Source organism: Hippoglossus stenolepis, chromosome 10 (assembly GCF_022539355.2).
Source record: "Hippoglossus stenolepis isolate QCI-W04-F060 chromosome 10, HSTE1.2, whole genome shotgun sequence".
Classification (NCBI taxonomy): Eukaryota; Metazoa; Chordata; class Actinopteri; order Pleuronectiformes; family Pleuronectidae; genus Hippoglossus; species Hippoglossus stenolepis.
The window spans coordinates 12,638,753-12,767,357 of NC_061492.1; the positions used below are offsets into that span (position 1 = coordinate 12,638,753).

The window sequence follows — 128,605 nt, forward strand, 5'->3', positions numbered from 1 at the left end:
TACAGTTTATTTAAAACCAAACACGTGTGACATCACACCAAAGCACAATATTCAAATTACAGGGTCTGACCCTTCTAATAAGAAAACAACATGTGATTTTTCCTCATATCATCTTATTAGTTTGATCAATGAAAGTGTATTAGCATCATTCCTAATTAAGTTTTTTTATTTTCAAGTGTTTGTAACTCTGCCTGAATGTGTGCGCTGCAGGTGGCTGAGACACAAACCCCTCACAGCGGATGTCACTCTCCTGTTCTCGGGGCCCTGATTGACAACCTGGAGATCTCCATGATCCCGGCCCTGGTGCTGCTGCCTCTGCTGCTCCGGGCCGCAGCGCTGCACTACCTGCTGGGCATCATCATCCTGACAGCTCTGCCCAGCCTGGTCCTCTGGTACTACTACGCCACGCACCGCACGAGGAGACGCACCCTCTTCTTCCTTACTCTGGCGCTGTTCTCTCTGGCCTACATGTATTACCTCTTCATCACAGAGATTCTACCGCGTGGGGACGTCAGCCATCTGCAGCTGTGCACTGTGACTGCTGGGATGATCCTCACCATCGGATCTCTCATTCACACCAAGAGAGGCCCAGGGTTTCACACCACCTCCTATCACAGCCAGAGTGAGGAGGTTAACAAGGACTCTACACATCTTAATGGATCCATCCAATCAGCGGCCTCCTCCTCCTCTCCACAGAAAAGTGGAGCAGATGCTCTGTGTGCAAAACAATGCGACCCCCGTGGGCCGGACACTGTCGAACCTGTGGATCCTGCGTCAAGCGTCTGGACCACCACTGTGTCTGGTGGGTTGGATTTGATATTATAACATCTTTATACTTCTTTGAATTGTACATTCACACCACATCATGAAAGTGAATATTGAATTATGACAGATTAGATAACTGCCCTGTAATTACACAACAACGTTCATGTCTTAAGCAAAGACCCCTACTGTACCCACTGGTTTCCTCAGGGCCGTGCACAGACATTTTGGGGAGCGGGGGCTCAAGTGAAAAACTCTTTGCATCCAAAGATTGATTTTTAAATGGAAACTGCTCCCAGCAAAAATGTCTTGAAATGTAAACTTGAACTAGAAAACTGGTAAACTGGGATCTGTCTCAGGCCAACCAGGAAGACAGGGTGTCTATTTGTTTGTGAGCTTTATCAGACACTTTCCTGAACTGCACACTGCCAAGAACATTAAAGATGATGATGTCAGTTTTATAAATCTCTTTATACCTCATGCACAGTTTCTGAATTGTTTCATTGTCTGCAATAGACTTACAACCTCAAAGACAAAAGAATAACATGTATATATGATGTTAATCTTCCTGTTTATTATTCACATTTACTATATAGATAGAAACTCCAGAACCAACCATGATATACTGTGAGTATACTGAATCTATTACCACCAAACTAGAATAACCCACATGATAGTCTGGATCAGGAAATATTCAATAGTCTTTCAAATGTAAACTTCAAATACTACATCTACTGAGTTATTTTAAATACAGCAGGTATATGGAGCCAACATATCCAGGTCAGCTTGGGTCTCACAGATCTTTGTCTTGTGGGTCTGTGTTGTGTTTGTGTTGAGGTGTTGCAGGATAAACAGCTGTGTCGGACAGGCAAACCACCGCAGTTTCCTGCTGACCCTGTTGGTGTTCGTGCTGACCTCTCTGTATGGGATCAGTTTGGTGCTTTGCAGCATCTGTCCTCGGCAGTATGTCATGACGACTCTCTTCTACTTCCCCGGTGTCTACAGCCAGTCCAGGTACAGCACTCTATATATCATACATACATGTTTATGTATCATATCTTCTGTCTCATCCCAACAACTACATCAGAAGTCCACATTGAAAAAGTTCACCAAATTAATATAAACACAAAAATGTACTTTACTTGTTGCTATTAGATAATAGGTATGATATGATGATATTAGTAGAATTTGTAAGGACATATATTCTACTGCCTCATCTTTGATACATTGATGTATTAGAGCAGGGGTGTCAAACTCAAATACACAGTGGGCCGAAATAAAAAAATTGCTACAAGTCAAGGGTTCAACGTTTATTGAAAACTTATTGAAAGAACCTTAGTGCACATATTGAACCTGGAACTAACAAGGCCTATAGAGTATTGCCTATAAAACAACATTAATTATGAAATAAAAATAATAAATAATACATAAATAAATAAAAATAAAAGTAATAAAATCAGTTTCATTAATTGCTTATGGCTCTATCTGCAGTTTTTCCAGAGTAATTTCAAGTGGAAACATTTTCTACAGGCAAACAACAGCCAAAAATAATTTACTTCAAAGAAAAATCAAATGTCCTGTAGTAGCAAGAGAAAAAAAATGCAAAAATGAAACTGCATTAAAAACTGAAAATGCGTCAAAGCACCGTTTGCTGCTCTGTGATGCTCACTGTTCTGAGCCAGACACTTGGTGTCTCATCTTGGATACAAGTTCATCAATGTCTGGGGTCAGGCTCTGAGCTGAGGAAATCCTCAGGATTGAGTGAAGGTGCTCATCAGTAAGACGAGTCCTGTGTGAAGTTTTGTTTATCTTCATCAAAGAGAACAGTTGTTCACACAAGTATTTGCTGCCAAACATAGAGAGCGTTTGAGCAGCCTGGGAGCGCAGCTGGGGCATTGTGTCGGGGATGAAACGTGGAAACTCTGCAGCGCCCACAGACTCATATTTTGCCTTCAGACTACATTGGAGCTCAATCAGCTCCATTTGGAGGTTTGATGGTGCGTTTTCCACGTCAGCTGCAAATGGATTACTGAGCAGTTCAAACCTGCTTTTTTGGGCTTCAAAATCGGCAAATCGCCGTGTGAAGTCAGCACCAAGTATGCTGAGTTTTTCAGCAAACTGTGTAGTTGGGAAGGCAGCGACCTGCTCTTTCATTGTTTGGCAGTGCGGAAAATGGCTCAAGTTTTCCTGCAGCATCTGCGTCTCCCACAGGCGCAGCTTGGTTTTAAAAGCCCTCACTGTAGCGTCAGTGATGACACGGCCCCACCCCTGAAGCTGCAGGTTGAGCGCATTCAGGTGGCTCGTGATGTCACACAGAAACGCCACTTCACACAGAAACGTTTTATTTCGGAGCTCTGTTGTGCCTTTCCCTTTGCTTTCCATGAACTCACAGATCTCCTCACGCAACTGGAAAAATCTTTCCAGCACCTTTCCCTGGCTTAGCCATCGCACCTCTGTGTGATAGGGCAACAGAAAAGACTTGAACTGGCGGTGATTGGATCTGATAAAGTTAACCGCTAATGTTATGATGCTCATCAGATGTTCCATTTTCAAGGCTTTGCCACACAACGACTCCTGGTGTATGATGCAGTGATAAGCTGTCAACTCACTTGTGACGTTTTCCTCCTTCATCTTTTCTCGGATCCTCCCTACCAATCCACTCTTTTGACCGCACATCGCAGGCGCTCCATCTATTGTCAGTCCCACAAGTTTATCCCACGGCAGCCCCATTTTATCTACACATCTGGACACCTCTTCAAAGAGATCTTTCCCCGTAGTTCTGCCATGCATTGGGTGTAATCCCAAAAACTCTTCTGTTACGCACAGGCTTGAGTCCACTCCACGGATGAAAATTGACAGCTGGGCAGTATCAGAAGTGTCGGTGCGCAGCAAGGAGTATGCGATGAAATTTTTTCCTTTCCCACAAGCTGTTGTTGGAGATTGGCAGCAAGGGTGTTTCGGCTTAGGCTCACATTTAAAAATGCTTGCCTTTTTCTGGGTACACGGGTCGCAAACTTTAATCATGCAGTTGTTGACAAATTCCCCTCGGTAAAGGGCCGGGCTGATTTTGCAACCTCTGCTGCCACAATAAAACTGGCCTTAACAGCAGCCTCGCTTTGTGATTTGGGACAAAGTAACGTAGAACATAAGTAGCAACTAAAAGTAACGAAAGTAACGTAAAAAGCTAAGGAAGAACTAAGTAACGAACGTAGCAACGTAACGAAGTAACGTAGTAACGTAACGTAATGTAACGTAACGTAACGTAACTAAAAGTAACGTAAAGTAACGAAAAGTAGCGTAAAGTAACATAACGTAAAGTAACATAACGTGAAGTAACGTAAAGTAACGTAACGAAACGTAACGTAACGTAAAGTAACATAACGTGAAGTAACGTAACGTTAAGTAACGTAACGTGAAGTAACGTAAAGTAACGTAACGTGAAGTAACGTGAAAGTAATTAACGTATCGTAACGTAACGCGAACGCAAGTAACGAGTAACGTAAACGACGTAACGCGACGGAACGCAACGTAACGAACGTGAGGTAACGTAACGGACGTATGTCATGGAAATTTCCTGAATCTAACTGTCCTGTTATGTAAATGTACAGATCCTCTTGTCCTGACATAACTATGTTCAAAGTTCTGAAAACATAGTTATATAATTCTACTTAATGTTTGCATTTGTCTGATACCAAGAAATGTTCTTTCCTTTGAACCTAAACGTCCCTGGGACTATTTGATGTTCTGCCCAGTATCTATACACTCAGGAGAGGGGAGGGACATTTGACCCATTCTCTTTTGATGTCTGAGCGCTGGACACTCCCTGTCTGGCTGATATCGAAGGATGATGTGTAGCCCCTCGATCTGTGCATAAAAGCCCCCAACGGATTGGAGCCATTTGTCATATTCTTGAAACCTGTAGTGGCTTTGAGAATTCTGTCCCTATTTGGCCAAATAGTAACATTGTCACTCTGTTTGTGTTCAAATATATTCTCTGTAAATTGTTTCTCGACCATTAATTAAATACTTTGATATCATTGAATTGATCTCTCAGTCTGATGGTTTATTTCCTCACCAGGGAATTAAATACAAATTCCCACCACAACGTAAAGTAACGTAACGTAACTAAAAGTAACAAAGTAACTAAAAGTAACAAAGTGACGAAAAGTAACAAAGTAACTAAAAGTAACAAAGTAACGAAACGTAACGTAACGTAAAGTAACGTAAAGTAAAGTAACATAAAATAACGTAAACTAATGTAACGTAACGTAAAGTAACGTAAAGTAACGTAAAGTTACGTTAAGTAACGTTACGAAAAGTAACGAAAGGTTACAAAGTAACGAAAAGTAACAAAGTAACAAAAAGTTACTAAAAGTAACAAAGTAACTAAAAGTAACAAAGTAACTAAATGTAACAAAGTAACTAAAAGTAACGAAAAGTAACGAAAAGTAACTAAAAGTAACGAAAAGTAACGTCAAAGTAACAAAGTAACGAAAAGTAACAGTCACGAAAAGTAACTAAAAGTAACGTAAAGTAACGTAAACGTAACGTAAACTAACTAAAAGTAACGAACAGTAACGAAAAGTAACGTAAAGGAACGTAACGTAACGTAACGTAACGTGAAGTAACGTAACATAACGTAACGTGAAGAGTGAAAAGTAACAAAGTAACTAAATCTAACTAAAAGTAACAAAGTAACTAAAAGTAACAAAGTAAGGAAGTAACAAAATAACTAAAAGTAACAAAGTAACTAAATCTAACTAAAAGTAACAAAGTAACTAAAAGTAACAAAGTAACGAAAAGAACAAAGTCACGAAAAGTAACTAAAAGTAACAAAGTCACTAAAAGTAACAAAGTCACTAAAAGTAACGTAACGTTAACATGACGTAAAGTAACGTAACGTAACGTAACGTAACGAAAAGTTACAAAGTAACGAAAAGTAACTAAAAGTAACAAAGTAACGAAAAGTAACTAAAAGTAACTAAAAGTAACAAAGTCACGAAAAGTAACTAAAAGTAACAAAGTCACTAACAGTAACAAAGTCACTAAAAGTAACGTAACGTTAACATGACGTAAAGTAACGAAACGTAAAGTTTTAAATCATGTTTTAGTCTGATCGTTTGAGTCAATTTGAAGCATTGCATACTTTTTAGAGAAAAAGTAGAGAAATATAAAAATAAAATGATCCAGAATACTAGTCTGAAGGGGGCAGAAAGGTTGGGGTGTGTCTGAGTCTTCTTCAATCTGAGTTACTTAACGTGACCCACGAAAAGTCACGAAGTCACGAAGTCATGAAAAGTAACAAAAAGTAACAAAGTCACGAAAAGTAACTAAAAGTAACAAAGTCACGAAAAGTAACGTGACGTAAAGTAACGTAACGTAACTAAAAGTAGCGAAACGTAACTAAAAGTAACGAAAAGTTACTAAAAGTAACTGAAAGTAACGAAGTAACAAAGTAACTAAAAGTAACTAAGTAACCAAATGTAACTAAAAGTAACAAAGTAACAAAGTAACTAAAAGTAACAAAGTAACGAAAAGTAACAAAGTAACGAAAAGTAACAAAGTAACAAAAAGTAACTAAAAGTAACAAAGTAACGAAAAGTAACAAAGTCACGAAAAGTAACTAAAAGTAACAAAGTCACGAAAAGTAACTAAAAGTAACGTAACGTAAAGTAACGTAAAGTAACGTAAAGTAAAAGTAACAAAACGTAGCGAAGTAACAACTAAAAGTGCGTAACTAAAAGTAGCATGCGTAACTAAAAGTAACGTAACGTAAGGTGAAGTAAGGTGAAGTAACGAAAAGTAACAAAGTAACGAAAAGTAACTAAAACTAACAAAGTAACGAAAAGTAACAAAGTCACGAAAAGTAACTAAAAGTAACAAAGTCACGAAAAGTAACTAAAAGTAACGTAAAGTAACGTAACGTATAGTAAACTAACGTAAAGTAACGTAAAGTAACGTAACTAAAAGTAACTAAAAGTAACTAAAACTAACGTAACGTAACTAAAGTAGCATTAACGTGAAGTGAAGTAAGGTGAAATTACTAAAAGAAATAACGAAAGGAAAGTACAAAAGTAACTAAAAAGTAACTAAAAGTACAAAAGTAACTAAAAAGTAACTAAAAGTACAAAAGTAACTAAAAAGTAACTAAAAGTACAAAAGTAACTAAAAAGTAACTAAAAGTACAAAAGTAACGAAAAGTACAAAAGTAACTAAATGTAACTAAAAGTACAAAAGTAACTAAAAAGTAACTAAAAAGTAACTAAAAGTACAAAAGTAACTAAAAGTAAAAAGTAACTAAAAAGTAACGAAAAGTACAAAAGTAACTAAAAAGTAACTAAAAGTACAAAAGTAACTAAAAGTACAAAAGTAACTAAAAAGTAACTAAAAGTACAAAAGTAACTAAAAGTAACTAAAAGTACAAAAGTAAAGAAAAGTACAAAAGTAACTAAAAAGTAACAAAGTCACGAAAAGTAACTAAAAGTAACGTAACGTAACGTAACGTAAAGTAACTAAAAGTCACGTAACGTAAAGTAACGTACAGTAACTAAAAGTAACGTAACGTAACTAAAAGTAACGTAACGTAACTAAAAGTAACGTAACGTAAGGTGAAGTAAGGTGAAGTAACGAAAAGTAACAAAGTAACGAAAAGTAACTAAAACTAACAAAGTAACGAAAAGTAACAAAGTCACGAAAAGTAACTAAAAGTAACAAAGTCACGAAAGTAACTAAAGTAGCAATGAAGATGCAAGGTATAGTAAAATAACGAAAGTAACTAAATACAGTATAAAAGTAACTAAAAGTAACTAAAAGTACAAAAGTAACTAAAAGTAAAAAAGTAACTAAAAAGTAACGAAAAGTACAAAAGTAACTAAAAAGTAACTAAAAGTACAAAAGTAACGAAAAGTACAAAAGTAACTAAAAAGTAACTAAAAGTACAAAAGTAACTAAAAAGTAACTAAAAGTACAAAAGTAACGAAAAGTACAAAAGTAACTAAAAAGTAACAAAGTCACGAAAAGTAACTAAAAGTAACGTAACGTAACGTAAAGTAACGTAAAGTAACTAAAAGTCACGTAACGTAAAGTAACGTAAAGTAACGTACAGTAACTAAAAGTAGCGTAGCTAAGTAGCATAACTAAAAGTAACTAAAAGTACATCGCGTAAGGTGAAGTAAGGTGAAGTAACGAAAAGTAACAAAATACGAAAGTAACTAAAACTAACAAAGTAACGAAAAGTAACAAAGTCAAAAGTAACTAAAAGTAACAAAGTCACGAAAAGTAACTAAAAGTAACGTAAAGTAACGTAACGTATAGTAAACTAACGTAAAGTAACGTAAAGTAACGTAACTAAAAGTAACTAAAAGTAACTAAAAGTAACGTAACGTAACTAAAAGTAACGTAACGTAAGGTGAAGTAAGGTGAAGTAACGAAAAGTACAAAAGTAACGAAAAGTACAAAAGTAACTAAAAAGTAACTAAAAGTACAAAAGTAACTAAAAAGTTACTAAAAGTACAAAAGTAACTAAAAAGTAACTAAAAGTACAAAAGTAACTAAAAAGTAACTAAAAGTACAAAAGTAACTAAAAGTACAAAAGTAACTAAAAAGTAACTAAAAGTACAAAAGTAACTAAAAAGTAACTAAAAGTAAAAAGTAACGACAAGTACAAAAGTAACTAAAAAGTAACTAAAAGTACAAAGTAACTAAAAGTAACTAAAGGTACAAAAGTAACTAAAAGTACAAAGTAACTAAAAGTTCAAAAGTAACTAAAAAATGAAAAGTACAAAAGTAACTAAAAGTACAAAGTAACTAAAAGAAATGTGAAAGTACAAAAGTAACTAAAAGTACAAAAGTAACTAAAAGTAAAAATTTCAAAGTAACTAAGTACCTTTTAGTTACTTTTGTACTATACTATGTACTTTAGTTACTTTTAGTTACTTTGTACTTTTAGTTACTGAATACTGTGCTTAGTTACCTTTTAGTTACTTGCTACTTTTTTTAGTTACTTTTGTACTTTAGATTACTTTTGTACTTTAGTTACTTTTTGTGCACAGTTACTTTCGTTACTGTACTTTTAGTTACTTTGTACTTTAGTTACTTTTGTACTGTTGCACTTAGTTACTTTTGTACTCGTTACTTTAGTTACTTTGTACTTTAGTTACTTTTGTACTAGTTACTTTTTAATTTTGTACTTTTAGTTACTTTGTACTTAGTTCACACCTTTAGTTACTTTAGTTACTTTGTACTCAGTTGCCTTTGTACTATTCGTTTGTACTGGTACTTTTTACTTTGTACTTTAGCACTGCCTTTTAGTTACCACCAGCACTACTCATCATGAAAACATTTGGCATAGTATTGTCGCCAATATTCTGTATTTAATTTTAATTTTATTGACAAGTCTTATATGCTTTTTTTTTTCCTTTTAAGTTTGTTACTTGTTTTTTTTTGTTTTTTTTTAAGATGCTGGGGCATATAATATTCTTACAACAATTACACCAACTTTGTAGATGATTATAGAATTTGTGTAAGAATAGTTTGACAATGTAAGGAATGTATAAATGATAGGCATTGGTACTGTACAGTATGTAGTGCTAAGAACAAGCTGCAACGATGGACAACCTTTGATACATGCATCGTCAGCCCATAGAAATGTCATGAAAAAAATGGAATAGACGTAGAGTAGCGAGGGTCAGTGGAATGTCGTACGGCGAGAGTATTTTTTCTATTGAAAATGTCGGGCGGGTTCTGTGGGTGCTTGTTGAACTTCATTTACTTTGGATTGAGAGTGACTACCAATTTTACAGTGGTTTTATAATGAAATAATGCACAATTATTTTCTGTAGTTTTTATTTTTTATTTTTTATTTTAGTTACTTTTGTACTTTTAGTTACTTTTGTACTTTTAGTTACTTTTGTACTTTTAGTTACTTTTTAGTTACTTTTGTACTTTTAGTTACTTTTCAGTTACTTTTGTACTTTTAGTTACTTTTTAGTTACTTTTGTACTTTTAGTTACTTTTCAGTTACTTTTCATTACTTTTCGTTACTTTGTTACTTTTAGTTACTTTTCATTACGTTACGTTACGTTTCATTACTTTTCATTACGTTACTTTACCTTACTTTTTGTTACTTAGTTACTGTTCGTTACTTATTTATTGTTCGTCACTTAGTTACTTTTCGTTACTTTCAGTTACTTTTCGTTACTGTTCGTTACTGTTCGTTACATTTCGTTACTTTTCGTTACTTAGTTACTGTTCGTTACTTAGTTACTTTTCGCTACTTTTCGTTACTTTTCATTACTTTTAGTTACCTTGTTACTTTTCGTTACTTTGTTACTTTTAGTTACTTTGTTACTTTTAGTTACGTTTACTTACGTTACTTACGTTACGTTACGTTATGCGTTCACGTTACTTTACGTTACGTTACGTTTCGTTACTTTTCGTTACGTTACTTTACGTTACTTTTCGTTACTTAGTTACTGTTCGTTACTTATTTATTGTTCGTCACTTAGTTACTTTTCGTTACTTAGTTACTGTTCGTTACTTATTTATTGTTCGTCACTTAATTACTTTTCGTTACTTTTCGTTACTTTACATTACGTTACTTTACGTTACTTTACGTTACGTTTCGTTACTTTACATTATGTTACTTTACGTTACGTTACGTTACGTTACGTTACGTTACGTTGCTACGTTGCTACGCCATGCGTTCGTTACGTTACTTTCGTTGCGTTACGTTGCGTTCGTTACGTTCGTTACTTTTCGTTACTTCCGTTACTTAGTTACTGTTGATTACTTAGTTACTGTTCGTTACTTATTTATTGTTCGTCACTTAGTTACTTTTCGTTACTTTTCGTTACTTAGTTACTGTTCGTTACTTATTTATTGTTCGTCACTTAATTACTTTTCGTTACTTTTCGTTACTTTACATTACGTTACTTTACGTTACTTTACGTTACGTTTGTTACGTTACGTTACGTTACGTTACGTTACGTTACGTTACGTTACGTTACAGGTACATGGTGGCAACAGGAAATGTCTTGTTTGTTTTTGCATGTCTTCCACTTGGATGTAATTCCTCCTTGGTTGCACTTACTGCAACCATGTCAAACTGTGGCAAATGGGTCTCAAGACATTGTTAATGAAGGCATAAGATTACTGTGACTTTTCGTCAAACGCCATAATAGTGGCGTGGCGTCAAAGTTAATCAACTCGCCGTGAAACACGAAATTGCTGTAACTTCAGTCTCCCTCAAACTACATGTGAGATATGCGAAGATATGCGAAGATATTCATATGGTTTTAAGGAATGGGCGTGGCAAAATAACTGACTAGCGCCCCCTAAAGTGCAGCCCCGGCACTACGATTGGCCGACATCTACAAAAATCGATAGGGCCATGTGTCTTTTCATGACAAACAAAAAAGTCGCTTGGATAGATATGCTAGACCAAACTGGAAGCCCGCCATTTTGACTTTAGTGGCCATTTTGGCCATTTTCCACATTTTTACTTTGATGAACTTGTCGTAGGGCTTTCATCAGATCAACTTCAACTTGTCATCTCAACAAGATGGAGATATAAACTACCTCGGTATATATGATTTCATCACACGGTGTGACCGTGGCGTGGCGTAGCATTTTGATGACACGCCATCAAAACATGAGGTTCTGTATCTCGGACATATTTTGTCCAATCGAGTCCAAACTAGACATGTAAGACAAGAGTCCCGGCCTATTGACATCTACACAGAAATCATGGCTTAAAAACACAGCGCCACCTGCTGGCTACAGGAAGTGACATGTTTTATACTTTGATGCACTGCTCCTGGCTGCTTAACAATATAGAGCTCAAATGAGCTGAGAGAACAATAAAACACAGAAAAAATAGGTCAACACTGTTTGACACCAAATACATAAGAAACAAACTGAGCTGATAAAACTCAATACCACTGTACACGCACCAAGATACCTAAAATAACAACAAATGCCAATCATTTTAAAGTATGTCAGTTTTAAAAAATGTAAGTTTTGTCCAATGCTCTTGCATATATGCACACACAAATTAATTGTTCAATTCCTCAACTCTCCCCAGATCTTGTGCTACATGTCTGGTTTTAGCGTTCAGAGATGGAGAGAGGAGAAAGGTCAGAATTGTGACATTTCCTCAAACCGTGGCAACATTGAGGTGCGGTGAAGGATCATCCTTCGCCAAAGGACACGATGTTGTCATAACTCAAGTGTGCATAGTCCTATCACTACCAAACTTCTGTCACATGATTAGAGTCCAAGCCTAAACAGCTCTATGTGTCAATATTTCCTCAGTGTCATAGCGCCACCTACTGATTCGCCATGAAACAGGAAGTACTTTGTAAATCCACCCTGCAGTATCCAACCGGCTCCGAACTACTGACCTATGATCACAATCCTGACCTGAACACATCCATATATTAATATTAGTTCAGGGTCATAGCGCCACCTACTGATCAGTGTGATAATTAAGTTGTTGTAACATTGTCCAATTGACACAAAATTGCTCACGCTACATCAGAGCCCCTACTTGAAGAGATATATTAGTCTGTAGGTAATAATAGTGATGGCACCACCTACTGGGAACAGGAAGTAAGCTTTGTTTTACAACTATCATTCGATTTACATAAAATGTTCACAGTGTGATGTGCAATTGATAGCGTGGACCGTAATGAGCAATTAGCAGGCAAGGATCGACGTCGCGTGACGGACGCAGGAAGTGAAGCGTTTATCCTTGTCACAAAGAGCTCATATGCCTACAGAGAAAGACGATATCAAAGTTGTCAGACATACACTACCGTTCAAAAGTTTGGGGTCACTTAGAAATGTCCTTATTTTTCAAAGAAAAGCACTGTTTTTTTCAATGAAGATAACATTAAATTAATCAGAAATACACTCTATACATTGTTAATGTGGTAAATGACTATTCTAGGTGGAAACGTCTGGTTTTTAATGAAATATCTACATAGGTGTATAGAGGCCCATTTCCAGCAACTATCACTCCAGTGTTCTAATGGTACATTGTGTTTGCTAATCGCCTTAGAAGACTAATGGATGATTAGAAAACCCTTGAAAACCCTTGTGCAATTATGTTAGCACAGCTGAAAACTGTTTTGCTGGTGAGAGAAGCTATAAAACTGGCCTTCCTTTGAGCTAGTTGAGTATCTGGAGCATCACATTTGTGGGTTCGATTATACTCTCAAAATGGCCAGAAAAACAGAACTTTCATGTGAAACTCGCCAGTCTATTCTTGTTCTTAGAAATGAAGGCTATTCCATGCGAGAAATTGCGAAGAAACTGAAAATTTCCTACAACGGTGTGTACTACTCCCTTCAGAGAACAGCACAAACAGGCTCTAACCAGAGTAGAAAGAGAAGTGGGAGGCCCCGGTGCACAACTCAGCAAGAAGACAAGTATATTAGAGTCTCTAGTTTGAGAAATAGACGCCTCACAGGTCCTCAACTGGCAGCTTCTTTAAATGGTACCCGCAAAACGCCAGTGTCAACATCTACAGTGAAGAGGCGACTCCGGGATGCTGGCCTTCTAGGCAGAGTGGCAAAGAAAAAGCCATATCTGAGACTGGACAATAAAAAGAAAAGATTGATATGGGCAAAAGAACACAGACATTGGACAGAGGAAGATTGGAAAAAAGTGTTATGGACAGACGAATCAAAGTTTGAGGTGTTTGGATCACACAGAAGAACATTTGTGAGACGCAGAACAGGTGGAAAGATGCTGGAAGAGTGCCTGACGCCATCTGTCAAGCATGGTGGAGGTAATGTGATGGTCTGGGGCTGCTTTGGTGCTGGTAAAGTGGGAGATTTGTACAAGGTAAAAGGGATTTTAAATAAGGAAGGCTATCACTCCATTTTGCAATGCCATGCCATACCCTGTGGACAGCGCTTGATTGGAGCCAATTTCCTCCTACAACAGGACAATGACCCAAAGCACACCTCCAAATTATGCAAGAACTATTTAGGGAAGAAGCAGGCAGCTGGTCTGCTGTCTGTAATGGAGTGGCCAGCGCAGTCACCAGATCTCAACCCCATTGAGCTGTTGTGGGAGCAGCTTGACCGTATGGTACGCAAGAAGTGCCCATCAAGCAAATCCAACTTGTGGGAGGTGCTTCAGGAAGCGTGGGGTGAAATTTCTACAGATTACCTCAACAAATTAACAGCTAGAATGCCAAAGGTCTGCAATGCTGTAATTGCTGCAAATGGAGCATTCTTTGACGAAAGCAAAGTTTGAAGAACAAAATTAATATTTCAAATAAAAATCATTATTTCTAACCTTGTCAATGTCTTGACTATATTTTCTATTCATTTTGCAACTCATTTGATAAATAAAAGTGTGAGTTTTCATGGAAAACACGAAATTGTCTGGGTGACCCCAAACTTTTGAACGGTAGTGTATATGTTTTAGTTTCTCACAAATATGAGAAACTAAAATATACAAAAAATGAAAATGAGAAACAAATTGCTGGACCTCTACAAGAGAGGACATTAATCTAAATAACAAGAATGTACATATATCTTAATAAAACTTCTTTGCTTTGCCACAGTGCATTTTCTTCAGTGAACCAATCAAAAGAGGTCACTGTATTTACTACAGTGAATATGATATCTAACCACAAGGATTATCATGTCAGTAATGTTAGAATTTGATGCATGTAGACGGTCCTAATGAAAAGGGATCTGGGAGTGAAAACAGGCAGCTGTTTCCTCAATGTCCTCGAAGCGTGTTTGATGCAATTAACGTTTTGTCCTGTGGGAGGCAGTAATACATGTACAACACGTACCGAATACGTAGACAGAAGAAGAAGAAGAAGAAGAATGGTACTGCGCATGCCCAGAACACTGTCTGGTTGTGAACACTTATGAACTGTCAGGTCAGACTCATGACGGACGTGTTAGAGAACAGTGTCAGAGAACTGAGGACTTCAACAGAAGAGTATGTATTTTATTGTTTAATATAAAGTACCGACGCGGTAGATAAACAGCAGACGGTCCGGATTATAAATAAATCTGAACAGGTGTTTACAAACTCCTGAGTCTGAGGTGATGCAACATGGCAGCAGCTGCTGTCAATAGGTGTTTGCTCTCAGCGCTCAGGACAAACACACGGTGTCGAAGCCGAGGACTTCACTCTGTGGCCGGGAGGACAGTGAGCCCGGTGTCCTCTGGTCCTCCATGTGACCACAGGGGAGCAGACGGAGACACGAGGCTGGACAGGAGAGCTCCTGGCTGGGACAGGAGGAGCAGCAGGTCCGCTCTTCTGCTCGGGTCAGTGTCTGTGGCTCTGGGACTGTGTGGTCTGCTGGACAGACAGGAGGAGGAAACAGACAGAGGAGGGTCAGTGTCCAGACGGTTTGTGGATCACATCCTGCCATCAGCTCACTGTGCGTCTCCCTTCAAACCTGACAGCCCCCGGTACAAATACAACTTCATTGCAGATGTGGTGGAGAAGTCAGCTCCAGCTGTGGTGTACATTGAAATCGTTGGCAGGTGAGTTGTCTGAGAAGCACTTAAATTAATCAGTTATAATTCTGAACATGTGCTATTCTATGCACTTATTTTCTGAACACAACTTCAACAAATACATGAGAAAAGTTGCTTGTTTACTCTTTCATAACTTCAGATTAAATGCTTTTTAAATGCTGTTTGTGGTCATGTGATTAACTGTGTCTTTGTTCGTGCTCCACTAAATCACATGATAAGATATATAGGAGGCCATTAGCTGGGTCATTCATACCTGATCTTAGTGAAGCTGCCTGTTTGTTCTCTAAGTTTGGAGTCAAATGCCAAAATAATGTTTTCCTCTCTGTGTAGATTAGCTTCAATAATGCAGTTTTGTTCCATTCTGAATCAGATTAACAGTTTTTTCCGTTTTTCAGACACCCGTTTTCAGGAAGAGAAGTCCCAGTGTCAAATGGCTCTGGTTTCATTATCAGCAGTGATGGTCTCATTGTCACCAATGCCCATGTTGTGGCCAACAAGAGGGGCGTCCGTGTGAAGCTCACCAACGGAGAGATGTTCAACGCCACCGTGCAGGACGTTGATCCGGTGGCAGACATCGCCACCATCAAAATCACTGCAAAAGTAGGCAACAAGCTACAAAACATCTACTGACTGGACTATATGTTTAGTTTTTATTTTACTGGGACTTCATTAGCTTCCATTACTAGTGGCTGGTAAGAGGTCCTCACAATAACACACAGTCAGAGACTGAATTAGAAAATGAAAGCAGAAGTAAACTAGACTGGCGCTTAGTAAAGTGCATACCTCTGCTAGGGCCAAACCATCCTGATTTTCTAGTTCTTATGGTAAAAATATTAAAGAAAAAATAATTTCTCTGATAACCTAATTTATTTATTGGTAATAAAACATAGTAAAGAAATTGAAAAAAAAGATATCCTGCATCTTCCCCATAATCCACATCCACATGGTGAAAATCAGTGAAGTAGTTTTCGTTTAATGCTGCTGACAAATACACCAGCCAACAAACAGACCCAGGTGACAACATAACCTTCTTGGCAGAGTTAACAAAATCAAGTTAACTGTTTAACAGTTGACAATAAATACTCAGAGGGTTAGTAATAACACATTCTGAATTCCTTCAAGCTTTACTTTACTATTTTATTTGTCAGGGTCTGTGCATATTAATAACATTTCTGAAAATATGCCAGAGTTTGCCACAGAGGCTATTTTTCCTCTGTAGTCCCTTGGCAGGCAATAAAAGTGCATTCAAATTATATGACTTTATTATGAGATAATATTCAGACTTTGTTCTGGTGCTTTTTCGTCACTCTAGTTTTCCTTATTTGAATAACTTAACTGTGACTGATGCATCTTCTAAAAGAACTGAAACTAAAATATGTCAAAGCTAATGAATTGTCCTCTTTTTGTCTCACCAGTAACAACTTGAATAAAGTCATCTTTATTCAGAGGTCATTTTGTTGCTGTTCATTGTTGGCACTAAGGAAACATAAGAACTGAAGTCAACATCTGTATTTTGGAGCAGGACAGTCAAATGATCGATTGGATCATTTAAGTGAGGATGTTCTGTTAAACTCCGCTCTCCTCTCCCCTGTCTTGCAGAATCCTTTACCCACGCTCACCCTTGGCAAATCCTCTGACGTTCGGCAGGGAGAGTTTGTGGTCGCCATGGGAAGCCCGTTTGCGTTACGGAATACGATCACGTCGGGAATCGTCAGCTCAGTGCAGAGAGGCAGTAAAGAGCTGGGCCTGTCCAACTCGAACATGGACTACATACAGACAGATGCAACCATTGATGTGAGTATAAGGGATGTAGATGAATCTGTATTCATCTAGTGACGGTGTGTAATTCCCCTTCGGTTTACGTATGACCTATTTTAAGAAGCAGGAATATTTCCAAACGTCATGAGTACAAAAGTAAATCAGGAAAAAATGAGCCCGCCTAGTGGATTTGCTGTGACTTATTCTCATATCATGCTCCTCTTTATCGTCACTTTATGACTGATTTGTTTTGCAGTTTGGAAATTCTGGAGGTCCCCTGATTAATCTGGTGAGTCACTGTTTTCGTATCCTGTTTGAAAGAGTTAATCATCACATTCAGACGTCAGCAAACCTGTTCTGACGACTGCGATGGTTAATGTTTGTGTAGACAGAGATTTTAACTGTTTTACTTACTGTAATTACAGCTGTTAATGTGTTTATTACAAACTGTTGACTCTGGTTCAAGTGTGAGGATCACCTCTTATTTCAATGTGTTGCCTCTTCTCTTTATAAGGATGGTGAAGTCATCGGTATAAACACCATGAAGGTCACTGCAGGGATCTCCTTTGCTATTCCATCCGATCACCTCAGAGGTTTCCTTGATAAAGCAGCGAAAAGAAAGAGTAAGAGCAGACTCAAGAATCAACAGCTGCACACCACATCCTCTTCTTTCTGTCCTCCATGTTCTCTGAAGCCTCCAGCTGTTCTCTCTTGTTAAGGATTTATTTTTACACATCATATTTATGTCCATCTTCCACAAGGTTCCAGGTCTGGTGAGTCAGACACGAAGCGGCGATACATCGGTGTGATGATGCTGACACTGACCCCGAGGTAAATGCCTCATGCTCAGAATTGTCGCAGTAAAAGTGTTGTTACATCAGCGTTATGTCTGAAATCACTCGTTTCTGTTTTTTTTTTTACCTTTACCTTTACCTCAGCATTATTACTGAGTTGAAGTTAAGAGACCCATCCTTCCCTGACGTGACACATGGCATCCTGATTCACAGAGTCATCATGGGCTCCCCGGCCAACAGGTAGGCAGACCAAGCTCCCGTGTGTGTGTGGAGGAGTGGTGCTTCTTGTTTTAAAAGCTGAAATTCATCTGGTGTCAGGGTTTTGGTGTTGAAGTGAATTTAATGCAGCATTAATAACACACATTAATAACTAGAATGTCACTCAGTAAAGCAAATACCTCTGCCAAGGCCCAACTTTCCCCCTGAATTCATTCCAGCTGCACCAAATTCCACACACTCATAGATATCAGTCCCCTAAAAGTACCAGTTTTTACAAAAAAAAATCATATCCTTGAAGTGTTCCCTGTGAAAACGTTCACTCACAATGTTAAAGTGAAAATGACAAACAAACTTGGATCTGCACTAAAATTGACTGTGTTCTCCACTGACCCATACCTCATCCTTTCTACAAGTTTGGTGGTAATCCGTTCAGTTGTTTTGGTGTAATCTTGCTTACAAACAAACAAACAAACACAAATGCACAGGGGTGACAACAGCCTCCTTGGTGGACATAAAACATAACAGACATGGATAAGTATTTGAATCACCTTTTGAAATTGTTGACAGACGTAAGAAGGTGCAAAAGTATGATTGTGATTTATCCAAGATGCAAGTTTTGGAAAGCTAAAGCTCATATTTGTTTCAGAGCGGGCATGCTACCTGGAGATGTGGTGGTGGAGATTAACGGAGTGAAGGTGAACACGTCGGAGGAGATCTACCAGGCCGTACGCAGCAGCGACCAAATCACCATGATGGTGCAGAGAGAAGACGAACTGCTTCGGCTGCAAATGACTCCCGAGTCCACAGAGTGACACTCGTTACCGCTGGTTGGCCAGATTATCAGATTGTTACGTAAATATTTACGAGAAGAAAACTGATGGCAACTGTGACCGGCACGTAAAATGTATTTGACTGTACTCTAGACTTGTTCAAATGTTGTAACTGCAAATGGAAAAAACTACTGTTCAACAGCACTGTCACTTAAATTATTTCATGTTTTCTCTACATGGCCGTGAACCAAATAATTATATATATGTTCATTTGTCAAACACTGACAGCTTGAGTGTGTGAACCTGCCAGTATCTTAAGATGCATTAACAGTCCAGTATTTAGTCTCAGGTTTTTCTGAGCACGTTGAGCAAAGTGTATTTTCTACCTCTACAATGTTTTACTTCTTACTTGGCAGAGCGTGGGGGCCTGTGGCCAGGCGGTCGAGTGGGTTGTCACATTAACCCTGAAGGTTGATGATTTGATCCCAAGCTCCTCTAGTCCACATGCTGAAGGGCTGATGGGCAAGATACTGAACCTTTTATTGCCATGTGTGATAGAAAAGCAATGAGTGGTTATAAAGGCTGTACTTAGGCTGTACTTAGTCAGTGTCATTTTGTAACTTGAGTTTCTACATCCAAAACACAAAGTAAGTTAATGAAACCTGAAACAATGTACTTTATTAAAGCCATTTAATGTTTGACAGCAACAAGGAGCATGAGACGACAGTATGTCATGGAGCAATGGTCTTAAACTGACTACCATTAACTGAGCAAATAAGTCCAACAACTCACCGATGCCATGACGACAATGATCACATAAGTAAAATTGTGAATTGCGGAGATTCCACTTGATTAAAAGACAGTTTGAATGTGTCACGCACAGTAAAAACCAAAAACATGAAGTTGCTCCATGTTGAGAGAAAAGAAATTATCCTCCATAAAGAGAAGTAAAAAGAAAAAGTGAAAACTGTTTTTGAAGCTGTGAAGCCACTCTGAGCAGATTAAAATGTCCCTGGTATATGTACAGTAACACACACTTACAGTAAAGTAATAAAGTGACATGTACTGGACTGCTACACAATTAAAAGTATTTACCTCAAAGACTCAGCTATTAAATGAAGATAACATTCAAACAATATTTTCATACTTTTTCGACTAAGGACATCTTTGTAAGTACAAGTACTACAACATACAAGTATGGGAAGAAAAAAATAAAATTGTTCAAATCCCATTAAAACTACTTTAAAAAGACTTAATATATATTGCTGGTAATATTTTTCTTTTTAAGAAAATATAAATTGTGCGACTGAAGCTTACAATACACTGCTGGCAGTAGCGCCAGGTTCTGTGGAGACCTGCTGGAAAAGGGTCACCTGTCGAGGCGCTGTGTGCTGAGAGACTCCCCGGTAGAGCAAAAAACAAAAACAAAAAAAACGAGTGGACATCTCATGATGCCTGAATCCCTTGCACCAAAACCCAGATGCTGCTATGGTGTTTGTCACGGTGGAATGCTGCGGATATCACATGATGTGCACAAACAGCAGCCAAAACTAGATTCAAACTCATATAGATACTTAAATAAGGGGGAGTGGGTTAGGCAGGTACGGGTAGGGCGGGGGGGTTCTTGGAAAGAGAGTGGCGGTGTGAGGGAGAAAATTGTAGTGTCCAGTCTAGTCCAGCAGTGAGCAGGCTAAGCAGCGACTCAGTTGACGTGGTCCAGTGCGTGCAGCAGCTCCTCCCCCTGCAGCAGGTACTGACGGCCCTGCAGGGGGGCGTTGACCTCGCAGTCGTAGCGGGTGAGCTGCGGCAGGCTGAAGAGAGGACTGGTGGCCTCTGACGTGCTGCCCAGCAGACAAGAAGCCAAGTCTAACAGAGAGAAATAAATGAGTTATGATTGTCCTGATGACTGGATTTTGACAACAGTCTCACAAAACTAGTTTATTCACCTGAAGACAGCAGGAGAACGGGGGTGGTTGTTCCTGACTCTGAGGCTTTCAGCTTTTTGCCCTGCACCAGTTGTTCCTCCAGCAAATTTCCCTTAAAAAAAGCATCAAGAACATATATTAATACTCCCCGTCTACAAAGGCAAAGACTTCCTAATAACTTATGTTTCGATGTTCAGAACTTACTTGTCCAATCATGTCCTTTAGGTCTCCCAGTTTTCTTTTGCGCTGTGCGTTCTGAGCCGCCAGAGTCCTGAGTGAGACTTCTTTGTCCAACTGTGGGGTCCTGCAGCACAGAGAGTTTGTGAGGGGGGGGGGGGTTGTTGGGGTCTGTTTTTCTTCTTTCTTTATTTCTTTTGTACCCTTGACCCTCTTGATGGAAGGGCAGTCTCCCATTATGCCAATATTGTCGTTGACTGGCATTTCCAAACTGGCACTTTCTTTTTGTCACTCTGTGTACTGGGTGCTTTATATGTGTTGTCTGTATGTTTGCTTTATTATGAAAAAGTTAAAAGAATTAAAAGAAAAAAGGTGGTAATGATAAAGTAATAAATATAGTGTATTTCAGAGACTTTACCTCTTAGCGATGATGGTGGCGAGATGAGCAACGATTACAGGCCCAAGTGGTGCCGGGGAAGCTGTGCTACTTCCTACTGCGCTGAAGGGGGAGCTGGGGTAGCTGTCCACTTCCTGTGTGACTTGGACTGGAGAACTCTTGAGGGATTTGACTTGTCCACAGGTCAGAGGCTCTTCTGGGGTCAGACTGCGCAGCTGGAAGTCATCGTCCATGGGGATGTAGGGCGCTAACATCTCCAGATCCAAGTCTTCCATCGCCTTAGAGGGAGAAAAAAAGAAACAACAGATTCAGACTGAGAAGTTTTCACTGTATTAGACCAAAGATGAACTTGGTTTAAATGCAGTAAAATCTACAGTGACTCCAAACAATATTACCTGGGTGTTGAAGGGGGTCTTGGGCTCTGTGTCAATGGCAAAAAGCCTCTCCACCAAGTCGAGTTTGAAGTCTGAGCTCATATCTGAGTCCATGGGGAAACAGAAGTCCATTGGACTGTCAGCCTGAAGAGAAGAGATGTCAAAGGTCATTAACGTCTCAGTGCATATTAATAAATGGGCAAAACATTTAGAGTTTATAATGTAAAATGACTGCAGTTCACTGAGTCTGACCTCTGAGGAGCTGTGGCAGGTTATTGTAGTGGACGGAGCTGGAGGATAGCTCTCAGCTTTAGATTCCTCACTTTTGAATCCTCCTCTGGTGTTGAGAGGCTCGCTGGGCGGCAGGGGGGAGAGAGGCAGAGCCAGCTTCTCACTCGAGGAGGGAAGCATGACATCGTTGTAGAGAGGGACGTCCTTAATCTCTGAATCTGTACCAGAGGACAGAAGGTGGTTAGAATGGTTTCAGTTAGATAAACTCTTGTTTTATGTTGCGGGGAAGTGTGTGCCACGGACCAGGGCAGCTAAAGTCCAGGGAGATGATTGTGTCTCCAGCAGCCGGGGCCAGCAGGGTGAGGGCCTCAGGCTTTTCCTTCAGCTGGTCGTACAGGCTCGCCAGTGGCCGGGCCTTGGACGCCTGGGTGAAGAGTTTGATCACATCCAGCTCTGGGCCTTTCTCCGCTTCTTCCTCCTCTTCCTCCTCCTCCTCCTCCTCCACCGCCGCCTCCTCCTCCTCCTCCTCCTCCTCCACCGCTGCCTCCTCCTCCATCTCCATCTCCATCTCCTCCTCCTCCTCCTCCTCCTCTGCCGCCGCCTCGAGCTCTTCTTCCTCCTCCTTCAGCAGGGTTGGTGACATGTCAGGCAGGCTGCTCTCCACTAGAACCTTTTCTTCCGCCTCCTGCCGCTTCTGCTCCTTCTTCACAAGCATCACATCCTCGGTCTGCTCCAGAGACAAGATCAGTTTCTCCTCCTGGATACCACTGGTGAAGACAAAGTTAAGCAGGTGTTAGATGGAGTTTACGGAGGATTTTGTGGCTCAGTTAGAAACAGGATTTCAAACACTTCATGGATAAAAATTACAATTCTCCACATAATCATGTCTCTTAACTTGGAAACAACCAAACGGAAAGTGACTCTTCTGTACCTGAGCACAAAGTTGAGACAGACAACACACTGTGGTTGGGAGTTCTTGTTGTTGTAGATGACAGTGGCTTGGGTTTCCACCCACACAAAGCCTCCTCTCTTAGCTAACATCCGGTATTGTCCTGTGCTGACCTGGCCCTTTGCAAACACTAAGGGCAAAAATAAACATTATATATTATAAAAATATTGATTATGGCATATGGTTAAAAGTTTGTCAACAAAAACACATTCCTAACTGGAATTCTAAGAAATTCTAAGATTCATACTTACAGTTATGGTGAGTCTTGGTGAGATGGTCAGAGTCCAGAGCGTGATAGTACTCGTACACAGAACGATTCAAAAGGTCCTCTGGATCATAACCCATGAGCTCAGTGATCCTGGAGGAGCAAAGAAGATGAATTATTTCACTGACTCGCTAAATAAATGTAGAGATCACCTTCTGTAGTATCTTCACTGAACACTAGGTGGCTCTGTACAACTGTGCAGAGGAAAACTGCTCATAATAGAAAAATGCAACACCATTGGCTCAAGAAACTGATTGTAATAAGCTTCTTAAACATATAAAATTCCCTGCTGTGAACACACTCACCTCTCATCACAATACGTGAACTTCATGTCCATCGTGTGGCGGCTGAGAAAGGTCTTGGTGTCCAGGGGGACCTCGATGTTGGAGGGGTGGGGGACGGGGTCACAGATCAAAACCAGGTAGGGGACAGGTGGCTCCTTGAGTCCGTTAGAAGTCTGTTCAGTGCTGGTGTCATAAACACGAACATGACCTGAGCAGTGGAGAACCTGGGGAGAGATGCCGGCAGTGGTTTAGAACAAATAAGTTAATTTACTTAAAGGAAATGAGTTACTCAAATGTTTTGTGTTGAATGATTATAGTAGAGTAATGTTAACCTGCCTATGAAGCATACGTAATTAACTCCAAATGGGTGTATATAGATATGTAGATATTATTTGTATCTATATACAGGTGTATGCATGTGTGCAAATATGGATTTATAAGAAGATATGATAATCTAGTCATTATCCAATATGGCACTCTTTGTTGTGACATAATGATTAAGTTATGACAATTCCTCTTTTTCATTATTAGTCTTGTTTGTATATTTCTATCCATACGCTCTTTACGACTAAATAAAAATGTATGAACGAAAAGATTTGACATGACCTACAATCCCAAAGGAAGGCACTCATGTGGTTTTTAAAACTGGTTTCTATTACAGCTGATGCATTCGCTCAATGATTCTAATGACTCACCTTCCATGTAGCTGACTTGACGTTGACAGTGCGGCCCCTGCTCGTCAGAGTGCATTTCATTCGAAGGAAGAAGCTGCGCTCTGTGTTTGACTCCTTGGTCTTTTTGGAGCCTGAACCCACACGAGGAGAAAGAGAGCCACAGTTTAAAAAAGGGAAACAGTATCTGTATGTTGACAAGCATGTGTGTGGATTTAATTGAAAATTTAAAAATGACATTTGGCTCGATTTCATTGTTTCATCATAAACGTTTGCCTCCTAACAACATTTTGTATTTGCATTCAGAGGAGGCGTTAAGTGGTAAAGCTTTTATTGAGACAGCAGGTTAAATAAAAGAAGAGGAGTCACCAGCCGTCACAGACTGTAACCACTCTGACCTCTGCACCAAAGAGAAAAAAACTGGTTCAAACAGCTTCCTTGTCTGAACCTGCCAGCTCAGAGTGAACTCTATTCCCTGCTGAAGAGCGTGCGTCTTCTAGAGGTCTGCAATAATATGACACTGCTCGCTGGTGTTGTCTCTCACCTGTTCTGTGGATGAGCATCTCCCGCAGCTCGTCCTGGTCACAGGGATGTGTGAAGTCGAACACGCTGTGTCCAGTCAGGTCAAACTACAGCGGACAGAGTGAGCACAGACTTTAGGTTCTCTTACCACATACATGTACAGCAATTTGTCTCCAGCATGTATGTGTGTTGACTTTTCCATAATTTAGTCCTAATGTGTATGTGCACTGTTTAAACATATCTACAAACATTTTACAATGACAATATTTAACATTGAAAGCATACATTTTTGGGCTTTAGCATTTCTTGATTTAAATTTTTTTTCTATGCTGATAAACAGCAGGTTAAATCTGACTAACCTGTGCCAGCCCGAGGCATTTGTTGACATTCTCAGTGAGATAAATGATATCTCCATCTTCAGACAGCACAATGAGGAAGCCATCCAGAGCCTTAAGGTAGGAGCTGTTTAGCTGGATATCCAGCTCTGTTTCCTCTTCTGCCACTGGCTCATCTGGAAGTGATAACAGAGAGGAAGGTGGAGAAAGAGAAGAAAAGCAAGAGGAAATCAGGCTCAGAACATCATCAAAAGAAAACATGTTTACAGGGCAAGACACTGCGACACACACACATACAGCTTTTATCTGTAAATGCATGGTATGTAACAGTGGATTTCTAAGAGCAGTTGACTCAGTATTTCCTCGCCTATCACTGTTTCCTTCCCCTGCATCTTTGACTCATTATCTCACTCACTTTGATGAGTCCTATGTTCCTCCTGTAGTTCTTCAAATTATTTTAAAGGTGACAGCATCCTACAAGTAAATTCAATGAATTTACATTCTCAAGCAACGACAATAGCTGCAAGATTGATGATCGGAGAGAAGAAATACAGGCGTGACCCTCGCTTACACTGTCCTACAACAGGTATAACAAATACAGACACTGACCAGAGGTGAGAAGCTTCCTCATGCGCAGATAGCTGATGGTGAGCCTCATGATGGAGGCCTTGTCCAGGCTGGAGCTGACGCTGTGGGGCAGGGGCAGCTGCTGGGCCAGCTCGTAGAACACCTCCGACTCCTTCCCGCGCCGGCTTCGCGCCGCATCCCTGGACTTCTCCTTCCTCCGCTCCGAGCTCACTCTGCGGGAGACAGGCAGCGGGTCAGCCACAGACTTCCGACAAACTGGTTCTGATTCCACTATGTGCACCACGAGAGCGGACATCCCTTTTTCTTGACTTGAGTGTCTGCACAGAGCCTGATCGGCCTTTGGCCTGATACTGAGGAGAAGGCTGCAGCAGCTGGAGTCCACAGCGAACCAGCTCCGAGCCAAGCCACCGTCTGGACCCCCATCAGACTCATTTACATGCATGGCTATCTGAGAGCGTCTTATTGGCCACTGACCAAAAGAAGCGGAGTCCACCCCCTTAGAGTGATTGGCTGGGAGGACGGGAAGGGATTCTCTTGGCTGTCTCCTTGTGCACAGCCAAGCTACAGGGCGTCACCAATCATTTTGACATTTACGAGCCTGGCTCAACTGATCTACCGGGAGGAGAATGACAATACTGGCACTAACACAGAGAGCACACACAAACACAGAGTGACACCTGCAACTATCAGGACAAACAAATAGTCATGTTTTCTATTATTTTTGCATCAACCATGAATCCTAACTGCTTACTGCTCTATGAACCACTTTAAAAAACAGACTTTTGAGTTTCCTGACTTTTCCCTGGCTTGTTATCCAAGCACTGATTAGATTTTTTCCCAATTTGACCACTACTTCACATTAGCTGGTTAAAAGTCCAACATAATTGTAACAGTCAACATGACTGCTGCTTATTTTAAAACAGAATCTCTCTCACAACCACTTCACAATGACCTCAAAAGCATTTTAGACGACACTGGAGCTGCATCACATCCAAATAAATGGCGTTTCAAAAGCACTTGGCTTTGAAATGTACACCTAATTGAAATTGATCTGTTATGGACTTACAGCATTGACCAAGGCCATATTGTTATTTCAAGCTCCCCAACAAGAAAATGGACTAGCTAACTAAAATTAGGCTACTGTGTATCAAATCACATGGGTGGGTTGCAGGAAAACTTTGTTTTAGACAAAAAGTTTCCATCAAATTTAGTTGAAAAAAACGATAAACAAAAGACTGAACATAGCCTTTGTCTCCTGAGAAACGGGAAACCTGTCTGATGAGGATTTTGTGCGACAATTGCTCTAGTGCTTCCAAACAGTTGGCACGTATAAACAGTGCACAAGAGGAAAGTGTTCGAACACTACAGAATGTTCAAACAGATACCACTTTTTAAAACTAGTAACTTGCTGGTAACCACCAAAAGTGTAACTAGGGCTAGAGTAATAAAACATTATCAATAATTTTTTCAACAATAGCAAATAACAAAATTCTAAATATTGTTTATGTATTGTGTATACACAATGAGGAGGTATAGCATATATTTGATCTACCTCAGCTCTTTGTCATTCTCTGGTCAGAAAGTTTAAAACCACAACACTTCACTCAGGAACAAAAGTCTGTCTTTCTGCTAGCTATATCGACTGATATAAAATGTTTCTCAACTTGATATAACTTTTGGCCATGTCGTACAGTCCTAATTGTAACTGAGATTTTTGGTGGTGCGTATACCAAAAATCCTTATTTCCACTGTAACTGCATACACGTTTCAACAGAGGCTCCAACAACAGCTTTGATCACAAGCCTACACATTCAGCCACATGTTTGCACATTTGTCAAATACCAATGACAAATATTTACATCTTCTGGCGACATCATAGAACATGAATGTCTGGATGTCGTGAAAGGTAACTGCAGCGTTATGTAATCAACTCTGCACTGTATCAACACATTTCCCCATTAAAGTCTTTTCCCCAAACAACCATCTCTACTTACGTTCAAGTAAACAGCTTAATTTATCACCACAGGCTGAAATGACTACAAATGATTAACAGGCCATTGTACACAGCCGTTGGGAAAGTGCTCTCGCTAAGCTACAGGCCAAGTTCCAGAGGATCTAATGACGAATAAACTCCACACATTGTTATAAACTGGGCTCCCACTTGGAGACTAGATGACTGATTAGTACTAGCCTGCACACAAATCGTTTTCCTCTGTAGTGACTGATCCCCATTACATCATGTTATGCAAATCCTCATCAAATAGAGTCCAGATGTAATATTCTACTACAATACACTGCCATTGATAAATAGGAAGAATACAGAGATGGAATAGCCTTAATTAATCATGAGAAACAACAGTGATTAAGCCACTAATACCACAGCTCTGTAATACCAAGGATCAATTCCTAAGTAATTGATATCAAAGCAATAAACTTATCTAAATATGCAGACAGAGTTGAATCATAACCTCAGTTTCAGTGTCTAGTTTTGAAAGTTACACACATGTGACACAGCTGTCGAACACAACCACTTTGTTTGTAATTTTATGTCTCAACCCCCCGTGTGACACTTTATTATAAAAAGTTAAATAAGTTGCTATTTGATGACCCGCCTCCTTTAACTTGCAAAAGGACACAGCACACTGCTTTTATTCTTTTACATAAAACATGTAATGAAAACAAAACACTTTTCTTGATGTTAAAACAAAGTCAAGCGGAGAGGCCACGTTGCATAACACTACTAACTCACAGCAAGCAGCGCTATGCATGGCATGCCTCGCAACACAATCACATTTGCAGTTTTGCTCACTTTAATTAACTTGTGTTGTTTTGAATCAGCGGCGCTATGTAAACAACTTTTTTGGAACAGTTTTGAACAGATTTGAATATGTGGACTGGAGAGCAATAGGGGGAAAAAACAGGGTACAATGAAAATCAACATGGACAATTCCAACAGAGCTGCTTGTGTATTTTGTTCCCAGGAGCTGACCTTATTTATTAGAGTAGTGTTCTCTCTATCTGTCAGTACTGTTTAGTGTAACAGTAAACACTGTTTTATCTGTTATATAATCCAGTTCAGGGAAACACCACGACTAAAACTTTGACTCAATATGAGGAGAAAGGCCACACAAGGCTGAAAATAAACTCCTTTCACGCTCAAATGAACAGTTTAGCAGGGATTTCCCCCAAATCCCTGGATATGATTCTGTTAGTGAAATTCTGACACATATTACATTTTGTACTGGATTATAAAAATCTGGATTACAGCCTGTTTGGACATGGAATAAGGAAGCTGCGGTAAAAGATAATGGATCAGTCATTACACGTTTCCTTTTGCTAAAAATGTAGTAAACAAATGGTCATCTAAATATACAAAACACTGGAGGCTAACTGTGAATGAACGCGTGTTCGGATTAAATACTAAAAAAACCAGAAAGGCAAAGTCCTCTTCTGGCAATAGGAAAAAGGTCAACTGCCTTTTTAAGCAGGTGAACATGTTTATACCTGCACATTTGTGTGTAAAAGGAGATATGAAAAGCTGCCAGGACAAAAAAATTCAGGATGTACAAAGGTACAATGTGTCTTTCCTCATACTTCCTTCCATACATTGTTTATGAGAAGCTCTGTCAAACCCATTAACACAGTGGTGTATTTATTAATGTGTATTACATGGATAAAGTGGGATTGCTTCATTATTAAGAAGTCATCCCAATTTAAGCTTAGGAGGCCTTTCCTACTCTATATTGTACAACTTAGCAGTCTGATAAAAACAAGCACAAATCAGTGCACATTTCTTCAATTTGTCTTTGATCACAAAGCCTACATGAGAGAAATGTGCACACAAACAACCCAAATCTATAGTCTGTATCAACAAAGTTCTCTCATTTTTTATTCAAGTTGTAACTGGCCTGCAAATAAGCAGTAATTGTGCTTGAATGTCAGCCTGCAATTTGCCAGTGAATCGCTACACACCTTTGGCCACTCCTATTGACGTCAGGCCCTGGTGATTAAGAGATGAGACAGAAATAATACGGTGGCACCTCACAGGGACTTGCTCAAACCGCATCCAACCAGACCACAACTTTGATTCTTTCTTAGATAATAGTGAACACACACTTACTGAAACCAATTAGGATGTGGACCCTTTACCTACACAAATACAAAGAGCCTAATTTCAAACTGGCAGACACTGAGGGACAAGCATTCGGTAGCTGGTCACAGTCCACAACAATAACAACACATTCCCAATATTGGACAACTGCTTGAAAGTGAATAGAAGAGAACTTATGGCAGCTATTCAACTAGTCGGGCAACAGACATTTTAATGAATGCCACTCCACCATTTTGGCACAAGTGCACAACATCAAGGGCCTGAATCAAATCTTAATAACAATTTAAGTACAGTATATTCAAAATCTTGTTCATGTGAAATTAGTGAAACTTTTGTAAAAAGTGCAACCTTTGCATATACCGTGCCAAGTTTTCAGTTAAGACAATGACACCCATTTGTCCTTGACTGCTTTATCCACAGTGAATCTATTGATGTTGTTTATGGAAGAATTGAATTGTCACTATTTTAATCCCAGCTGAAACAAGAGGAATCCCCATGTCCCCCTGTCCCCTTTTACGACTGACGGTTTATCAGGTGACTTTTTGGTCTAAAGTTGGTGTTACCTTTCCCTCCGTTTCAACCTGGACAGTTAAATGTATGACCCTAACTCAAACCAGGGCAGATTGTGGGATGAAAAAAACATGCTTAGTTTGCACACTGAAGTCTGAGTATAAACTCATTGGTCACAAGGACACTAAGCCGCTGATAAATAATCTGCTGGATGAGGTGTCTGGGCATGCTCAGTTAAATGATCCTATCCCACTATCAATACTTATTACCAATTATCAAGAGAACCATATAAATAAAAAGCATAAAGGTCAACTACATATTCAACTTCATACACACACAATTAACAGTCATTTTAGTCAATTACAACTAGCTCCAACTCAAATCAATCAACAGGACAACAACAAACCATTTAACTTAAATTTTACCACTTTGCTATATATGGTCTGTGATTCAAACTACAAAAAATGTAATACTCTGGCTTTTACTTATTGAGCAGACTCAGTACGTGATTGTAATGCACCACTTTTAAAGGGCATATGTCAACTTTAACATTTTCTACAGTGAACAGGAAATCTACCCATGAACCAATTTCCAGCTGCAACCGATTTTTGATTTGTTTCCCCCAAAGAGGTATTACTGGCTGTTAAAAACACTTGGACTCATTTAGTTTGACAGATCTCCAAAGGATACTTTCTTCCTAAACTTCACTCAAAAATAGTTTCCAATGCATCTAATGATATTTCTCCATCATAGGTTTACAAACTGTGGAACTAAAAGAGCATCACTTCTCTCATTAAACTCTACTATGAACAAGTACCAGCCCCCGAGAACTAAAAGAGAAATTGAACCTTCTGTAAAGCCTGAATATTTCATCAGACCCCACACACACCACACCTCCAGCATGGCTCCCGTTAGCGCTGGCAGCTCGTCACTCAACACTGTCCATGTTGGCACATCCAACCCAAACAGAACTCCACCGGTGATCCGCTGTGTATAGTGTCGGAAACATGTAAATAAAGCTAACGCTGCATCCAGGAACTGAGCGCGCCGATTAAAAACAACAACGAAGCAACGCTGCCGGACGGAAATAAAGTTCAAAAGCAGATTTAATGAAAGTAAACACACAAATAAGTCTAGTGAGACGTTACCTGTGCTAACTAGTTGCTTTATGTGGCTTGCTAAATAAGCTATTTAACAGAAATTGCCACGGCTGCTTCTACGTCAGCTAGCTAGTTGTGTGTTAGCCGCTAGCTGACGAGCCGCGTCGCTAGTTTTTGTCGAACAAACGCGCCGAAGCAGGAGTTCACCTTGAGATAAAACTAGTAATGTCACCCCGATAGAAGCAGCGAAACCCCGACAGAGGACCACAGGTGTCCGGGGAGCTCCCACAACAACACGCTCGCCTGCTACGTAGCACGAGCTAGCGGCGACGTTACCTTTTCTTTTCGGGTACAATTCCTGTGTCCATGTCAGGACGAAAGGACCCGAGTTGAGGCTCTGTATCGATATCCCGCTGTATCCGGGCCCGTGGAGAAAATAAATCCCGCTGTTTCTCTGCGGTGTGACGGGGTTAGATCCTCAGGCGGGTTAGCATACGACTCCCCCGCTGTCTGTTGGTGGACGGATTGGGGTTTTGTCCTGTTAAGATCAGCCGCTTCTCCTCCTCTTCTTCTTCTTCTTCCTCTTCTCCTCGGTGCCACGCTGGAGACGCGTTCACTTTCTCAGACAATGCTGCCGCTGCTCCACCGTCTCTGGCTCCTCCCCCCGGCTGCTCCGCGGGGCCGCGCAATCACATGATTTTTCTACTACCACCGGGGACGCGCAATTGAAACCGTAACTGTAACTTACTGCCTAGATAAAGTTCATGAGAAGCTGCACAACAGCAAACATCACACTACTTCTCTCTCTTTCGGTTTTACAGTAACACCCTTACATGTTTGTTCAGCAGTAATACTAATACTAATGCTACTACTACTACTACTACTATATAGTACTACCATATAATAATAATGATAATAGTAATGATAATGTCTGTTTCTAAATCATCTCTCAAAACTTGCTTTTACCAAATGGTGTTTACCTGATCGTTATTGCTTTATTTGTATCATTTTCCTTTGCCATTGCTTTCAAATTATGTTGTATTAGTTGATTTGTTGTCTGTTTTATTTTTGTATGCTATTGTATTCAATTTTGCTTGTCTTTGATGTTTTGTATTGTTGTTGTTATATTTAATTTGTCCCCTTGGTTAAGCACTTTGAAACAGCTGTTTTGAAAGGTGCTATATAAATGAAGTTTTTAAAGTTATCATTATTATGATTTCTCTCTCCATTGGATATATGTGAATAGGCCCACTGCATGCTATCATTTTTAGATAGGACCTCTGGAGGTGTTGTCACAGGGAGGAGGGAACAGCCGCTGCTGCTCTGTCACACTTGGGGGTCTTACAATGGTAAATCAAAACTTACTTAACCAAAAAGCACTTAACGTTAGAGACCTGTGAACAGAAATTCTGTCTGTACCTTCCCTCCAATGCTTGCATCAAGATTCCATGGTCCTGCCTGTTTCCAGTAAAGGAACATTAAGAGTGATTCACATGTGTCAACTGGTTATGGGTATTTTATTTGATTCGATAAGGAATTTGCACCAGTTAAATAAAATTACATGTAGGCCAGGCCCTGCAGTTTTAGCTGTAATGGCCCTGTCTGAAAGGGCCCTGTGCTTGTATGGCACTTATTCCAAAATAAAGTGGTGTTAGCTAATTGGAACAACAGGAGTCCAAACTAAGTTGAGTTTTTATCTTTTTCCTGTTCCCAAATGTGTGGGTATAAAAATTTTAATACTGTCTTTATAAAGTGTATAGTTGTGACTGAAAGCATTACTACACAATATACTGTAGATAGAGGAAAGTGGCACTCTCAGTTGGTGTGTCTTCATCTCATTTCACCAGATTTCCCGTGTTTTCACAACATTTGAGTCAAGTACGATGAGCTGAAAATATGGAGTTTGGATATAGAAAGTAAGTACATGATATTTTAGACATAATTCCCCCTATGCCATGGCAAAAAAAGTATCCAGATGTGCATGAGGGATTTCTGTTAGACTCCACTTCACACTCTCTGGCTGGCAGAGTGTTTTGGTAATTTTCCTGAACTGCTTTGGAGGCGTCTTTCCGGTCAGGCCACTCCTCCCTCACCACTGTTGCTCATACTTGGTTGTTGTCCATGTCACCTGTGACAAGTCAGCTCTTGCTTTTGAAAAGAAAATTTGAAGGAAAATAATATCTCAGAGCACAGTTAACTCCCCATTCACTTGTCTCTTTGCTATGCTACAATGCAATACTTCATCCTCTTACTTAGCACATTTTGGTGGTTGCATTTGGCAATGACAATCAAACCAAGCTTTGGTGGTCACTTCCCAGAACAGTTTGGCTGAGTGAGACAACACCTCAGTGTGAGAGGCTGAGCAGCAGACTCTGAGTTCATATTAATACATAACCAGGCAGACTTTGTGCAGCTTTGTCAGAGTTTGTGAATTTAACTTTTTGGTCTGTGAACCAGAGTGTGACTTAGAGAAGCAGTGAAGTATAGCTTGGACACCCAGTCGACAGTTTAACAAACTAATACCGCCTTCATCTGTCCTGCAACAAACCCTGCAGTCGTGAAGGTCATCATGATTTTCTTACTGCAGTCGTTTTAGAGAGAAGTGAACAACTACTACTGTTTATGTATTTAGTGACTGTCACACCAGCCAGCCACACCTTCCTTTTTTGCAATTGGTCAGAATAGTGAGCCCATAGTTCGATCACAAACGTTGATGTAAACCAGGCCTCTCCAGTCGCCTGTAGAAGCCGGTTTAATGGTGTGGCACAACGTTTCCTCTATGTCTTAAAAGTTTAATCAAACAACACTGCTGCGTATCAACATTATTACCACACCCCTGTAAGGGAAATGTAGAAAACAAGAACTACTGCATTGTCAGTGTATTAATGGTCATTGTTTGGTTGGCTTGTCTCTGAATCCGTGTCTTCATCATTGTAATTAATCCCTCACAGGGTGAGATTCCATAATCTGATACAACAACGGGCAGTGAACACATGATGAAAAGAACAATTTAAAAAGTGAAAAAGATTTCTCGAGGTGATTTCTCTGTGTGGAGTCTTTGCCGTTAACTGTTGCTGCGTTTGTGTTATCAATCAGACAGGCAGGACAGCGGGGTCAACCACCGACTCCATCCCTCAGCGCACAGACGCCGCTGGCAGCCATCAGTAAGTCTCAGTAATGAAAGCTGAGACAGGGCTCCTTAATCTCTCCTCTCATTCAGACATCACCAGAGGAAAAGCTGCCAAACGGGACCCTGTTAACGGGCAAACAAAAAAGACATTAAATCCAACATCCCATATGTTTGTACAGCACACAGCACCCATGCTTGTTAAAGAAAGCTTAAGGTAGAATGCCTGTTAAGTCAATGCACGTCTAAATCTTGAGTTAAAGTGATGTTTAAAGGGAATCAGAGACATAACAGGGATTGAAGTAAGGCAGAAAGAGCCATGCGGTGGTGTTTTAGGCTCCACCAACGTTAATATAAAACGAATGCAGTACCCGTTATAAACCTGCCTGCTTGGAACAGACCTTTTTCTTGGCCTGGGGTGATGCTGCAGAGCTACTTTAGAATTATTCCTCATCATTAGTGATTCCTCCTCAAACAATATACTACAATGTCTACAAAGTAGTGCCACTTTGTTATTGTTCGCATGCTGGACGTTGTGGGCAGAGCTTTTTATAAACAGACTATGGTGCAGAGGGAAGTTAGAAAACTTTGAGTTCATCCTACCTGGTTTATCTGCAGTGAAGATTTCACAGTTAATGTTTTTCATTAAATGAAACTGAATTCCTTTTATTACTGTTCACTGTGTACAAGCTTGAATGATTTACTCAGCTGCTGTTTTTTTTTCATACATTGCATGTCGGCTAATTCGGAGATCTGTTAAGACATCAACACCATTTTCAGACCCTTGATTTGCAGCTTGATATAAAGTACGGAAAGAACAAAATACATGCTTTTACTTTGAAGAGATTCTCTGAATGTTGTGGCCACATTGGAAATAATCACCTGCTACCATGAATGTGTCAGTCCGATATGATGAATAATCAAATTATCAAAATGATCAGTTGGCAATTTTGACTTGCGGTTTGACACAGTTGCCGACCACTGCTGCAGTTTATCTGAGGACGTGGAAGACACTGTTCCACCCCCGCTCTGATACAGAGCGCTGGTCGCCTGTTTATTAAATTTCTATTAATATTGAAGGTGCTGCGTGTCCAAATCGCACCAAACTTGGCATTGCCCTTCCTCAGGCAATTTCCAAGAGACATGCAAAGTGGGAAGTCCATTAGAGGAAGTTTTTACAGTTCGTGAGATATGCGTTCCACATACAGACAGACGTTTGACAGAATCAGTAGATAGAGTAGTAGGCAATTGTTGGAAAAACAAAGCATGATCACATTAATAAATACAATTCAGAATAGATAATTTTTTGTTTTTAATTGGCTGGAACCACTTTATTTAACTGAATTGCTGCACAAGCACCATCATACTCTATCCCAAGCACTGAGGTCGACCAACCTGATGCTTCTGGATGTCCCGAGATCAAAAATAGAGGTGACTGGGCCTTTTGAATTCAACAATATTTAAGTAAACTTTGACTTTGAATGTGTTTTTTGTAAGTAGACATACTGTAACTTTACATGAGCAGAGCAGCTCTGGGTTTTGAGGTCAAACTATAGCAGTGCTGTTTTCAGTTTCATATTAAAACACGGGGATCTTTTCTCTGCAGGGGTCGGAGGCTGAAGAGGTAAACAGATGTGATGTGGTGCCTGAAGACTTCCTCCCTCTAACTAACAGGAAGCCTCCATCTCCGTCCTGTGAGGTCGACAGTCTTCATATTGCACAGGGTCCACGAGATCCCACAATGCAATCCAAAATCTTTTTCCCCCCTTTGTTGTTGTTGTTCTATCAGTTTTAATTTATCTTACCAGCGGCACACAGTGTACTGAATTCTTGCTTCTCAAAGTGGCACAAAAAAAACTTGATTGTCACTTCCCGTTTCTATCAAAGGCGAGAGTAATGACGCTGTGAGGTTTCCTGTTTATTCTCTGATGGTTTGCAAAGACAAAACGAGCTGCAGAAGGCCTCCACCACATTACGGGCCTACTGCTGCAGTATCAAAGTTATCTCTCTGTACCTCCTCCATTTTGTTTTCTCACACAGAGGCTGGTTTAAATGTTCAACGATGAGTCAGTAACTTGTTTGTAATGTTTGAAAATCTCAAGTTGCTGTTACCCAGGCAGTCTGACCACGGACCTGGAGGCTTTCACTCGGTGTTTGTTGAGAGAGCAGCTGTGAGTTACCGTCACACAGACAAGAAACTCATCTGACTCTGGTGATTGCCATCTTACTGTCACTCTTCCTTTGTTCAGGTAGCTGTGTGGTGAAATCTCAAGACTTCTGGGTATTTCACAGTTGCCATGATTCACTTCAAATAAAGTTCTTGCATCATTTCCAAAATGCCTGGCTGTTCAAATCGTTCGTCATCGGTGCAGATGGCAAGTTTTTTACCACAAAATCTGGTATGATTCTCTAGAGAACCCATTACATTTTGGTGCAGATCTGGATCATGTGGCAAATCCAGGATTTTTTTTCACAACATTGTGTGACTGGGCATTTTTCAACATTTTCCTTGAAGTCTGAGAGAATAATTCAGGGATTCATGGATCTTGATTAGAAAAATCTGACATTTTTAGGAGACTGATATTTATGAATGTGTGAAAATTGGTCAATTAAAATGTCGGGTTTCATTCATTATGCTCTACTGTTTGACATTCTAGTTCAAACTTTAACCATTTTCTATGAAGTTGAATATAGTGATGTTTTTTGCTGTTTTCTGAGCAAAATGTAAGATTTTGCCTATTATTTTGAAAGTGCAGGGACTCAGCTCTGCTTTAGCCAGTCTGTGCTGGTCTGTGTGTATTTGTATTTTTCCAGAAGAGCGTCACGTCATCAAGAAACTATTTCATCTGCTCACTCAGTCCTTCCAGGAATTTAACTGGCTACAGTGCTGAGAGTGAAAAATGAGACACAAAACCATTGCGTTCCAAAAGTTGCTTTTTTCATTTCAAGTAGCAGGAATCAGACTCACAATCTGTGTGAGAGCAAATATAAAAAAAAAAAAGATTCTGTACAATACAACTTTGTCGAACAAATTTACAACATTTCAAATACAACGTTCCTGCACTGACGACTGCATGAATGTGTCCCAGTGAATCTTTCATGAAGTACAGGAGTGCTTTGCTCCGTCCTTTGCATCCTCTGGTGAACGTGTCAGCGTCATTCATACTATACACACACCTGGGAACTGTCTTAAGACAAAGCCACAAACACTGACGACAGTGAGGCGACTGGTGGATCAATGAGGAGACTTCTAGTTCTCCAGCAGTTCAGGCGAGGTGAAGGAGAAGTCTCGAAACTCCTCCTGGTTGATGTGGGGGATCAGAGGGTCGTCCATGGGTGTGAGCGTGGGTTCTTCCTGAGTGAAATCAGGGTCAAAGTTGTTGACGTCCTCTGCCGTTTTCTGCAGGAGAATAATTGACGATAATTTAACAGCCGCAACGTTTTGGACACAAGGTGAGAGAGTCAAACACTACGTAATGTCTGCCGAGAGTCTTCATGATCACTTATACACACACTATCACGCCATCAATAAAGACGTTCATGTGACTTACGATCCTGGGCTTGAAAGGTGGCTCTAGTTGTCTATGTTCCAGTTTCTCCCAATCGATGTCGGCGAAGAAGGCGTGGCTGGTCACAGCGCTCTCCCCGCCCTCCGAGGCCACACAGCCCAGACGCCAGGTGGGGTTTTTGGTCAAGAACTGTGAAAAATTAAAAAATGGATGAATTCACCAAAGAATAAATAAGGAATCCTAAAGAGATCAGTGTATTGTCAAGAACAGGAACAAAAACAAAGAAGGATCACATTTCAGCTGAGTATTGTTCCACAATCTATTGAAAGTGAGGTAATGTGATGCATGTTACTCAACTAGATCAGACTAGATTTGTTTTGGAGTGAATCCAAACTAGACTGGAGCCAGGAGACATCCAGTCAAACCCCACCTCCGAACAACACACCCACAGCGTCTGGCACCTCCCACCGTGCAGCACACAGTTCAACTAGGTTCAGTAAAGCAGGAGCCTCGGCTTCCTGGTGCCTTACACAACAAACAATAGAACAAGAGAATCACCTTTTGAACTTCGACTCTTTCCTCTCCCACTGAGGTTTATAGGTGGGAGAGGAAAGAGGGAGACGCCCGCACAAAACAAACTAGAGATGGGAAAATTAAGTGCTTATCTCGCCTCTGGGAAGGAAGAGTGGTGTTTTGGACAGTTCTGTCTCGGCCGAGGACACACACACACACACACACCTCAAGGCTGGCGGTGACATTCAGACTAGGCCAAAAGAACTGAATGAGCTTCCGTCTGAGCAGTGACAGCAGAGCAAAGTCACTCCAGAGATTAATATGCCTTATCTGCTCCAAGCACAATTAACTACCAGAGACTCGGCCTCAACGGCTCTCGATGCCTCAGCAAAACTAAGTCCAGAGATTAAAGAGAAGGGGAGGTGGAAGAAAAAGAGGAGGGGGTGAACTTTAAACCCTGGTGTTTTGAGCAGTTTAAATGACATACCCCTCACATACCAATGATAGTTTTTAGAAACATACAACAATGTTTGGATTGATCTCTAAGCAGCAGCTTTTTCCATCATAACAAACTTGCAGAGACTTGACTCCTGTTTGACTGAGGATTACAACTGGGAACATCAACCCGTCTCTTTGAAGTTGGGCCAACAAACATTATGGTTTAATGCCAATACAGCTTTGTGCAGGGATCTGTAGCTGCAAGCATGCATTTGACAGTGTGATTTATAGCTAATGGTGTAAAACTATTTAAAAAAAAGAATGGCACTCAGTACAGCGCATACGTATGTTCGCTAAAGCCGAACAATCCTACGCACGATTGTCTATGTCTTAGCGTTGAAATATAAAAGAACAGATGAAGTGGTCTGATTACCATAATGATTTGTTTGTCATAAAATATAGAAAATTCCTGGATCTTCCCCGTCATCCACATCAGAAAGTAATCATTACTTTCTAATGGGTTCTTCTCAGGCCCAGGCAGCAACCCTCAAAACAATTTAGGTGGAAAACATTTTTGCAGTTTATGTGTGATCAACCAACAAACAAACAATGGAACTAGAATGGCACTTGGTAGAGCGCATACCACCCCCGAGGACCAACAGTACCCTGGAATTCAATCAAGCTGCACAATAGTAAAAATATCAGCCCCCTAAACATGAAAAACGCCCATCCTTGAATCCGGATCCGCACCAAAATTAAATTGGTTCTTTCCTGACCCATACCACATCCGTCCACCAAGTTTCGTGGTAAACCTGGTAAATCCTGTAGTTTTCCTGTAATCTTGCTGACTAACAGACAAACAAATGCAGACGAAAACGTAACTTCCTTGGCGGAGCTGACAAAAACCCCACCAGTACCAATATGCTCCTTAAACCTGGACAGACCAGCAAGGGTCAATCAGTTCAGGAGAAAACAAACTGAGGAAATGCAGAAAAAAAAACTGTTCCACTGACGCTGATGCCATCTTTCCATGGCTCCACGTCAGCTCTGCCATCCTCACCACCAGACACGCCATGTCAGCGTTTCTTCCCAATGAAGCCGTTCTCCAAGACACCAGCGGAATGATACGGAGAAATTGTTCTTTGATTAATCAACTAGTTAACTGATGAGAGACAACTGTGATTGACTCCATTCACCATCTCAGAATTCTGTATTTGATGTTTTGTGTCATGTACATTTAGCATCTTTAGGTTTTAGACAACAGCATTTTACCCTATTTTCTGTCATTTTATTGACAACATGGTCAATTGATTAAAAGCTTCTCTTTTCAGTACTGTATATACAGCATCTTTACTGAAAATTGGCTTGTTATTGGGGCTGGACAATAAAACAATATCAATAATTATCACCATATAATTTCAATCAATAACAATATAACAAAGGCTCAGTATATAATATCTATGCATTGTGAAAGCACATAAAAGGAGGTATACCAAATTATTAATCTACCACAGATTTGCTAAATATTTTTAAGTATTTATCATTCTCTGATGATAAAGAAGAAGGGGCAAAATCTGTCTTTAAATGTGTATATATATATATATATTTAAATAAATATATATAACAAACCAACAAACTCATTATTGATATGTTCTATAGATTTCCATCCTCACTAAACCGTGAACGACATGATGACTCAACTCCATGAACCCGTTTATAGGAACATGGAGAACCTTGTGACGGCTCAACCTTCGGTATAAATAGCGCCGCGCTGTTCAAATCCACTCACACTGACATGCATCTTTATGTAATATGTGACACTGGAAGCTGTGACACAAATCAGTGAGGGGGAGATTGGTTCCAGGTTCTAAGCATTAGCAGTAAGGGCAAGGATAAGAGGAGGAGAAGAGGGTGCAAGGAGAGGAGGAAGTGGAGGGAGGAGATGTATTTATAGCCCGTGTGCTGTGGCTGGGCAGTGGACCATGCCTTAATATAGTTATGTAAGAGAGCAGGGCCAAACAGCTGGCTGGCACAGCTCCACGGGGCTGCCACTCACTCTGCAGTCAAAGTGTCTGAAGGGCAACAAATACCAAACCCTGATCACAGACGTCCACGCCCGAGCTGCTCAAACCTGTCACATCCTCATATATCTCACTGCCGGCTCATGTCCCCCAGTGAGAAATTGATTTCCTTCATTAGTTCAGTTTAAGAGAAAAGGGCCACAAACATTTCCGGCCATTGTATAAGTCTGACGGAGGTGGTCTGAGGAGAGTGAACATCTGCCAAAGAGACAAATACTACAGCTCAGCAGACCTGGCTCTCCTCCAGCTTCATCCACCTTTATCCACCATTAAGTTTCTACTGCCACTGACTGAGGAAACACAGTTAATAGATGCAGACTCACAGCTTTCAGGATGTTCACCGCTTCTGCGCCGAGCCAAGACGCATAAACGATCTCTTCATTGAGGATGGATTCGAAGAGGTCGTCTTCGTTTTCCGCCTCGAAGGGGGCGTGTCCCGACAGCATCTCGTACAGTAGCACCCCCAGAGCCCACCAATCGACAGAGGGGCCATACAGCATCTCCTGCAGGATCTGCGGGGAAACATCACCACAGCAGAGCAATAAAGTTACCCATCGGTGCCCAGCATGGGAGAGTCTGAGCGCAAGCGTCAAGAGGCTCAGTGAGCAGATGTGTGTTTGATTAGTGCGTTTCCACTGAGGCTACACTGAGAGGTGTGTGTTGAGAGCAGCAAAGAGGCCTTTCATAAAACCAGACGCTCGAAATCTCTCAAACACAGGGACACAGACTTAATCACTTATCCTGAAATCAAACCACGTCTGTAAACTTGAATTCTGATGAGGGGATTAGCGATGGTAGCGAGGGAGAGAGGATGGGAACATATGAACTCAGAGAACCCGATACAGGAAGCTGCATGTGGTTATTTTAGTCTTTGATGCAATCTGAAGAAAATTCCCGTATCATAAATGTGGGGGATAAAAGGATCCAACAGTTTGTAGTGAATACTCATGAATGTGACTGCGAGTTAATCATTATGTTACAAGTGTGGTTGTTCTCTTTTGTACATTTTTGTTGTCTGTGTGTTAGGTGCCAGGTGTATGCAAATATTGGTGATATATATATATATATAGATATGGTGAGTGGACCATTTCCCTGCTCAAGCAGATTTATAACCGACCAAAATGGTGATGCCGGGGGGCTCGGTCCCATTTCTCTTCAACCACCAACTAACCACACACCAAACCATCGCTCTGTTTATCAGTTTCATTGTAGGATAAATTGCCTTTATTGGCTCTATTTGAGAAATCAGTGTTCCTGTGGCTGCTTGGAAATGGAGGGAAATTGACCGCCTATTTTTCGACAGGGCGTAGGAACTGACCTCTGGGGCGATGTAATCCGGGGTCCCGCAGAACGTTCCCGTAGCCACACCTTCAAATATGCCTTCTTTGCACATGCCGAAATCTGCCAGTTTGCAGTGTCCGTCTTTGTCAAGGAGAACGTTGTCCAATTTCAGATCCCTGCAAGGCGAGACAAACAGACAGAAACAGAAAGTTCGATATTTGTTTTGATGGATCAACATGTGAAACAGTAAAGGCTTGAAGCTAATCAGAAGAAGAGAGAGAGAAAAAACTAAGTCCAGTCGCTGGTGTCATTTCTAATTATATCTGAAATGAGGTGAGGCAAAAAGTCAAGGTCCTCTGAGGACAGTGAAGTTTCTGTGGCAGCAGGAGACATGAACAGACAAAACCCTGACTGTTAGCAGCCAGGAAAAATGTGATGCATTCACTGACCACTGAGGATGGCAGGACGGAAAAAGTGCTTAATATTTATTCTGCGTGCAGGGAAATAGCAAACTTGAGCTATTGTTAATCTTTTAGTGAAACAGGTTTAACTTACATTGAAGTAAATTGTCTGTTGTCACTTCGGCTGGAGGTAAATAAAGGAGGACTATCATTGTTTTGTTAAGAATAAATTTAAATGTATGTAAAGATTTTGAAACACATTTTGTGTTGGTTATACGTTTTTTTTCCTAAAGAAGTGAATTATAGAATCTGAATTATACCTTAACTACATATTTTAAAATGTATAATTCTTATTACATCTGCTGAACATCTGCTCCTCCTGCGGTTTCTAAGGATATAGAGTGTCATAGTCTATGCCCACTTGTAAAAATGCAATTCGGCTATATAAATAAAACTGACTTGACTCAACAGCTAAAAATGATTATTACCTCTATGAAGGAAGTTGTATTTTCGCCCCTGTCCATTGGTTTATTTGTCGGCAAGATTACGCAAAAAATACTTTTTTCAAACTTTCTTTAACATTGCGAGATATAGTGTTTTTACACAAATTTAACCTGGGAACAATTCATGAGATGAATTATTTAGGGGACTGATATTTAAGAGTGTTTGAAATTTAGTGCAGCTTGATGGAATTTTAGACTGTTGGCCCTATATGCGATCATTAACTGCCACTATTTATTTTTATTACAAACTGTCTTGTTTAGTCTGTTGTGTTTTCTATGTTGTTTCTTTGATTAATATTTCTTATTTTGCCCCTTTTGAAGTGTACATACTCATTAAACATAGATATAACAGTGTGCCTTAATTATTCATATTAACTGAATTGAAAATTAAATCTATATTAATATCGGTGGATGTTTGTTCCTGACTGCTGACAGTGTACGTGGGTGTGTCCATAAGAAAACACTGGAACAGTCTCGTGTCAGCTGGTGCTTTGTCATCTGACAGAGAGATTTAAACTGTGCGAGCTGTAATCTGTGATCAGGTGACTCAGACTTTACACTGAGGTCAGTTTACAGACGCGACATGATTGAAGCCAGACAGAGCTTGATACTTGATAATAAAGAAGGTTCATGCTCACAAATTACAACAATTGGCACATGAACACAACTTTAAAGAAACTATTATTTTATGTCTATGTCCTTTTAATTCCAGACAAATACTATTGAGAGGTTTCTGGTTGATTTCCTCAAAGGAAGAAGACAAAGACAGAAACAGATTCTGAATGTAACAGTGATATTCAAGCGCTGCTGCTTTGGTCGCATTAATCTGGTTTGCTCTAACATAAGCTGATTGTGTAACAGTGACTCATGAAAGGCACCATAAGCACTCATTCACTCATGGTAACTGTCTAGCGCAGCAACAGGCCAAAACAGACCAACTCTGAGCTCATAACCACTCGCAGCACTGCAGCACACCATTCAGAGCATGTAAGGACTTAATACAGCAGGAGAAACTGTGGCTGTATGCCTCTGTCAACCGGTGCAGTTTCAGTCTGCAAACATTTTTTTCCCAGGTTACAGTGACCTTTGACCTTGACCACTAAAATCTAATGAGTTCATCAGTCCAAATGACAGCTGATCAAACTGAGAAGAAGGACAGACTTGAGATATTATGTTCAAGAGTTGACATGTTTTTTGAGGCCACCATGACTTTGACCACCCAAAAGCTAATCCTTGGGTCCAAGTAAACTTTTGTGCCAAATTTGATAAAAATTCACTCAAGGCGTACATAAGATATCGTGTTCACAAGGCAAAATATGTCTTCTCTGAGGTCAGAGCGACCTTGACCTTTAGCCTTCAACCACCAAATTCTAATCAGTTCATCTGTGAATCTAAGTGAACGTTCGTACCAAATTTGTGTTCACAATAATCAGACGTAGAGACAAGCAACCATTTGCTGTCACCAGCGCAGAGGAATAATAAACTTAGGGCCAGTGAATGCACCAGTATAAGTTTGTGTCTGTGATTGTCCTCTTCAGATATATGAATATGATGTGTTTTAGAGACTCTCCAGCACAATTATTGTCCAGTTTTCTCTGAATGTGTCCAGCGAGAAATTAATCTTTAACCCAGACAGTTTTACTAGCACACTCTCATCATCACCCGCCACACAGAGCAGTACACCACCAGTATATGCAAATAACCTTCTGCATCTACAGTATACAGTGCTCCTGTGCTCCTCCATCCACCCGCCTCATCAGACTGGGAGAGCAAGTCTGTCGTGAACCTTCACCTATAGGAAGTGGGTCAGTCGACTGCTGGGGATCCACGTTAACACTAAACATCTGGAATGCGATAACCCTGAGTCAGTGAACTTAAGAAGAAGCTGAAGTAACATGAAAATTTCCAAAGAAGAGAAGAGGAAGTGACTGTGACGCACCAACTGTGTAGTTTGACTGTGGTTAGAGGACCATACTACATGTGGCAGCAGATTAACAACTTCAGCTTTTAACACTGTATCGTGAGTCGGTCGATACAGTGTGTACAAGTGTTTTGTGCATTTTGCACGATGGATTAAATCCTTATGTTTTCAATTTTTATTATTGCATTCGCCAGTCACGTTATGTTTTCACGTGTGTTTGTTTTTCTGTCTTATAGTTAGAAGGATTATGGAGGAGCCATTGGACAGATTATTGTGAAACTTATGGGTCAGAGAAGAACCAATTAAAATTGTATCCATAATTGTTTTACTCCACTTTCTTTTAAATTAGGAAATATAAAAAAAACAAAAAAACATTTATGTTATTTCTCAGGGAATTATTCATGTATCTCCTTCATGAGGGGACAGTTGGGTCATTGTCAGGTGTATGAACACTATGGAGTGCTGTTCCAGTTTGTATTATTTTGAATAGTTTATTCTCTTACACAGTTGAGGGTACACCACAAATCCACACCTCTCTGTCACGTGTAAATCCATTTGTACTGAATTGCATTGCATTGAGCAACTGTTCATAAATATATACTGTGCTTTTACTTCTCTCTTCTCTCCAAACATTTGTCAAAGAGGCTAAACTCAGATTTTAAATACCCTTGTACCCATTGTATTGTTTTTTTAACACTAAATCGTCTTCTAGAGGACGACAGGAAACAGACACACAACAGCGTGGCCATTTGCGAGCGACCATTTGGGCTTGTTATTTTAGTAGTAGCATGCAAACTGCGTGTGGTCTCTTAAGGTGACATGTCATGCTTTGTGGTGCAGGCTGACAGGGAACACAAGGACCACTAAATATAACTCAGGATGTACTGTTAGTTCACATGATGCCCCCCCGCCTCGTTATCATCATGATGAAGTGGCACGAGGCCCACTGCTCTGCCACCACACGCCTGACTACAGAATACACGGACATATCTGAGACAGGAGCAATAACAGGATCACCATAGAAAATCTGAACATTCACTTCAATTTAGTACTGTTGTGCCCTCTATGATAATCTGTTATTGTCCTGCACCTGCTATCAAAGAGTATGGACAGGAAACTGCATATAAAAGGGAACATTTGGAGGGTCAGGGCTGCAAGAGCTTCTCTGCAAGACCTTTCCTGTCTTATCCACCATTTAAAGCACTTTACAGAACATGTTGCATTCATCCATTCACACACACATTCATACAGAGTTTTAATACACATTGCTTTTTCTATCACACACCATTCAAACACTGTCGGCACAGCTCTAGGGGGCAAGGACACTTCTGAATCCAGACTGGAGGTGCCGGGGATGAAATCCCCTACCACGGGATTAAAACCAGCTACCATCTGGCTTATGTCTGCGATGGGAGTGATGGAAACATGACACCCGGACAAACACGTTAATTTGGCAAGACAGAGAGGTGAGAGAGCACGTTTGTGTCGTCAAACCTGGATAAAAACAGAAAGGCAAACTCCTCTGCTGGCAAAGGGGAAGGAGTCAATCGGTCTAGTTTAGGGGGTAAATCTGCATTTAAATAACCTGTGTATACATTCTAATTTTGTACAACCCTCTCAAGCCGCTCCCTTCTACAATTACTGATGGAAAACATTTCTCGAAAGGGAGAACCTGAATAGTTTTTGGAGGAGGATGCAATGTGACCACAGAGGCAACAGATTTATATGTTCTATGGCCTAAAGGGCTGCACTGATGCTCCCACTGAAATGGGAAGTGAGGAAATAATGGCCGAACAAACGCTATGAGGTCAACACATCCATCTTAAAAGAGTACGCCAGAGATTTTTTTACGTCCCTCTCATGAAGTTGGGAAATTTGCAAAAGACAAATGGTCAAAATGCAACAGAGGTCAAAGTACAGCATCCAAAAGGTCCTCCCCTCTTCTTCCCTTGTTCGACCACGTTTGTTAAATGTCCTGAATCTTAAAATCTATGTTTTAAGTTCATGGTCTCCAAACCCACATGGATACATGATCCTAATTTTATTATCAGGAGTTATTATTTTTATATTACCAGTTTTTTCTCCCTCACAACCAAAATATAATCATCTATTTTGTTGTATTGTTATTTTCATTGCTGTAGCGTTGCAATTTATTCTATGGCAAGGACCTTGTATTCCAACTTTGCAGAAAAGGTGCAATATAAATAAAGTGTGTTTTGATTTGAAAATATTATTTAATCACTAAAAAAATTGACTAAATGACTCGATAAAGTAATAAAACTATTCATTTTTAGATTTGGAGACATTTCTGTGGACATATTTTCTACTCGGTTTGATTCCAACTGTTGCCTGTGCTCCTTTGTTCCCACCTGTAGATGATGCCTTTGCCGTGCAGGAACATGAGAGCAGATGTGATCTCTGCCGTGTAGAAACGTGCTCTGGGCTCTTCAAACTTCCTGGACTTCTGGATGTGAAACATTAAATCGCCGCCATTCACAAACTCCATCACGAAGAAGAGTCGGTCCTGAAAGAGAAACAAAACAGGGAGATGACATTCACACAGGAGCCTCACAGAAGATTCCCCCCTGTTATTAAACAATCAACGAGCCAATGACCACGGGCGTGTCGGGATTGCTCCGAGGAAGACACGCGAGTGCTCCTCGTCAATTTCACTTGTCTGTTTAATGGATTCCTGTGCAACTAACCACAGTTTAAAGTCAGTCGGGCAAAAAAAACCTGATCAAACCCATTAATCTTTCGTTCTCATTACAGGTTGCGGTCGATATATGATCTGGAAAATGAGACCCTGGGGAAAAAAAGACTGCAGCAGGACATGATGTACAAATCTTCTTATAAAGCTTCCTCAAGTGTTCAGGACATTCAGCTACAGCTTCTTAACTGCTCTGTGGCTCAGTGGTCGGTTTTTTTAAATCCTGAGATTACATGAATAGTGTCTGATAAATATGTGTTGCACATGCAAAGCAGGCAGCGCTCTGTGTGTTGCAGCTGTACAGATGAGTAATTCTTTAAATCCCCATGAGAACAGTTAAGGTTTGACATATGAAGCCCAAGGCTCAAGTGTTGTTTTTCTTTTACTAAATTAAAACATTTTATGAGAGAAATCTGTCTCTGCAGATGCTTTTTCGAGAGATGGATGTTTTTAGTCCATACTCGGTTAATGGTGCTTCTGGGATTTCCAATGTTTAGTTAAACCAAATCTGTTTTGCAAGAATTTCTCCAAACCTCTGTGAACTCGATGAGCCAGAAGCAAGATTAGATTTGATGTTTGATGGTTACGAAGACTAACGCTGATAAGCTGCCTTGTTGACGAACAAGTCTCCAAAGACGCAGACGTTTGGTGAAAGTATCCACTTCACCACAGTTGAAACCACGACCCTCATCACCTCCCCCGCTCTTTCCATGCACACTTACACTCATGAAAATAGACTTTGAAGAATCAATATATAATCATTCTAATTGAAATATAACAGCATTTAAACCACAGATGATTTTATACTTTTAAAAGACATACTTTAAAATTAAACTAAAGCAGATTAAGAGTCTACGGTCTCCTCTCAAACAGGAGACTGGAGAACTGCTGCCACCTGCTGACCACTTCCTGCAAAGCAACATGGAAACCAAATGGCCAGAAAACATCAACCGGGGTGGTGGGGGGAGCACATCTAACTCAAACGAATGAGTGACTGCCTCAGAGATTCATGCACCCACATACAGTGGAGGAGGAGTTGTGTCTGTGGTGCTCACATCGCTCAGAAATGACATAAAGCATCAACGTCCCAACGACTTCTACTGAAGACACAGACCCAGTACAAACTTAATAGCTTTTAGAGTTATAGTGACACTGTTCTAAAGCTGCTCTTGATTTATTAAATGTCCTTTTTCAGACTTATAGGATCCACAAATAGAATCCCATTACCCTCCATTGTACCAGGGTGGTTGCAGAGATCTCAAAATGGTTTTCAAATCCAAAAGTATTGGTGTGATTTGGTTAATTTTTGTGAAACGGCCCATCACAGCACTTATTGGTCAGCAAGGCAGTAAGAATGAAGACTGTATTCCTCCTGTTTCAGCAACATCATCTAATGTCCGCAGATCAGACATTATTACAAATATAAAGAGTGTGTGTTTGACACTCTGATCTCTTTGTTTGCACATTACTCTTGAAATAACAGAACCTGTTCGTGCAACAACTTGGTCTGCAAATAGTTCTCAGGAGTTTAAGAGAGAGTGTTTTCGATAAACGATCATATCAGCTGCACTGCAACAAATCTAAGAGTCTTCAGCTTCAGACGAGTGGATCTGCACCACAGCATTCATCAATAGGTACATTTTCAGCAGGTATAATGTTTTTGTCTTTGTTTGGTGTGTTTGCACTTTCAGACTTAGCAATAAGTACATCTACAGCTGATGTCAATGTCATCGGTTTGGTCATGAAATGATGGTGGATGAGACATCAGGCAAGATATCAGAATTCATCCTCAAGCATTTGATGGTCTCCAGATATTTCAATTAAAAAAACCACACACACACACGCACGCACACGCACGCACGCACGCACGCACGCACGCACGCACGCACACACGCATCAGAGATGAGGAGTTCATGAAAGTTTCTCAGTGGGGAATGAAACCAATTTTACAAAATAAGTCAAATAAGTCTTCATAGTATCACCCATTCTGAAGCAGATTATCACTGGTACAAAAATCTGATCTAAATAATTTTATTTTGGATATATATCTTTTCTACACAGCCATCTGGCGACCACCTGAAGTTGACCCCTGTGGAGGTCGGGACGCGGTTTGAGATAGATAGATACCTCCCTGAATAAGTGAAAACAATGACCTGTTGGTGCCAGCAAAGGAAAAGTCTGACGACCCAAAAGCTTTTTTACCATCGATATATATTTACAGTGGCCATTGAACATTTCACTGACCCGTGTCTGGAAGCAGCAGTACAGCTGGGTGAGGTAGGGGTGACAGCGAGCCAGTGACAGCACCCTCTTCTCCGTCATAGTGCACTCCACATCATCGTCCTGCAAAATGATGTCCTTCTTCAACACCTTCACAGCAAAAACTCGCTCGTTGGAGTCAAGCCTCGCCAGCATCACCTGCAGATCAGAATTCAGACGTGTTATTCAGTGTCACCATGATGCTGAATCAGAATAGGTGAGGTTTATTTTTATAAGTAAATATACTGTATATTCTGTTGATAGGAATACTGACAAATAACTTTTAACACCTACAGGTACATTTTCTAACTGGTAACCGTGTCCCTTGGACTATCTTTGCCATTTATCACCCAGGTCATCATTTCATTAGCATTTACTAATAGTGAAAATAATCTCTTGTCCTTCCCACCTTTCCAAAGCTGCCCTTGCCCAGCACTTGAAGGAACGTGAAGTCTGTAATGCCGAGTCGAGGCGTCTGCGACTGAGATTCTGTACTTTCCCTCCTGTCAGAGGGCTCCCTCGACTGCCCCGCACTTTTATACTGTCAGGACAAAAACACACAAACAAAAACAACACTTACATTCAGTTAACAGTCATTTAAACCATTTGAATCAGTTTGACAAAGAAAAACTGAGCCTCCATACCAATGTGTCTTGTTTAGCGAGTCCTCCCGCCTGCAGACCCATCTCTGCAAGCTTATTGGCCAGTTCCACACTGTTGACCCCACAGTTCGGCGCCACGTTGCCTTTGCAGCGGATGTGAACGTTCATTTTACAGACTGAGGAGAGATAGAAACAAAACAGGACATTTGAGATCCTGATTTTGAATTTGACCGGTGAACGTTGAAGCGGGTCTTACTTTTACATTGCAGCCCCTGCCTCACGATTCCCCAGAGCAGGGAGCCACAGTGGTCACAGAAAGTGGGCGACTTGTAGTTGTGGATCTTGAACATGTGAGGGAGGTTGATGCTGAAGCCTTGGGTTACGGGCTGCAGAGAGAAGATAGAGGCACTGTAAACAAACAACTGTGGATTGCCACAGTATGTTCACCAATGCGTGTGTATCTATGTAATCTATTACATAATTCAAGAAATCTGTCTGTATGTGGCTCGTATGTCTCGAGAATCGTTCATCTTAGGACCCAAGAAATGTTAAAAAATCAATTTTGAATAAACAGGTGACCAGCGCTCTGTAGCAGCGACGGCTGGAACTCATCATTTGGATTTTCCAAAGAAGCAGATACTTCTGCAAAATATAATTTAAATGATTTAAATGTCTGGTTAAAATGCTAACAAGTGTATTTATGGCGACATATGCTATAACCATCATGTGTGGAAAATTACAGCAGATTACTGTGTTCTAGCTCAGTGGCCACTTCTGAAAAGAAAGAGGAACCAGTCTGCTGGTAACTGCAGGTGTTATTTAGATGTGTGTGTATGTGTGTGTGTGTGTGTGTGTGTGTGTGTGTGTGTGTGTGTGTGTGTGTGTGTGTGTGTGTGTGTGTGTGTGTGTGTGTGTGTGTGTGTAGGAGGGGGCTATCTAACAGGCTATATTTTTCACATCCTGTATTACAAAAGAAAAACCTGCTTGAAATGTGTACAATAACAGCGACAACATGGAGGACGACTCATTAAGTTGAATGAAGTGTGTGAAGCTGACAGTTCAATTATTGCTACCTTCTCTTTTGCCGGGCTCTTCATGCGCGGACACACCGTCACGACCTGCTGGTGGCATCGTTTGTGAACCACACAGGTACACACTGAAAAGACAACCAGGCAAACTCATAACTCACGGCTGCACGTTCAAATAAACTGTGTCTACGGGCAGAGGAGGAAGAAAAGGAGGCGTACTGACCCTGACACTGGTAGCCCTGCTTCCCAAACACACCCCTGTAACAGAGAACAGAGACACCGTCAGTTTACAGTCCAGACAGACGCGTGCAGCGGGCAGCAGTGACCCGTCGTGGCTCGACTTGCTCACCAGATGAACTCTTTGCAGTGAAAACAGAAGGTGGGCTGGCGGAGGAACGTGGACATGAACTTGTGCCCGTTGACCTGGTGGATCCTCCGTTTCACCGCCCCCTGACGCTTCCTCGTGAACTGCTTGTGGGCCCTCTCTTTCACGATGGCATCGTCTGGAAATGGGACAAGAGCAAAGGTTTGATTTCTAAATCCACAAAACTAACTCCTGAGAGACAAGGTTTGGTCATATAGAGCTGGTCGCTGTCTTCGTATGCAGGGGTTTCATTGAATTAAACATCACAACTTATGCATAAAACAGGTCACAGGACTCTGTACATCACCTCTTCGCAGACTGTTTCAGGTTATGGTTTCTTTTCTTCTTTTTTTTTTTTACCCACAACTTTATTTTTTTGGTTCACTCTTATTTTCCTATGCTGTCATTTCTGGCCACAGCAGGCATCTTTTTTCAGCTAAACGAAAACCACAAAACATTCGCTGTTCACCACCTACAGAAATCGAAAAGCAGACAGAAAGAAATTTGCAAATAGCTGCTGAAGAAAGTGAAGCACTTGGCTACTAAAGAGCAAGATATTTTCTGCAAGAGTTGAAGTATAGATTCAGAAGATGGAGATCGGTTGTTCCTTATTCACCAGATGTGTATTTACTTTATGAAGCAATTGATTATTTAGTAAATTAAATGTCTGAAATGTTTCAAAAGTGGCTGTAACTTTTTCCCAGAGCTCAAAGCATCTTTAATTTACTAACCTACAACCTCAATTTAAAATTTTAAAAACATGAAAAAACATTTTCAAATACTTTTTTATTCACTTTGTATTTTTAACATTTAAGGATTCATAAACTAAAATGTATCTGCCACATACCGATATCTTCAAATATTAACTTTTTAAAAAAAAAAATGTATGTGACATCCTTCCCCAAATATAAACCTATGGAATCACTATTTGTGTCTAATCCCTTAAGTATTTATACCACACTTTACATTTAGATTCTACCTCTTCCTTGAACTGAACCAGCTTGGGTAAAGATATCACAGAAGAATTATGGACAGCAGCCCCACAGGCTCTTAAAGTTAAAAGAACTGCATCAAGTATCAGAGAGAGGCTTTGCATGTTGCAAAGCTTTGCATGTCGGCGCTCTCTTATTATTCAAAAAAATATTGTTGTTTCATGAGGTTAGGTTTTGCAGTGAAGCCTGATGACAACTGAAAAGAACAAGGAACTAGTCCCCAACAGACCAGACTTCTCCTTCCAGAAACCAACAAGGTCACCCCCCCCCCCCCTCGCTTATCTGATTTCAAAGGCTTCCTCCCATTGGCCAAACGATCCTGTGTGTGCACATGTCCAAGCTACAGATGTGTTCAACACAGACGTCTGAAGAAAGCAAACTGCAGTGGAAATGCTAACAATGGCGTCAGCGCTGCCCTACCAATTTGAGCCCAACTAGTGGGTGGGGCGTGCATGTTCCACGTTACTTGGTGACGTGGACACTTCACAGTGAAATAGACAGGAATGCAAACAAGGTGTTTCAGACACAGAGTTTTCTGTGGGAGACAAAGACTCTGTTCGGCCTCTGTTACTTTGCAGAATTTCGACATGCAAAAAAAAAAAGCTGCACAACACCCTGAAGAAAAGGGAGTAACTCGACGACAATGAAAGTGACTGAGTTAGCAGAAATGTCAGGCACCTCGGTTTAAGAATGTGTGAAAACAGAAACAGAAGTTGGATGGTGGTGATCGAAGAAAAGTCAGAACCGTACCGTCAGTGAACGATCCAGTGAGTGTGATGAGGACAAAGACTTTGCCCTCTGGCTCCAAGTCCATCTGCAGACACAAAAACACAGACACACAATATTCATATAGGTGATGAGAAACAGACCCGACAGATATTTAGATCTAATACAACTATTTTAGGCAAATTCATTCTAGAACTACAATGGAACTCGGAGCACATACCTCTGCTGAGAACCAACAGTCCCTTTAAATTCAATCAAGCTGCACCAATGTTCACACACTCATAGATATTGGTTGCAGTGTGCCTGATTTTTTTTTTTGTCAAGATCCATTAATTATTACCTGAGAAACTGGTGAAAATGTAAAAATAAAACTCCCTGTCCGCAAAAAAACTATTTCCGTGGGGGAGTTAATAATCCTTAGTTGCAGAACTGATTTAAAAACCGTCACTCTGTCAGTATTGCTATATTGTATGTGCTGTGTTTGATCTATTGCTGCACAGGCCAATGATTGTTTCCAACTCAGTGGACAATACAGTTTTATACTATTTTGTTAATCTCTAAATTCCCAGAGCCGCCCCTTTATAAATATCTGAAACTATTAAGGACACAAACTAAAATATATTTAACAAAAGGTAAATGACTTAAAAAAGGCATATTTGATTATTTTGAAACTACTGGAAACTTTGAAGACTTTTTGTTTGTTGGCGCAAATACATGAGATTGCGTCCATTTGACGAAAGCATCATTCCTTCAGCTGTTCTGCTTCACTGAAGATGCACATATAAGTGTTTTTTTTTGCATTCTTCTGTGCCTATGTAATGTCGGAGGAATCTGGACGCCCTGACAGAAACAAGAGAGCACGTCAGGCAGGTCAGGCTGGTTGCACAGGCTGATGTTCAGCTGTGAATGACGACGACGATTCATGGGGACGTACAGAGTGGATTCTTCTTAGCGACGGGAAAACAAAGCGCGCCTACTTCCTGCAACAACCACGGAATGGAAACTTAGGTCACTGAACGCTCAAATTAAATGTGTTGAAGTCACACACAGACTCTGCCTGGAAAATATTCACTACCCACATAACAAGAAAGATACATTAGGAAACAAACTGCGGCTCAGTCGGTGCATTTCGTGGCTTAAAATTGAAGTAAATGTTCATTTCACTTCATCAAAAAGATGTTGACTTTTTCCCCTGCTATACCTGCTGATATCTTGTGTCTCAATCTACAGTCTAGACAACAAGTCTGACTGTGAAGATTTGTCCTATCAGAGGCATCTTAATAACTAAAAAGCTGTTGTGCATCAGGGACTTTATGATATTCCCTCTCCCATCAAATAAGACACCTCAGCTGGACAACAGGAGATAAATTAAAAGGTCAGGTTCATGTTGTGTTTTTTTTTAAAATTAGAGGTGCAAATTCACACTTTGAGTTTCTCAGCCTCCCCTGCAGCCCAGCAACAAAAAAAACACATTCAGCAAAAACTTTTTTTTTAATTTATTAAAAACTGGAACTTTGACTTTGCACAGAATAAGGAATGTGAACTACATCGCCCCCCCCTCACCTCATCACTTTTATTACCTCTGCCAAGGAGGTTACGTTTTCACCTCTGTCTGTTTGTTTTTATGCAGGATTACGCAAAAACTATTTGGATTTCTTCAAAAACTGGGCCAAGAAAGATCCCATTATAGTTTGGAAAATATAAATTGCGTCATAGGACATTTTGACCAAATTCTAAAGGAATAATTCATTGATGAAAACTAACTAATTTTTAGTAAGTATAGGAAATTTGGCTTGATTGAATTGAAGGGGACTGTTGGGCCTTGGTGGAGCTACGTGCTCTACTATCTGTGAAGGTGTTTCACCTCTCATCCAGAAGCAAGTCCAGTTGCTTATGTAGACTTGTGCACCTCCTGAAAATATGTGCTCTACTCAGTGCCATTTAATAATGACTTTAGGAAAGGACATGTGGACATACAACAGCAAACACTTGGTATTCACTGTACAGATAGATATGATTGTGAGCCTATTCTTTAAGATGGAGCACACATGATGTATCAAAGATGTGGGACATGACGCTGTAGTTAAAAAAAAGCAGAACATTTACCAGAGGAGGAAGTTTCTTCTATTTTAAAAACTGGGGCCCATTTCAGCCGAGCGAGCAGCACACTGATGGAAAATGTCGAGGAGCCATTATTAACCCACTTTCCGTTTCAGTGTTTCTCAAGCCTGAGAGACTACTCACACACCACAGATACATGAACACTGACTACAGTCAAAACCTTTTGATTTCCAATAAGTGAGTAAAAATTCAAAGATGTCACAATGTGGTGTCATGAAGTAGCAGGTGGGAGGCCAAGGAAACTGACTCTGCGTGTTTAAAAATACAGACGGTCGATGTCTCAGATGGATGATGTCAGTTTGTTTGTGGGGTTTGAGATAAATGGTTAAAGAAATTATTAAACCGTCTTATATCGACTTATCTCGTATGTCTATATAAATAAATATATGTCTCCATATATAGGTTTCTTATTTATCTACTTGGACTTAAATTACACAGTACTATCTATCTATCTATCCACGAACCAACAGAGAGACAGTGTTTAGCAGTGAGCCCTTGAGCACTGATCTGTGGTGGGAACGCTGTGATAAACGGCAGCGTGGGCGTGTTAAGGCTTGTGCCGCATATGTGAAACACACCAGCCCAGCGCCGCTTCTGTACAGCGCCGAAGAACACAGCCTTCACTGTTGAGATTTAGCCGAAAACAACTTTGAGGACGTGACTAGAGGTGACAAAACCAAACTGCACAAACCAATCACATGTTCTAAAGCTAAAGACCAAGCTCCACCGTTAAAAACCACTTCCTCTCCATGCTCGGGGTATCGCTGAGGGTGGGCTTCAACATTTTCCCACAGAAGTTTCACACAAAATGAATTTCTTCACTCTCTGACGCTTTGAGGAAATGGTGGTGATCAGTTGTAATGAAATGCATATCTTGACCAAAATAAGTATTGCTGTGTTCAAGTGAAAAATTAAGTAAATGCTGTGTCACAGACGTTTACACAATGTAGTATCGTTCCGGTATATGAGGTAATGTGGTCAGAAAGATAGATGTGGATGGTCAACGTCATCTTTTATTCATTTGTATTAAGTTGGTAATTTATGTGCACATACGTTTGTGATATTTCAGCATTTGTCTTCAACCTACAGTGTTTTACAAGCTTTTAATGTTTTTCTTTTGTCTGTTCTCCTCTTACTGTAAAGTCCTTGTTGTCACTTGTTGTCATTCTTCTGAAAAATGTTGCTTAAATGACAAAAGCTGTATCGGCTTGAGGAGAGTATCTGAATATTAGAAAAACTCTGCATTTAACGAGAGTTGTGGTACGTAGTCGATACCACCTCAGCCTCCTCCAGGCCTGGACAGGTTCAGGTTACAGTCAGCAACACCTGCAGTGGCTTATAGTGCTAAGGGGCTCAAAGTAAGAGAGAGGAGGGAAACTCCAGTTTAAAACGGGCAGCTCTTTGTTTGAGTCTGGATGACACAGCGACTTATAGAATACTTTACACAAGACATTTAATCTGAGCTTTGATGACGGCCCGTTATTCCCTGAATTGTCCAGTGTGCAGCTCTATCTTTAGAGACACTCTCAGTTCCTTAACGCCTCCATCAACCTATTCCGGTTAACTTTATGCCCGGGTTACTTCTGGAACGAGAAGTGATATCATCATATATTTTATAATACAGGGAGGTTAAATGTTGTGTAGGCCTGGGCAGCGTGCATGTGTTTGTGCACTCTGCATTGTGGTGTAAGTCTTCAGAAGTAGAATTAACACCTCTGCAGAGAAGCAACGTTTGTGGTTTGACTGGTTTCAGACATTATTTGCTGATGATCACAGTGAAGTACAATACACTTGGTACAAATACCACCAGGCTGACTGAGGCCCCCCAACCCCGGACTAATGCATATGGATATATTTAATATTCGACTGACTGATTACAGATCTGCAGCACTGATGTGCAGTAACAGGTCCTGCATTAATGTCTAGCAAAGCAGAGGATTTCAACTCTGACTCGTTTGTATATGTGTCGATATTGAGATGACACGTAAGATTTTAAATTAATGTAATTATCATTATAAATTAGCATTTTTCATTTTAAACTTTTAGATGAAGTATATTATTGGCATGTGAATGCATGGTAAAACCACACGGTGTTACATCATCCCTCCCTCCTTTAATGGTTAGTGGGGTGGAGGGATGGGTCAACTGGGACCCCTTGGAAACACGTGCTCCTGGGCCCCCTAAAAGGTCGATCAGCCCACGTTCAGAGCAATAAGGGTTGGACACATGATTTCTGCATCACTTTCCACCGGAGGCAGATATTTCTTATTGTTGGGGAGGACAATAAACAAAGAGAAAAATGAATAGATGAAAGAAAAAATTCTCCAGTGAAAGGGGGACACACATATATACTAAAGTTCATACTGTACATAGTATTGTTCATGTTGCAAATATATTTTTCTAGTGTTTGTAATCTTTATACACTATTCTACATTTTCAGCTGATTGCTAGTATGTTTAAACCAACTGGGCAATAAAACCTGATTCGGATGTTTAAAAAGTTATATCATTAGAGTTATAATAAATATAATAGCTACCCGTAGCCTATATATGTGCACTAGTAAAGAAGCAACACACATTAAGCGTATCATATCCCTAATTAGATTTTGTTTTATGGAAGAGGCAGATCTCCAATATGTTGCCGTCAGTGAGTAAAAGTTCTAAACGTTACTAAGACTTCCATATATATATATATATTTATCTATATATATAAATATATCAACATAGATTGATATCTTTGCAATAGTAGTGAGGGAGGGGGGCATCTCTCTGTTACCCCCAGGATGGAGGGGTCCGGACCCCCCCAGTGAACGCCGCCCCTGCTTCCCACTCACCCATCCCTCGAAGGTCTCCCCGCTGTTGGAGGTCTGGATCAGGTCCTCGAACTGGATGGTGCAGTTGGCCACGAAGTCGTCGTATCCGATCGGCGTGTCGTGGAACACCGCCAGCTCGATGCGCCGGCCGTCGCTGACGTTGAGGCAGAATTCCTCGTTGTAGGTCGGCGTGTTGCTCTTCTGCTTGGTGTGGGTCTGTCCGATCTTGTAGTCGTCCACCTTCACCACGATGTAGGGGTCCAGGGCCGGCTGGGCTTTGTGGAAGATGACGCTGTGGCGGAGGGAGAAGGTGGTCGGCTTCAGGTCCACCGCCTCGCCGATCCGCAGCTTCAGGTACCCGTTAAACTTCATGCTCGGAGCGGTACAAGTTTTTAAAAAACAACACAAAAACAATAAGACTTTTTAAAAAGTATATAAATCCACGCCTGCTTCACATAAACTCTGAAAAACAGCAGAGATGTGATAAACTGTCATAATCGTTCCACTTTGCGTTAACTCTTGCGCACTTTTGCGTCCATCCTGCGCATTGATCTCCTGTCAATCTGTTTCAAGAAGCTTCTGTCAATAGGAAGAAGCGACACGGACACGAGGAGGAGTTCCGCATAACTTCACACGAGTCAAACACATAACACAGACACACACATAACACACACACACACACATAATACACACACACAGGCCGCAGCGGCTCCACCTGTCACTGACGCCCCACTGTGTCATATGATCACATTTGTAGTTCCCGTTTCGAAAGAGGACTCTGCGACTACACTGACCATGATGCACCGCTCCGTCCCCTGAAGGTGCTGCGTTCACCTGTCCTCTGCTGAGGGGGGAAACTGTCGCCCTCTAACGGCTGATGTGGTGAACTACAAGACAGGACATCGAGTTTCTTTCTTTCAAAATCACTCGAGTTTTATTGTAATAACCTTGAATCCAGTGGTAGAAGATGATCCATCACTCCATCAATTCATCATCTATCCGTCCATCCATCCATCATTCCATCCATCCGAGATCAACACGACTGGACAACATCTTTCTTTCTTTCTTTCTTTCTTTCTTTCTTTCTTTCTTTCTTTTTTTCTTTCTTTCTTTCTTTCTTTCTTTCTTTGTTTGTTTGTTTCTTCCTTACCTCGAATCCATCCATACAGAAATAATAATAATAGTAATAATACAAAAATTAAAGGCAGAGTAATAATATTCTTATTATTATTATTATCACTCTCCCATTTCTCTCTCTCTCTCTCTCTCTCTCTCTCTCTCTCTCTCTCTCTCTCTCTCTCTGCCCCCCTCTCTCCCTCCCTCTCTCTCTGTCACTCTCTCTGCCTATCTCTCTCTCTGTCTCCCTCCCTCTCTCGCCCTCTCTGTCACTCTCTCTCCCTATCCCTCTCTCTGTCTCCCCCCCTTTCTCTCTCTCTCCCTCCCTCTCTCTCTATGCCCCCCACCCCTCTCACTCTGAGGGTGCTGCCTGCTACATCCATAAACGCCACGATCAAAGTCTCCACTTTATTGGTGTTAGACTTGACCTCCGACCCCACTCTCTCCCCACTCCACATCTCTGTGCTCCAGCTGGTATAAATAAAGAGCCCGGGTCCCAGATCTCTACACATCCCTGGGATAGAGACTGTCTTGTAAACAACCTCTCAGACGTGACCTCACGGAGCAGAGAGGGGCTTTAATGGCGAAGCAGACACAAAGTGGATTGCCCCGACGTACAACTGGATCACACTCTCATCCATCAGGGACAAAGGCTTGAAACTTTCTGTAAGACCTGGCGGGTTAAAGAACAACATTTTACGCCTGAAACTGGAGGTAAACAAGAGTAAACATGCTTGTACACCTCAGAGTCAAGGTGTTTCAATCGTATTTTCTTGCTTGGAGAGAATAAGAAAGATCATAAAAGATCACAAGTGAGTGTTCCTCCGTCGATTAAAGCTCCTTAAAGGATGTTATCTTGTTGTACTCTCCAGCAGAGGGCAGAACAAGACTAGTTTTTCCACTCCTCATCCTCCACCCTCTTCCTACTCGCTGCTCGCCTCTCTCTCTTATGATGAAGTAACTTTTAAAAACCTGTATAGTTTTACGTTCTCTCCCCCTCGTTTCACCCCGGAGCCGGAGCTGACATTTTTACAGTCGAGGATGATTTGTTTTGTTTCTTTGTTCTACTGGCAGTCGCCCCCCTCCACTTTTCTCTCTCTCCCTCTGTCTGTCAACTCTATGGCTCTTTTCCCTGCATCCCTCCCTCCTTATTCCCCATCTAACTCTCTCTGTCATAGCCAAATCTTGAGTTATGCTCCCATGGGGGACCTTGACATGACTGTAGACTCCACAACAGACACCTCACTGGGTGTTGTGTGTCGACAATGTACACACACTGACATGCGCAGGCCTTAGATACTCACAGGCCTGGATGCATACAGTACTTCTGATGTATCTCCTCAAAATGCCAACTTTTTTATTGCGCACAAGCACAAGGCCAGCTACCAAAAGCCTCCCATATTTCAGAGTGGGCCGATTCTCCTTATACGACTTAATTTCAGCCACCTGTAGAGTTTCCACGTCCACTTCACAGTCTATGGTCCAATTTATGTCTGTGTAACCCGGGACAGCTTAATCCTCTGGCTCCCTGCCCAGGTACACCCTATAGCTGCAGCTAATGAACCATAGCATTGGTGCCAAACAGGGCAGCGGGGAATACGGAGAGTATGGTTCAGATACGGCACAAACCATTTCCCAGCTCCTGTGACCCTGGTGAGAGAAATCCTACAGGGTCTATATATACTATACCTCCCCACCAACCAACCCAATTACATCCAGCGGTCACTGGGTCCAGAGCGAACCCCCACCTCCATCACCACAAGACCCCAAACTTACCTCAGGTAAGGCCGTATAGAAACATACATGCTATACTGAGCTCACACACACACACATACACACACTCACAGGGGCTCGGCCGTGTGGAAGCCGGGTCACTCCATAAATCACACCTGTAAAAGCTGATGTGGTACTAAACGTGCTTTATTCATGAGTGGTGTTTACTGCCAGTGTTCCACCACAGGAAAATACAACTTAAGCTAGCACGGCTCGGCAGAAATTACACCAAGACGTGGAGGTAATGCCAAATGACCTCGTATAATGTTTCGCTGATGCTGGTTATTTTGCTAGTGTTTTTGCCAACTTTATAAGTGTTTTCATTGAACATCAACAGTGTAAGATATTCACGCACTAAAGTAAAGGAAAAAAAAGGTAAATCAGAATCAGAATCAGAATCAGAATCAGAATTCTTTTTATTGCCAAGTATATTTACATATACAGGAAATTGCCTTGGTGCACTATGCACTATGCACTATGTTCACCTCGTTTTGAACCCCTGCTCTCAGTCTCTGCTTCTGCCTCAACCCCAAATACACAACACACATTAAGATAAAATAAAATTATATGAGGGGAGAAAATACATCGAAAGAGAGACGACAAATAATGACGTAACGATAGAAAGCAATTCAAAACGACTCTCATCTGACCTGTCAGACATACATTTATGAGAGATAAAAACACTTATTTTATGAAACTACTCTCGAGACTTCCCCAGAGAGAAACTCAGTTGTTTCACCTTTATGTTGCACACAACGTCCTTGATCCTCTGATCGTAAGATGAGGAGATAGAGTGTTTCCAATTAAAGGCCATTGAATGCCTGGCTGGCAGGCAGGCTGCTGAAGGCCATGACGTGACACAATCAAAAGCTCCCAGTTAGCTGTGATACCAAAAGAGATTCAGGTTTATCACTATATATTGACAGAAACATACAGTAAGTACAAGGTTTGCAGGGGACTGCCCACTTCTAACATTGGGATATATTTAAGACAACCTTTGGTTAGTATAATGATCATGTACACTGAGCCCCAGATCCTGCTCACATGCAGTTGTCCATATTATCGCCTCAATTACAGCAAATGGGAATTAAGAGCAGACCACTTTGTTCCCAATCTAAATTCAAAACAGAGAAAACTGAGTTTACACAGCCACCATTGCTGCCTGATATTCTTATTTATCAGCTGATTAGATAAAAACAGCTGAACCTTGCTGGTGAGTTTGGAGGATGTGTTGTAAGGAGAAAAGGAAAGGGAAGAGGGGACTGACCATACTTAAAGGTGGTGTTGTGAAAACTGCAGGAATGTGAGAATGGTCTGAGCTGTGTTGGACAGCAGAGAGCAGAGCATGCAGAGTGGTGTGGGTGGGTGGGGGGGCTCTGTCACAGCCCCTCCAGAGTAATTGGCTCCAGATGTGCGGCAGCGTGGCCCCTGCGCCAGCAAGGCGTCAGGGCCGCATTAAGAGCTCAGCCGAGGGCTGATGGGATCGCAGAGAGACAAGCTCACCCCCCAAATAACACTGAGCCCCATACTGCGCTGCTGACCACAGCGCCTCTATCAATACCTCTGTTCTCCTGCTCATCATCTGACAAAATAACACCACTCTGCCGTTCTTCTTAAAACACCACAGAGTCTGTCTTGTTTATTTACAGAAGGCGGGTTTCACTCTTGACCTTGATGTCTGCCCCTGAAAATGTAAACCTCTGTCGTTCCCCCTACAGGGTTTATTATGTCTCTGTGACTGTGGTGACAGCAATCTACAAGTCAAGACTCTTTTTTTCTCATCATCGTGTTTCTGTTGTTGTGTTGAAACAGATTGTGGACTGACAGGTGAAGAGTGTGTGAGGTAGTTCTTACCCTCAATACTGTTTCACGTCACACAATTCAAGACGGCAACATGTTTGGTGCACACAGTTGTTTTCAAAGAGTTTTCAGTGCTTTTGATGGATCTTGTGTGACGTTCAAAGTGAACACAAGGACGGAGACTTTTCTTGACTGCTCGTATTGTCATGTGTAACAAATGGAGTCTGACTATGTCTGCGTTTTGTGATTATTTGATGGAAAGGGCTGGACAACAAATGTGATCTCCATTTATTCTGACAAAACGTTTTACATACTTTTTAAACAAATTAAAAATGAGAAGTAGGTTGGCATAAGACACCTTTCAACTAACGAGTCCATTTAAAAACACAATAACAAATAAGCTGGCATATAAAAAATTTGAATGACTGAAATGTTATGTACAATAGAACAGGGGGGGTGATGCAGTAGACACATCCTTTACAAGCAGGGATCCCCATAAAGTGGCAGAGGGGTACAGTACTTTATCAAAACGTTCCACATTGATGTGCAGGCCTGTACATGCCAGGTAATTACTGTGTTCAAATATACTGTGGAAGTATAACAATGAAATAAAATGCACATTGGATTCAGTGACATATAATACTGCTGTATGATTGACATTGTTACACATGCTGCCCCATCAACACTTCAGCAGTTAAATCCTGTGGATCACACTCATCACGTCAAAAAGAAACTGTCATCTCATGTTTTTCCATTTTTAAAGCTTGGAGTTTATTGCATGATTCTTGTAATTGCTTTAATGAAGTCCTTGTTGTGTTACATTTATATACTAATTCTTTGTGGTGTTGTTTGATTTCCGTTGTGTTGTTTGATTGTGAACATCTCCTGTTCTCCTGACCTCCATCTCAGGTTTCTCTTAAAAAAGGTATCAACGTCTCAATGACAGTGTCTGATTAAAAAATGATTCAATAAAATGTCTGAGACACGCTGGATAAAGAGCAGAGGGCGGTGACAATGTGGAGTCTCATTAAGAAGCAGTGAAGATAAGTCGCCTGTTGAGATGTTGTTGTAAATGATAATTCTCTTTCCTTCGGTTAGCGAACATGCCTTGTTTGCTGAAATGCCCTCTATATTTCTTCCTGGGCCTTTTAGCGATGCAGTTTCCCAAGAGGAAATCTGATTGTAAAAAGATTAAATCATTCTGTGACCAGAGCATCTGCTGTCTGAGAGAGAGTCCTCAAAGCAAGAGGGAGGAATGCTCTTACTGTGACACAAAGAGCATGTTTACTGATCGAGCATGGAAATCCATTACAGACAGAAAAGCAGCATGAAGTTATAGTAGACGGGGAGAAAGGAGAGACTGGAAGGAGAGAAGAAGAATTAGATGGAGAGCACTTCATCAGCGATGACACTTGCGTATTGATGGCGTTTGCCGAGTTGCAGTCCACCACCATGACTAACAAAACCACTCATCATGCCAGCCAGCATTGAAATGCATGTGTGCAAAGACCCATGAAGCAGCGAGGAATGTCTGTTGAACAAGGTCATGTGGGTAAACACAGAGCAGATGTGTCTGTACTTAGCTAAGCCTCTGATGTCCACTACCTGTGACGGCACGTTGCTCTGATGTCGTTCCTCGAACACAAACAGGAAGTGGAACACTGCACTGACTCACCACAAAGTCAAACTGAGCTGTTTAGACATCCGGATGCTTTCTGCACGTCATCTCCTCCAATGGCTTCAATTCAATTTGTTTCATATGTAACCCATGTAAATCATCAACGCCTATTTTCTTATTAATGAATCACCTGAATGTTATTTAACAATATTTATTGGTGTATCATGTTACTTTATCATTGGGAAGCTGTGGCTCAGGGGGTAGAGTGGGTTGTCCAATGACCAGAAGGTCAACAGCTTGAACCCAGTCCCCCCATTCTACGTTCTACAGAGTCCTTGGATAATTAACCCGAAACGGCCCCTGATGGCTGTGCTGACAGTATATGAGACATGTATAATGAGAAAATACTGCACATAGAACATGTATGAATGTGTGTGTGAATGGATGAATAGCAAAACTGTACTGTAAAGTGCTTTGAGTGGTCATCAAGACTAGAAAAGTGCTATATAAATACAGACCATTTACCATTTACTGCCTTTTATTCCACACTGTGGAATTGTATAGTTTGGTCACGTTTGCATTTGTACTACTACGACATGGAGGTCGTCACCGGGCGACTAAACCTACACATCTACGCTTTCATCTATTTCCACTGTTAGAGCTTATTTTTTATTCATTACACTCATACTTCAAACATGTATTCCTTTGCCTACCACTATTTTCAACTGTCTAACTGCCTACTTTACAATGTAGCAATATTAATGGGTTATCCATTATTCTACTTTTAGCTAACTTCAGGGTTTTAGTCATTCATTTCAACACAACCAACTGAGACTCAATAGAAAATGTTCTTAGATCAAGATACTTAGATCAAAAGGCAGAATTGGGAGAGATTTTGTGATTTGTGGAAGCACCAATTCTCCACCAAATGTGGCCTAATCCTGCCTTTCCATTTAAAAATGGGGAAATAAACTGTGTGTGTTGAAGTATGAAACAATAAGATATGATGATTGGTTTGCTGGCTGCATCTGTATCTGCAGGAACAATATTTGTACCATTATTTGTTTTTTCTTCCACACTTCTCATCTTGTGATGCCAGCATTTAGCCTGAAACATAGAACTCACAACTCATTTCCTTCCACTAGAAGCGTATATGTTTTACCTCTGTCTGCTTGTTGGTTTATTTGTCAGCAGGATTATGCAAAAACTACAGAACTTTTCTACTAAACCTGGTCGAGGGATGGGGCCTGGAAAGTTTGATGCATTTCCAGACTAAGAGGGGGATCCATTCATTTTTCTGGCACTTTCTTTAACTATATTTTATGGCAAAAAAATATTTTACGCTGCCAGACCACTTCTTTAAAAACTGGACAATCAAGTGTAGGATTGTTTTGCGGAGGTATGTGCTCTCCTGAGTGCTGTTCTAGTTGCACAAGACCATGAAAACCATTTCATTATCAGCTGTACCTCCTCTTTACACAAATATTTGGATACATGTCGAATAAAATCACGACAAATCACATTTTAGTTGAATTTTAGTTTAGTTGGATTGGATTTTTAACCCCTGGCAGCTGCAGAAGTTCTCCATGGTACACGTACCCACAACTGATCTAATCCTAGAATGCAGCTCCTATAGAAAATAATAATAATAAAGTAGGAAAATATGTCAAAGGTCAAAGTGTGGACATTCAGATCAGACCCAGCTGTTACTCAAAACTCCTGATTTCCAACAACAGAAAATAATTTTCAAAGAACACAGCCAACACCTCTTAAAACAATACAAGAGCAGAGGCAGCCAGCAGGGTTTTAATTTCAGCCCACCAGCGCTCCACCGCCTCCCTCCATCCTTTAACCCTGGGAGATGGTGTTGTCATACTGCTGGACGTGGGCCCGGGGTGTGAGTGAGTTTAACTAAACAAAAACACTCCCACCCCGAGCAGAGGACCCATACCTCAGTTGGACCTCCAGAAGAACAGCTCTGCTCTGTGTTAACGCGCATTTTTCCAACACATGATAAAAGTGGGAGAAAAGTGGAGCATCTGGTTATCTCCTCCTAGTTAGGCTTTAATAAACCCAAAGAGGAATGTCTATGAAATGAGGAACACAGGGGCGGCTGTGAACACAGTCTGACACCAGGTGGTGATCTTGTGCTACACAAGGAATTGGCTCAGGAGAATGTGTGTATGGGAGCTTCAGAGGTTATTTTACTGGTAACACTGGGACAGCTGATGGTGGTTGCTGGAACACATAGTAACTTTCAGGTTTCATTTCTACATTAAAAACATAACGTAAGGACCAGTGCTGTCATAGGATACACATCTGTGTAGTTTTTGTGTTGTCAGATGATTTCACTGTTTGAGGTTTCAAACATGAAGAACTATCCAAAAATCTTAGAAAACAAATTGAGAGAGAACATGTGTGTGTGTGTGTGATCCAGGTATTACTCATGTTGTTGGGACGTACATTTGTTCACAGTCCCATTATGGGAACTTGTCCTCCTTATGGGGACAAAAAACATGTCCCCATAATGTAAACCATAACATTTTAAGATGAAGACGTGTTTTAAGATTAGGCTACGTTTTGCTTTAGGTTTAAATTAAGGGGTAAGGGTTAGCATTATAAGCAAGTAGCAACTATGGTTAAGGTTAGGATAAGTCTCCAGGAAATCAATGTCAGTCTAATGTTAGTGTGTGTGTGTGTGTGTGTGTGTGTGTTGCAGAACTTTGTTCCTTATTTCTACCCCATTAATCATCCCCTGACCCTTCAGGAGTTTGGCCTGGAGGGGAAACCACTGAACGACTGAAATAGTAGATCAGAAAAACTAGCCACACTTTGACAACAGATGCATCAGTATTAACTGTCTTATAATATGTAGAATAAAAAATGTATCAATCACACTTTTATTTTAAAAACATTCTGTAGATAATACGTGTGTACTTTTACTTAAGTATATGTTGGACTGCAGGATCTGTAATTAAGTATTTTTAGATTGATCTATTGGTACATAAGTTAAGGAGACGAGTCCTTCCTCCATCATTGACTGAACCCACTCACTTTACATATTCAGTGTTGATGTGTAGTTGTGGTGCACTTATTATAATCATAGGAGTGTCTTCTGGAGCAGTGGACTGAGGCCGGGGATATTTCCTGAACTGGGGGAACCTCCCCTAAGGGGCGTGAAGAGTGGGCAGCCGCTTGTTTCTGGATGGGCGGTGGGCCGGTCCGCCTGATTCCTTAGATTAAAAGCAGCAGTTGGGTGGACACAGGTTCCAGAGGCAGCATGAAGACAATCTAAACAGCATCATGATTGGAAACGGACCGAGCATGTGGCTTTCATTAGCTACAGGCTGAACACACATCACAACACTGAGGAGTGGGTCTCAATGTCAATACTGCGCCTGTCAATCACACACACGGCCATGAATGTGACATGATAGACCGGTGAGTTTTCCACAACACTGATAAAGACGTCTTTTAGTGGTTAAATGAGCAAACTGACATATCAGTGAATAAACAATTTCCCTTTTATTACAGGCCCCAAATATGAAGAATGACATGATGTCACATTTTAACCACATGGAGTGTATATAATAATTAACTGGTCCAAACAAAGTCATTTATTAGAGCATAGAAAGTAGCAGCAGAACCATTTAAACCTGAGATCTGAAGGTTTGTTAGTGTGAGTGGCAAATTAATACACGGATTAAAAAGATAAAAAAGCTTAAGAGCTGAAAAGAACAATAAAGTGAAAAAATAAAAAGACGTAGCCATAAATCAGGTAAAGTTAATTAGCCAATGTGATGTGCAAAAATTTAAGAGAGATGTAAACCTGACACATTTATGGTTCAGACAGCATTTTTCATATATATGTACAGAGATTGTATAGATAAGGTGCATGATCATCCACATAGAGAAACAAGGCAACTTGGAGTAAATGTTACCCATCTTTGTTTCAGGCAGAAAAAATAAGACTAATCTGAAGGTCAGTAATTAGAAAAGACCTGTAAACCTGTAGACCTGTAAAAAGTTACTGAGTAGAACATGAAAAGTCCTTGTTTTGTTTTAGATCATACATACTGCGTTTGGTCAGTATTTTCGAGTTTAAAAAAAACTCTCGTCTACTGTATAATAAACAAAAGCATCTGTCCGATATCCAGTTCTCGGATTCTTTGGCAAGTTTTTTTTCCCTTTCTTTGCTCTTATGCTTGCGAGTGGGGGTTAGGAGCTCTGTGCCCACGTAATGACGATGACTGAGAAGCTGGTGAGTCCCATAATGAGGCCGAACACCATCAACATTACAGCCTGGAAACACAAAGAGCACAAAACACAACAGCTCTTAGACAGAAATGATTAAAATTGAACAAAAAATAATCAAAGTGGCTCGATCTCAATAGTAATTAAGGTTTATTCTGAGTGTGTTTTTACCCCAATGGAGTCAAAGGATCTGAGCGGCTGTGTGCTTATCCTCAGGTAGAAGATTCCAGGGAAAATAAACAACAGACAGCTGGATGTTGTCGACCCTGAGGAGGAGAGAGGAAAAACATTTGACTCACACAGACGACAGAGAGCGGCTTCATAAACCGTTTTAAGCAGGACTGCACCATTAATCATGTATGAGGGTTACTCATAGATACTGTGATTTTAGCCGCCACGATCAATAACTGTGGGAATATTGGCGTCTTTGCTGAGATCTCGGCTGCTTTTATCGTCTGCTGCAGTTACAAACAGTTAAGAACATTCAAATGGTCGCATTTAATCTAAAAAAAACGTGTTTGTAAAACAGAGAAAGATTAATTATATGACTAATTAACAAAGCAGTTTATATGTATATCTCAAAAACACCACATACCCACTACTCCGAACACATTTCTGATGTCAGGTACAAAGATGGCGAGCAGCAGCACCACACCCAGGACGAAGAAAGTGGCGACGATGTGGATCAGCCAGGAGAAAGGACGTCCTCCACAGAGCAGCAAGATGAGAGCTTTACGGGCCTGGAGCACACACACAGTGATGAAGCTATTTCAAAACAAATCAATCATCTGAAGACATCTCACATATCATTACTCCTGTGTTTTATTATAGCATCTGTCATCACCTGTTTATTCACCAGAGGCTAAACGCTATGTGTTTTATGTTTAGACAGATACATGAATGAACATATATCTGCTTACCACTGCATTATAGTGTATTGTTATCCATTGACATACAGCTGAACTTGTTGGAAGTTGTGAAAGTGTTGGTCTGTTTTTCCCAAGATGCCAAACAAATACATAAATATGTAAATTGAATATAATTAAGTTCCTTTTAAAAGGGGAAAAAATATCAAAATAGTAGAAATCTGTGAATTTTATAATTAATGTAAAAAAACTGAGAAACAATCATTCAAAATCGACCAAAAAGAACCAAATATATAGCTTATTTCAAAAGACAATAAACTGATTGACTTGGAAGAGATTTGTTAAAAGAAACTGTTGTATAAAACACTGACGACCATTTCTAGATTTCTTATAATTTCATAGATTTGAATAAGGAATCTGAAATGGGTAAAAGAAAAATTGGGATCATCTTCCGTAGTGCTTGCTTGTATCGTGGTGTCTGTGTACTCACGGGGAAATGAATGAGTGGTACAGTCAGCAACACAGAGAGGAGGATGGCTATTCGAACCGTCATCACCATGATGTCCCGCGGCAAGTACATGTCGTAGCCGAGCAGCAGCTCAGAGTTCACCTGGGCTTTGAGAGGGAGACAGGGAGAGAGTGAGGCCATGATGTGAACAGATGTGACAGAATATTTTGAAAAGTAGCTGCAGTCGTTTGTTTTACTCTGTGATGTTTGTCCCTGCAGGCTTACCATAGAAGGTGAGGTAGCCAAACAGTGCAGAGATGAGGTAAACCAGGAAGCTGAGGCTGATGCTGACGTTTGTGACGTTCTGCATCCTGGCCTTAGAAGGTCTGAAAGACACACGGAGACATCACACATCATTACAGCAGATGTTGAATAATGAGTGCAAGCATTTAAACTGGAAAGTGGATGTAAAGGTAAAGCTGAGAGGCTGCAGTGCTGACCGGTCCAGTTCGCAGTAGATTGGCAGGATGGCCGTGTGGCACAGGAAGGAGAAGGCCATGGTCGGGATGGCGTAGGCGCTCTGCAACACACAAGCCATCGTTAACAAATTATCATCTTACAAAGGGGGCAGAGGGGTCACGGCATAGCTTGCGTCGTAGCGATCACCATCTGGGTCACATTTCTGAGCAAGATTTATTCACTCAAAACGTAAATATGCATCTCTAAATACCACGCAAGTGCAAGTTTTAAGGATCTTGTGTCAAAACAGCATCTGAACAACTGGAACCAACATGTGCTTTGTGTGTAATTCTGCATGCCACATGTACATTTGACCTTTATGTGTAACATACATGTCAGAGGCAGCTGCATCAGCGAGCTTGAGTTGCGTACATGTGCAGCCCATCCTTCATAGGTAAGGAGTGGGACTTGTCAGCAGAGTTAAAGACGGACCTACTTTCTGCAGCTCGTCACTGCCAACTCACAGGTTGTGCATGTGCAGCAAAAAGAAAACACCGGTTGTATATACGCACCTCGCTGGAGATGACGAAGAGTTTGGGCGTGCACTCTGAATTGGTGGAATTTGACACCTGGAGAAAACAAGGAGAGAAGAGGGAGCGTGTTATTTCTGACTTCTGCAGTGCTGCTGCAAACGGAAAGGAACATGCAGATGAATTCCGTCGCCTGGGTCTGAGCTAGAAGGAAAACAATTAACCGATGCCAGGTCTGAAGTTATAGCACGGTCTGTATAATTTCTATAGGTCAGAGTTCACTTCCAGGCTCAGGCGAGGTCACCTGCACTTCCTTCCCCTCAGGACTGGCATCAGTCACTGTGTAGAGAGCTGCACAAGCTCCTCTGGTCCTCATCAGCCAGAGCGGACCCAATCAGTCAACTCAATCCTCTGGGTTTTTCCTCCTAATCCTGTGGCCGTGACCGTCTGCTCCAGACTACCTACCTCAGACCTGGGGTATCTCATGTATGTGTGTTTGTGTAGATAAGCAGGGAAGGAAATGGGGTTTGCTGTTACCTGGAAGGCTCCTGAAAGCGTGGTCAGATTGCGAGGCAGGGGGCAGGGGATGGACCATTTCTTGACCACAATCTGGAAACATCAGAATAGATAAATATGAGAGTGTTGAAGTAAAGAAAAATATAATTTTGAAGGGGTGGTAATAAAACTTACCACAACTGTAAAGTAGAGCATGAAGAAGAAAGCTATGCTGCTGGTGTATCCCAGGAAGCCTGAAACAATAAGAGACATATCTGGTAAGAAATAATGATTCAAACGAGTCGGAGCAGAAAATAAAGATACAGTTTGATAGACTTACCAATTCTTGGCAATATTGACAAAGGTAGAACAACACAGATGGTGACAAGGATCAGGAGCAGCCTGCCGTCTTCATACCAGGCGTTTCTGGAAAACAGAGAGAGGACACAAAGCGTTAAAGGCCTGTGTTGAATCAAGCCCCATTTCTCACTCTGGTCTATCTGAAATCTCAGGGGACGGCAGAGATGAATCTTCTGTTCCTTAAAAAATGGACTGGCTCTGGAAATTTGTCTCCATTTGGAGCTCAAATAAAGAGCGACAGATTCGTCATGTGGTACGAATTAAGGGGCTTTAGCTCTCGCAAACCATAACAATTATGTAATTCACATGCAAACGTTGTGTCGCTCCGTCAGATGAGACCACATTTCACTTGCCGGGTTTTCGGAGAAGGGGAATAATATTTTCCTTTGCCGAGGGATAGCCTTGACGGTTTACTCAGGATTGGGGAGCTATTGGAGGAAGAGGAGGAGGAGGAGGGGCAGCACTCGAGGTGACACATGTGGAAGGCATGCTGGCTCCGCCGGGGTTGGGGTCGGGCGGGAAGGGTGCCGCCTGGTGCTGCTGTACGTCGGGCCGTGGCGTGGGGTCAGGGGGGACTGGCTCCACCGCTCTTTATGGGGCTCCCACAGTCAGCAGCACCTGCTCCGACCACATCAACACCCACTGACCCCTGTTTGGCAGTTTCACAGCTGTGGCGTTTCCACAGGCGCTGATGGATTTGTCTCTGCGTCTACACCGTTTCTGCGCTGTAACTGGATGACCTCTGCTCTGACCTCCTCTCTCTCTTGTCCAATCACCTCCACTCAAACCTAAGTTTAGCCGTCAGGGAGCACTCGCTTTGCTAACCCCCCCCCCTCTCCACTTTTACACACTGTTATGCAGACGCTAGGATGTAAAAAGAAAAAAATCTCCACCACCATTAGGATCCACTCTCAGGAGGCTCGGGGCTTACTGCAAAAGGCGCAGGATACAGAGAAGACCCATGAAATGTGGAACATTTTACGGTATAACAAGACGCAGGATAGCGCTCAGTTAAGGCCGGAGTGTGACTGCCAATGAGTCAATCTCCTCAAAGTCTCGAAATCAGCAGAAATCTGGCCAATGCAAACCCACAGCTGTCCACGTATCGGGCCTTGTTACGAAACTTAAACAAAAGCGGGGAAACTTAACCAGGACGTACACTCTTCTTTTGTTCGAGCAGATGACAACAAATCTCCACTCTGCGGCGTCGGAATAAATGAGCCAGAAAAATAGAAACACGCTCTCATATAAAGCAACTCGTTTTTTCCGGCTTTGATGGAACCGAGTGTTTGTCTGTTAACATCCACAAAACCCGCTCATTAACAGAACTGTTGTGTTTCCCTCGGCGGCGTGCTGTAATTAGAATGGCAAAACTGATATCCCCTTGTATCAGTCTGATTCCGGGGGAAACATGTGCGAGAGATTTGGGGGGGTGAAAGGAGCAGCGCTAATACAAAGCAGCTGTGTGTGTGTGGAAGAGTCTGATGTTGACGGATCGGGCCGAGAGCAGCTCCAACTCTCGCTTAAAACCAGTGTGGCCAATAATAAAGTGATAGAAGTTACATTCTTGGCCGAGGGAGGGCTCGTCCACGCAGGCCAATGAAAGACACAGGCTGCTGCTGGAGGGTGATGAATGGCTCTCTATCATAAATACATTTCCTCTGGGCATGATTCACACTAAACACACAACACTGAACACGAGTTTCCCTCCAGTCGCTCGCACACTTTAGTCTTCGTAGTGTCCTGTGGTTTGGTGAGACATCTTCTTCCACCGCATCAATCATACAAGTTTTTTTCCCGACTGATTCCAGTTTGGGCAGCTTTGTGGTGCAGAAGTGTCAAATTTGGATGTTTGATGTCCAGAATGTAAAATGTACATTGTCATGGGAACAGCAAAGACTCATTCTTTATCTTAACGCAGCTAATTTGAAAGAATATCTTGGTTCTGACCGCAACTGTGACAGATTTTCAACCTAAATGTTTTATTGCTGACGGATCCAGTGGTGCCATGTAACAAAGTACATTTATTCCATTACTCTATCAGTATTTTACTTAAAGGTCCAGTGTGTAAGATTTAGGGGAAAGGGATCTATTGGCAGAAATTGAATATAAAATAATCCTAGTGATGTTTTCACTCGTGTGTTTCATCTAAATCGTACGAATTGTTTTCTTTACCCTAGAATGGTCCCATTGTATTGAAATACTTTATATTTACATCGGAAGCGGGTCCTCTCTACGGAGGCCGACATATTTTTTACAGTCGTCCAAACTGGACAAACTAAAAACCTTTTGAGGTTGTATGACAACTAAAGGTTTCCACAGGCTCTCTTTCATGTCTTGAAGGGGAGGGTGAGGTGAGGGGTATTCAGCTGCAACATGCAACTTCACCACTAGATGTCACTAAATTCTACACACTGAACCTTTAAGTAAATTTATCTTCAGGGTACTTTTCACTTTACCTCCACAACATGTATTAGCAAATATCTGTACTTTCTACTCGACTTGATTTTTAAAATGCCTTTCGTTACAAGTTCACTTTGGTTTTTTTGTATATCTTTTTAAAATGAATGAATAATAAGAGGGGAATTGGTCCACTGATCCAGTCAGATCAGGCAGATAACATTAGACCCGTCTCTTCTGCCATTAAATAAAAAAAACAAAAAAACATTAACTTTGAAAAAATATTAACTAAGGTGCACAAAAACAATGAGACTGTTCCGGTGAGGGAAACTTTTACTTTCACTGGAGTACATTTTTGTGTATTTATTTGTGCTTTTACTTCAATAAAATGTTTGCATACTTCCTCCACCTCCACAGCTGTACACCTACCCTGTGCTGTCCGGACTCAGGAAGATGCTTATGGCTGCAGGAAGCTCCGACTTCAGGATGAACAAATAGGACGACATGGCTGAAAGGAGGGAGGGGAGAGAACAAGATGTGTTTTCACACTGAATAAACAACACATAGAACACAATCCTACCAAACTAGTAAAAACATAAACACAGCGGCCGACTGTAAGCTGCCACAAGCAATCCTACATGGTGGTGTGAGGGTGGTGTGTGTTTTCCAGCACTAGGAAATGGAAGGCAGGGTGGAGGGGGGTACCGCGGCTCTGAGTTAATGCAGATGGGTGGGGCAGGCAGCTCAACGGGATCATCAGCAAAGCCCCTCGGTACAGACATTATGCAGATCTTCCAGTTGCTGGAGTAGCAGCCAGGATGGAGAAGTGGCCAGGGAGGGAGGGAGGGAGGGAGGAATGCTAACAATAATGATCTCTGACGCTAATCCAGGTATTTCTCCCCCTTCTCCACCTCACGAGGAAACAGGATATTATCTGAACCTGACAGGCTCCGACATACTTCCACATACGCTCAGGCAGCCAATGAGAGAAGGGATCTGGGTCACTTAATGAGGGGTACATCAGCCCCAAAAACACGAGGGGGGTGAAAGGGGAGAGAGAAGATGGAGAGCGCGTTGGGAGAAGGCAACATGTTTGGTCCGATGCAGTGTGTGGTCAGTCATAAAGGGAGATAATGTTCGGGGATTTCACTTTGTGAAGCCAGGCAGAGCCAGAGTGAGCTGGGACCTCACTGCCCCTGGGGCAGGTCTTGCTCTCGCCGTTTAATAAGCCCAGACCATAATCCCTCAGATCCTGTATTTGTTTATAAAAGAAAATTCCTCCAATAACCCTCTAGCCCACACAGACACAAGGACACTCACTGAGAATAACTCAAGCCATTTATAAGCACTCAGATCCGTCAATAACGGGATATTACGAGGCTGCAGCTGCTTTAGTGTTTTAGCCAAAAAATGTTTCACTGCAAACGTTCCTCCAACAATTTAATTGAACCATAAAAGATGAAAAATCTTTTCATCCAAACAAACGGATACAGACACGCTGACGGGGGATCACACACAACAGGCATAATGATGCAATGGTTTAGTTTCATGCAGTTGGTTACTGTGAGCACAACAACACTCTGATGGGAATTCCTGGAGGTATTATACTTACATGTCTAAACAAAAAAAAGGCCCTTGAGTGATGAGAAGGGATCGTTATTGGCCAAGTGGTAAATCAACACATTCTTATGTAATGTAAAAAGTGAAGGAAAATTGCTGTAAAGCTTGTGTGTGTGGTCAGCAGATAGTGAGCGAGTGTGTCCGACAGAGGACAGAGCCACTTTCTTTTCATTAAGAGTGAGGGGAGAGGTGGGCTGTGAGAGCTCTGAGCTGCACAGTAATTAAGGTCAATTGGCCCATCAGCCTTTGGCAGCACAGATGAATGTTTACCCAGAGTGAGACTAATTGCACTCTTATAAAAGGGGCCCGGGGTGTGGACAGATGCGCGTTGGAGTGCTGGCTCTCACAATCTCACACATACTGCCCCATGCTGGGAAAACCACAAAACATACCAGAGGGCACGGCAATAATCCACTCAGCCGTGCCACTAATGACTGCCGAGGAGCTACCACCACCGCTCTCCACTGTCTGGGAAGCGGCGCTTTTGCGGCCGAGGCACGGATAGAGATGGCAGTGGAGGGAACAGGGAGGTGGGGGGGAGAATAAATGGAGGGGTCCCATTAGGTTACTCAACACTGAGAGGGTGGGAGTGGGTTTACCATCAGTGATCAATTAGACACAAAGTCAGGTTTCAGGCCCAGGGGAGGGGGCTGCGAGGACAGCGGCGACAGAGTCAAAGGTTATCAGGGGAATCCGTATAATAGCCTCATAGGAAGGAGGGAGTAAAAACCCAGCCCACAGCTCTCCAGTAGGAGGCGCTATCTACCTCCTCAATGAACCAAGAGTGTGGCCCTCTGTACTCTGCTAATGTAAAAAAAACCACAAAATCAGTTTGTCCAGCGCGTCAGAAATAATGTGTGTAATGGTGCAGTGAAATGGAGGCTGACTTACCACCAATATTTTGGATGAGAATTGCAACTCCCACCAGAACCTTAAAAAAAGGTCAGAGTGAATATGTTTCTGAGTCATGTTGAAAGTACAAGTGTGTGAGTTCCCTCTTTTCTGACAGGGTAAACTCACACTAATCCAAATGTCAACACTTACTTTTCCTGGTTTTCTCAAAGCTCTCCCTCCAAGATCTTCATAGGAATTGATGCCTGTGAGAGAAAAGTCAAAAACAATGAGACATAACATACTAGTGGAGCACACACCTTCAACAACACAACTTAATTCAATGGAGCTGCACCACATTACAAGCACTCATAGATATCAGATCCCTGAATGTGCCTCTTTTTTCCATCAAGATCCAAGAATTATTCCCTTGGAAAGATGTGGAAATGTTGGAAAGAAAATGTCCTTGATCCGCCCCCTGATCTGGAGCTGCACCAGAATTCTGTTCGGTTATTTTTGTGTAATCTTGGTTACAAATAGAAATAAAACAAGCGGACAGGGGTGAAAACATAACCTCCTTGGTGGAGATAACTACTCAAAGATGTATATAGGCTATATATGAAAAAAAAAAAAGTTTTAATACTTCGTATTAGTGAATTTATTTTGTCTAACACACAATTGCAGGTCACCTGAGGCATTAAAACATAACTCACACATTACCGGCCATTAAGTTTGTGTAAAGAGTTAAATTCCTAATAGTTTTTGCCTTTTGATATTTATCCAGTAGACATCCAAACATAAACCCATGAAGCAAATAACTCACAAAAATAAGAAATGGAAAGTAACAATTAGAAAAGGCAGAATGGGGTGAAACTGCCATTAAACCATGTCTATTAAATTAGGGGAGGAATTCCACACAAATTAACTTCAGGAAAAATACATAAATATACATAAACTGAATTGGGAAAGAAATATATCATAATTCTCTTCTGTGCAATATCCATATTCATATGTAATAACAGTTTCGACCAATACTGAAATTAACCGAGAAAAGGTCAGTTTTCTAAAATCCTACATTTCATAAACAAGTTATTATTTTTCTATATATATTTTCTGTATATTTCTCTATTTTATTGATTTTAATGTTGTTCTTTTAATGTTTTATTGTTCTTTTTTTATTTTTTGCATTGCTGGGTATGATCTGGCATTTCTAAGATTTGCTAACTCTGCACTTTTTTGCACTATTTTATTATGTGAAGTACCTTGTAACTCTGGTTTCGAAAGGAACTATAGAAATACAGTTTATTATTATAATTATTGCTTTTATGCTCTAACTTCACATTTTCAAAAAGACACTGGGTGGTAATTAAGAGTAAACATCTCTTTATTATCTATTTTTGTTTCCCCTCTTGGCTCCTTTGACTCATTTTCAAACATTATTTTAACATCACATGATTCAAATGCAAAAGATGAAAAACAAAGTGATGGAGAGACAACATGGTCTTAAATAAACGACAAAGCGGGTAGAGGGGGGGATGTTAACAAAAATGTGGATGAAATCTCATGGATAAACCCACATGTGACATGTTCATCCAAAGTTAGACTGTGTTTCTATTGTCAGTGTCTCACCTGTCTGGTCACAGAGCTTCAGAAGGAGATGTATAGAGTACGCTGCCAGGCTGGACACTAGTACCAACAGAATACTGGAGAGGAAACAGAGATAGAGCAGAGATCAGTACACATAAGGTTGACATTCACAGTTTTTTATGCTGTCAATTGAAGATGTTCTGATACCATTCTTCCCCTCCCGATAACTGGATTTTTGCTTTTCGACAAATACAGAGCATCAATCTGATACCAGTGAATTTAGAAAAATAACAACTTCACAGTCCTAACTGAAAAAAAACATGAAAACATAACAATTATTTCCTTTGAATAGCTGTTAAAAATGAAGCCACTGATTTTACAAATAAAGACCTTTCATGTAGAGTGGAACAAATCTTGGTGAAGAAGCCGCTCAACTCTACCGGAGGGACGGACATGATTTTTCTAAATATATTCCCTCATTATATGATTTACAACATCGTTTTCATCCTGATCAAACCATTCAGCGAGAACTTGTTCTGTCCCACCACTTATTTATCCAGGTTATTCCATTAATTTGTATCTAAGTTATTGTGTATTTATAGTAAGGGTTTGTGCCACTAAAAAAGCACATCAGCCACAATCATAAGAGTCTTACAAACCAAAATGAACTCCCTGTTTTAAACCTCTGCCTCCTCTCATTTCAATAAAATACCCTCAAACAGCTCTTTGGGAAAAGGTGGAATAAGAGCATTCTTACCAGAAACCAACTATGCCTGTGCTGGCCATAGCATAAGCTAGACCCAGTATACCACTGCCCATGATGGCGTTTATCAGGTTAAACACAGAGGAGACGAAGGAGGCTCCTTTGGCCCTGGTCTCCACTGATCCCTGCACACATATACAAAAAAGAGAGAGATGGTTACATCAATAAATATTCCGATGGAGAGATAGAAGATGAAGATGTGAAGCAGTGAGTGTGAAGACAAAGGAAAAGCAGAAGAAACCTGATTATTTATGTAAGAGCTTTAGGAGCATTGCACCCGACAGCATTATGAACAACTGGCCGGTCCTGATGATGGATGTCATGAAACAACGCGGCAGTGGCATGAAGGATCAGGGACTGGAAATGGGAATGGATGGGGTGGGATTTGAGCGGCTGGCTGTGAGACAGCTGCCTGAGCTCAGGATAAGGGGAGCTGCCCAAACTGCTTGACCTCTGTAATAGGGGATATCCTGCGGAGAACGAGCGGCAACTCTGGTGTCAGTGTCACAACAAGCTCAGATTGACCTGTGGGCTGCTGAGTCTGATTCACCCTGAGTTACAGTACCGGGAGACAGGAAGTCAACTGTGGAACCAGGTGTATGAACATATAGACAAATGCTGCTAAATTAATTAAATACTACAAATGTGACCTTTAAAATAAAGATGCAACCGTAAAATAATGTGAAAAGAGATAAATAAACCTATGCATTAATACTGATGCATTTTTCACCATCTTATTCTTACTGAGGGCCACAGTGGGGTCAGGCATATCCCAGCATGCATCAGTCCAGCATGGTGCTGGGTGAAACAACAAAGTCTACAGGTGATAATCACCGCTCGTTTCCCTCTGTGATTGGTTTTAGATTAGTGATAGGATTAATCTAGATTAAGCGGAAGCATGAGTGGTTAAATCAAGTAACCTGATGTGACAATGTGTTAATCACACAGAAGTGTCTACTATCCCCACTTCCTGTGAGTGTGCATCTCTGACAACAAGGCAGTTGATTAATCACAGATAAATGCTGATTGATAAACTTTATAATGAATTGGCATCCACCGAGTCAGATTACTCATCACTGCATGGATCCATTTTTCTCTGCTTTGTCAAATCTGATCCACTTTCTAGTTTGTTAGTTTGTTCAAATGCTGCAGTGCCTCCACAGATGGAAAATATAGATAGAATAATTAATAATACACAGTGGCAACACCTTCAGAGGCTTAACTGGAAAATGTTGACATTTTCAAAGCCCAACCACATGATCTAAATTCACATAAATCTCCTCACAGACTCAAACGCCAAAAGTTATTCACAGAATCAATATTTAAAAAAGTACTCAGTGACAATTAATTCACATTCAAATTTTAATTTCTCGGGTAGAAGGCTTAAGGTCTTTAAACTTAACAGAAATAATAATGTGACATATACCATTACAACGAGCGAAATGGACCGATAAAGAAATTTCTATCTTGAAATAGTTTTCAGCCAAATCGCTCAGCCCTATAACATCATCTTTGAATGTGTAGTAAGTGGACTATGTAAAAGTTCCTTCAGAACCACTGTTTTAATGAGTGCTACTAATTATGATGAATAAACCTGGGTTAAAAAGTGCAGCAATTTACCTTGAAATGATTACTAGTTTTTTGCTTCTATTGCTGCGCATGTTTGTCTTCTGCTTATTCATCTCTTTATTTGGCCTTTACTAAATTGATCTACATCATGATAACTGTTTTAAATATGTAACCTGTTATTTTTATTTGATTTTAGGCAGCCAATTTTAAACCTGGCCAGGGACCGCAGATGAAAATTAGCCTTCAGGTTAACTCTGGCACTTTTACTCTGATGTTCCTCACACTCACTGTCCCAGAAAAATACACGTAATAATACAAATTACAACTAAAATTTGTATGTTTTACGGATTTTGATTCAAATGTTATCATTGGAAGTTTTACAAAATATTTACTTGTTAAAATTGCTTAACAAACAATACATATGTTTACAACAGTTTTTCCAGTTGTTTCATTTATTCTTTTAAAATATTGTATTTGTGACTAAACACAGTTTAATTCAATGTTTAGAGGGAACTCTTCGTTGTAAATGACACATATAATTAGTTTCTATTTGTCGTAAATATAAATACATATATATCTTTAGAGGGGAAAGAGTTATCTTTACTTTAGTTTAGTTTATCTGCAGTGTTATGGTGGATTTTCTATGCAAGTGCTGACAGAAGAAAGAAAACAGGAAGGAAAGGACATTATCGCTGCTTCACTGTTAAAGTTCATATATTCAGACTGAAACACACACACACACACACAAACACATACACGCACAGACACACACAAACACACACACAGATGTTGTTATACTCACATTTGATATTAAAGGCGCAGTTTCTTCGTCTCTTCTGTCTCCGGCGACACGTTCCCTGTATAAATCTACACCGATGTCTCCGTTAACACTCATGTTTCTGCAGCGGAGACCTGAACACACAAACTAAAGTTTACAGCTGCGTCTCTTCACTATATCTCTGTTCAGTCTCTGATTCTCTCGTCAGCTGATCACTTCTGTTATTGTTGTTGTTCACCGGCACTCGCGTCACGTGCCTGTCATTTCCGTCGCTTTAGCACGTCAGAGAGGAAACCGTCCAATCAGGGTTCAGCTCACCGCCCGTTTGACCAATCAGCTCTCGGCTCCGGTCCCACACTGATGACGCAACACAAGCGTGCCCGAGAGCGGAGGGATGTCAAGGTCTGAGAATTTTACACTGAAATCTCTCGCTAATAATGACATGATTATTACCTTTTTAGCCTTATATTGTTAAATGTGTGTTAAACTTTCACTTGGTTTACATTGTGTGTGTGTTTTCACTGTTCTGCTTCCATTCCAGGATCCTCTGCAGAGTCTTAACGTCTGCACACACACACAGAAACCTCGAAGCAGCTGCTGCACACCTCTGGTCTGCAGCCTCTCCATCAGCCTCGCTCTGTCCTGGCTCCTCTCTGAAAACCACAATGGAGCCTAAACTGTACCGGCCCCCTGCAGGGGTCCGAGGCATGACCTCCCTGGACAAAGAGGCCTTCACACAGACCATCACGGTCCCAGCTTTACGGGTGCCCACCAGGGTCTTGAACAAGGTGATAAAGAGCCTGAAAAAGTCGACCATCCAGCGCCCAGGGATGCCAAGAGTCGTCCAAGACACAAATGACGGAGGCGACTTCCGTCTTATCCTGTTGGACCCTCACAGAATCTCCTCCACGAGCTCCTTCTCCGAGGCCGAAGCCGAGGCGCTGAGGTCCTTCGAGGTCCCAGAGGAGCTGCATTCCCACGAGCTGCAGCTGACCTACGACAACCTGAAGAGCGAGGAGGTGCTGGAGGCCGTGCTGCCTCAGGGGCAGGACGTGACCTCCGCCTTCAGCCGGGTGGGACACATCGCGCACATGAACCTCAGGGACCACCAGCTCCTGTACAAGAGCCTCATAGGTGAGATGCAGACGTGAAAGAACCTTGATAAAGATTCTCCAAGTGATTTACAACATCATTTTCATTCTGCTCAATCAAGTTAGTGAACCCATGTTCTGTCCCAACAATTTATTCAGGTTTCCCCTCAATTTGTCCCCCGTCTCTATCTAAGTTTGTTTCAGGTATCTTTCACTCTCTCTTTTATAAGGTTTTAAACTGTTAGTATTAATTAAAAATACAAACTATATCCTATATTTTTGGCAAGGATGTGTGCCACTAAAGCAGCGTATCAACTTTTAACTTAAAAAGCAAAGGAACTCTCTGTTTTAGGTTTCATTCAGTCAAGCTGCACCACATTGCACACTCGTAGATATCAGTTCCCTAAACCTATTCGATTTTTTCTTTTTGCCAACAAGATCCATGAATTATTCTCTTACAAATCTACATAAATTCCATCAACATTAAAGCCCCTGATCCGGATCCACACTAATTTAATTGGTTCTTTCTTGTTTTCTAACGTGTTCCACCAAGTTTCATGGAAATCTGTTCAGTAGTTCTTTAGTAATCCTGCTGACGAACAAACCAACGAACAGGAGCGAAAACATTACCTCCATGGTGGAGATCAAAAATACAGATAAACCCCCACGGCCATGGTGCATATCCCTAATCCAAAATGTTGTAATTTCAGATGACCTATCTAATGTTAATTAAAAATAATACAGATATTTTAAATAGCCATTATTTATATTTTATCGTGACATTATTACATTTCTGAATTCTTAAATCAAACTAACTCAAAGAAACATCCGGTTTATGGAGTTATACTCACTGTCACAACTTGTCTGTTGCTTCCGTTCTAGGTCAAGTCATCATGGACAAAAACCCTGGCATTACCTGTGTGGTCAATAAAATAAACATCATCGACTCAACGTACCGAAACTTCAAAATGGAGGTGGTCGCTGGAGAGGAGAACATGGTTGCTAAAGTAAGTTATAGAACAGATACAAAGATAATTGCATGTTAATGATACACACATACTGTATGTGTAGGAACATCCAACGAAGTTTGGAGAAGCATCTGATTCTCAACATCACTTATCTGTGTGTTGCAGGTGAAAGAAAATGGGGTGACGTACGAGTTTGACTTCTCTCGTGTGTACTGGAACTCCCGGCTGAGCACAGAGCACCAGCGCGTGGTGCAGCTCGTCAAACGTGGGGACACCGTGTTCGACGTGTTTGCTGGCGTCGGACCCTTTGCCATCCCCGCTGCACGCATGGGCGCCAAAGTGTTAGCCAACGATCTCAACCCAGAGTCCTACCGATGGCTGCAGCACAACTGCAAACTCAACAAGGTGGAGAGCAAAGTGCGGACGTTCAACCTGGACGGCAGAGCGTTCATCCAGGGCCCCGTGAAGCAGGAGCTGCCTGCGCTGCTGAAAGGAAAAGGCAGCGTTCATGTGGTGATGAACCTGCCTGCTTTAGCTTTGGAGTTTCTGGATGCATTCAGAGGCCTCCTGCACCAGGAAACCCCCTGTGACGAGAACTTACCCACGGTGCACTGCTACGGCTTCTCCAAAGAAGACGACCCGGACACAGACGTGGTGAAGAGGGCGTCCCGCAGCCTCGGGTTCCCCCTGGAGAACCGATGCTCCTTGCATTTTGTGCGTAACGTAGCTCCCAACAAAGATATGATGTGTGTGAGATTCACAATCCCTAAAGAAGTCCTCTTCAGCAGCAGTGATGACCAGACAGGTGAGAACTAATCTAAGATTCAGTTACATCAGTGGGACCAAACATCAAAACTGAATGTGATCTATAGTAGAAACTAGAACCAGAAGGTGAGGAAAGATCTGTAAACTAAACATCTTGTTCGTCAGACATTTTACTAGAATTTTTATGATAATTGGCAGATTAATCAATAATGGAAACTAGAATGGCACTCACCTTCACCGAGGCCCCTTATGAAACCACATTTCAATTCACTAGATCCAGATTTTTGTTTGGATCTGCACCTAATTGCACACACTCATAACAAACAGTCCCCTAAACATGTCTTTAATTATCTCATCAAGATCGGTCAACTAATGTCAAAATGTCAAAAAATGCCCCATCACGTTAAAGAAAGTGAAAAAAATCCTGGATCTGCCCCGAAATCTAAAGGGTTCTGTCTTGGCCCCGAGTAGTTTTTGTTCAATTCGGCTGACAAACAAACAAATAAACCAAGAGATGGGGGACTTCTCTGGGATGGTAATAATCTTTAGTTGCACATCAGCCAAAGTCTGTTTACGAGTAAGTTTCATTCTATTCTATTCATCTCTAAATGTTTGTTTTTTTTATCTATCCACAGAACCCTCAGAAGAACCTGCCCCAAAGAGACAGAAGTGTGAAGAAACAGATTCAATATAACATTTTACAAGGAAACGTTTTATTTTGGAGTTTTTTTGTTTTATGAGAAAGTTTTAATACGTAAAGTTTTTTCATCTTTTACAGATGTTGACAGATCTTGTCACCAGAAATTGAAATTAAAACCAGTTTTGGTTTAATAATTTACCCCAGTTTTTCAAAAGAGAATGTATCACAACTGTTATCATTCAGGGCTTGACGTGTTTGGTCCTGCGTTGTTTCTTTTCTTAAATAAACCTGTAAAACGATGGACAGACGCTTGGTGTTCTTTTTGATTTATTTTATTGTAAAATTTACACAAAACATAAAAAAATTAACCTTGACCAAAAAACGGTCATAGTGTATCACCACCCACCACAGACAGCAGCTCTCCATGGTGGCAGCAGAGCATTATTTATAGTCCATTCAGTCACATATTAATCCAGTAGCTGCTGTTACTCTTTGAGCTATGAGTTCATCCTTTTGAAGGGAACAGCCCGCTGAACGCATCCTGGACGGCTCGATGACACGCCAGAGCCGAGCTGTATCCTCCAGCTGTGTCCTGAGGCATGGCAGCCCGCACGTGGTTCAGATACCTGGGAACACACACACACAGCTGTGGTCAGCAACAGGAGTGAGCTATTTTGTAAATAATGTGAGTGACTGGCAGCTTGAGAGCTGCTTTAGAAAAAACCCCAAAAACTAGTTCCTGTGAGTGTAACTCGAGGGTAAGTTTATTCTTCATTAAATCCACACTTGAAGTTATTTTCTCTGGCTCTCTGAGACACTTTGTCCCTTTGATGAGATCAACGGAGACAGACGGAGTCGTACCCCAACACTGGAACACCTTGTGCCTAAAAGCCTCTCCAACATGGCTCTATTAAAGTATTATAGGTGTCTTTTATTTTTTGAGTGCTTACAGATGTATCCTGCCAAAGCCCCTTTTCAGGATCTTAAGTAAAAGCCAAGAGTCACTGTTTATTTTCACATCGGCGCACAGACAGAAAAACAGTTCAGCTGTTAATTTAGTCTCCGCTGTGATAGATGCCCCTGTACTTATGAGTGTGTTTGTTGTGATGGGGGGGTAACCTGGTTCTCCAACCACTTTAATCCTTCCTCTACAGTTATGTGCCATCAAAAAGCAATCATTGGGTTGGGGGGGGGACCTCCACACATGATCTGTCGCTCTTTCTCCCAACATCTAACTACAAAGCTAAAAAAGCAAAGTCCCCCAACGACTGAGACAACACGTAGCTTTGCCCATCGATACTGCCCCCCCCCACCCTGCAGAAATCATAGTCCTCACAGAGAGGTCTAAAGCCCTCACACGAGTCGGGCTTCATGGCCCTTGTTCCTGTGAGCCGGGGGGAAACTTCAAAGTGAAATGGGAATCAAGAGCACAGACAGTCCTCTGTGATTTCTGCGCTCATTCAAGCTGCTTTACAGAGTAACCCAACACCTGTGGGGAGGCTAAGACTGAGAGCTGAGGCATGTGTGTGTGTGTGTGTGTGCATGTGTGTGCATGTGTGAGTGTATGAGAGATGGACAGGCAGAAAAAGGTGTTGGTGAAACTGCAGCCTGAACACATCATATTTTCGCTCTCTGGTGTTTTACGACTCTTGATTTTAGTTTGCTCATTTCCTTGTAACGCAATAAAAAAAGAATGAAGTGAAACATCCTGAATTTTAAAAACTCGACTGTGACATAAACACGTAAAGTCCAACATTCATGAATATTACATACAGGAGACGACCTTGTCAAGTTACATGACGGACGGCAAAAGTGAGAAGAGGAGCGGCGAGAGATGTCAGTCAGGTCTCGCACACAAAGACCACTCATCACCCACTAGAGAAACAACACACAAGTTCAAAACAGGAGGCTCAGTGATTAATAATAACTTCATTAGGCCCAAGCTGCTGTAGCCTGTCCTTCAGAGCACTTGAGGGAGGTCTTCTCGAATGGCTTCCTGCATCAGATGAGTGCTGTCTATTGATTATATTGTACTGGGCCTTTTTAATGGTGAAAAAAGTGGGCTATTTACAGCCCGGCTAAGTCTGCTCTTCCTGCTAATCTAATCCCCAAGCTACTCATGTGGTCATTCCTTCCAAGAAAGCTGAGAGCTCTGTGTAACCTTATACCTGCCTGCCCCTAAGGAGGGAGCGAGGGAGCAAAAAAGAGAACATGAGAGAGAGCGAGGGTGAGGGAGGAAGAGGGTGAGGAGCGTGGGTGGAGGGGTGGGAAGTCGAAAAAGAGGGAGGGAGGATATGAGGTGAAATCACCTTTGGGTATCATCGCCACAAACCCTCTTCTCTTAAACCAACCCTGTCTGCCCTCTGCTCACCCCTAACACCCCAGGTTAGTTCAGTTCTGCTCCATTAACTAGGCGGAGTGTATCCGCATCTTCCTGTAAAGGCCGGCCTCTCGCATGTACGCACGCATTTACCGGCTGTGGATGTTCACGGAGCTTAAAGATGAACTCTCACTCTTTTCACATGACTGTACTTGACGGCGCTGACAAACGAAGAGGGGACTGACAACACCTGGGACGTGCAACAACAAGAAATGCATTAGAGATGTGCAGCACACTTGCTTAGAAAAACACTCTTTACACTGCTCTCAATCATAAAAACCAGAGACAGACACACACACACACACGACTCCTGAGTAACAGACGCTTCGAGCCCCTCTGACGCTACTGTTTCACTGTGTGCATTAACACTCTCCACGCCCCCCCGTCCCCCCCTCTCTCCCTTTCTCTCTGAGGACTGGACGGCCTTTTGTTCGCAGGGCCCTGAAACCCAAGCCGTTTCGGCCGGTAACATCTTTCACTCTCCAGGCCCCACTGGAGCATTAGCTGCAACTCGATATGGGTCTTTTCAAAGCCTCGTATTATTGGGTAAATATGGGTCACTTTGGACTGGCCCATTATGTCGCTCGAGGGGGGGGAGCGGGAAAAGACGAGTGCAGGTGATGAAAACGACCGAGTGAAACTATGACAATGTGCGTGTCAGACCGGTTCTCCATTCGTATGCACGCTCAGAATAGTGTTTTTTTTTGCTTTTTCTCAGATGTGGGCTACTGTAATAATCCTTTGAGTGTTTATATTCTCAAAAGCATAGCACATGAAGAAGTGCTTGCATTATTTTTCAGCCTCTACCATGTGATATTGGCCCTCGCTTTCAAAATCCATGTGCACTTGGATCAAAACTGTTGAAAGCTAACAGCATTTTTCCACTTGAGTCTGGAACCCCTAATACCTGGGCAACGTCTCCTGCTAATGCTAATAAACAGTCTGAGATTTTCCTGACGGGACAACCAAAGTATTCCCCCCTCCCGCTCCCGCTGCCTGGAAAACACCGCAGAGCCCCATCTCTAATTCAAAGTGAAAAGATAAGTGGCGAAATGTTCCGGCGGGTTCCGTGTGACTTCCAGCTGAGAATGTGTGGCTCCTTTTTGTGTTTGGAATCGGCGATGCTGCTGTGGAATGGGGGGGATGTGTTTGGCTTCTTCAGGGAAATGGGAAATAGCTGTAAGGCTGGAACTCCGGAGGGAAGAGAAGGGGGAAAAAAGTAGATATCAGATGGAGGTGCTGATTGTTTTGGGCCTCTTGTCTAGACTCCACGTGTTGGCTGGAATTGGATTAAGAGGAGCTGTGGCAGCCCGGGCCTGATGGAAAAGAGGCCTGTAATGCTGCAAAGGTTATTTGAGCGAGCAGACACTTAATCAACATGCAAACCGCAGAGCAGACGCACAAGACAATGGAGAATTCTGAATCGGTCCTAAACAAAGCTCAGTGCAGAGCTGCTGTCTGGGGTTTGGCTGCTTTCATACATGAAGACTTAACATTCATGTTCACCACTGAGCAAGTTCAAAGACGTTGAACCGGCTCCTCTAACGGGAACTTGGGGTGATGAATGAAGAAATGGGATCTTCTCAGGGAATCAATTAAGAATGATACATAAAAATCGTGGTCAAATTCCTGATGGTTGGTTTGTACCATTTCAATCTTGAATTACCTTGGTTATTTGGTTGATAACTGTGAGCCGCTAGTGCTCTGGTCATAGCTTGCAACTGCTAGCTGCCACTGTCGCCAAATTGTGCGCAATTAACTAAACTGACTCTTTTGGTGTCGCCCTTCTCTCCTTCACTCCTGTTCCAGTCACTTTGTGTTTTTATTTTATGTCATCAACACCGGACATCGGATTTGTTTACATATGGTTGTATTTGACTCTTGCTGCTGTAATTCTGCAAATTTCCCCATTGTGGGACTAATCAAGGATTCTCTTATCTTGTCTTATTGTTCTTACATACACACTTGTTTTTTTTAAATGAAAATGTAATTGATTCATTTAAGGTTAGATTCAAACCAGCATTACAGGGAAAAAAATAATCTCTAGCAAGCGAAAGCCTTTCTTCAATGTTAATGTTTAAAAAAATGTCAGTTTCATCTGTAGAATCAATTCATTTTAAAAGCCTCGAACATTTTTACTTCAAAATCTCAGCATGAACCCATGACCAGGCTTCACCTGTCCACTCTCACAGCCCCCCCACTGGTCCTGGGTCAGCATTTGTTTTTACCACAGAAAAGATCAGAGGCTTCTTGGATTCAGCTTGTCGTCGGCATGATTCATGACTCGAACACTGACTTTCAGGCAGTTGGGGAGAGAAACTTTGTATTCTGTTGAACCCACAAAATGATGTCTACAAAGAGAAATCAATACATTTTGCCCTACCTGCGATCGCTCCAAGGTCTGGAGCCTCATTAGCTATGTTTATTAAAGCGAGGGAGCTTAGACTGGTGTGTTGAGTGGACAATGAGGGCAGCTAACAAGCTTGGGGCAGTCTGTATGTGAACAGAGTTTGTGAGTCCAGTCATGAGGCGATTGCATGGCACAGTGAATGTCCGGAAGTCTTCCTTTAGCGCTCTGCTCCGGCAGCGGTTGGAAGATTCCTGGCCTGGGAAGGATGGTGGCTGAGGGGGCGGTGGAGGGGGGCACACACCTGCCAGATGATTTGTCATTATAGAGGGGTCAGCACTCAGCTGTCACCCCCTAATCACCCATCCTACCCCTTAAGTCACCCCCCCCCCCTCCCCTCCCGTTCACCCCCCAAACTCCACTCCAGTCCTCCAAAAACACCCCCTGCATTCCTCAGGCGGCTCCGGTTTCACTCTGCCCCATCTGCCCCTCCTTTCCTAAACTCTACCCTGAGAGAAAATGTACCCCTGTGAGAGAGACACACAGCACACTGAGCGCATTGTGTGGATGTGCGATGTGTGCTTATGCCGCCGTGTGTGTCTACACAATTCTCATGTGTGCGAGTACATGTTTATCTAAGGCCGGAGCTGTTTGTATCGATACGAGCGGCGAACCGACGGAGCTGAATTTTCTCTTGTGGAGAATGTGTGAATTGGTCCAGGCTGCGGCCCAGAAACGAAACCCCCCGCAGACAAGCCAAACACAGAGGACTCTCACAGGTATACTATATCTGTCAACAGCGGTCTTTCTTCACCACGGGTCAGAGGTCACACTCTTCCACTGAATGCAGCTTCCTCTGGGACATGCGAGTGTGTGTGTGAGATCCTCAGCCATTAGCCTACCCACTGTCCACCAGATTACCTCAAGTTGTGCTGCGGAGGGGGCTCAGTGTGGTTACATCATATCCTCACAAGCCCACAGACTCCTTTCTGTTATCATGTGCCTTATCATCACCCCCTGACGGGCTGAGTCTGCCTCTCTGCATCCCAAACGGGCGGAGGACGGGGAGCTGCGTATCTCTAACACTTAGTAAAGGGGACAACATGTTTAGAGTGTTAACAGAAGCTTTGGTTGACACTTGACATTAACACTTATAGAAATACATTCTCATGTTGAGCGCATGGCGACATACATGTTGCTCTCAGGACGGCAGCTTGTCGGCATCAGTGATAATGACATGAGATGTGCGCTTGTTTTTTTGTCTCTGAAAGACAGTGTTGTAGAAGTGACTATGATAAAGGTCTATTATGCGACTTGCTCCAAGTGTCACCTGTCTTGACTCATCCAAAGTGAACTTGTGTCTCAGCGCTGCACCTCTCCTCCTTAACCTGATGGGGGCAGTAGAGGCTGAGTGACTGGCTGGCTCGGCCACTGGTTTCACACCTATCCTCAGCAGCCCTGGGGCTTGGAGTGGCATCACACACCCCGCCGGCCACTTGATACAGAGAGCATCTTTCTCTCGTCTCCTGAGCTGCCACTTGATAACTCTGCCCCCCGGAGAGCTTCGAGGAAGGAGGAGTGAGTCAAACCGGACTGGAGAGGGAGGTTAATGACATGACATCAGTGTCGTCATTAACCAAATGGGGCCGTAAACAATGGAGAGACATATGCCATGCAGTGAATGCCTACTAACACAAGGCACACCCATGCATGCATACACAGCAGCAAAAGAGCTTTGACTGTTGGATATAACATTCTGGGAACAGAGCACCGATACAGGTAGGAAGAATAGAGTTTTCCCAGGAGGGGCTACCACCACAGGTATCAGTTACTGATGCACCTCGAGCCCTGGGGAGAGGCGAGGAAGATTTCAATCAGGGAGAAAGATGGGAAAAGAATAGGTAAGGGGGGGTTGGAGGAAAACAAAAAGTCAGGGAAAGGTAGAGCAGGGGGATGGTGATGATTCATACATCATAGTACCTCCTACCATGAGGTGTGCATGGCAGGTTCGCACAGCCAAGCTTCACATGACGGGAGTCTCTCCAGCTCTTAAGAGGGGAAAATGAGCCGGCTAATCCCCCTGTACATTGACAGGCCCTTTTGCCCCAGGGTGAGGAGCAGGGGAGAGGCAGTCTCAGCCTGTTGGTATTTGTGTGAAACACACACACACACACAAACTCAGTTTGTGTATACATAGTTATGAGCGCCATCAGGCTCAAAATCAAAGCAGGCAACCCAAGACAGAGTTGGGCTACTTTACAAACCTCTAAACAGATCAGTGTGTGTTAAAATAGTCAGGAGACATCACCTCACCCTTCGCTGGGTGTCGACCCCATCGCCTCTAGGCTACGACACAAATAAACCTGGAGGCGAGAGAGACCGTTATCCCCGGAGTTCCCTGTCCGCTGGCGTCTCCTTCACTGGGCCCGGTTTGGCCTCGGTTCATGTCAGGAGGAGACTGCTGGTCTCTCTGGCACAAGACCCACAGAGGAAAACAATAACACGAACAGCAGAGCTCTCTCAGATGACCAGAATACACACAAGACAAATCTACCTCCTGCTCTGTCATTCGGTAATGCTCCTCCTGCTTCCGCTCTTTGGGTTAGAAATGACTCACCCACAAGTAAAAAGCCTCTCGACAACTACAGCCCGTGCTTATTTTGACTCGTACTTCAAGAGAAGATCAATATTTGCACAGATCTATGGGAGGGAAAACAATAGTGATCTGGCCTCCACCAGCTCTGTCTGTTAATGGTCTGTTTACTGAGACAGACGGGATAATGGCCTGGGTGTGGGGCTGGAGGACAGTGGCCACGCTCCACTCTATTTCTGATCTAGTTAGTAACGAAGAAAAAGAGCGCCTACAGTACAAGAAGCTGAGTGCCAAAGCAAGGCAGCGGCTGTATGCTGTGAAGACGGCGCATCCTGTTGACAGAGACAGTTTTGCAAGTCAAATAGCTGCACTCGAGCCTCCACACCTTTATACCGCCTGCGCTCTGTTTTGGCTATGCAAATGTGAAATCTGTGAGTCCCATGGCTGCAGTGAAGCTTTCAGATCTAAGCTATGGAAACTCTTTAATGGTCAGACAAGTGCTGCATTAAAGACTATAGTTACTGGCTGTGTTGGCTGGAGTAACACAAAACACTGCCATGCGCAATGAGTGTGTAGCAGGGAAGAATGGAGGATATCAGATATCTGAGAAACCAAGTTCAGCTTCAGGTCTTGGTTATGGTGGCAACCCCGAAGTATTTAAGGGAAAGCCCTATTGTTATGCAAGAGCCAAATAAACCATTTCCCATAAATGGTGCTGTTTGGCAGCATCACAGAAAATCTTAATTGGTTTGAACAAGGCCAAAATCTGAGCCTGGAGGCATTATCTAATAGTAGTAAAAGTAGATCAAAGACTGCCGCTGTTGAGGGAGTTCATCTGAGGTCATGCTAACCGGCGCCTCAGTCTCCAGCTCATAACTTAAGCATCAAAGCTGTGTTTGTGTGTGAGAGAGAGTGTGTGTGTGAGTGCATGACTATTTGAGGCCCAGAATACGAGACCCATCTCTCTGAGGTGCCATCACTCTGCTCCCGTCACTCGGAGCACTCTGACGTTCCGGTGCTGCACCTCAGCTTCCCCACGGTCGGTGACCTCTGATCCCTTCCCCCTCGCAGGCCCATCAGGCCCATCAGATGGATATGTACCCTGCAGGGATCAGAGAACCTGGGATACATGGAAAAGCTCTTCATGGCCATTTTTTCAAGATTCCTCTGGAATGGCTTCACTCTGAGTGAAAAAGAGAAATATCATGGCTGACTTGCACTTTCATCGCAAAGTGAGAAGGGAAAGCAGGGGAAGGAAAGAATGATTTGAATGCCGTTTAAACCTCATATACTCTAATTCAGTGATGGCAGAAATTGATTCAAGAGTACTCTATGGACCATGTTTAGTGGTCCTGCTAACGACGAGAGCCAAATCCAGGGTCACTGGTAGTGCTCTTGGCCAGCTCGGGTCCAGAGCTGGAAAGATGGAGAGCTGAGAACTGGAGTTGGCCCAACCCGGCAGGGAGAGGTTAGCAGAGCCGGCTGCCAGGAACTGAGGGCTGTATGGCACCACTGACTGTTCTGGATATCTCCCTCCCACCAAAGCACTTAACATGCAGTATAAGCCAACACACAAACAAACAAACAAACAGATACACACACCATTCACATAAACACTCAGACGCCAAGGGATGCTTGGAAAGCTAAAGAACACGGGCATGAGGAGAGCATCACTCAGAGACCCATTAACCCCTGGCTCCCAACCAGAACAGTGAGCAGGCGTCCTTTAAGTACACGTTAAACATAGCTTCTCTATGTGTGTGAGCACAAGTGATTTATGTATTACTTGTGTGAGTCCATGTGTTTGTACTATGTAAATAAAAAGATTAAGTCGTTTTAAAAGACGACTTGCGGGAAGTTTCCAGGGGATGAAAACGACTGACTGTCTTCCTTATCCATAAAACAAGGTCACAGCAAACTACCTATCGCTATTTAACCCTTCAGCGAGTCTCTTTTGTCCTCTGAGGACGACTTCCTTGTGCAGAGAAGTGCATCCCCAGGAGAGGAGCTCTAGACTAAACACTCCACTCCTTCAGCTGCTCCCCTTCACCCCACCGACAAGAGACGGACGCGTGACGAGCGCTCCCAACAGAAGACCTCATTTTTTCCACCAATTATAGAAAGCAATGCAGAGTGGGGGGAGGAGGCAAAAATTTCTGAATATTATACACACTGGCATTTGGCGAAGTGCGTTGAGCAACCTCTGTCAGAGAGAGATGGGCTAATTTCAGGGCGACCTGTGCCAACACAAACAACTATTCTGGCGAGCTTTCATTGTCAGCACTTGAGGTTTGAGTCAAATTTTTCAACGCTCTGCAGGCAATGTCTCTTTCCCCAATTTTTTTCCCCCATATGATTTGTCCTGGTCCAAGATCCCAGTCAGTCTTTCATCGCCTACACACTCAAGAGCTCAGAGAGTATTGTAGAGAACAAACTCGGACCCAGATGCTCATCTACACGCACAAAAAGGGACGTTTTATTTTAGGTCATCAACATGTGTGTCTACATGAACACGTGGAAATAAACATATTCTAATTATAATGCTGGTACGACCTCATTGATGCAGTTTATCTTGAGGTAAGGAAGTTCTTCCTTTCGGGTTATGTCCGTCAGCAGGAGCAGGGTCGACAAAAGGCGGGAGTTAAATCAGCTCCTGCTTCAGTCTGTGTGTTGGAATTCATGTCGCAGTCATGTCAACATAAACATCATGTGTTTCTGATTCCTTCTCCAAAGCAGTATTTACTTCTACTTTGATTTTGTTTATTGAAGGCTTTTACTGTTCAACATAAAAGCAAAGAGCCATGGAGGGACATTTGGTGATCGAGCCGTGGTGTTACGTTCATAGTCTGCTCATAATTCTTAGGGCTCACGCATGGTTCTGGGTATGTGCCAGTCAATGAGATGGACAACAGTGTACTGCCTTTAAAGAAACCTCACACAGTCAGGGACCAATCCTATGTGGTAAATCATAAGCACCTATGCACATCAGGGGAGGAGCATTTGGTTATGAATGTGTGTGTGTATATGTGTGTGTGTGCGCGTGTGTATGTGTGTGTGTGAGAAGGGGGGAGCTGAATGGGCACTTTAGGAACATGCTGCCTTTCCTCTGCTCCAGTATTGAGGCAGCTGTCTTTAATATAAGAGCTCAGCTCAGCCCATATTTATTCAGGTACAGCTGACAGAGAGAGAGAGAGGGAGAGAAAGAGACAGCGAATGAGGCGTTGCCCCTCTTTTTCCTGGCAGCCGAGCAGCGCTCACTCCTGCGGTTTTTTTGGGGGGCAAAGGGACAAGGCGAAAAAGACACAGACACTAAGACAAAGAAGGGTGAGCTGAAAAAACAAAAAAAAGAATGTCTCCAGTCAGTCCTGTGTGGACTGGACATCCCATGCAAGAGTCCAGAGCCAGAGGCCCCGGGGCTACCATGGAGGGGGGGGTTGTATTAGCTTAACTCTAGTCTCACTTGATGGCTGTGTCCAAGATAAATGACCGGTGGTGCTGCTGTCACTGTGGGCCTTGACCAAGACAAACAGCCAAGTTTTAAAATAAGTACCTGCCCCAGCTCGGTCCTATTCACCTCATCCACGCTCGGACAAATCAGCATCTCCTCACACATTCAAGCATATTCCCTTCACAGGTCATAGGGCTGGAGGAAAGCCTAACAGCCTGCACAGGGGACTCACTTTTCACCCTCTCAACGCCGTCTGCATTCTCACTCCTCCGCACTCTCGCTTGTGAATATTTACCACATCACACATGTTCCGTTGTGGCAGAAATGCTGAGGCTGCAATAATGAGGGTGAGTGTGAGTGTGTATGACACAAAATGTACAGCAGCTTTAAGGGACACCGTCTGCGCAAGCTTGAGCGTACATGTATACATGAGCTCACATGCACAAAACCTCAAACTTAGATGAATCCCAAACTGCCAACTGTACAGAAGTGTCAGCACTACTCCTTGTTTTTTACTCTACTAGCACATTGCATCTTGGGAGTTGTGGTTTGTCTGTAGGAGGCTTGTCTGTGTCACTGCCCGCGGCCTGCACCAGTGAGCCGGGTGTTCGTGAACTGAACCTCATTTATCTCTGTGGCAGAGTCCTTCCTCTCCCGCATCGCTCCTCCTGGACCCCTGAACTGCTGACAGCCCCCACCACCAACACAACCTCTCCTCTGAGGTCCAGCATGCGGCAAAAATTGTGAGATGCGTTTCATCTGCATATTGATCAACCTGGCCAAAAGAAATAGTACCTCAGCACTTCACTGAATACATAATGTAAATAAGTGCCAGTTATTCTGCTTAAACCCTCCTGCAATCCTTTCAGCAAAACATTTCACCTGAGGTAGATGCTTCTTCAGGTAATTGGGCAAAAATCATTAGCACGGTTTATCTGAAAACAAAGTAAGTAGTGATAAACAAGATAATCCTGAACATGTTGACTTAACTTCACCTCAGCCAAATGAAGGTTACCGTCAGGGTGAAGCAGCGGTGAAAGTCACCAAATACGAATATGACCCCCCTTTGCTACTGTCACCCAATAAAAGCAGGCCGCTCTCAGTGTGTGGGCAGGTTTTAGTGCCAGCCAGCTGCAGTGCAGACGGCTGGGCGCTGGGCCGTCTGATGGATAGCTTACATTCGGTGAGGACTGGACCAATGGCGTCGTGGATTGATTGGCCCAAAGGGGCCGTCGGGGAGAGCACATCCTGTGTGTGTTAATGGACGCTCCTGCAGAGGCACTGTGGCGGCTTGTGGCAGCGTGATGGTTGTTTCTCTCTCAGTCTCCCTCTCTACCCTTCTCCCAGCCCTTCTCCCAGCCCTCCTCCCCCCTCATTTGCTTTCACTCTCCCAGTTAATCAGAGGAGAATCAAGTGAGACAAGCCAGGCTGCCCAAGCAGCAGACCAACTTTCTACCAGCTCTCTGACCTGAAACCGAAACCTTTACAATATGTCGCTATTTGGAGAACTGAAAAATCCCATGATTCAACTTTGATTACAATACTTTATTTGACCTGTTGCCCAGTTTCCTATCATTTCCCAAAAGTGAACTGAAATCAAAGCTTAAATTCATAGGAAGGCCCCATGAAAGAACTGCCTACTTTGGGAGCAATTATAATGAAAACTGAAACAGTTTTCTCTGGGTGTATTTCAAATTCATTAATTCGATTAAATTGTTAGTATAGACCTAAAGAGTGCTCACATCAGCGTGCTGCAGATCAGCTGACATTTTACCTAAACATATAGTATGTAACAAAACAAAAGGGCAGAAAAACACACTGCTAGTTTTTCCTTCCACTGTTTGTATTGGTCATTCCTGACGGCCTCATGATTATTCATAGCGATTTGCTGCGTAACGTGAATAAAACTAAAATACATGACCTCATCCCTGGACATGATTTGCATCTGGGTCGCATCAGGTAGATTTTCCTCTGCAATGGTAGTGATCATCCCATGATCCCACGCTGCTTCACAACATCATCAAACTAGGTCTTTTGTTATTGTTTTGATTGGGAGACCCTTAATGGCCAAAGTTACATATTGTATGCTTAATACCGACTAAGTTTGGAAAATCAACAACTACAACTTTAACAGAGCTATCTAATCTCATCTGGTCTGTGTCTGTTTACTCATAACATACTTGGCACAATTCTTTCCAGGAAATGTCCACAGAACTTATAAGGAAATAATGCCAATGTTATTCGTCACTCATATTGTTCTAATGCCAAGTTAGATTTCAATACAGTTTGTGTGTGGCTTGAAGGAACAAGATGTGTGCAAGATTGGGTTTAAATAAACTTGTACCCGACTCTGCCCAGCTGCTCCAGTTCAGGCACCTGGGGTCCGTAGGTTTCTACATGAAGAGGCTGGTATTGGTACAGGACTTCCTCTATCTTGGGCGCAGGCAGGAGAGACACGGTCTGACGCTGGAAGGAAAAACACAACATTCAACATGGAACAATCATCTTCATTGTCTTCTGTTTTGTATGCAGCACAACGACGGAAACTCCAGCTATGGCACAATCAGAATGACACAAACAGAAACAAAATTATTTGGAAAAGGATTCATGTCAATCAAACTGCAGCATTACCAACCACCAGTTCTCGACGGACTGGTTTGGAAATACAAGTTTTGTCTTGGTTTGATGAGACAATGACTTTGCATGTTTGCAGTGGATAATACACTGTTGGCAACTCAGCAACTATTACTGATGGAAATGTGAACGAAATGAAATGAACATTAACATCATACAGAATAACTGTGGTTGGGTTGAGGAGGAAGTGTTACCACCAATAACAAAAAGCAAGTGTACTTTGGACCAAAAATGGTTATCGGGAATTTCCATGTCGCAACCAAAAGAGAAATCAGTTGAAAATGTATAAATGTATGTGCAAGAGAAATGTCATTACTTGATCAAACTTAGATTTGGTCGGCTGTGTGCAGAGTATGTGAGGAGGAAGGGCTTGTGATCATTTGCTATTTCCATTGTCTTTAAATGAAGACACATAACATTTCACCTAAGTTTCACCGAACTGTTAAAGTTGAGATTTCAGTCAGGCTACTCCACTTCCTAACACTCTTGACCGTGGCGATAAAGTGAGAAACACAGTACTTCCTCAGGACACGGTTCGATTTGGGGCTCCGCCATCAAAAGGGGAATTTCCACACAGCGTTCAGACCACAATGTTTTCTCCAGCATTATAAGTAATGAGACTCAGAAGACGAGCCGCTCGTGAAACAAACCAAGAATTAAAAAAGATGATGTCTAAAAACAAACAGGGACTATTTCAGAGAGTACAAGGGAACTTTGAAACAAAATGGAAGATCAAAAGATAAGAGATAAAGCAAAGACAGGAGTAGGAGGGGAGAATAAACAACAGAACACTGAGTGGAGCTGATGAAAACCGAACTAAACGAGTAACATGTGCTTCAGGCTGCCTGCACTCATACACGTATTTGGCCCAACACAGGGACACACACAGGGAAATAAAGCAACCAAAGCTGGGCTGGAAGTTAGAAAAGCATCAAGTGATGCACACTGAGGTGGCAAAGGATACAGAGTATCATAGCCAAACACAACATGGTTTTAACTGTGTGAAACCAGTCAATGCACAGGATTGGTCTTTATACACTTTTAGAAAATAGGTACTAAAATGATTTTTCAGGTACTTAATTCACTTTTTTTCCTCCTGGTGTATCTTACAACATTTTTCAAAAGATGTACTTAAATCTATATATATGTACTTTCGGGAACATGAATCCTAAAATTTACAGCAGAGTCTTCAGCTCGTCTAGAATAACAAAGAAAAATGTCAAAAATTGTGTCAAGATATGAAAAACAATAAAATATACAATAAAGTATTTCCAAAATAATCACAATAGATATTAGTATAGCTATACTCAACTTCAAACACTGATTTCCCAGAATGACTTTCAGCTCCCTTAACAGAACGAGTCTGAACCTGTTGCATTTAGCAGTGGCTTATACGTGCAGGTGCAGGGAGCAGCAGGAACAGTGACCGGGGCAGAATATTAAAAGAAAGAGAGGGAGTTTTTCCACAAAGGAATAATGAAAGTTGAATATCTACTCAAAACACAGCATGTCTTCTTCCTGCACTGTTTTATGCTTATGAAGCTGCAATAAGCGGAACATTATTATTTGGAATATGTCTTGATCAAATGTATTAATCAATTCATTCACATCAAACTCCTGCTCCCTCACTGTAAAGAAGAAAAAAATTGGCAATGTTTGGTCATTTACTTAATACAAGAATAAAAAGTAACAACCAATAAATAATGGATGCAAGAACAGAAAGTATTTTAGTATGTCAGAACATTGCCCTCATCCGAACGCCAAAGTTTCTTTTGAAACAGAAAAGACTCGATGCAGAATTCACTCAACCTTTCACCCCAAGGTGCCAGTGATCCCCTTCCCCGTCCCATCCATTCATCCACTACAGGCTAATGAAACCCATACCCAGTCACTCTCCCTCTCTTTCGCACTCCTTCAGTCTCTCCATCCATCTTCTTTCAGACTTTCAGCGCTGCTAACTCCCCTACTGCACAAATCAAAGAGACGCACTGGGACGGAGGGGCGGGGGGGGGAAACAGAAGAAACAGTCTGCCATGGCAGAGAGGTAGAGAAAGAGAGCGGCAAATTGGGGAGTTGCAGATAGCTGAAGGGCAGTAAATCAAATTTTTAGGCGACACACAGAACAGAGCCAACTCTCAGACAGAGAAATTTGGGCTGCATTCCTCAGTGAGGGCACCTTGAAAACTGACAGACACACAACCGCACAAACATGCACAGCAAAAGACACACACATGCACATAAAAGGTTTTGCTCTTCTGAATATATTTACAAAAATGTGTAAATTAATAATTTGTGCCTCATCTAAACTGCTTTAAAACCAGTCAACCTATCTGACTGTCCAGTTAACGCAGAGTTGTGTCCTCCTCCACTCCACCTAATAACACTGCTGAAACCTTCAATCGTGAACTCCTCACATCCTATTAAAAGCCTGGGTGAATTGCGACATATGAATGTTGTTTTCCAAATGCTCCGGTGAAAGAAAGCAGCAGCTTGGGGGGGGGAGTGTGGACCCCCAGCCAGGCCCAGCAGAGTAGAGATGACTGAGGAACTAGGGGACACTGGAACAACACCACTGAAGGAGCCAACACAAACATCTGCTTTTAACATCACAGAGGCCCATCTTACTACCTTTAGCAAAATGATGTGTGCCCTTATGATGCTTTCAAGTTTGTGTATGGCTGGTATTTAAGGCTCTTATAATAGCCCCGTGACACCAAAATGAAACTCTCGGGGTCCATCAATCTTAATAAAACCACAGGGAAGGATGATTTAAGGAAATAACCATTGTGCCAGTGGGAGTACTCCGCTGATCTCTCTACATCTACGTCGGGCTTTGGTGGAAACATTTTAAAAGTTGCAGTGAATCGGTCACTGGTGTCGATCCTTGTATTGGTGCAGGGGACAGGTGTGCTGGCCTGGAAAACTGTTAAGCATTCTACGCCTCTTGGGTAGGGGGGTTGCATTTGGCTCATGCTATGCAGTCACATTACTCTTTCCTAACTCTGCTGTCCGCGTGAACAGTACCATCTGGGAAAGCAACAGGGTTATCCCATCTGACAGAGTGATGCGGCCGACATTCATGTGACTTTTATTGGACAGGGATCTTGTAAACGTCACGTTACTTTAAAAGGTAAGAAGGATCTGCCCTGAAGGCACAACATCAATCACGTGAAAGTCCATCAAAAACAGGAGATGGGTGGGTTTTGTTATATAGGTGTTTTTTAAATTTTTTTATAATATCATTGACAAGCCAAATTTTTTTCAGTCATTCCTTACAACTCACTTCTACACATTTTTTATGCAATATAGTTCTCTTACTGCCGAATCGTTTAGCTGCTTGATTTGCTTTCTATGCTTTTGCCATTTACCTCAGCTAAGGTTATGTTTTTGTCTGCTTTTGATCGTCTGTTAGTTAGCAGGAGAACGCAAAAAATACTTTCTTCAACGAGAGATGGGGCATTTTCCATTGATTTCTCAGACAAATTATCAGTGTGTGTTTACTTTGTCGGAGATCCAAACGAAAATCTGGATCTAGTGAATTCAAAAATGCTTTCATAAGGGGAACTTTGAGCCTTGGCAGAGGTACGTGCTCTGCTGAGAGTCATTCTAGTATTAAATTTTGTTGAAAAATTCGAAATCGTTGAGTAATTGAAATAATAGACATTGAACATTGGTCCAACATGTAGGTGGTCTTATTTAATTTTCACAATGACAGTTCTGATCAGAAGCTGGTATATAGCTCAAATCGTGTGGGTCATCACTACAAACACACACTGCACGGTCATCAGCAGTCTCCAGGCCGCCTATCGCTCCCCTGACTTTGCAGCTCAGCAGGACACATCAAGGTCGCTTACACACTAACCTCTCCACCACATCCACAGGAACACACTCCCCCAAGGGTTTGGGTAGCCCCAGTTATCTTAAGCAGGGCTCCAGAGGCAATGAGTCCCCCTTCACTAATAAGCAAAGTGATAATGAGAACAATGGAAGGGGAAACAGTGGTCAACATTGTATAGTGGATATAATTAATAAGCCTAGTTAGGGGCCACCCTGGTGCCATCACATCCTCAGCCTTCACTTCCACCTTGTGCCCTGGCACTGTCGCTGCTTCTGTGTGGATAAAGAGCTTTGGGCTACCCACTAGCCCACTGAGCACCAAGTAGCAAGTGTAAAAGCTGGTGCCTACATAGTGCCTCCCCTGTCCTTACAAGTTTAAATATAACTGCCTGACTAGTGGCAGCTGCCCCCGCGCAAAGCCCCTAAAGCTGACAACTCCTTTTTCTGCAGGGCTGGGCGAGGGCCGGCTTGCCCACTGGTGAGGGTTGTTGAGGCCAACCTAAACAGGGCCAAGCCCGGGGCAGGGGCAGAGGTGTGAATGCCCACATGTGCTGGTGCCAATCAGGGCTGATGGTTCTCTTTACCGCCTGAGCTGACCCCCCCGCCTCTCCCAAAGCTCCCGCAGCCATCAGCCTGCATGCCAACAGTCCAATAAAAAGGAAAGGCCAAAGGGCAGGGGTTATGCACTCTCTCACATAACACTAACCTTCTCTGGTTTGTGAATGCTCTACATGTCAAAATTGTCAGAGTATAAACCTGAACACAAATATCTACGATGGTTACTATGTGTCTTAAGAGTATGAAAAGGAAAAATGAAAATAACACTGAAGATTACAACAGATTGAGTGGGAGTTGCGGGGAGTATATAGCGTTAAAACTCTCTGGCAAAACAGGTTCGGCCAGTCTGCCAGAAGAAAGTAAAGCAGAGCCCGGCCTGCGCTGACGAGTCCCAAGCAGAGGTCACTGTAGAGGACAACTTAACCAACTAAAACAGACCTGAGCAAACAAGTTCACAGCAGGAGCGTGTGTGTGTAAGTATGTGTACTTGTGCTTATGTTTTCTATGGTTGTCAGATTCCACTGCCAAAATGTAGAATAGAATAAAGCCAGAGAGAACCCGGGGTTATTTCAGTCAGCTTCACATCTATGTTTAGGGATAAACTTTCCACCCACATTTGACTGAATGTGTGCATGTGTGTGTGTGTGTGTGTGAGCAGCGCTTTGTTTATGTGTGCATGCGCGTGTGTCCTCCTGCTTTCATTAGGTACCCATGCCGGCCTCGTCAGGTATGTCAGCTGCTCTGCTGCCTTTGAGGAGTGGATCGCGCCCCAGCAGTGCTTTGGAACCCAGGAACTTTCATTTAAGATGGCGCTGAAAGCTGTCCCGAGGTGAAGAGCTTCCCTGTCGGTCAACTGTTGTCAGGAATGGTACACGATAACAGCTGAGGACAATTCCACACACATACACTTGGACTGGAAAACACAATGACGTTGTAGGCATAAACAAAGCCCACATGCTAAAATACAACCAAAAACATACAAATACATATTGCTGATGCAACGCTTAAACAAGATGCAATTCACATGCAGATATCCCTCAACTGAGGTCGGTTTCAACAGAGCAGGTGCCGAGGACGATGGCTCTCGTCATCACGATTAGCACTGGGACTGGTCTTGTGTGTCAGACAACAACAAGCAACCTGTTTAAACAGCGTATCGTTGCCTCCCTCCCACACACAGAGTCTCTTTTGATATCAGCGGACCACTATTTTAAAAAGACACTTTATTCTTCAAAGGCTGTTTACTCAGACTGGGTGAGGGGAGTGTGCGTTTATGAGCGTGTGTGTGCATGTGAACCCACACACGGGTATGTGTGTGTGTGTGTCTGAGTTCAATAGAGTGCCTACAAAGTGAAGGATTAGGCGCGTGATTTCAGACAATTCCTGAGGCAAGACTGGGCCCATCCCACCCCACATCACACCTGGACCAAGACTACTTTCCCTCAGGATCGGCTAACTTCCTCATGCATCAATTTGGCTGCATGTTAACACACAACCAGAATAATAAGGATCAGGGTTAAAGTCCTGGAAAATCACCCAGGTTAAGAGTAGTGCCAGCATGGCTGAGATGTCCCCTTAAATGTTCCCAGTAAACAACGTGACACAACTAGATGCAGCGTTAGATCAGTCTTTAAATAAGGACGGGAGCCATTGGGGAAAGCTGAGGAAGACTTGGCATCCTCACGTTCAACAGCTCAAAGACAGGAAGATATGTCATGCCACCAGTGACCACTCACCTTGGCCCAAGGTGAAGCAGCTGGCTGAAGAGCTGGGGGGGCTAGCTGGTGGTGCTGGTAGGGGGGTGAGGGGTGCAGTGAGTTTCTGCTTTTGTCACTGATGAACTTGCACTTGACCAAAAACATCCAGAGGAAAAAACTAGAGGATATGAATAAGCTCCCTGGCCATTCATCACTGTCACAATAGAGTGGGTTTCTCCATAGTGCTTTACAGGAGGTTCATGGTACTGGTGCTTCTATTGATATTCTTTTTACAGTTATACAAAACTAGTGCAGTGTCTGTTCTAAACCTGCTGGTTTGGAACAGGCTCTTTGCTTTCTTTCTGAAACTGGAAAAGTGAGCTGCAGTAATTGAGACGTATCAAGCAAAGACAGACGGCTGGAATCAGTCCATAGAACCCTGAAGCCACAGCCGCTGCACAAAGAGCTGCTCAGCTGTTTATTTAAAGTTAGGTGAGGCTCAGTACGCAGAACCCCAAACTGGAGAATCAGTTGTAGTTGCCATTGTAGTGAGCATCACTTACGCTGATAAATCTCAGCCACGGCTACTAAAGAGCACTGGTTGCCAGTTTATTCAAAGTTTATTAATGGATGAATGGATCGTGTGTCCAAATTGGACCATGTTTTAGGAATTACAGGGACCAGAATCTCACAAGCTGGAGTCACAAAATATTTAGCACTCTTTTTTAATTAATTACTCAAATGGCTGAGTATTGAAACTGTTGTCAATTAATTGTATGTAGAATCTAATCACATCACTAAATAAGCTTGTTAAAGAGAAAAGTGCATATCAGCAAAACTATAATAGAATATCAAATGAATGTGAACCAGCATTAGAAATGTGTTTTTACATTCGCCTCCCCTAATTTCTACTGGAGAAAAACTGAAACCCTGCTTGGAACAAGGGACCACAACCGAGCAGATAAACGAATTCCAGCTATCAGCAGGAATCCATCGCTCTGTGCTGAAACCGCACCAAGTCAAACACAAGTCACTCTTATGGACTCCGAGATGAAGGGAAATCCAAACCCACACGTTCCCCTGACTCAAGTCTCTCAGTCCAAATGCAGCAGATGCATGGTGAGAGCTCTGCTCCACCAACAGGAGCTCAGGGACGGGAGGATGAAGAGAAATGTGAAGAAAGACGTGAGGAAAAACAGCCACAAAAGATGCCAAGAGCAACATAATCTTACTGTTTCTCTCTCCATCAGCAAGTTTAACTTCATGCTGTATATCAGGGGGGTGAGATCCAGAGAACCACATCTTCCATTTGGATCAATCCAGTATTTTTAGACTGGTTGTGGATCAGACAGTCTCAGTTTTAAAAGGTTTCACTGATTATTGCTGCATCTGATTATTTCACCAAGAACTTTCGAGAGAGAGAGACACATGAAAAAGAGCAGGATAGTCAAACAAAGAGGGCAAAAGAGAGTTTGGTTATACCTGAGTCTGTCAAAACATACAGCTTGAGCCTAGGTGAGTACTAAGCAGATATCTCTCCCACGCACCACTGAACTGTGGGAAGACAAGCATGTCTCATGAGGGTTTCCGCGGAGGGAGTGGGGGTGATGACACAGCCTATCTCATCACAGTAAAATGAAAATAAACGACTGCAAACCTGAACGACAGCCAAGAGGAAGGTCTCTCCAGACACGGTGAGCACGAAGCTGCAAGCTCAGAGTGACCGGCGCCCTGAGCCCGCATGCTCTCTCTGTAGGTCACAGCGCTCGCTCAGAGGAGATGTGATGACATGATTGAAAAGGTGAAGAAGCACCAGACACAGACCAACGCAGTTCTTTTGAAGGTCTGGGCTGTTAACACTGCTCTATTGCCAACAAGCTCTTCACATAAAGTTAAAATTAGTACAGGACAAAAAAATAAATAAAGAATCACCCAATGACCTTAACGGTTCAAAACACAACTTCCCTCCAGTGAATAGAAGTACACCGCCACGTGACCTTGACCCGCATGAGCTCATTGTAAATATAGCAGCCATTTGTTATTTATGGGCTGGATGGCTTCTTCAAGGGGAAGGTGTGTTTCACTGAGCTCACTCAGCGTTTACCTGAAACAGCAACGCTCAGTCTCTTTTCAGAGAAGTTACAAAATTCATTAAATAGTCTGTCCTTCTCGTTCATTTAAATGGACATTTCCATGGGTCAGAAAAAGTGAACTCTGAATTTCTTCCTCTCAATCGTTGCAATTAATAAATCTTTTTATTATTACAATTATTATTATATTACTGCCCACCATGACTAAAGATTCAAACGTTGTGGGCGATGTAGTAGCAGTAACAGTTAAGGTGAATACTGGATGATCACATTGTCCATGTTTCATGTCCCGCCTGGGGGACCTTTGTTGCTTCATAGCCCTAAAAAGAGCTGACATGCCAAAAATGTTGCACTCACCATATGGATTCCCGTTGAAAATAGATTTGTAGGTTTGACCGTCTGTTTCTGATGCTCTATCTGGGTCTCCAGCTGGGCAGCGCGGACCTTGTGTTGGGCAAGCAAGATGGTGGCAGGAAGTTGAGACTTCTCCTGGAGAAACAAAATGGGATTTATGAGAACAATATTCTAGATTAGATGTTCTAAAACTGGAGGTTGCACAGAGCCACAGCAGTGGGCCATGAATGATCAGGGAAAAATATTGAAACCAAGTTGAATGAATATGATATGTGTAGGTAAAATAAGCAAATAGAGTTTGTTGTTGCCATCGTGTTAAACTTCATATCACTAAAGTCGTTTTCAGACATGAAAATTTTGTCTGGACAGTTTCTCGAGTTTGCCTGTCACGTGTGAAGAACACAGCACAAGACTGAGGTCAGCTACGTTCACAACCACAGGAAAATGTCTGGAATATAAAGGCGAGGGGTATCGCCTGAGAAGAGCAAGCAGGAGGAGGATAGGTACAAATCCCACTGCAAAAAAAAATGGATTTTTGTTTTAAGCAACATTGGTGCTTTTCACCAAAAGCTCTTGTATCTCAGCCTCTTCTATCTGTATGGCATCTCTTTTTCATCCACAGATATTTGTATTCTTTTTGTTTTGGGTCTTTTTTATGTGTTACTAACACGCCCACCCGCACACTGCGACTTTCCAGGGCTTTTTCTGCTGTATATTTTTGGGATATTTTACTAGGGGGCTGGTGGGAAATGCCCCCCGAAGATTTTCGGAGCAACTCACTTTGACATTTGCATTCTAACATACAGCCCCTCGGGAAAGTTTCAGGAAAATGTTTGGAGTTCATCGCTCTTCTGAAAGCAGCTTCAATTCAACTTGGATCTTTAAATAGTTCATATTCTGAAGAAGGTGCAGCCTAAAAAAGTTTGAGAACCACTAGAGGCTTTTGTTACATGCAACAAAGTGCTTTATCGGGATCTTTTTAGCTCATGTACATGTGTCGCTCTTTTTCTCATGTAACCGTCATATGTTGATCTGAAAACACACACAGCCCCATCCCCCATCCTTGACATGTCCATCTAACAGGATAACTGATGCTTTCAGGCTAGCTGCCACATTATTGATGCAAGCCATATTAACAAAACTGTGGCACTGCAGGGGACGCTGCTTCAAGTGCACTGCGCCGCCTTCACCTCCATTAAATGCAAGGTCGGACATTTCAGTTCCTCCAGTGGAGTGTTGCCAAGCCAAGAGATCTAAGAACACAAGCTTGGACACGTTGTTCACTGAAGAGGTAGGACATTTTTGATAGGGTGGACAGCAATGGGAGGACAGTCTAAAGGTGTCTTAGTATTTAACAATAAACCAAAAGCTTTTTAATGGCTAACACTAATATGTTCTGCTTTAACTGCAAAAAATTACTTCATCTACTTTTGTGAGTTACACTTATATGAAGAAACACTTCACATGCTTTATTTGACTTTGGTTAACATGCGACTCACTTCACAAAGATCTTGAGGAAAAAAATTAATTAATTCAAGAAAAAAAATATGCCTGCCAAAAAACATGTAAATTCAGTGTTTACATTGGATTACAGAAATAATTGTGTGTGTATTTTATTGATTAGTTTGCCACTGCTCCAGGAAATAGCAACAAAGAAATCTAAATATATGTGTTGGCATATGGTTGTGTGCTCATGTGAGAACAGCGAGCTTTCAGGCCACAGGGACGTACAGATGTCAGAGCTCAGGAGAGTTCCCCCAGGGGGTGAGAGCTGAGCTCATCTGGCTACAGTCAACAGGCCCTGTGCCTTAAACAAACAAATACACAGCTTAGCCTGCTATCTATGATGGTCCTTCAGCAGTCCGCTCTGCAGGAACAATCACTTCCAAAGCCTGCAGCTCAACACAATGGAGCCAAAAGGCTTTGGAATCACAGAATGAGAACAATGCAGCCTGCAGCACAATGACTGGTAATAAGCTCTTAATGATCTCACAGCCATGAACCCTCAGGCTGAGGGTGTGTGCGCGCTTACGTGTGTCAGGCATCTGTCATAATGTGACTTGCACTTTGCTTGTCTTTTGGCATCACAAGACTCATCATTCTGTGGACATATGTACATGAAACCTGCATGCTTCTCACCAGTTCATCCAGCAGAGCCTGCTTGTTCTTCCTCTTGGCATGCAGCTGCCTCTGCTCCTCCTGCAGCACATCCAGTCTCCGCTGGCTGTTGCCCTGCTGCTCTAGCAAAAGCAGCTCCTCCAGCTCCTCCTGCTCTCGTGTCTGAAGAGGAAACAGGTTTGCAAGAGGAAGAGCATGTTGCTGATGCGTGTCTGACTTAATGGTTGAATCCTTACGAGCTCCAAAGACTGCACATGACCCTACAGTCTGATCTCTAAGAAAACCCTTCTCATATTAATTTTAGCATCACATTATAGTCATCACTTGAGTCTTTATCCATGTGTGAGAAAATACACTCGGTACTTACAAGTGAGGCCTTATTCTTCTGGATGAGATCTCTGTTCTCCCTCTGGTACTGCTCCATCTTTAGCTTGGTGTTCTCCACATCAAGGTTGTTTGTCAGGTTATACACTACACAGTTGAGACAGAAGTCCCCGTTAACCTCTCCAAGAGAAACTTTAATGTCCATCATCAAGACCCAAGGAGTTCCAAAGCTTACAAATATATCCAACAGAAAATCTAAGAATGTTTAAAATGATGTTCAAGACAGGTAGAATTTTGCCTTCAATGGAAAGATAATTCTCTAAACTTTAGTGAAACAGATCTGCTGTGATGCAATACGGGGAAATGTAAGGACAAATGTGTGCATCAGAGCTGGTCAACTTTGAGTGAACACATATGTTATCTTCACACATAAACTCCAGATAATGTCCAGGCCTTTCACATATGAAGAACACAGCAGGAGACTATTCAGGTCAGACGCGTTCACAACAACCGGAACATTTCCAACCGGCATTGGCATTTATCACCAAAAGCTCTTGAATCTCATTGTCTTTCCAAGTTGACATCTTCGTCAGTGTCATTGACAAGATTTAGGTGAAAGGGATCGAAGACAGAGGTCTGTCATCTGAGCCAGGTCTGCTGGAGAGAGTCCTGGAGCTGAAGGACACGCACTGTTCTCCTTAACTCCTAGCCTTTCTGTTTGATTCTTATGTTAATTCAACGAATTGTTGTTTTCTTTACCCTAGAATCGGCCCTTTATATTTAAATACTTTATATTTACATCAGGAGTGGACACTCTCTATGGAGGCTGCCATGGTTTTTACAGTAATGCAAACTGGACAAATAAACACCTTCTAAGTTTTTATGACAACTGAAGGCTACCATTAGATTTCATGTTTGGAAGGGGAGGGTGAGGTATTCAGCTGCAACATGCAAGTTCACCACTAGATGTCACTAAATTTTACACACTGAACCTTTAAAAACATCATGAACATACCCACTCGCTTGCTGTGAATTTTCCAGACATTTTCCAGACAACTCAGGGACAGGCAGGGATAGTTCCAGAAATTGTCAGGAGCAACTGAATAGGACATATGCATTCTCAGATACAGTCCCTCTAATAATTTCAGGGAAATGTCCGGACCTGCACGTCTGAAAGCAGTTATACTGTCACTGTTGAAAATCCTTGCACCAAATATATGACCTTGACCACAGGAGCTGGTTTTACGACGGTTAAGGAGTAAAATCTATCAACATATTGTAGGAAGTGGACGCAGACTTAAAGATCATATTTACACGAGTGGCTCTCTTCCTGACCTTTTCTGTCCCACTTGAACTTTAGACTTTGCATTGGGGTGACATCACATGAATAAAAAAACCTGCTTTTCTGAGCTCTGGGAAAGTTCTGGACAAATTAAATCCTTGCGGTTTCATGGTAGAGTACAAAGTTTAACAGCGGACCTTATACTGTGTTTTTTAATGGCATCCCAACGGGCCATACATTTTTGTTGTTACAGCAGCACCGTTGGCCACTGGGACAAATTGGAAGCAGGGCTGACTGGCCACACTATATACAACTTTCGTAAAACGTCCAAGCAAAATGTCCATGGTGGTTTGCTAGTCAAGTGTTAGCGTTGGCAGAGCTACTCCCTGATCCATGCCCCTGGCAGACATGAACGGCTGTAAAACATCACCCTTTGCAGCCAGAGTCAGGGAAAGATCATTACATTAGAGAGCATCCCTTTATACCCTCTGTTTCAGCACGAGGTTTCCAATCAGGGCCCCTACCTATGTCCTCCACCTTCTCCAGGTAGTCATTATACTCTCTCAGGCCGGAGAAGTCAAACTCTCTCTTGTTGAATCTGCAGAGGAGAAACAGAACTCATGATACAAACAGTAATACTTGATGAAAGCAAATATGCACTGACATTAATAGCTTCCATTAAATCAACCATTTTATAATACCATGTCTGCATACTGCCTAATAGGCACACATTAGATGTCAATTAAGGGGCTATTAAAGAACAGATGAGAGAGAGAGAGAGGGTGGGGAGGGGCTGCGAAGTAAAAACCTGGCAGGGAAAGAGCTTTCCCGTTTGAGCCCCCCCATGGGGAGAGTCTTTGTCTACAAAACAAACAGTGTAATGAGAAAGACAAAGGTGGCTTAAGGAGTGGGCGGGGGCACGAGATGACACATAAACACACAGAGCCGCACCCCTCACCCTCCGGGTCCCCCTCGAACTCACATCTTCAGCACCTTCTTGCGGATCTCCACCTCCTTATCTACAGTGGGGTCTTCGAAGAGCTGCACGCGGAAGTTGTTCTTCCTCAGGGGCGTGTCACACTGCACGCAGTTGCCCGAGCCGCGCACAAACAGCACTCGCTCTCCCACATGCCTGACAGTCAGGCTGTGTGAATAAACAATTTTCCTAACAATAAACAAGTCAATGTATTTTTTTTTTTTTTAATGGCTGTAAGTTATCATCAGACTCAGTGGGTGATAATGGGGCATATGAATATTTCCTCTGAGTGCTCGAAGTCGGCTGGGCTTATGACTGGAATGTCGTTCAGGCTGCTTCCCACTCTCAGACAAGAGGAAATTACTCTGACACCCCATCAGCGCAGTGTCTGTCTGCCCTGGAAAAACATTTGCTTTATTGTTATTTCAACAGACCTCAGTCATTCTGCCACGTTGCATAATGTGATAAAATGCAGCTCAGTAATTTCACAGTGTAGCCTATCATTAGAAGAATGGACCTTCTTACACATTTCTGGAAAAGGCAAAAGATGGACAAATGCAGTATTGTATGTATTCATTACTTCATTGGCAAGTTTAAGTATTTTAAACTGAACTTTTATTTGTATTTAAGGCTTTTGATCATCTAAAAGATGAACTTTAACTTAAAAAACACCAGTTGTGTAAGTTCATATGCAATTTCAATCTTTCTCCATTTAATGACAGAAATATTTATTATTATTCCTGACATACTTTCATTCCAAAATGAAGGGAAGCTATAAAATGGAGAAGTTTAAGCCACGTTTTTAAATACCGTTAAAATCTGGGCATGTTATTGATCAAAGTATCTCCTATAAATCTATTTAATGGACATGATTGCTTTCCAAGACAAAAATACAGCACAGTCATGATGAGTTTTTCAGGCAGCCCTTATTTCCTCATATAAAGCCAATATGAATTCTCTTCAGTAAAGAGCATGCCTCTCCACTCGTGACACAATACTGAACGCAAAAAAAAAAGACAAACACACTTTTCAGATTATGTTGGGGGTATTTCAGGTAAAGCCCGGGCTGGAACAGGAAGGTTTACTTCATGCGCCATCCCGACACGGCTCCACAGCAACCAACTAGCAGACGCACCTGAGGGCACAACCCTAAGCTTAGCCATCAATCACACCTTTATGCAGGTAGGCGTTTACCCATCAGTCACTCTCAAGTGAGGAGTGGACACTGAGGACAATGGGAATGTTCCTAAATCTCCCCTGATGGGGTGGAGGGCTTGGATAAACGTTTGCACAGTACGCTCTATTAATTGAATCCTGGTGGAGCTTTATTTCCACAGGAATTCACCTTCCTGCTTGTGGCCACCTTTTCAGAAATGGAGAACATCTGGTTTCCAAATGTCACTATCTGTTTCTGAGCAATTGACGGTTTTCAAAATAAAATGGATTGAAATCAAAAGCTGGATTTTTCACCATGCATCATCGATGATATGGCTGAGTCACTTCTTTCCAAAAGTAAAAAAAACTGGGCTTGAGACAATGGTGCCTTGTGAAAAGCTTTCCCAAGATGAAGACCATTATAACAATCATGAGAGTCATCATGCTGGACATTTCACTTCATCAGCAGGATTCAAAAACAAAACAAAACTGAAAAAAAAAAAAAAATCAGTTAAAGGAGAAACTGCAGAGCCATGGAGTTTGGCTGTTTACGCATAGCGTCTCAGATATGGGTCAAACAAACCCAACGTGCCAAGTAGGACACCAGCCGTAAAACACACACATACAGTAGATATAAAATAGACTCTTACAAGCATGTCAGTTCAGCTTGACTTACTCGAAGCCTCAATATAAAAATGAAAGCTGAACAGTGGACAGAAACATCTGCGTTGTCTTGGTGGTGCTTCAGTGCCCGAAGGAGCCTGCTGCTCAAGTGCACCCTGGAAGCGGCAGATGTTCACTGTGGCCCCGGGCTACAGGAGATGTATAGGCCTGGCCATATGGAGGTAGATGGAGGGATTCAGCTTGTTTCCACAGGCCCACAAAGAACCCATTCATCAACATGGGACGAGGAGCTGGGCGTAGCTTGCCCCCTGCCCCATAATGGACCACACAACAGAACTCTCCATAAGGGAAATCCTGTGTAACTCTAGAGCAAAGAGGTGAATGACTAAAGGGGAGGGAGGAGACTTTTAGAGTCAATTTGCCATCTTCAGAGAAGTTCAGCCTCCCTAAGTGACAGCTTTCAGATTGTGCGGTGGTTACAATTTGCAATCAAAGGGAGGGGGGCTCAGGAATCTTTTGCCAAGGCGAGGTTCTACTACTCGGTCCAAAGAGCAGATATTTTAGTGTACAAACATATCTCTAGCAGCTCGCCATCTTTGTGTCCCAGGGCTATTGTTGCTGACTGAGTGCTCCTGACTCCTCCCTCTCACCTGTCCTGCTCACAGCTCCAGGCTGCTATCTCTCCTATCTGCAGCTGTCAGCAGGTCTTGGAAGGGGGTGGGAAGAGGAGGGTAAACAGGGTCCTGGCTCAGCAAAGAGGCTCCCCCGCCACTGCTTGGTGACATTGCCTGTATCTTCACTTCCTCCCTTTGCAGGATAGTAGAGATAAAAAAGAGAACCACTCCAGACAGAAGCTGGATTCACCTGTTTCTGTCACGACGCTCATGATCTTTTCAGTACTTTCTCTAAGCCCATGACTGAGTACACAAAGAGCAGAGCGGGCTCTGTGTCATATTTAAACCTGCCCTGACGCTGTGTCCTGCCCTGTGACCTACAATACCTGCAGCAGCACGGTCAAAAATGCTGAGGCTCAGGAGTTTGTTACACGGGATCTAGAGTCAGGCTTGAGTGAGCTCTGAAAAATGTCAATATGTTGCAAAGTGAGCAGATTCCCTAATATGAAAATAGAATTATAGATTTGACTTATTTAGCTCAATGCCGTTTTCAGACCTGTACTCAGGAAAATGTCAGGAAAATTGGGTCTGTACATCTTCAAGAGTTTGCCTTTGACATATGAGGCACACAGCAGGAGACTGTCCAGATCAGACGTGCTCACAACAACCGGAACATTTCCAGAGCATTCAGGTGACGGGTGACACCTGGGTAGAGCAAGCACGAGGCAGGACATAATGTATAAATTCTACTGCGGAAATCCCAGTTTTTGTTTACGGCACATCAACACTGGCGCCGAACCTTATCGCTAAAAGCTCTTGAATCTCATTGTCTTTCCAAGTTGGTATTTTCTACTGTGTGTATTCTTTTTGTGTTTTTTTATTTCAGTTTTGCGTCCATTGCATGTTGGAAACGTCATCAACGTGCCCACTCGCCGGCTGTAATTCTTTCCAGAGATTTTCCTGCTGTATTCTCACATGGACTTTTCTTGACATTTCACTATAGGGGACTGACAGGAAAACTTAAACAGTTGAACATTTTAGGAAATATGATTAGTAACACTCGTGTGGAGGCATATACGAGAAGACCTACACCACTTTCATGTTCGTCTGTTAACCATAAAGCTACTGCCAGGAGGCAATGGTCTTGGCATAAACATAGAACCAGTGGGCAACAGTCAGTCAGTATGCCTGGCTCTATCAAATGGTTTATAAAAATCCATAAGGTTCACTAATTGATGTTATTTTGTGTTTGTTGAATCTGTGTAAATATGAATTGGAAAAATGACCCGTTGTGGTTTTACAGGAGTATTAAATCCCAACCAAAGTATTTATACAGAAAATTAACACCTAAAAACTTTCCCCACTTTACTAAAGTTTATCAAACTAGAACAAACAAAGTAACTAGTTTCTACTTGATGAGGTGTGTTGAGTCTGTAGACCCCAAAATGTCCACCGCCCCCGCTCACACATTGCTAATGCCTGCTTGTGTGCCCAGTCTCAAATGCCAAAGGGAAATGGGCCCGGTGTCATTGTGCAAAAAGTAATAAATAACACACATCAAATGCCCCCAGTGACAGGGATACAAAATGTGCTGTGGTAGGATTTAAATTTAGATACAGGCTCACGTTGGAGAAGCTCAATGCTGTCGTGCATCATCCAAGGCTGCTCAACCAAGACTGGAATGGCCATTCAGTCAGGCCAAGGAAGAAACTCGAGAATTTAGCTATTTTTTTAATGAATGAATCCGTGCAGAGGATCAAACTATGATTGGAGCCAATGATGTTGTATAATCTACTGATCATATTTGTTTTCAATAAATCCATGAATCATTTAATCCATGTTCATTAAATTGAAAAGAATAAAGAAAACGTCAGACTCAAAGGTTATCTCTCTAAATCTAAATCCAAACTATTGTTGACTGATTTTCTGTGGACTCACAAATTAATAATTGCATTATTTCAAATATAAGTGCAACATCAACAAATAAGTTGGTGGTTTGAGTGGCGTTCATCATCCCAGATGGTTTAAAGTTCAAGTATCATACTTGGCACTAGAGACTATGGCAAGTACAGCATTGATATTGTTTGTACTTTCCTTTTGATAAATATGTTACTTTGTTCCCCTGGCTGCTCACTGTGCTACCACAAGAGGCTTTTTCTTAGCTGTTAAGTAATTTCACAAAGAGATGCTGTTAATGTTTAATCGTAAATGCACTTTCCTTTTTGATTCCCTCCTCCAAGGCGGTTATAAAAAAAAGTTAGTAATTCGAAATCAAATTAGCGTTTGATTGTACACAAAGTATCTGTCAAGTCAACGATGGTGTAAACCTGCAGTTAGTTCTTCTAGGAGTTATTATGCTAAGACAAATATTCCCAGGACCATCCGATTCTGTTATTCCTACAGTACAGGGTTCCGTACAAAGACTCAGACAGGGGGCACAGTCACAGCTGGAACTCACCCGGCACAGACTCTTATGTGTGGCTGTTGCATTCTGACATCATTACGTGGCAGTACCTGTCCATTTGTTTGTAATACAAAAACGATTGAACAGATTTCCATGACCCTTGGTGGAAGGATGGGCCATGGACCAAGAAAAAAAAATTCTGCGGATCCACACAAAGCAATAGATCCAGGATTATTTTTTCACTTTCTTTCACTGAGTGAGATGGGGCTTTTGTGACATTTTCACCCAATTGCCAGAAAAGAATGCATGGATGTTGATGAATATCTTGACTAATATCTATGAGTGTGTGAAATTTGGTGCAAATCCAAATAAAAATCTGAAACTATCGGATTTAAATGTGGTTTTCATAGGGGAAGGTTATTTATATTTTCTTCTTATTCTACATGGACTTGTTGAATCTAAATGAGAACTCAGTCACATAAATTGAAACACACAACATACAGGCCTGCAGATCCATCAACTCTTCAGTAAGTCAAAGTGCAAACAAAAAGCCAGATGACATCAGTGATGAAAATACTAATACAGTTTGAGAGTACAGCATTTTCCAAGTGGCGCATAAATTCACCGCCACACCGGCTCCAAGGTGACCCGAGCTAGGACATCTCTCCAAATTGCTTCATTGCAGAATCATTTTAATTTTCTACGTGTAGCGCCGCATCCAGACAGAGGCTGTGAGTTATGAGCTCGCTGACCTGATGACAAAGCACGACTGCTTCCTGATGGTTCGGTCAATAAACAGACAGGGTCGAAAAGATGCTCTCATCAGGCCACCCCCGTCACCGCACGAGAACACGTCCCCCTTCATTTAAATGATCAGGTTTTCAAACACATGGCAAGGTCAAACACTGGAAAATGCTCAGCAAACAAGTTTTACCCAGTACCGGTACGACGGTGACGCACAATCAAAACACTAGGATTAGCGAGATCTAGTGCCAGAGCGATGAGTTGAATAAGAACTCAAGTCAATAAAATAAATTCCGCTTGTGATAACAGATTAATTCAGTTTTATTTGTTTAAACTTCTGTCTTTCCTGTAATTGTAGATTAAACACAAACAGACCCCTTTAAATCAAGTGGCACAAAATTTCACACTCTCATAGATATTAGTTCCTGAAACATGCCTGATTTTTTTCATCCAGAAAATCTTGCGATGTTAGAGAAAGTGAGAAAAGAAATCCTGGATACGCATTTTGCAGTTTATCGTTTCAATTTTATGCAAGATTATGAATCCCACCAGGGTTTTAGGTACAAATGTTGTAAATGACTCACTAAACCACACCTACCACAGGGGTTTTATGGCTATGATCAGGAATCAGCCTTGTGTTTGGGTATAAAAATAAAAATGGCCACAATTTGGATACACTTTGGGTGGTTTGGATCAGGTTAGGATATTGTATGGCTGCAATTTTTGTCCCTGCTTAAAACTGTGGTAACATGGGGCGCCCTGCATACGGAGGCTTGAGTCCTCCTGCAGCAGCCCCAGGATTAGTTTCGATCCTTTGCTGTAAGTCTTCCCCAATTCTACCACATTTCAGGCACCCCTTAGACTAGAGCACGTGAGTTTTCAAATAAGCTCAAAGGGATAATTTGATCCTCCTATTATCATCAAATGCAACCATTCTATTCTTCCTGACTTCCTAGACTGTTACTATGCATATTTCCTAGAACCGTAAACCTTTGTGGTCTAGTGAAAAGCACCAGCACGTGTTTTGAGACATCTTCTACCAGTGCTTACAGAGAGGTTTAGATGCACACTGCATGCCAGGTGTACACAACAAGCAGTGTGGTGTTGTTGTCCAGTCTAGTATAGGGCTATAAAACAATATCAATAATTATCGATTTCGATTTTTCATTAATTGCAATTTAACTAAAGTCCAATGAATATCGATGAAATGCTTATGTATTGTGTGAGCATGGTGAGGAGGTATACCACAAATATACACCTACTTCAGATTTGTAAAATGTTGTGAATTATTTGTCATCCTCAGCTCATAAAGAAGAATTTAAAAACACAACCTTCACTCAGGAGCAAAAATCGGTCTTTAAACTTAAAAGAAATTATATTGTGACATATATCAGATGATTATCAACATTTACTGATATGAACAACTTTATCTTGATATCAGTTGTGGCCATATCGCCCAACCCTTGTCTAACAAACTGTCCTGCAGGGTTGACAGTTGTCATACAGAACGGTGAGGGATGAGGACACACACACATTTAAACACACGTTAAATCTGTATTATAGTCCTGCAAGCTTCATAGATCACAGTATCACATTTATATATTTTCTATATGAGCATGAGAGTGTTTATATTTGCCAGGAAAACAGTGAGAACAAGAGGCTATTAGCTGTTAGCTTAAGAGCTAGTGTGTGAGAGTGTTTAAACCTCTTTAACGACCCTTCAGACTTTAGACCAGATGAAAACTATTTAGAAATTAAACTTCAACCGCCTGTCTTATATTGTGTTAGCAGGTGTATTTATATTTGACAGGGAAACACTGAGAACAAGAAGCTAATAGCTGTTAGCTTAAACGATAGTAGAGTGTTTCAAACCTCTTTTTCCGTTAAGACAAAATGGAAATACTTTTAAAATGAACCTTAACCACCTGAGTTGTGTCCTTTATTGTGTGTGTGTTTGAAGCGAAGTTTGAAGCTGCAGAACACCGTCGTGTTGTGTTGTGGGTCCTATAGCTTGTCTGTGTTGTGTTGTGTTTTGTCAGGTACTCACAGTGTGTGTCCGCACACGTTCACCATCAGCTTCAGAGACGGGTTCCTGTACTTGGTGGTTTTACACCTCGGACAGCCCTGGTCGTCCATTTCTGACGGAGCAACACAAAAACAACAAGCTGCAGAAAAACGTCAACACGAAGCAGCACCTCTCCTCCTGTCACTTCACTGCGTCACACTCAAAGAGGTCCGACCGGGAAACTCCGCCAATAAGAGTAGTTCCTAGTTGGTGGTGACCTTTACAGCAGTGGTGGTCACACTGGTGGCCGCACAACATGGGGTCCCTGAGGGGTCCCAGGGGGTCTGAGGTAAAACGCTGAGTTGTTTACTTTTCCATTTAAAGTGGTTGTGTGAAATAGTTTTCTATTATGGGTTTCACTGTGTAATTCCATACATTATGGTCCCATATATTCCATGGTCTAATGTTAATATCATAAAGTCTGAGCTGAACCATAATCAAAACCAAACATCTGCCCAGATGTGATTCCCCAGGGCTTCTGACATCATATACATTGAATGTATAAGTGTCTGTGGGAAATAAGTCACAGAGGATGATGGATCTATTATGAGATTTATGATCTTAAATGATGAACACATACAGATGTCAATTATAATATTTATTGTGATTGAATAATAACATTAACTTTAAGGCAGGTTGGTTGAATTTAAAAAACTATAGCGCAGAAAGCAGAGGCAGACTTTTCCTCTACTAAAAGCCTTTGTGTTACAGGCCTATTGATTTATTGATGATGTATGAAAGTCCGTATAAGACAATGGTATAGATCCTATTGTTAGTATACATGGGCTCTTAAATTAGTTACAAAAACAAGCAAATAAATAATATATATCTATTCCAAGTTTTGAAATAAATGTCACCATGTGCATTAATCACAAAAGAAAGGTGTTATAGGCTAAACAGTGACATTTGATGTGAGCTACTATTCTACAAATATCATATCATAATAATGTTAAACAGATGGTTGAATTTGAGGATATGTGAGTAAATGTATAATGTTAAAATTCAGAAGGAGACAGAAATATCGCAGCACACATATTTATAAGATGTCTGGAAGTCGGTTTCTGCAGCTGTTACTAAATATTGTGTGTTTATGTATTGGTTTTTGATTATTGGGGTCGTAATATGTTTCGTTTTGTTACATACTGATTTGAAAGTGTACTTCAAGAAATATAAAACCTTAAAATACTTTTGAAAATATAGAATAAGATGGAGAAAGGTTCCAAGTGATGTTGGCATTGAAAAATTCTACTTTATTGACTGTATTCGATTAATCCAGTTTCAAGTTTTATTAATAGTTTTGAGCCAAAATCATATTAGATTGAAATAATGAGGAACAAGTATTGCGACATTATTTCTCCCTTTGGATTTAGATAAGGGGATTTAAAAAAAAAAAGAAGCTCTGGTGGTTTTTCAGTTTTTCCTGCGTTCAGCAAAGGCAGCTCCTGGCCACAAAGACAACAAGGATATCCCGTTCCCACGATCCCAAAAACGCACTCACCTTGCGCAGGTGAGCTGCGGGAACGTACTGGAAGTTACATGAGTGACAGCTGGAAACCAAACATTCGCGTCTGAATCGGCTCGCTCCTCCCTTGTGGCTCCATCGGCGGCCAATGGCGTGGCTCTCCTGCAGATAGACCCCAGTGTGTCTCCTTCCAGCTCCAGTCCCCGCAGAGTAAAAGTCACGTTGGGAGGAAAAGAGGAGAGAGGTATCTACTTACAGCTGCGTTCGGATGGTAAGATAGATTGGCTGGGCGCGATTCGAGCTGGGAGCCAACTGGAAGGCTCGAACAGGAAAAAAATGTCTTCTTCTGCCGGAGAAGTCACAACAGCGAATGACATCAAGAGGGAAAATGTGAAGGAGCTGGATGAGCGGGAGTGCATCAAGTTTGTGGCGCTGGACGCGGCGGAGTTGTCCATGGAGCGCACGGCTCCCAACGCTGACGCGGTGCGCACGGAGCTGCTGGTGAGCGCCGCGTCCTCCCTGGCTTTCTCCCCGGAGCAAGTGGCGTGCGTGTGCGAGGCTCTGCAGCAGGGAGGCAATGTGGACCGGTTGGCCAGGTTCCTGTGGTCCCTGCCACAGAGCGACCTGCTCCGCGGCAACGAAAGCATCCTGAAGGCGCAAGCGCTCGTCGCTTACCACCAGGCGCGGTACCAGGAGCTGTACAGTATCCTGGAGAACCACAGCTTCAGCACGTCCAACCACACCTTTCTGCAGGAGCTGTGGTACAAGGCCCGGTACACCGAGGCGGAGAAGGCGCGGGGGAGACCCCTTGGCGCCGTGGACAAGTACCGGATCCGGAGAAAGTACCCTCTCCCCAGGACTATCTGGGACGGCGAGGAGACGGTGTATTGTTTCAAGGAGAGGTCTCGGAACGCGCTGAAGGATCTGTACACTCAGAATAGGTACCCCTCTCCTGCCGAGAAGCGAAACCTCGCCAAGATCACAGGACTCTCCTTGACCCAGGTCAGCAACTGGTTCAAAAACCGGAGGCAGAGAGACAGAAACCCGTCCGAGGCTCAGTCCAAGAGGTGAGGCGAGAAAAAGGAACAACCCAATTTCATTTCCACACTTTATATTAATCAGAATATTACAAAAATTATCTGAGCGCTCCGTGCGTAACAGGCGAGTCAAAATACACCCGGGCTAATTTTAACAAAGTATTTAAAAGCTTTTTTCTCTCACATGGAAGGACGTTTATAGGTTAAAACCATTCACTCTCCATTCAGTGCTCAGTGTATTTCAGAATCCTCCGTTCGGACTCACTCATCAAACTTTGAGAATGAGAATTACAATGTGTTTATAATTAAGGAACACAAATAGTGCGTAAAAGGTTTTGAGGCACGTTTATAATGTTTTGAAATATGAAGCTGTTGCCTTTCAGATCCGGTTTCAAGTGTGTTGGTGCATGGAAACCATACGAAACTAAAGAAACCAGCAACTTCACCACACACACTACAATTCTTTAACTAAATACACAACTCAAAAAGTGACTTTAATATTCCCATTTATTTGTGGAAAGACACACACATACATACACACGGCGCGTGCGTGTGTCCCTCCAGCCCAACATAAATCTTTTCGATAATCATATTTTCCCCTCGCTCTCTGTCAGAACATAAAGGATCCCACCCAGAGGCTCCGGCAGCTCCTGCGTTTCATTTTATAATCTTCCACACAAACACACTGAATTTCACCTTCTTTCATGTTTTCCCCTCTGTGTGAACAAAGCTGACGCACCTGGTGGAGGTGACCCCTCTGTCTCTGTCTCTCCCTCTCTCAAACACACATATACACACACACGCAAGCACGCACGCACGCACACACAACCTGTGGATATTGTGAACAAACTTAATCGTCTCACTTGCAGTAACTAGTCTTGCTTTATATCTTTTCATAGAAGTGGGGGGAGGTTTTGTGGGAGTGTGTGTGTGTGTGTGTGTGTGTGTGTGTGTGTGTGTGTGTGTGCGTGTTTGTGTGCGCGTGTGTGTGTCTGAGTGTGTGTGAGGGGCAAGGAGGAGGAGGAGGGAAGGGTGCAGCTGTTTTAATCCGTCTTTTAAAAGGGGGCTTGTAAACAAAATATAACAGCTACGTCCATATTGTTTTGTTTTTGAAGGCTGTGACTTTTTTGAGAAACTTAAAAAAGGGTTTTAAATTTCACATTTTAAAAATTTAAGGGGAACAAAAAGTAAATCCTCACAGCCATTTGTTCTGTCATGCCACCGGCACTGGCATTTTGTCACACCAGGATTTACTGCGCCAAATGGTTGCACAGTTGTTGATGTTGCTCGGTTGTTGTCAGTGCAGCTCTCCATGAGGTGGGAGAGGGGCTCCACACTCACAAACACACGGCCCTGCTCTTCAAAGCTGTGTAATAACACTGCAACAAATGTGACTGTCTTCTCAGGCAAGATGTGGCTGGAAAGGGAATAGACGCCATTATACAAGTTAATACTCTTCAATAGATTTAAAAATAAAAACTATTATATGTTATAGATGTGCTTTTATCAGGAAGTTACACATACTCACACATTTTGGCTCAAAGTCAAATTATAACAATACTTTAGTGTAACACCATGTCATCTTCTTTATTCACAGTGAATCTGATGGAAACCACAGCACAGAGGATGAGTCTAGTAAAGGCCAGGATGAGATGTCACCCCGGCCCCTCTCCAACTCCTCAGATGGGGTCATCCACCATGGGATTCAAACAGGGCATCTGGACGGTGGGGTGGTCATCCAGCAGATCGGGGACATCAAGATGCCCCCCGGATCCAGCAGTGGCGGCCTCTACAATGGAAGTCTAGTGACCAGTAACACCTCATCTTCCGTCTTCCACAATGGCGGCTCGTCTTACCTCCACACACCCGGAAACATCCTCTTCAACGGGCTCAACTTGGGCATACAGCCCCTGGCCTTCAACCCTCTGAGGCCGTCAGGAGGGGTGCTGCTGGGGAGCTCTGGGGTGGACATGCAGATGCACACAGGGCAGGAGAAGGGACTGGGCAGTTCTGCAGAGGACTCCAACCTGCACTACGCCTCCTACTCCGGATGTGTGAATGGAGCCGACGTGAAGCTGGAGGGGGCTCACTCCATGGCCGCCCAGAACGGGGGCTCCTCCGTGCTGACGTTCAGCTCCTCGTCAGGTGCGCTGCAGCTGGGCGGCTACAGTCTGGTGCACGTACCGAGCGGAGTGTCTGACAGTGACGGCAGCTCATTACTCAACAGTGATGTGGGTCTTTCTCCCCTGCAGCTCTCCTCAGCCTCCTCGGCCTCAACAATCCCACAACAAGGTGGGTACAGGAAGTGATATGATGGAAAACATGATTCAGTTGGACAGCTTACATACTAGTTCAACTTTTGTTGCCATGTTTACTTGAGAAAATGGAGATAAAGATGAGCAACAATTATACCCAATCAAATATTACAGTATTTTGACAATGACTAATACTTATACTACTTATGAAGGAGTGGGAGAGATTGTCTTATAATGGGAATATGATGCTCCTACATTATGCGATCATATGCTCATTTAATCTTTCAGGTAAATACAATAAACTAAAGTAATGCTGTTCCATGAATTCAGCCTTTAAGACCAAGAAAAGACAAAAATAAGATGTACCACATTATTAGGATGAGATAAATCCAGATAAAATCAAAAGGAGGCTGATATCATAAAATAAAATAGATATCACAGCCTTATATCTCCCAGTTTTACTGCAGATCAGAGGTGCTCTCTGACTTCCTCGGATGTTCCAGTGCATCGCTGCACTTCCCGGTGGTTTGTCAACAAATCTCTACTACATCCACCCAATATATCCAAGCTGATTTATTCTTGGCTTGTCTGTGTTTGGGCCGTAGCCCAAAGGGCTGATACTACACATAACACAGACCAGAAGAAACAGGGAAGGGCCCCACACACACGCACACACACATGCGCGCACACACACATATGTGCAAGAGGTGGTCCTTTGAAAGCCCCTGAGATGAATAAAAACAAGTTCTGAAGTCACCATCACTCATCATCACTGCACTCTTGATGTGCAGAGCAGGGAGGTGGGAAAATATGTTTCAGACAATCAGAGGCCACGAAACGCTCGAACAGGGAATAAGCCATTACGGCACTTGCACTGACAGAAAGCAGAGCATCTACAGCAGGATGAATTATAAGGATGAACAGAAAGCTACAGCTCGCTGTTTAGTGCTGGCAGGCGTTTGCAGTCGTCCTCTGGGGCAGCCTGGGGTCAAGCTTAAAGAGCACAAAGTGTGTGAGACACACAACAGCAATTTTTAAGGCCAAGGTCTGTTCTTCATTAATCATGTGATACCTGCGAGAGAAGAGGATCCAGCAGTGGGACTAGGATCTAAACTGGAGGTGGAGATACTGTATCATATGTATTGTTCTGTCATTTCATTAGGAACCATACCTCTGGACAACGTAGCAGTGAGTTCCTCCAGCGACGACTCGTTCCAGCAGCAGGACAAGATGACCATGTCGTCTCTGCACCACAGCACTGTCCTCTACAGCATGAGCAACGCCGGCCAGACGTCCATCAAGAAGGAGCCTTTGGAGGGAGGCGTCTACTCCTCCTACCACCATGGGCTTCACCTGGACCACAGTGGTCAGATCAGCTACACCACCCCCAACTCTGAAGAGGCTCCCTCCAGCCAGGGTTCCACCCGAACCAACGGCGTCCCCACTATCACCTCGTCCAGCCCCGAACCGGAGGTCTACACCACCCTCACCATCAGCACGCCCCTGATGGCCCACACGGACACGGGAAGCCACCACCTCCAACCGACAGAGTACCTAGGGGTCCACGAGATCCGGGGGCATCCACCCTCGCACCTGATGGGCCCCGGCATGAACAGCAACTACATGAACCTGTCGGAAAACAAGGTGGACGGCTCAGGAGGCATGAATGAGATGGTGCGGGCGATGTGCGGGGAGATGGAGGCTGTGGAAGGGAAGGAGCTGGCCAAACTACAGACAGTGCAGATGGACGAGGACATGGCCGACCTTTAACCTCAAATCAATCTCCCGCAGAAGCACTCGTGTCCCCCCCCCCCCAAGCAGAGATATGGTGAATCTTTTAACCCTTGTGTGAGCGTGTGGTTGTTTTTTTACTATTCATTTCTTTAAATGTTAAATTATTTGTGTTCATTTGACTTTTACAATGCACTCTACAGTCAGAGGGGACGCCCCGTGGGTGGGCACTGTCAGTTTATCGGAAAAATAAGAAAAGTCTATGACACGTTTTATAAGCCCTGTTAGGAAGAAGAAACATTGCGGCTGATTGTGCAAACAGGAGAAGCCGCTCTCTGTGTGTGAGAGCCGTGTTTTAAATGTGCATTTTTATAGACAACACCTGCTACTTCCTGTTGAGTGGATGTGATCCGCCGGAGCAGGTGCTGGAATGCTTCGAGTCACATGACCAGGATGTTCCTCCAAACTAAATGCGTCATCCGGCTCAAACCAAAAAGGTCATTCGGCCGGGGGAAGAGGGAGAGAGCCTCTGTGAAAATGATCAGCTGAAGAGCAACAGCTTTTACTGAAGGACTGCACACACACACACACACACACACACACACACACACACACACACACACACACACACACACACACACACACACATATAGAATAATAGGTTATTAGAGAGAGAAAGCTGCTGATTTAGGAGAAAGTGTCCTTCAGTGAGCACCTTAAATTCTCTGATTGCCTCTCAAGTCGCTGCAAACCCTGAAGTTGTGCTTTATATTTTACCAAATGAACTCAGCGTGTTGAGTACGGGACAAGAGTTGAGACGAATGTGCCTTTCTGCTACTTAAAAACACATAATGTCATTGGTCTGTTTGGGCGTTTGCACTACCATAGTGACATTACCACGTGCACGTTTGTGGCAGCCTTCGGGTCGGAGGGTTTGTCATGTGCGACGACAACAAATGCACAAGTACAAGTACAGCGACGACTCCGATTTCAAGCCTCATCTTCAACCTGTCAGACATAGATCGGAGCGATGACGGAAAGGTCACGCTGTCGGTTCACATGTTGCCCATCATATGTTGTTTATAATGCTGCAACTCATAGTATGTTAACTAGATGTGACGATGCTATACTATATCGTGTTTCATTTTGATGTGTCTCTCCGAAGCAGTCAGTAATCATGAATGGTATTTTTCTATGAAGCCAGACCTCTACAGAGTGTCTGCTTTGAATGAACAAAGGTACAGAAGTCAGAAGGGGACAAAACCATTTTAGTTTCTTTTATAGTCCCACTTTTAAACCCGGAGAGGGATTGTGATAATTTCTCTTTGCATGGCGTCATAATGTTTTGGACACTATAGTGCCTTTTACTTTTTGTTTTGTGAATAATAAAACTAAAAGTAAGCTCAGTCGTCGCTCCTGCGTTGCAGCCTCAGAGATTTACCACCATCGCAGGCGCACTCGTCGGGTGTCAGATGGGGGAAGAGAGGGCAGAGAATGTCGAGCCCATTTGTCAAGTGTGTCCGGCGCTTTTCGCAACAGGAGCCTAATTCCTCGCTGTCATACATGACCATAATAGCACATTTCAGCGTCGCAGCCAAGTCATACCGTGCACATGTAGCGGTGCAACACGTGTTTTCATACTAGAGGACTGATGAACACTTTAATTTGTGACACGATCCCATCAATTTGAATGGACATTTCAGTGAAAGTATCCTCAGTGCTTTAATGTAATATACCAAAAAATGAGTTGTGGGCAAATATTAAACTGATGGTCATTTTGTTTTGTTTTGTTGGTATTTTTTAAATCTTAGTTTGAATGATACGTTTGTCATCTGAAATTATGTGAATGTATTTTTCTAAATCTCTGTACTACAATAAAAGTTTATATTTATAAAAACATACAATTTTTTATTCTTTCTATGAAATTTAAACCTTTTGAAGATTTTGGGGATACTACATGGCTAAAATCGGAGCAAGTTACGGACGCACAAATAATTTATTTCCAACATTTAAGACCCCAGCTATGGATTTTGGGGGGTTGGCTAGCGGGTGGGGGTATATGCAGTAATCCAGCGGGCCTGCCGCTGCTCTCTGCAAACCTGCGGTGATCGTTTGCACATGCCTGGCAACCTGGAGTTCATTAGCCCTCCTTTTCTCATCTCAGCCCCTGTAATTCAAATAAACAGCAATGAGATTTCCAGAGGTAAAGCTCTTTTTGGGTGGGGGGGGGGGTCCTGCAACTCCCCACAACTCAGTGTTTCCCTGAGTGAAGGACGAACAACCCCCCACCCCTTTAACATGTGGGAGAATGAATGTGAGATGCTGTCACTCAGAGACACTGAGTCTCTATCCAGAAAAAGAAAAAAAAAAAGAGCCTGGACCCCTATCGTGGCTTGAGGGGATTCTCTGTGAATTCATGAGTTTCCACCCATGGACTCATTCACTCAGCGGGCATCCGACCAAGCCAGCGAGGGGAGATAAGATGGAGACAAGGTTTGA

The 128,605-nt window shown here is 42.2% G+C and overlaps 7 protein-coding genes and 1 long non-coding RNA gene across 9 annotated transcripts; 4 read left to right on the forward strand and 4 right to left on the reverse strand.

Annotated features, from left to right (window-relative positions):
• The first annotated feature begins 1,572 nt into the window (after nt 1–1,572).
• Nucleotides 1,573–4,804, forward strand: LOC124852588. The gene is made up of 2 exons (XR_007032993.1): nt 1,573–1,776; nt 4,515–4,804. It is a non-coding gene; the product is annotated as an uncharacterized LOC124852588 (long non-coding RNA).
• A 9,807-nt stretch (nt 4,805–14,611) lies between these two features.
• Nucleotides 14,612–19,414, forward strand: LOC118116153 (serine protease HTRA2, mitochondrial). Its single transcript, XM_035167521.2, has 8 exons — nt 14,612–15,284; nt 15,674–15,878; nt 16,878–17,072; nt 17,293–17,325; nt 17,551–17,659; nt 17,798–17,867; nt 17,975–18,070; nt 18,696–19,414. The coding sequence occupies exons 1-8, from the start codon at nt 14,848–14,850 to the stop codon at nt 18,859–18,861; spliced, it is 1,311 nt and encodes a 436-aa protein (XP_035023412.1). The 5' UTR covers nt 14,612–14,847; the 3' UTR covers nt 18,862–19,414.
• A 78-nt stretch (nt 19,415–19,492) lies between these two features.
• hif1aa (hypoxia inducible factor 1 subunit alpha a) lies at nt 19,493–31,932 on the reverse strand. Of its 2 annotated transcripts, XM_035167520.2 has the most exons (15): nt 31,595–31,931; nt 25,559–25,749; nt 24,974–25,125; nt 24,637–24,721; nt 24,117–24,226; nt 23,443–23,645; nt 23,124–23,230; nt 22,855–23,002; nt 22,227–22,690; nt 21,945–22,141; nt 21,714–21,836; nt 21,340–21,596; nt 20,949–21,048; nt 20,766–20,856; nt 19,493–20,685 (listed from the first exon to the last, which is right to left on the reverse strand). In XM_035167520.2, exons 1-15 carry the CDS (start codon nt 31,624–31,626, stop codon nt 20,522–20,524), a joined length of 2,424 nt encoding a protein of 807 aa, XP_035023411.2. In that variant the 5' UTR covers nt 31,627–31,931; the 3' UTR covers nt 19,493–20,521. The 2 variants fall into 2 exon arrangements, with proteins under 2 accessions (XP_035023411.2, XP_035023410.2); XM_035167519.2 differs by having other exon boundaries at nt 21,714–22,141; nt 31,595–31,932.
• A 5,369-nt stretch (nt 31,933–37,301) lies between these two features.
• On the reverse strand, nt 37,302–59,311 carry prkcha (protein kinase C, eta, a). The gene is made up of 14 exons (XM_035168701.2): nt 58,668–59,311; nt 53,738–53,801; nt 51,981–52,134; nt 51,855–51,889; nt 51,677–51,759; nt 50,860–50,989; nt 50,646–50,779; nt 50,411–50,542; nt 49,987–50,160; nt 47,402–47,556; nt 42,245–42,383; nt 41,250–41,438; nt 37,937–38,083; nt 37,302–37,785 (listed from the first exon to the last, which is right to left on the reverse strand). The coding sequence occupies exons 1-14, from the start codon at nt 59,016–59,018 to the stop codon at nt 37,636–37,638; spliced, it is 2,037 nt and encodes a 678-aa protein (XP_035024592.2). The 5' UTR covers nt 59,019–59,311; the 3' UTR covers nt 37,302–37,635.
• A 9,148-nt stretch (nt 59,312–68,459) lies between these two features.
• slc38a6 (solute carrier family 38 member 6) lies at nt 68,460–82,161 on the reverse strand. The gene is made up of 16 exons (XM_035169005.1): nt 81,938–82,161; nt 79,561–79,691; nt 78,846–78,919; nt 77,430–77,482; nt 77,277–77,316; nt 75,195–75,273; nt 72,346–72,431; nt 72,201–72,259; nt 72,048–72,119; nt 71,553–71,609; nt 71,022–71,101; nt 70,807–70,907; nt 70,564–70,688; nt 69,803–69,947; nt 69,379–69,473; nt 68,460–69,255 (listed from the first exon to the last, which is right to left on the reverse strand). Exons 1-16 carry the CDS (start codon nt 82,028–82,030, stop codon nt 69,172–69,174), a joined length of 1,374 nt encoding a protein of 457 aa, XP_035024896.1. The 5' UTR covers nt 82,031–82,161; the 3' UTR covers nt 68,460–69,171.
• Nucleotides 82,162–82,257: 96 nt separating this feature from the next.
• Nucleotides 82,258–85,685, forward strand: trmt5 (tRNA methyltransferase 5). Its single transcript, XM_035168397.1, has 5 exons — nt 82,258–82,315; nt 82,455–83,047; nt 83,887–84,011; nt 84,138–84,777; nt 85,373–85,685. The coding sequence occupies exons 1-5, from the start codon at nt 82,308–82,310 to the stop codon at nt 85,429–85,431; spliced, it is 1,425 nt and encodes a 474-aa protein (XP_035024288.1). The 5' UTR covers nt 82,258–82,307; the 3' UTR covers nt 85,432–85,685.
• Nucleotides 85,686–85,693: 8 nt separating this feature from the next.
• mnat1 (MNAT1 component of CDK activating kinase) lies at nt 85,694–112,170 on the reverse strand (the record flags this gene model as incomplete). Its single annotated transcript, XM_047341707.1, has 7 exons — nt 85,694–86,003; nt 98,490–98,611; nt 107,319–107,450; nt 109,455–109,595; nt 109,801–109,904; nt 111,564–111,637; nt 112,022–112,170. Coding segments are annotated over 7 exons (843 nt in total), but the record flags the coding sequence as incomplete, so codon positions are not given.
• A 9,227-nt stretch (nt 112,171–121,397) lies between these two features.
• six4a (SIX homeobox 4a) lies at nt 121,398–126,767 on the forward strand. The gene is made up of 3 exons (XM_035168396.2): nt 121,398–122,150; nt 123,718–124,412; nt 125,538–126,767. The coding sequence occupies exons 1-3, from the start codon at nt 121,420–121,422 to the stop codon at nt 126,143–126,145; spliced, it is 2,034 nt and encodes a 677-aa protein (XP_035024287.1). The 5' UTR covers nt 121,398–121,419; the 3' UTR covers nt 126,146–126,767.
• The last annotated feature ends 1,838 nt before the right edge of the window (nt 126,768–128,605 follow it).

What these genes read in the sequence shown, in the direction of transcription:
- slc38a6 (XM_035169005.1), bottom strand. Translation starts at nt 82,030, where the DNA reads ATGAGTGTTAACGGAGACATCGGTGTAGATTTATACAGGGAACGTGTC. An exon ending in GAAGCTCTGTGACCAGACAG is followed by an intron (nt 77,483 to 78,845) that starts GTGAGACACTGA and finishes TTTCTCTCACAG; the next exon opens with GCATCAATTCCTATGAAGAT. An exon ending in TCTTCGTCATCTCCAGCGAG is followed by an intron (nt 71,102 to 71,552) that starts GTGCGTATATAC and finishes TGTGTGTTGCAG; the next exon opens with AGCGCCTACGCCATCCCGAC.
- LOC118116153 (XM_035167521.2), top strand. Translation starts at nt 14,848, where the DNA reads ATGGCAGCAGCTGCTGTCAATAGGTGTTTGCTCTCAGCGCTCAGGACA. An exon ending in CCATCAAAATCACTGCAAAA is followed by an intron (nt 15,879 to 16,877) that starts GTAGGCAACAAG and finishes CCTGTCTTGCAG; the next exon opens with AATCCTTTACCCACGCTCAC. An exon ending in AGACAGATGCAACCATTGAT is followed by an intron (nt 17,073 to 17,292) that starts GTGAGTATAAGG and finishes TTTGTTTTGCAG; the next exon opens with TTTGGAAATTCTGGAGGTCC.
- six4a (XM_035168396.2), top strand. Translation starts at nt 121,420, where the DNA reads ATGTCTTCTTCTGCCGGAGAAGTCACAACAGCGAATGACATCAAGAGG. An exon ending in TCCGAGGCTCAGTCCAAGAG is followed by an intron (nt 122,151 to 123,717) that starts GTGAGGCGAGAA and finishes CTTTATTCACAG; the next exon opens with TGAATCTGATGGAAACCACA. An exon ending in CTCAACAATCCCACAACAAG is followed by an intron (nt 124,413 to 125,537) that starts GTGGGTACAGGA and finishes TCATTTCATTAG; the next exon opens with GAACCATACCTCTGGACAAC.
- prkcha (XM_035168701.2), bottom strand. Translation starts at nt 59,018, where the DNA reads ATGAAGTTTAACGGGTACCTGAAGCTGCGGATCGGCGAGGCGGTGGAC. An exon ending in GCAGGGGCTGCAATGTAAAA is followed by an intron (nt 50,780 to 50,859) that starts GTAAGACCCGCT and finishes ATCTCTCCTCAG; the next exon opens with TCTGTAAAATGAACGTTCAC. An exon ending in ACTGCTGCTTCCAGACACGG is followed by an intron (nt 47,557 to 49,986) that starts GTCAGTGAAATG and finishes TTTCTCTTTCAG; the next exon opens with GACCGACTCTTCTTCGTGAT.
- trmt5 (XM_035168397.1), top strand. An exon ending in CCTGTACAAGAGCCTCATAG is followed by an intron (nt 83,048 to 83,886) that starts GTGAGATGCAGA and finishes CTTCCGTTCTAG; the next exon opens with GTCAAGTCATCATGGACAAA. An exon ending in CAGCAGTGATGACCAGACAG is followed by an intron (nt 84,778 to 85,372) that starts GTGAGAACTAAT and finishes ATCTATCCACAG; the next exon opens with AACCCTCAGAAGAACCTGCC.
- hif1aa (XM_035167519.2), bottom strand. Translation starts at nt 31,626, where the DNA reads ATGGACACAGGAATTGTACCCGAAAAGAAAAG. An exon ending in TTCACGTATTGTGATGAGAG is followed by an intron (nt 23,231 to 23,442) that starts GTGAGTGTGTTC and finishes TTGCTCCTCCAG; the next exon opens with GATCACTGAGCTCATGGGTT. An exon ending in GCCACCATCATCGCTAAGAG is followed by an intron (nt 21,049 to 21,339) that starts GTAAAGTCTCTG and finishes TCTGTGCTGCAG; the next exon opens with GACCCCACAGTTGGACAAAG.